This window comes from Lampris incognitus, chromosome 5 (genome assembly GCF_029633865.1).
Source record: "Lampris incognitus isolate fLamInc1 chromosome 5, fLamInc1.hap2, whole genome shotgun sequence".
Taxonomy (NCBI): domain Eukaryota; kingdom Metazoa; phylum Chordata; class Actinopteri; order Lampriformes; family Lampridae; genus Lampris; species Lampris incognitus.
In genome coordinates this window covers 53,327,473-53,471,651 of record NC_079215.1, presented here as the reverse complement: position 1 = coordinate 53,471,651, position 144,179 = coordinate 53,327,473, and the positions used below count along the sequence as shown (strand labels likewise).

The window sequence follows — 144,179 nt, the reverse complement described above, 5'->3', positions numbered from 1 at the left end:
ATATCGCACACCGCAAAGGATGAAAACAGTAAACCACCTCCTAATCCAGCGGAGGAAATTGGGTCCAGGACCGCGTCCAAGTCACCAGCTGCCCGGGTTTCACCTTGGGACCGGCGAAGTCCACCATAATGGTGTTCTGCTGTTTTGAATATTTGGAAATACATATTTACCCTGAACCCTTTGCCATCTGTGACCCCTACAGAGCGTGAACGGGTTGTCGTCACTCATGGTGGCGTATTGGGCACCACATGCCTCCTCCCATACACGTGGAGTCGCCAGCCGCTTCTTTTCACCTGACAGTGAGGAGTTCCGCCAGGGGGACGTAGCGCGTGGGAGGATCACGCGATTCCCCCCGAACAGGCGCCCCGACCGACCAGAGGGGGCGCTAGTGCAGCGACCAGGACACATACCCACATCCGGCTTCCCACCCGCAGACACGGCCACTTGCGTCTGCAGGGTCGCCCAACCAAGCCGGAGGTAACACGGGGATTCGAACCGGCGATCCCCGTGTTGGTAGGCACCGGAACAGACCGCTACGCTACCCGGACGCCCTTAAACGCAACTCTTCTAACAGCGGCTTATGCCTCGTATAGCGGCTGGGGACGGAACAGCTCTCAGACCTGTGGGGCGACGGGCGTCGGCTGGGTGTGGCTCGTCACATCAAGGGGGAAGAAGCCTCTTTGCCGGTGTTCGGTTGTTCGGTTACAATGAATCGCTTCTTCCAATGGAACGTGTCCTCCCGCGTGCAAGCCGTCCTATTGTGCGGCAGCGGGGGGCAGCTGCGGCGCCCGGGGACCAACTCCGGTGCTTCTTTCCGTTGCCTTGCTCAAGAGGCACAGGCAGGAGCATTACCCCCTGACACGCGTGTCTTTCTGCAAATCGCCACACAGAAAGGGCCCGGGACGGCCGGGGGTTCGAACCCAGGACTCGCTGCGAGGCAGCAGTGCTTAACCGCCGGGCCGCCGTTAACGGCCATCGTTGTCCCGTTACGTGTCTCCGTGTGTTTGTCCACACCCACCCTGTCATAAATTCTGACAGATGGCCGCCACCGTGTCATAAATAACAGATAATTAATTTTGGGAGCGTCAAAGAGGTAGCGACAGACAAGGTGATCGCGAGACGATTTCAACGGTTGCGTGGTGTTGGCAATGCTGGGGAACGTTTCATTTTTGGTTTTGGTTGTTGTTGTGTGTGTGTGTGTGTGTAGGTGTGTGTAGGTGTGTGTGTGTGGGTGTGGGAGAACGAAAGAGAGCGAGAGATCATAATCTCCCCCCCCCCCCGAATATGATCTCTACCATCTCTGTAGGAGGCGTTCAGGGCTCGTGTGTGTGTGTGTGTGTGTGTGTGTGTGTCTGTGTGTCTGTGTGTGTGTGTGTGTGTGTGTGTGAAGAAACAGAAGGCGACTTCCAGTCTGAGGTATGCTATATATTAAAAACTCCCTCAGGAACAATCACATCTCTGTCTCCATACCCACCACAAGCAGACAGACAGCATGGTGTAATCATACCAGTTCCCTCTTTCTCTCTCAAACACTCACTCACACACACACACACACACACACACACACACACACACACACACACACACACACACTAAGAATTTGTGTACAATCATATATTTCAAATATACTACGAGCGCGTTTGGCTTTAGTGGGTAGCAGAGGGGTAAGTTGTACCAGGAATTGGGTCCATCATCAGAGGCTTGGGGGACCCAGCAGAGTGCCCCATTCACCACATCAGATCTTGAGACCCCCCCCCCCCGTTGTGTTCATACGGTAGCGCTCGTCCACGTGGGAAACCGGAGAGCTAATAGTTTGGGTTTGGCCGATCGGGAAGGATTGACGCATCACCCGCGCGCGCAAAATGGGATTTTGGCGCATGCGCTGCACGCAAAGCGCAATGTCGTGTTATTTGTGCGCATATTGGAGAGAGCGGGTCCGCTGGACATGTTGGTGGGTTAGGGTTAGGGTTAGGGTAGGGTTAGGGTTAGGGTTAGGGTTAGGGTTAACCCTAGCATGCAGGGAAGAAGGAGGTCGCGTCCTCCGCCCTCTTCTGAACCTGCGCCAAGTCTGTTCGATAATCAACCCGAGGATGAAACGGGAGTGAACACGGCACGCCCGACATTTCTGCATGAAAAAAAAAAACCCCCCACAGGCACCGGGCCACCTGGATATTTCATTTGTTGTTTGATGCTCCTCCTCACACTCGCAACACTCGGTAAACTATGCAGCGATTGTGATAAATGGTATCAGTCTACCGAGGACATTCAACTCATACCGCTGAAACCGATGTCAGACTGACAAATGAGCAGTCGGCCCGTCGTGCGTTTGTGCAGATGCGCTTTGTGGAGACCGCCCGGGGTAATAGTTCCTCCTTGTCTATCTATTCTTGAAAGCGAGGCAAGAAAATAACCTTCACGAAGCGCACACACCCATGCCATTAAGCCGCCCACACGCCCCCGGACTAATTAAACACAAGGTGAATTGTCGAATATCGTGTTAAAATCGGGGGGAAACGGAGCGGGAACGGTGACCATTTGGCGCGGTATCTGAGAGACAGGGCGTACAGTCGGGTGTTGGTACGTTTCACAGGGTTTTAAATGACGTCTATTGCCGCGGTAGTGGCATCCGTCGGGTCCTACCGTGGGGGTGAGAGAGAGGGAGAGGCCTTAAGACACACCAAGGTCTCGAGTCGTCGTCGTCCGGGGCGCTCTCGCGGTTTAACGGCCGTGCGTAAAAGGCACTCGGCGTACGCGTAAAAGGCACCCGGCGTATGCGTAAAAGGCACCCGGCGTATGCGTAAAAGGCACCCGGCGTACGCGTAAAAGGCACCCGGCGTAGGTCAGCGTGTGGGTGGGCGCGGCAAACACGCGACAGGTGTGCGCGCGGCGGGGTCCGGTACGGACTCACGATCACCCGCGCGTGACACAAGAGCGCCTACGTTACGCCGCGTCCCGTTCCTTCCACCCTCCTGTTTGCAGTGGCCGTGGTCTTGACGGTCGCAAAACACTTCAAAAAGACCACCTTAAAAAACACTTCTCTCAGAAACACCACTTGGGAACGTCTTCCAGTTCTCCCGTTTTTGTTTTTGTTTCTTTTCAGCAACACACACACACAGGCCATGCAGAGGGCAATTATCCTTTATTCTATAGCCAGTGTTTGACAGCTGTGTGGTAATGATTGGGTAACACGAGTATAAATGGGTGGCAGGAATCCTGTGAATCCATCACCTCTGCTCCTCTCTTGTGGCTGCCTGAACCACCGCGAGGTAAGAGGCTTCAAATTTAGCACGCTCGCGAAAAGGTCTACTGCATGCGCGCGCGCGCGCGCGCGCGCACAGCGAGAGAGAGAGAGAGGGAGAGGGTGAAACACGTGTTAAACCGTGAATTCGTGAGCCAACACCCCTGCTTTGCATATTAGCAGCAATGTGTGCCGCGGTATTTGTGCCATCATGCAGCGAAGGAGATGACCCGAGGTGGTTTGGGCGGTGAGCAGTTATTTAGGAGAAAGACAAGGAAGAGCGCACAGGAGTCGAAAGCTGATATCTAAACGCTGTAAACAAGCCGTGAACGGCAAACGCCTTCGAAGAGACCAATCATCCCCGTGTGTCCCATGGATACGTGAGGTATTATGTAAGACACGTGACGTCAGATATGTTTGGTAACGCTCCGGCGAGTGTGGCCTACGAGGTAATCCGTGCTCGTCAACCTCGTTCGTCTCTCTGGACGGGCCTGCAAAAAAAAATTTTTTTTTTTTAAAAAAAAGGTGACCCCCCTCCTCCTCCTCCTCCTCAGGAATTGTCTACATTATCGAATCAAAACGCGACGGCTCTTGGAGGGGACGCTGCCTTGTCCTTAGAAGGACGCGGCCTGCCCAGAAACACCCCAGAGCGAATGTCAACGGTCCACAATGAGGAGTTTAGGAAGCTGAGGGAAGTTACCCAGTTAGAATGAACTGGCATCTTTCCCAGGATAATAATGGAATAATGGATAATTCGGTGCGCGCGCGTGTGCGTGTGCGTGCGCGTGATGCTATGTCGGGGTATTGAGATGTATGTGAGGCGTGTAGATGTGTTCGCGTGCACCGCGGTGCAGTGTGTTACATGCATGCGGTGGGCGCGGGCCCTCTGAACCGTCTCCCCCACCCTGCAGGGACCGGCGCTTCCTCTGCGGTGTTCAGAAATAACCAACAGACAGCTTTATTGTTCTCCGCTAGCAACCAGCGCTGCCCTACCCCGCCCCCCCCCTCCCCTTCTCTCTCTCTCTCTCTCTCTCTCTCTCTCTCTCTCTCTCTCTCTCTCTCTCTCTCTCTCTCTCTCTCTCTCGTTCGTCACTGATACGCTTTACCACAAACAAAGACCTTGTCTCCTCTTACAGATCTGAGTAACTGACAAGTTAGAGTGTTGGTCACACCCTGGCTTCAAGGGAGGGGGTGCAAGGGAGAGAGAGAGAGAGGGGGGGGGTGTAAAGGGAGGGGTTTTCGTGGACACTTGATGTGCTGACAGGACAGTGGTGGTCACGCCCTAACTGTGGCGCCTGACCTTCTACAGTAAACAGTAACACCCTAACACACACACGCGCGCGCGCACGCGCACACACACACGCACGCGCGGTAAGACGATCCTTCCCAATTTACAGGGAAGATTCTGTGTCTATTCTCTACGCAGCGTGTTTTTGTTTTTTTTTTCTTCCTTTTTCTTTTTTTTTACAATAAGGAGTTTGTGACTCAGCAGGAATGACTACAATCTACCTCTTTCATACAGGCAGCGTGTAGCGGCGGGGCCTCTCTCTTGCTTTCTCCCTCTCCCTCTTCCCCGCTATCTCGTTCTCTAGCTCTCTGTGTGCGTGTGTGTGTGTGTGTGTGTGTGTGTGTGTGTGTGTGTGTGTGTGTGTGTGTGTGCGTGTGTGTGTGCGTGTGTGTGTGTGCGTGTGTGTGTGTGTGATAGAAGCAGGAGGAAGGGATGTGTTCCTCCTCAGTGTCAGTATTACAACGTGGGTCGGTATTATATCTAGAATATGAAGTGAGGAAACGAGGAAGGGAAAGATTGAAAATCTGAATGGTTTATGTCGGACAAATTTGAGTCCGAGTCAGGGTTTGGAAACTTCAGAACCCGAGAACAGATTCAGAGACGCGGTGCCCCGATTGTACCGGGTACCACACGTGTTCTGTAATCGTCTTTTTATACGCAACATTTCATAATCCATCCGTCCATCATCCGAACCGCTTATCCTGCTCTCAGGGCCGCGGGGATGCTGGAGCCTATCCCAGCAGTCACTGGGCGGCAGGCGGGGAGACACCCTGGACAGGCCGCCAGTCCATCACACAGCCCCCCCCCCCCACACACACACCTAGGGGCGTAATTATTTCATAATTCACCAAGCCTAAACTATATGTACACATACACACACACACACACAAACACACACATGCAAAAATTTGGGTGTATGTCATGCAACATGCACACTGGTTGAGGGTGTGTGTTTCCTGAATAGAGTTTGCCCTGAAGTCGCACACCCAGGTAAGTAGTATCACATTAGACTAGGAAGCCCACGAGCCCAAGAGATTTTACAAAACTGATCATCTGCATTCGTTCATCTCTAAAAAAAACATGAAATATCTGAGTCAAAATAAAGGCAAACTGTATGAAACCACATCTATGTTAGAAATGGCCAAAAAAAAATAAATAAAGCATCCCATAGTTGGTTTCCCATTACCCCAATGGAAGAGAGAACCCTTTAAATTACATTACTGATCTAATTAGTTTATTTTACATGTTTGATTTCTTGGTTACACAACAATGGGACACATGTGTACACAGAGTAACAAAACAACCCCCACTCGTGCTCATCCTGAAAGACAATCATAATGAATTTACTTTTTATACCATAAAAATCAATTGTGATTTCAATTAGCGGAAAGCTTAGTTAGCTTACAGCTTAATTTGACTTGATTAATTTGACTTGAATTAAAACAAAAATCAATCTTATACCCTGAAGATTGTTCACCATTACGCACCATCACACACATCTGACCACTTCCTCTACATTTCCCCATCATTATCACCTGCTGTTGCAACCTCCGTTGCACCCGCAACTGCTGTCCAACCTATCGAAATACAAAAACCTGTTGCTCTCGAGGCTCATTGTGCAACTGCTAGCTGATATTTCCCCCTGTCCTCATGAGGACTTGAAAAATTCTGTTTGCTACTAAACCAGTTTAAGCAGCACCACCCTTTCCATAGCTCAGTGATGCGATGAAGGAGAATAGGGTGAAGCGTTGGGTAACTGAGAGAACATGGCATCGGTCCAGAGGTAACAATAAGGTGACACATCAGTTAGCCCACTCCTCTTTCGCTTCTGATCAACCTTGCTCAAAACATCCTATTACTAGCACAATGTTTCCAATACTTACCTCCCCCTTCTCGTCCCTCCTCATTGCCACCCTCCTCCCTCATTACGAATGACCCTGCCCTCCACTATGAGAAGAAAATGGCAACCTTCAACAGTTAATGCCCTGCTCCTGCTTCCTGTCATCCCATCTCCCACTACTACTCGTCCTAAGATGACCAATTTGTCCAACTTCTCCTCCCTCTCGCTCCAAACTTTTCCTCTGTCACCATCCCACAACTTGTTCCCTTATCCCATTCCCTCTTTTAGTCTATTATTCCCACCATCGCCACCCATCTAATCTACATGTTCAACTCATCACGCCTGTCTGGTGTCTTTCCATTCAGCTTTAAGTTAGCTTGGGTCATCCCACTGCTGAAAAAGATATGACTGGTTCCTGCTTTGGTCCGAAATGATCCACAGGTCTCATTGCTCCAACTCCTAGCAAAACTTTTAGAGGAGCAGCATGCAGTCAGCTCTTCCTTCTCAGAATTACCCACTAGATCCAAATCACTCCAATGAAACTGATCAGTTGCCATCCTCCTTGGCCTATCTGCCACATTTCAAACAGTGAATCATCACATTTTAAGTTGACAGTTGACACTAATGAACCTGGACCTTGATTGTCAGCATGTTACCAAAATGGATCCAATCATACCTGACAGGGAGGCTGTACCACATATCATGGTGTGGTCAGGTGCCCACTCCCTACTGACAGGTCACAACAAGCATCTTTCAAGACTCTGTGCTCTGGTCACTCTTTTTCACACTCTGTACCACCTCGCTTGGTCCAGTTATCTGGCATGTGGTTTCTCCTACTACTGCTACCAACGATACCCAACCGTTCCTTTCTTTATTTTCCAGAGGACACTGTGGTTTCTTTGTGGGTTGCTGTTTGCCTCACCACTGACCTCACTGCTTGGAGGAGGGAGCAGCACATTCAACTAAACTTGTCTATAACTTAACTGCTGGTCATTCCTGCCAAATCCTTCATCCCCAGGGACATATCGATCCAGCTTGGTACATCAACAAGCATGCCCACTGGATCTCCATGAAACCTCGGGGTAATTTGGACAACTGGATCGGAATTAGCAGGGGACAAGATGGTGCGGCTGTGTCCAGATACCTATTTGGCTGCTCTGCTGAGACTGTGCATATATTTCATTTCATTTCATCTTTTTTTGTTGTTGTTAGTTCTTGTTATTTCTTATTCACCTATTTTGTCGGCACTGATTTCTTATGACAGGAGTACAATTTTAAACTTCAGGTTAAGGATCACTCACCACATTTCATATAGTTTATCCACTTCTTCGTGGCCAGAGGAGATCATGTGAGGCGCCAAATACAACAACAATAGGGAAATGCCTCAGAGGAAGCGTAAACACCACTGGAATCGAGCTGGACTTCGGAACAGACTATGTTCTCAGGCATTCTATCCTCCTCTGCCTAGTATCCTTCTTGCCAATTTCCAGTCCCTAGAGAACAAGCTGGATGACTTTAGGGCAAGGATCCGATTCCACTGAGATGTGAGAGACTGACATTATCTACTATTACTACTACTACTGCTACTCTACTACCTTTGGCTGATCCTGTTATTGCCACAGTGGATCATCCGTTTCCATCTCTTCCTGTCTTCTGCATCTTCCTCTGTCACTCCAGCCACCTGCATTTCCTTTCTCACCACATCCATAAACCGCCTTTTTGGCCTTCCTCTTTTCCTTCTCCCAATATACCCAGCATCTATCCTCCGCACATGTCCAAGCCATCTCAATCTTGCCTCTATTGCTTTGTCTCCAAACCGTCCAACCTGAGCTGTCCCTCTAATATACTTGTTCCTAATCCTGTCCTGCTTCATCACTCCCCATGAAAATCTTAGCATCTTAAACTCAGCAACCTCCAGCTCCGCCTCCTGACTTTCTGTCAGTGCCACTGTCTCCAAACCATACAACATAGCTGGTCTCATAACCATCTTGTAAACCTTCTCTTTAACTCTTGCTGGTACCCTTCTGTCGCAAATCACTCCTGACACTCTTCTCCACCCACTCCACCCTGCCTGCACTCTCTTCTTCACCTGGGTGGTCAGGCGCTGAACAGCCCAATCAGAAGCCACGCTGCAGGTTGCGTAGATGAAGTTGACTGGAATATGTTCCACTCTACCTCTGATGATGACGTCAGCCTGTTTACAAAAGTGGTGACAAGCTTCATCGCAAAGCTGGTGGACGACATTGTACCAATGGTAGCTACTAGGTGTTTTCCTAACCAGAAGCAATAAATCCATCAGGGACGCTTTGAACACACGGGCCACAGCCTACAATGCAGGACTTGTGTTGGGGCAAATGGTCAAGTACAAAGCGGCTACATATCAGCTAAGAGGAGCTGTTAAAGATGCGAAGAGTCTCAGTCTCGGCTTTCTGAAACCAGATCCATGTGGTAGGGATCACAGAGTACAACAGACTATAAAGGCAGACCTACCACCACGGTGAATGCTAACGCTTCTGTAGTAGGAGAAGTGAACTCTTTCTTTGCTCACTTCATAGTTAATGGCGCTAGCATTAGCCCACAGGCTAATGCAATAAAGGAACTGTGTTCCAATGCCAGAGAGGAGCGTCAATCTCAGAGCATAACATGAAGAGGGTAATTATGTGAGAATGCTGTTAATTCATTATTGTTCAGCCTTCAGTACCATAGTGCCTCCCTGACTGCCCATCAAGCTCAGGAAACTTGGCCTGAACACCTCGATGTGTAACTGGGTTCTTGACTTTCTGACCGGCAGACCCAAGGTGGTTAGGGTGGGTAACTAACTACACCCAGATGTCTTTGTAGCAACCTGAGTGGGACCGAGCTACTCGATTTGATATATTTCGTGTGTATATCGCTCAAAAACAAGGGGTCAAGGGGGATTGGGATTGGGCCTTCTTTGGGAGCCCTCCTTACTTTGCCTGAAGCCAAGAACTATATAACTTTGTTAAAAGAAACACTCAACGGTAGGGAAAGTGCTCAAGAAATAAGGAGCAAAATAATCCTGTGAGTCAAGTAAATTCTTTATGAGACAGCACAAGCCTGTTTCATGCCACATGATGATTGCTTATGGCAGTTATGCTTATGGCTTATTGCTTATGGCATGAAACAGGCTTGTACTGTCTCATAAAGAATTTACTTGATTCACTGGATTATATATATGAAGCCGGCGGAATTACACATGGGACATTCAAATATGATTTTAGGGTCTTTATTCCGATAGTAAAAATATGGATAGATAAAAGGATAAGGGGTTCACAACATCCCACTTTAGCTCTGTGGGTGTGAGAGGGGTTTTTGGAGGAACAGCTGTTTCAATTCAATGCAGCTCGAAATACAAAAAAATACTTGTATAAATACAAATACAAATACAACAACTACGGCAGTGGCAGCTTCTATGGATGATCATAAACAGCATTATACACCACTCTTCGTATTCACAACTGAAAATACAATGAGAAAATATAAAAATAAAACAATCTCAATTACACTGCTGTATTAGCATTAGCCTACTGCTGTACTAGTATTAGCCTATTGTCTTGAAGTCTACAACAGCGAAATCAATTGGCTAACTCTTGTTCTTACGCACAAACATACATATGCAACTCAGAGTTATACAAACAAAACTCTTATCGTCCGATTCACATTTATAAACGGTTTTTACAAACCTCAAAGGTTGAAAGCTGTTAACCCTCGCCATCATCTGGTCTGCAGTTGTTCGCCTTCTCTGCTCTGCATGGTCCAAAAAAAACGTGATAGCGTGATGGCGTCAGCGATACACATCCCATTCTTAAAGCGACAGTAGCATAAATGTCAATATAACAGAGATAGGGGCTTGAATCGTGGTTTCCGAGTTTACAAAGATTTAAATGAACATTCTACACTAATACTCCTTTACCACCAGGTTACATATATATATATATATATATATATATATATATATATATACACACACATATACATATATACATATATATATATATAGCGAGAGAGAGAGAGAGAGAGAGAGAGATGTAAGAAAAAAACTTCTATTACATAGCAGTACAAGCTTGTTTTGTGCGTCACGCACTCATCAGCTGCTAATGTGATTCGACAAAGAAAACACAAAGTATACGTTTCCCCGCGTCACGCTCCTAATTTCGGTGGACAGCAGCCAATCAGAGGAGAAAACCTTTGAACTATTACAACCAATGGGGTAGGTAGTTGCGATGCACAGCAACCAATGGTGGGGTAGAAATCATTACAACCAATTGGGTAAGGGGCTGTGTCATTTATATATATATATATACACTACCGTTCAAAAGTTTGGGATCACATTGAAATGTCCATATTTTTGAAGGAAAAGCACTGTACTGTTCAATGAAGATAACTTTAAACTAGTCTTAACTTTAAAGAAATACACTCTATACATTGCTAATGTGGTAAATGACTATTCTAGCTGCAAATGTCTGGTTTTTGGTGCAATATCTACATAGGTGTATAGAGGCCCATTTCAAGCAACTATCACTCCAGTGTTCTAATGGTACAATGTGTTTGCTCATTGGCTCAGAAGGCTAATTGATGATTAGAAAACCCTTGTGCAATCATGTTCACACATCTGAAAACAGTTTAGCTCATTACAGAAGCTACAAAACTGACCTTCCTTTGAGCAGATTGAGTTTCTGGAGCATCACATTTGTGGGGTCAATTAAACGCTCAAAATGGCCAGAAAAAGAGAACTTTCATCTGAAACTCGACAGTCTATTCTTGTTCTTAGAAATGAAGGCTATTCCATGCGAGAAATTGCTAAGAAATTGAAGATTTCCTACACCGGTGTGTACTACTCCCTTCAGAGGACAGCACAAACAGGCTCTAACCAGAGTAGAAAAAGAAGTGGGAGGCCGCGTTGCACAACTGAGCAAGAAGATAAGTACATTAGAGTCTCTAGTTTGAGAAACAGACGCCTCACAGGTCCCCAACTGGCATCTTCATAAAATAGTACCCGCAAAACACCAGTGTCAACATCTACAGTGAAGAGGCGGCTGCGGGATTCTGGGCTTCAGGGCAGAGTGGCAAAGAAAAAGCCATATCTGAGACTGACCAATAAAAGAAAAAGATTAAGATGGGCAAAAGAACACAGACATTGGACAGAGGAAGACTGGAAAAAAGTGTTGTGGACGGATGAATCCAAGTTTGAGGTGTTTGGATCACAAAGAAGAACGTTTGTGAGACGCAGAACAAATGAAAAGATGCTGGAAGAATGCCTGACGCCATCTGTTAAGCATGTTGGAGGTAATGTGATGGTCTGGGGTTGCTTTGGTGCTGGTAAGGTGGGAGATTTGTACAGGGTAAAAGGGATTCTGAATAAGGAAGGCTATCACTCCATTTTGCAAGGCCATGCCATACCCAGTGGACAGCGCTTGATTGGAGCCAATTTCATCCTACAACAGGACAATGACCCTAAACACACCTCCAAATTGTGCAAGAACTATTTAGAGCAGAAGCAGGCAGCTGGTATTCTATCGGTAATGGAGTGGCCAGTGCAGTCACCAGATCTGAACCCCATTGAGCTGTTGTGGGAGCAGCTTGACCGTATGGTACGCAAGAAGTGCCCATCCAACCAATCCAACTTGTGGGAGCTGCTTCTGGAAGCGTGGGGTGCAATTTCTCCAGATTACCTCAACAAATTAACAGCTAGAATGCCAAAGGTCTGCAATGCTGTAATTGCTGCAAATGGAGGATTCTTTGACGAAAGCAAAGTTTGATGTAAAAAAAATCTTATTTAAAATACAAATCATTATTTCTAACCTTGTCAATGTCTTGACTCTATTTTCTATTCATTTCACAACATATGGTGGTGAATAAGTGTGACTTTTCATGGAAAACACAAAATTGTTTGGGTGATCCCAAACTTTTGAACGGTAGTGTATATATATACGTATCTCAACATGGATACAGGAAAAAGATTTTAATACATAGCAGTACAGGCCTGTTTCGTGCGTCTTGCACTCATCAGCTGCTAATGACTTTTTCACAAATAATCATACAGTTTGTGTTGCCCAGCGTCACGCCCCTAATTTCGGTTGGACAGCGACCAATCAGATAGGGAAACATTCAAACTATAACAAGCAATGGGGTAGGTACTTATAATGCACAGCAACCAATAGAGGGGTAGAAAACATTACAACCAATGGGACTGGGGTTTGTTTTGAAAAGCATTTAGGGGCCAGGACACTGTTGAAATGGCGTACAATAAAAATATAACAAGGTAATTTATGTGAATTATATATTGAGGTGGTGTTGGGGCACAGTTGGAAGGATAGGCAGTTAAAATATTAAAAAGATATTTGAAAAAAAACTAATAAATGTCATATGTGTATCATCTAATGGGGGGAGGGTAATACTTTCAATGCACTCTCAATGTTTGCATCCTACCTGACGGGAAACTCCTACCAGGTGACATGGAGGGGATCCGTGTCGGCGCTTCGCAGACTCGCTACAGGCATTCCACAGGGTTCGGTTCTGGGTCCTCTCCTGTTCTCCCTGTACACGACATCCCTGGGTTCTGTTATTTACTCGCATGACTTCTCTTACCATTGTTATGCCGATGACACCCAGCTGATATTGTCCTTTCCTCCCTCTGATACACAAGTAGAGACACACATTGCTGCGTGCTTGATTGACATCTCGGAGTGGGCGGCGACACATCGCCTGAAACTCAATCTGGAAAAGACACAGCTGATGTTCCTCCAGGGGAAAGGTTGCCCACACCGAGACCTGGCCATCACCATTGACAACACCGTGGTGACGCCAACTCCGACTGTGAGGAATCTGGGTGTGATCCTGGATGATCAACTGTCGTTTGCTGCAAACGTTGCATCGGTTGCTCGCTCCTGCAGATTTCTCCTCTATAACATCAGGAGGATTCACCCATTCCTCACCAACAAGACGGCACAGGTGCTCATCCAGGCTCTGGTCATCTCCCGGCTGGACTACGGCAACTCCCTCCTTGCTGGCACCCCGGTGTCGGCCATCAGACCTCCGGAGCTTGTTCAGAAAGCTGCAGCTCGTCTGGTGTTCAACCGCCCTAAGTTCTCCCACACAACTCCCCTTCTCATGTCCCTACACTGGCTCCCAGTAGCTGCTCGCATTCAGTTTAAGACTCTGGTGCTAGCCTACAGGGCAGTGAAAGGAACAGCTCCTTCCCATCTCCTGGCCATGGTCAAGCCCTACACCCCCACCCGACCACTTCGCTCTGCTGCCTCGGGACGCCTGGTTGCTCCGTCACACAGAGGCCCTTGCTGCCAATTGACCCGGTCTAGGCTCTTTTCTGTCCTGGCCCCACAGTGGTGGAATGAACTCCCCACTGATGTCAGGGCAGCGGAGTCGCTGCCCATCTTTCAGCCTAGGTTAAAAACTCACCTCTTCAAGAACTACTACCCTGTTACTTGTTCTTAGCACTTATTGTATTCACTCATTTAAAAAAAAAATCTCATTCTTGCACTTTTACTTTAGCACTGGTTTTGCTCTTAGATGCTTGTTTAGATGCACTTATGACCTCTGACGACTAGTAGTTCTCCTGATTTCCTACGTTCAACGCACTTATTGTAAGTCGCTTTGGATAAAAGCGTCGGCTAAATGGCTGCAATGTAATGTAATAAAGACGTTTTACTTATAGTTACAAAGGAGATGTTTCTTTCGGTGTCTACGGCTGGTGGCCAATTCGCTTCTATTAATCAAGGTGGACATATCAGGTCTGCAAATAATAAAATACTTTTCTGCCAAGCACAGGTTACATCTTTTACCCCTAACTGAATATGCACTACTCTTTGCAAGGATTTTCCATGAGACAGAATAACTGATACTCTTGTCCACCAATGACCAAAGGTGGCGGCTTAAGGCAGTTGCATTTTTCGCATGCTCATTTCTGAAGCTACTCATATGGGCGTTAAACCTAATTTTAAAAGGGCCATAAGCAATCATCATAGTTTACATACATAAATTATTCCTTTAATGAGGATAACATGACAACCCTTTGAAATTGTACGACAACAATGGCCAAGAACATTCCAGCAATCTATAAAGCGGGCATAATCCTTCCATTACATTCATACAAAAAAAAACATTTGTAGTGAAAATGTCTTCATTCAATAGATGTTTATTAGGAATTATGCCATCAGACCTTAAATCAGAGGTCTCAGCAACATCCTCAAGGCAAGAAGTCTTTATAAACTGTCAACGAAAAATGAGCGTGATACAGCTGTTGACGAAATGCATGTTGGCAGAGAAGCAATACAATCCAGCCAACAGTCATCAGCAATCATACAATTAAACATAATCAAAAGTGACAACGCATAGAAAAAATGAATACCGTTGATGTGAGGTGTGAATGAGTACAAACTCCAACAACATGAAAGAAACTAACAATTATTATTATAATTATTATTATTATTAATTATTATGCACAGGTGTTAGCTGTAATTCCCCGAATGAGATGATTTACCAATTGCCTTGAGTGCACAAACAGAATATTTTCCAGGGCATAGAAATGAGGTTTCCAATGGCTTTTAAGTGGAACTGCCAGAATGACTGGAGGCATTTAGTTGGGTTTAATGGGGCCTTAACTACACATGACAATATCCTCGAAATACCCAAGAAATACCCAACTACAACATATGAGAAACATGTGACCACATGTGACAAACAGTAAAAACATATTCCGGGGCGACCAGGTAGCATAGCGGTCTATTCCTTTGCCTACCAACACGGGGATCGCCGGTTCGAATCCCCCGTGTTACCTCCGGCTTGGTCGGGCATCCCTACAGACACAGTGTCTGCGGGTGGGAAGCCGGATGTGGGTATGTGTCCTGGTCGCTGCACTAGCGCCTCCTCTGGTCGGTCGGGGCGCCTGTTCGAGGGGGAACTGGGGGGAATAGCCTGATCCTCCCACGCGCCACATCCCCCTGGGGAAACTCCTCACTGTCAGGTGAAAAGAAGCGGCTGGCGACTCCACGTGTATCGGAGGAGGCATGCGGTAGTCTGCAGCCCTCCCCGGATCAGCAGAGACTCGGGAGGAGTTTCCTCCCCCAGGCCATAAAGACGCTAAACACAACACAATGACAACAATTACATTTGTAATACTACCATGACTTTTACCACTTTGCCTCAGACACTTTCCTCTTTACTCATTCAGTCTATTTGCACACCTGTCCTTGTACTTGTATTGTATTGTATAACAACTGCACATTCTAGATATGTATTTATCAGGATATACTTACTGTATACTCCCTGGATATCTTTTTCTAACCTTTTTTTTAACATTTTGTAGTATTTTTATTTCATTCTCATTTCATTATTATTGTTGTTCCATTTCTCTTGTTGCACAGTTTTGGAGTTTGCAAAAAAAAATAATTTCACTGCTTATTGTACTTGTACATGAAGTATGCAACAAAGCTTTGAATCTTGAACCAGCCCTCTTTTTTCTGACCACAGAACAGCTCTCTGTCATTGTTGTGTGCAACATCCAAAAGATCCCCCAATATTCATCAGAGTGTGCTGCACAGCTCCTGATCCGGGCCCTGTTCATCTCTCGGTCAGGCTACTGCAATGAAATGTTTGCTGGTCCTCCAGCTCGTGCAGTCCATCTGAAGTAAGGAACCCAGAATGATGCCACGCTTGGTTTTCAACCTGCTCAGATGCACATCTTGCCTCTCTATTTCAGGGCAGCTGAAGGAACGACGCCTAGACCTGTAAACCCTTATTGACATTCAAAATGTCTGGCAGCCGTCTTGGTTTAATCTCTGGAAGGCTACTGCCCCTTTCAAAAGGGCTGAGCTCTAGATCCAGATTTTTCTCTGACTCACCGGGTCCCAAAATGGTAGAACGAATTCATGTCTTTCGTCAGGGTTTAAGACTCGTTCACTTCATTTTGAAAGGCCTAAAGACTTTCCGTTTCCAGGCCTACCTTAATCCATAGGCGGCCTCTTAGCATGCTGGCATCGTCCGGGTAATCTGCAATATGGATCCCCTGCTATTTGCATTGCCATCGGTGGTCTGTTGGGCACTTACACAAATTGCCCTTGACCTGGCATGCACGCTTGGCTCTGATAACTATTCAGTGTCTTAGGTGCCTGTAGATCAACACAAGATATATCTGCTAATTGTGGACTCTTGTAGGTCACTTGGGATGAGGTTTCTGCTAAATGAGAAAATATAAATGTAAAATGTATGTGTTTTGTTTGTGGTCAATAAACAGAAGCGGGAAGCGGGGCAGGCTAAGCTAACTGCTAGCCCATGTGGCCTCGCCTGGCATTGACTGTGTTTTTGGTGTCCTCGTGCGGAGTGCGGGGAGGTGTGTCGAGGGTGTCTGGCTGGGAGAGCTGGTGTTGGATCGGCTGATGGGAACCTGGTCTGCTGCGTCCGATGGGCCCAAGGACCACGGCCCTGCCTGGAGCTGCGCCCGAAGAGGAAGCACCGAGGGGGGTCTGACAGGACGTGGAAGCGGGGCAGCTAGCCCAAGCTAACTGCTAGCCCACGCAGAGCAGCAGTTCCGACAGTCATCCTGGCTGGCGTTCGCTCTCTTGGCCAGTGAATTTTTTGTTGTTGGTATGTTGGGATATACGTATGTGTTTTCGTAGTTTTTGTAGTTTTATGTGTCTTTGTCTGTGTTGCACTGCTGTGGGCTGGGGGAAATTACGAAATGGAATGACAAATAAATGTTCCTCATATCACGAGGCAACAAAAACAAGTGGGGGGGGCATCCACTTTTTAATCATACCTCATTAGAGGAAGGCGTGATTTCTACATTGGTCTGTCTCATTCTGTGCCAAGCTGCTAGACGCTAATAGCTGCTGTAATGCAGCAGCAGCGTGTCCCATGTGAGGCACCTCAAAGGGGACGCGTGACAATCGGGGCTCGGCTCTGCGTCTTTGATCAGATGTGCAAACAATGTCACATATCATCAAAGGGAGGAGTCGCCTGTCAGCTACAGTTGGCGGCATTCTTTTTGGATGACGCCTCGCTTTAAACAGCGGTATTGTTCTGTGGCAGCCTGTACAGCGCCAAGTGTCAATATTGATCCATCGCCGCGTACTCGTCGCCCAAAGTGTACGATTTCCACCCCTGCCGCTGAATTCACGGAGAACCTTGACACCCCTACCAGAAAATTCCTGCAGTTTGACTTGGCTGAGTCCTTCTGAAAATTATTCAAGCCTTCAGTTCGACTCCAGCTCAATGAACACAGACTGGCCAGAGGAGAATGTCGGAGAGTGATGTGAAAATGGGAGTCAAATAATGACAAGTCTTTTAAGACAGCCCCAAAGACCTTTCCTCCATGTTTCGGAATGTGGTAAAAGATGCTGGAGGCTAAGGGTTTTCTTTGACCCTTTACCAAAAACCCTTGATAGCCCCAGGAACTTGTCCTGGGGCTATCCCCAGCTACAGTGTTGTCTAAGATTACTCACCCTGCTCATTTTGGCCCGTGCGAATACCGCCTCTCGTAAGGTTCACCACTTACCACCTGAATTTTTACCCCTAATTTCTCAAAGTAGGTGTTTGCTATAGTTCTGGTCTTGAATTGGCTCCTTGGCACAAGGCATTTCCCCTTTCTGGTCTTGGATTGGCTCCTTGGCACAAGGCATTTCCTCTGAGGTTTTAAAGATGTTGAGATAAGCCCTTAGAAGCTCAGCTGCGTCAGGCTTATCTTGAATCCCCTGAGCCGATCATAAAACTAGAAAAGGCCGAGAAACATATTTCACTTAAACCTAGAAGCTCTCCACTCAATTTATCGCTTTCACTGATTTTTGTTTTACCCCCCCCCTTTTTTCTCCCCAATTGTATTCGGCTAATTACCCCACTCTTCCAAGCCATCCCGGTCGCTGCTCCGCCCCCTCTGCTGAGCCGGGGAGGGCTGCAGACCACCACATGCCTCCTCTGATACACGTGGAGTCGCCAGCCGCTTCTTTTCACCTGACAGTGAGGCGTTTCACCAGGGGGACGGAGCACGTGGGAGGATCACGCTATTCCCCCCAGTTCCTTCCCCCTCCCTCCCTCCCTCCCTCCCTCGTTTGTAAGTTCAAATTTGTTCTTACACACCCATGTGATATTTTAGCCCTGAAGTTTGTCTCAGAGACCAGTGCAGAACCCGGCTAACCCCTGAATTTAGACACCAGTTGGTTAACGCTGATGTCATTGCAAGCCTGGGTGACTGCTCGTTGCAAGCAGTAGACAATAGATGCCAGGGGGAAGGAATTATAAATAACCACCAGGCTTTGCTGCCGACTGTCAGACAATCTCGAGAGCTAAAATATTACATGGGTGTCTCAGAACAAATTTGTCTGTACGAATGATTGATGAATGAGGCCCTGTCTCTGGTGTTCCTCAAGGTTCAGTTTTAAGCCCCCCCCCCATACACACACACATTGTTGGACACTGTCTGTAGACACAAAATGATCCTTTGTGTTTGCTCTGCTGGTGGTAGAAAGCTACACCTACCCGAGTAGGCAAACCCAGAAACTCACATAGCTTAGCCTGGCCAAGAATGCCTCGTTTACACTTCGGTACTCTATTAGCGAGTATAAAGACAGCATACCGGAAGTATACCTTACCTTTGATGATTGGCTGTAACCAACTGAAAATTCGCATATCGTCAAGTTTAAAACAACCTCCATAAACGAACAGAAGTTTTACTGAAATCTGTCTGAAAATTTAGGGTTTTTTTCTGATTTTTCCTCCTAATTTAGTGGCAAATCGATCCCTAATTTAGTTCAAACACCCACCCTGGTACTGCATCTCTCCGGCCGACAGTCTCGAAGGAGACGCTTCGCCACTTCCGTGACAAGGCGACTCCAGGCCGAACCATTGCTTTTTTCCCCGGTAGAGGCTAGTTCCCATCGATGCAGAGAACGGTCAACTGAGCATGCGCGAGTACTCGTTGCCTCCGTTGTTTGGGTAGGTTAAGGTTAGGGCGGGGTTAGGGTTAAAGTTAGCTAATCAGAAGCAGAGTAGGGGCGGGTCTTCCTAGAATCCTAGCGCGTGGATGCTACGCGGGGCGTGTGGAGGCATGGTAGAGGCATTTCGCGCATGCTCAGTTGACCGTTGTCTACTCCATTTCCGTTCTCTGCATCGATGGGAACTAGCCCCCACCTCACCCCACCCCACCTCACCTCACCTCACCTCACCTCACCTCACCTCACCTCACCCAGAGTCGCATGCATGTGATGTACACAAGTCGACTCCGCCCCCCTCCCGAAGACAGCGCTGCCAATTATCGCTGCTTCATCGAGTCCGGCCATAGTCGGATCTGACGAGACCGGGGCGCGAACCCCGGTCCCCAGTGGGCAACTGCATCGGCTTTGTGTCGATGCACAAAGCCGCGGTGGTGGAGTGGGTGGCGACACATGACCGCGGTGGTGTAGCGGTGATGCTTAGACCGCTACACCACCGCGGTCCCTTATTCACTTTGACCAAAAAAAAAGCCTTCAGGTTTGTATCATCACACCTAGACCAGCGCATTTCCCTACTCTGCATAAATCAACCTGCTCAGAATGCAGCTTAGAATTGAACTGGTGCTCACACAAGTATTCATATCGCCCAGTTTCTGCTATCGTTTTAGTGGGGGGGGGGGGGGGGTTAAATTTGATTGTATTTTGCAGGCTCCAAGTTTACCAATAACCTTTTACAGCACGGCCTGGGTTCGTCCACCAAATTACAGCGGATCACTATAAGCTTTAAACATAACCAGATGTGCTCTCCCGAAACCCAGGAAGTTCAACCAGAACATCTGGACTCAGCGTTTGATGGGAGAAACGTCTCATCACTCATCCGGGTGACTTCACCGGTCTCAGCTTGACTGCAGGTATCCCCGCCCTTTTGACAACGCGGTTGCGTAACGACCGAAACCGGCGGCCTTTGACACCGGCTCCGCTCTGTGTTCTGATGGGCCGGTTCCGCTTCCCGGGGATTCGAACAGCTGGATTCCCCGCGCACGCAGCGTTCATGAAAGGACGTTTCCCCGCGGAGAGAGGCGCGTGTCTTATTAACGACATGCTGCGTTTACCTGAGTTCAATTACCTAAGAAGTACACAACCCTGGCTTGGAAGCCCCAAAGCAATAATTAATTTCTTTTTTTACTACGATGGCTGTTGATGGAGCAGCGTGATGGCTCGCCAAGTGTTTGTGGATTATATATTTACTTAAATCCCGCCACGCCTTGACAACGGAGCTTCACGGTTATTGCTCCGTAAATACGCAGTTTGGCAAAACCCCGTATCATGACACACAATCCCCAGCACACGCTATTGTGCGTGTTATTATACGGCTAATTAGCTCACAAATCAACATTCATGATAGCTGGGCTGGGCTGCGTTGTGTTACCTCATCCCCATGTGCATTTAACGTTTAACTATTGGGCACTTTTGATTGGCTTAACACAACTTGTGACGCTAAATGCGCTACATTCACACTTCATATGAAATGAAAGGTAACCCACTGCCAAACTTCTTGTTGCTTAAGCAATAAGAGATGCCCCTAATGTAACACAACCTAATGTAACCAACCGGTTATTTTCTTGCCAGGTGCGGGATTCGATACGGAGTGTACTGCACCATAAGGCGACTTCACTAACCGCTCGGCCAAAGGGTCAGACCCGTTAGCTAGGGGCTAACGTGTATTATTAGTAGTTTACAGTCGTCACCCTCCCCGGAAGCGCGCCCTCGCGCTTTGTTATTCCCGCGCTCCGAAGAGACTTCTGAGGATCTGCACACTTCCGGATCCCACCAATGTAACCGGTTATTTTCATGCCCGGTGCGGGATTCGATACGAGGTATACTGCATCACAAGGCGACATCACTAACCGCTCGGCTAAAGAGTCAGACCCGCTAATTAAGGGCTAACGTGTCTTATTAGTAGTTTACACTAACATGACAGCAACGTGCCCCCCCCCCCCCCATTTTTCTCCCAATTGTATCCGGCCAATTACCCCACTCTTCCGAGCCTTCCCGGTCGCTGTTCCACCCCCTCTGCCGATCCGGGGAGGGCTGCAGACTACCTACCACCTCCCCCGATACATGTGGAGTCACCAGCCGCTTCTTTTCGCCTGACAGTGAGGCGTTTCGCCAGGGGGGCGTAGCACGCGGGAGGATCACACTATCCCCCCCGCACCCCGAACAGGCGCTCCGACCGACCACAGGAGGCGCTAGTGCAGCGACCAGGACACGCACACACACACATCCGTCTTCCCACCCGCAGACACCGCCAGTTGTTTCTGTACCGGAGGTAACGCGGGGATTCGAACCGGCGACCCCCCGTGTTGGTAGGCGACGGAATAGACCGCCACCCGAACGCCCGAAGCAATGTTTCGTTAAATGTCGTTCTTGGCCGTTATCTTCGCGGGTGGCCGAGTCGCAGATGCGGTCCATTTACAGATTTGTCCGCGTGGTGAGAGTCGTGACCTTTCAGCGGGTCCTCCCCCAACAGGGGCTCTGCCGCGCGTGCCCGTCACGTTCCCCGGACGCCACACAACAAGTGGGAGTACGCGTCGCATTCAAAACGACACCACGCTAGAAATAAACATAGGAACGCCCGCGCGCCACGGCGAAACACGCGCTCGCGCGCGCGCGCCCACGTCGGCTGGTCGGTCGACCGAGATCGAATGTTTTTCTTTTTTTCCTTTTTTTTATTATTTGCGCCCTTCGTTTGGCACGTAGCACCGACAATCAAGACAGAAGACGTTTGGCTCCAGGCGCATCAGGCTGCCCTTTGTAGTTGTTGAAGCATTCCTGGCAGCGTCAGCGACGAGGAAGTGTGTTTGGTTTAATTTTCAAGTGGCACAACGCAGGTGATGGATTGGTGTGACGGCCGGTCGTGCAGGTCGCTTGGCGACGCGGATAGCTGAGAAAAGCCCGAACTGGTACAACCACTGCGCCGAAGAATCTATGACATTTAGGGAACCAAGTCCTCGTTTGTCATCGTTGTCACCAGTTTGCAAGGAAACAGAGCAAGCCCCACCTTGTCTCCCCCCCTCCCTCCCCCCTCCCCAGCACTGGCTTGGGTAAATACATTTGGTCTCTAGCTAAAGGTGCCCTTAGGTAGCGCACGTTATCTCATCAACAAAGGCCAAAGTCAATAGGCATATTATAAACAGGAGCTGCCTTCATTGCCAGTATCTATATCTAAAGCCGCCAGATGTGTAGTTCTATAGCTAAGCTGCCTGCCCTTATCAAGATTCACTGCCCTAATAAAGCTTTATGAGCTCAAACACGCTGTTACTGAATCCATCTGACCTTTTGTACAGAGCAGTGCCGTCTACAGTCGGTACGCCAGGTCCTGTTAAATATCTCTGATGACAGCAACAATAATGATTACACCTGCATTAATTAATACGCCACATCAAGGTGTAAAGGTGTTGGTCTATGTGGTTGTGTCTGTGAGTGTATAAAGGTGAAGGGATAAGGTATATTGCTCAAAGATCACCGTCTTACCCCTCCCCCACATGGAGTGGAAGCAGTGTTTGACAAGCTCATGTAGTATACTACACACGCAATCTATGTGCACCACAGATATACACTGACCTCTGCTTCTTATCATTGCAACTAAAGACCTCCTTCATAATCAATCTATAATCAATAAAACTCTGATCTTCTTTCTTTCTCACACAAAGGTGAAGAAATGTGGAAGTTGGAGGGGGACATAGGACCACCCCACCCAACCCTAACTTAGCGAGGACCCTGAGAGGTCGTGGAACTAAAGATTTTCACAAGGCGCTGTAATGAAGTACTGCCCCCCCCCCCTCCTACAATAAAGGCAACTTATTTGTAGCATTTATTAATATGTTGTTTTTGTTAATAATTTGGGGCTGCGTACGGGGAGGGGCCTTAAGGTGCAACGTGTGGACGGGGGTCGACGCCTCCGTGTGCGGTGTACAGCACAAGTCACGGAAGGGCAGGGTCCAACTCAGCTGAGGTCGATGGTGGAAGAGATATGGAGAAACAAAACTCTGGCCAAAGGCCCGGCAGCGTCTTGGCACACTGCTGGGTTGGCACAAACACGTACTGTACACACGGCCTGTTTGCACAACATCAGCAGAACTCAAGATAGCAGGTGATACTTCCGTTTTTAGATTCGCTCATCTGGAGAGCTGGCTAAGACTATCCGGGCACAAGTGCTCACCAGATCTCAACGATGAACATTGTGTCGTTTACCTCCTCGGTGCATTTTACATTGTCTCATTTAGCAGATGCTTCTTCCCCACAGAGATCCAAGAGTGCCAGCTATTAGCAGATATGTGCAAACATACAGCATCCTGAGGCTCTAGAGAGAAACCACATCAGCATGAGAGAGTTATAGCCAGATCACCGGCAGGGACATGTTAACTAATATTAGTAGGAGACTCAAATTACAATTTGGCCAGACAATACCACAAATCTATGTGTAACAGTCTTGGTTAGGGACCGTCTATGGATTAAGGTAGGCCTGGAAGAGGAACGTTTTTAGCGCTTTGTTGAAGGACTTAGGCAAGTCTGTAGCTCTTACAGGACTTCATTTCCCAGAGTCCATCAGAGCTGTTCAGTTTAAATAAAGGCAATAATAATAATAATAATAATAATACATTTCCATTTCTGGATCTAGTGAGAAAGAAATTGTGGACCGAGACCTGCTGAAGTGGGCATAGATGGTAGCCAGTACTCTGATCAGCAAGAGATATAGGTCTCAAATAAAAGGTATCTGGAATAACAAGATTTCTCATTTCAAATGAAAATATCTAGTGCAAGGGTGGTTTTTTTTAGGTTTGGAGAAAGACATAATGCATGTCAGAGAAACACAATCGTCATTATCATCAGTCATCGTAACGGATCAAGTTCAGATTTGAACCGATGCGTCCGGCGTGGCTCTGGTGAAAAGGCACAGATCAGCAAGCAAGAAGAATCCACTAATTTACTCAGAAGATCAGATTAAAAAAAAACAAAAAAAACCACAACTAACACTGCTAATAGAATTCTGGCAAACAAACTGATGTATGCCAGAGTTGTAAAAAAAAAAAAAGTGCTGAGCAATGATACATTAAAAGCGAAACGGTATCACGAAACCAGTTTTTGGTTTTTTTCCCCCCCAGCCGAGGTGACCCCATGGGCTGTGTGTGCTGTTTACAGAGGATGGCAATGCTGAGCAAATGGACAGTAAATTAACATCATAATATATGTGAGCCAAAAAATTTCCGCTTGCGTCACATTTTCCTCGTAAATCCGCAAGACACTTGGACGGCTTGAAAAATATAACTTCCGAAAACTGAAACTCAGCTCTGGAAGATTAAATGGTACAAAATTCAATCCATCTTCCCCGTGACAGAAGTATGATAGGAATGAAAATGTGTTACGACGTTCAAATTAATTGGTGTTGGGTCGTTTGAAAAGTGTTGTGGAAATCACATTACCACCTCAGAACAGAACATCTTCAGCCCGGTGACTCGGTGTTGCAAGCTTTAAATCTTATTTTTCTTAATATTTGCTATCTGCCCTTATCACATTTTGTGCACCGACAGTTCAAGCACACACTTAAGAGTGACAGCCTGTCCAAACATGCTCTACCTCCCTTTAGAGCGCTCACAGCGTAAAATACAAGACTGGCTTTTATATGCCCCGTGCTTTTCTACATGCTCGCCAATTTATAGGAGCCGCCCACCATTTAAAGTGTGGCATGCTTTCAGGAACTGGCTCGAACCCCCTCACATTATATTATAGATATTTATACACACTCGTGCTCTCACTCATTGAGACGGAACAGAGAAAATAGGCTTTAATCACACCAACACTACATTAGATGTGTTCTCATTTTGCATTTCATTTGAGTACAGAATAACGATTATCAATTAATCACCAATTAAAAACAAAGGAACCGTGCAAGTCAGGGGGGCCCCAGGTGACTTTACAGTGTAATTTGAGTTTTTGCAATCTTTTGAGTGATATGCATGAATCCAAGATGCACGCACGCACGCACACACACACACGCTAATACAGATTTAGTCGCATAAATAGAGGCAAACCCTCGAAGTGCAGCTCGGGCCACAAATGCAAAAGCTCAGTGCACAGAAACCCCTTTTCGTGCACTCAGCACGGTTGTTGTGATTTACAGCTGCTGAAACAGAGAACGTCTCCTCGTGATTTAGATATCTTTTTTTAAACCGAACGCCCGCATGGGGGAGTTTGGCTAGAGAACTTGATCGGGCACTCAGTAAGTTAAGTTTTCTTTTGATACCAAAGCCTTGTCATTTCCTTAATAGCTGTGTTATACGGCCAAAGGAAAGAATATGATTTATGGCACAAGGGCGGTCATTGTTAAGCCGCTCCGGCTGCAAGTGTCAGCTCGGTACACGCTGTAGGAAATGGACATTAAAAAAAAAACCTATTTGGAACAGGGTCCAAAGTCTGACAGGATACAGCATCATGGAAGACTACGTCTTCATTACGGCAGGACAGAGGAGGAAACGTCAGGTGGCTTCTCAGTATCTGCTTTTTTTGAGCAAATGGAGACGCGTACTGAAACAGTAAGCAAATGCCACGGTCACTATCCAAATAACTGGCTTTTTTTCCCCCATCCTTAACCCACTTCGTCGTCAAATTTATCCTCAACGCACTTTCTATTTCTTGTTATGTTTGTTTTAACCTCCACCTCCTTTTACACCTCCTCTCCCCTTTTGGCACCAATTCATCTTCACATTTCTTAGATCAGTGACCAGGGTGGTCCAGGAGTCTTTGTTCAGGTGCTTAATAGGGAAAGACAGACATTCTTTTGCTGCTCAGGCTTTGATATGAGACACACACACACACACACACGCACACACGCACACAATACTTTGATTGGCAGCTTTCAAACTAAGCTTTTACTGTTGTAACACATATAAGTACAGGTGCAAAATGTAAGTGTGCATAGGGCAGTGATGTTTTACTCCATGGATTACAGTATGGACAGTGCTTTCTTTGGAGACGGCTGATCAAACATCAGCTGTTTTTACCACAATTATGTGATGGGATTATGGGGTGGGGGTGGGAGACAAGTATTTAAACTGTACCCGGGGTCAAAGTTCGCCAGTCATAGAAAAAAAAAAAAAAAGCGGTCTGAATGAGTGTCAACCATCTTGGGAAGACGTGGAAAAAGCACCATCCTCCCTCATCCTCTCTCCGTTCCATCCATCGCAACACTTGGCGTTTTTCTGCGGTCGTCATCTCTAGGATACTGGTCTCAGCTCTTCTTCTCTCTTTGTCGCCGAAACCTAGGTTTCTTCTTGCTTTTGTTTGGCATTGCGGCATCGGCGTCCGGACCATTCTGGAGCTTGAACGTCTAGGAGGAGGATGGAGGCTGAGGTAGATAGTAATCTCTCCCTCGCCAGCCCGACTTTAATCATATCGACCCCCCACAACACCCCCCCCCCCGTTGAGTTTAGTGTTTAACTGGCCTGGTCCACGCTGCTAAGAATTGTCTGGGAGTATGAGGGGGTGGGGGAGGGGGGCTGCTGTCCCCTTGGCCGTCTCCTGCTGCTGGGTCGGTATAATGGTGTCTCCGTCCCTGTTTGGAGTGTGTGAGAGTAGGTGTCCATCGGGGGAGGTGTGTATGCCGAGGCTGGCGAGGAGGCCATGAAGGCGCATGACGGTGCTCTGAAGCTGTCTTTTCTCCTCTTCCAGTGCACACGCCTGCTCTTTCAGCCGGCTCTCTGACTGCACCAGGGCCTCTATGTGGCTCTCTAGGCTACACGCTCGTGCATGGGAAACCTGGGGCAGCGAAGAAGAGAGGTTCAGCAGAGAACATGAAAAAAAAGATGTAAAAAAATACTCAAGGATGTTAAGGATGCAATCGATTTATTACTTCGTTGTGTGTGTGTGTGTACCTGTAGTTCCTCGAGCAGGTCAAGGTTCTGCTGTCGGAGGCTCTGATTGGTCCTCTCTAACTGTGCGGCCCGCTGGGATTGACTGAGGGTCGGAGGCGTGTCCAGCAATTCATCCTGTAGGACGTGATACTCCACCTCATAGGCCTGCAGCTGCTTGGATACATCCATTTCACACACCTAATGGATGCAACACGAACACACAGTTATGCGCACACATGCAAAAAATGGGAAGTTTTCCCATCTGTTTAGAAGACTTAAGGTTTTATCTTAAACATCAATAAGGTCACTTAAGTTAATCAGATTTGCACCTAGAAACTGCCTTTACATGTTCCACTCCATTATCCGAACCGCTTATCCTGCTCTCAGGGTCGCGGGGATGCTGGAGCCTATCCCAGCAGTCACTGGGCGGCAGGCGGGGAGACACCCTGCACAGGCCGCCAGGCCATCACAGGGGCAACACACACACACACACACACACACACACACACACACACACACACACACACTCACACCTAGGGACAATTTAGTACGGCCGATTCACCTGACCTACATGTCTTTGGACTGTGGGAGGAAACCGGAGCCCCCGGAGGAAACCCACACAGACACGGGGAGAACATGCAAACTCCACACAGAGGATGACCCGGGACGACCCCCAAGGTTGGACTTCCCCGGGGCTCGAACCCAGGACCTTCTTGCTGAGAGGCGACCACGCTGACTGCTGCACCCACCGTGTCGCCATAATAGCAACAAACACACATAATAAGCCCGATAGAAATATGACAACTTGGTTTACAACAATACAAATAATGACAGTTTACGACTCACAAATCAAATATCTTACATATTTTACAACTAGTTCAGAAAATACTCAAAAAGTGGCCCTCCCTCCTCCGCCGATCAAGTTGAGGCGTACTCACAGTCCTTCGTTAGGAACCACTTTTAAACCTTCCCTTTGAAACCAATCAGGTTCAAGTCCTGTTTGGCGTGCACAGGTAATTTGTTCCACTCCTGCGCTCCGCTGCGTTGCCAATGGGCCCTGCCCCATCTGTCAGCTACACCTTGGGGGACAGAGAGCAGTTATGCTAGCTCTGGCAGCCAGCTGAGCCGCTGGAAACTGCTCCTCCCGACATGTTCATGAGGGCAAAGACCCACCACAGCCCCGGTTCATTTATTCTGTCACACAGCCCCTCAAATTACTGGTGCAATAAAAGTGGCACCGCACCGACCCGTTAGCAGATAGGCCTTTCTAGCTGTAAAAACTTCGTGCAGGCATTTCCCCGACAGCTGGAGGGCCACTTCCTCTCACCCACCACTCTCGTCCAACAAACCGCCCAGGTATTTGACTATTGTTTTGGCTGCTATGACCTCTGCCCCTTGTACCACAGTGTGCTCAGGGTCGGGCAGTACATTGGTAATGGGTTAAACCTGGGTATGTCTAGATGACAAAAGTAAATGTTTCAACACCAATATCTACCTGATAAACTATAGGCCAACTCAGTTTTCCCAGGAGGTCTTGCATCCAAGTACTAGCCAAGCCCGTACCTGCTTAGCTTCTGTCACGTGGCAGAGCCAGGGCACATGTTGGTATGGCTGCCTTGTGGACTCGTGACAAAAAACTGTTAACAACGGAAAATTGCGGGCATCCGGGTAGTGTAGCGGTCTATTCCGTTGCCTAGCAACACTGGGATCGCCAGTTCGAATCCCCGTGTTACCTCCGGCTTGGTCGGGTGTCGCTACAGACACAATTGGCCGTGTCTGCGGGTGGGAAGCTGGATGTGGGTGTGTGTCCTGGTTGCGGCACTAGCGCCCCCTCTCTGGTCGGTCGGGGCGCCTGTTTGGGGGGGGGGGGACTGGGGGGGGGAAATCGGGTGATCCTCCAACACGCTACGTCCCCCTGGCGAAACTCCTCACTGTCAGCTGAACAGAAGCGGCTGGCGACTCCACATGTACCGGAGGAGGCATGTGGTAGTCTGCAGCCCTCCCCGGATCGGCAGAGGGGGTGGAGCAGCCACCGGGACGGGTCGGAAGAGTGGGGTAATTGGCCGGATACAACTGGAGAGAAGGGGACCCCCCCCCCCCAAAAAAAGCAATGGAAACAACATTTGCATGGCGGTATAGCAAAGACAGCTTCCTCCAGTCCCCTTCAACGTACAATTTACAATTTTCAACGTCTTTCTTTTAATTTTACTATTTTTTTTCCCCCTTTAACTTAATTTTCCAAAGCTGGTAATACCATATACCCTGGTGATATCAGGGCACTATTTGATGGTAGGAAAAAATTAGAAACTGCCCAACTTGGGGGGGGGGGGGTGGTCCTAAAATGTAAATAGGTGCCTCTAGAAGTACACTCATTGTGTTTTTTCTCTGCAACACTACATATGAATCGCATAGTGTCAAGAGTGACTCACATTCATGTCAAGTGTGTGTTTTTTCTCTGCAACACTATATATATATATGAATCAGACAGTGTCAAGAGTGACTCACTCATGCTAACATACCAGTTCCAATTTCGGGGCACCAGGGGAAAGCACCTTGTACGTTCAGCAAGCAGGCGTAGGACTTGTCGGGGATGTACACACACCCACACAGCATAACGTCATCCTCATCAATCTGTCTATTCTCTGTGCAGCCTGTTTTGTTTTTTTCCACTACACGCAGCTTGTGACGCAGCAGGACCAGCACGATTTTAGCTGGAAAGGTATGAGGAAGAGACGGGTGTGGCAGAAAGATTAACGCCCTTGTAGTCAACAGGATTACTGTGTTCCCATATTCGATTATGAAAGCTTTCATACGATCACGCCCGCGGATGCTGAACTGTAGGTCCTTCTGAACTGCAGAGTGAGAGAGGCTGTAGAGGGACGTGTGTGCAGATGCCTTCACACATGGCACATCTGAAAACCAAGCCACTTTATTTTACTCGTTGTGCAGGTCACAACGAATGGGTTCTCTGCATGTAACCCGTCCTATTGCACAGGAGCAGTGGGCAGCTGCAGCGCCCGGGGACCAACTCCAGTTCTTCTTTCCACTGCCTTGCTCAGGGGCACAGGCAGGAAGATCAACCCTAACGTGCATGTCTTTTTGATGGTGGGAGGAAACCGCAGCACCCGGAGGAAACCCGCGCAGACACGGGGAGAACATGCCAACTCCACACAGAAAGGACCTGGGACGGCCCGGGGTTCGAACCCAGGACCCTCTTGCTGGGAGGAAACGGTGCTAACCAGTGGGCCACCATGCCGCCCTACATATATTATACGCATAAAACGTACCACGAGGAACGAGCCCGAATAGAGTGAAAACTACTGAGCCAGGTCACATCAGCCGTCATCCTAGCTATCTAAATATGTTCTGACTTTTTAAAGACATTTTGGAGAGGCCCTCCACTGACGCCCTTTTAATGATGTGGATGTGAACCGGAGACAGCGGTAAGTCCTGTGAGGTGTTTTTAAAATGAACTGGTACTCCGGGGTTCCCACAAATCTTCACAAACAACATTTCCAAACTTTTCAACGACTTTTAAGGACCCATAATATAATTTCCATAACGATCCACAACCTTTAAGTACTTGAACAGAAGTGTTCTTTAGTTACTGTATGAAAATTAAACGGCAACCTTTTTCATTCTCTGTCGGTTATTTTCATATTCACTATAACAGAGTCTTGGGTGCCTCCAACCGCCGATAGCTGCCTGTCTCTTATGCACGTTTTTTTGCTATGTCTAGAAAAGTGGCGTTGGTGACACGAGCCCCTCATAAACTGTACAGCAATGGAACGCTGTTAGCTGATCCCCAGCTTAGCTAAAGTAGCCTGCTTACTTCCCTGCAGTATTCAACATATGCTCACAAGTCATGAGCACTTAACAGTTCTGTCCTTTGGATGGAATTTGCTCGTAAAAGCTAACACTTGGGGGCGCAGTGGTTAGCGCGGTCACCTCACAGCAAGAAGGTCTTGGGTTCGAGCCCTGGGGTAGTCCAGTCTAGGGGGTCGTCCCGCGTCGTCCTCTGTGTGGAGTTTGCATGTTCTCCCCATGTCTGCGTGGGTTTCTCACACAGTCCAGAGACACGTAGGCCAGGTGAACTGGCCGTACTAAATTGCCCCTAGGTGTGAATGTGTGTTGAACCTGTGATGGACTGGCGACCTGTCCAGGGTGTCTCCCCACCTGACGCCCAATGACTGCTGGGATGGTCTCCAGCATCCCCACGACCCTGAGAGTGGGATAATGGATGGATGGATGGTATAACAAAGGACAGCAAAGTCTGACACTGGCTTTCAAGCATCAGGGAAAACTGAACTGACTAGCAAATATACAATTAAAACGGATTATCAACTCAAAAAAGGGCTTTAACAAAAAAACTTACCCCTAGCTTGCCCCACAAGTTAGGTTAAAATTGCTCAAACATGCTATAGTGAATTTCAGTTATTTACTGTACCAGCATGGCTTTCCTTTGAAATTATTATGAGCTGTTTGGCACAACAAGGCTGTGCGCACTGCACGCACAAATTCACAAAAGAGAATTAAGCTCCGCAATGTATTCTTAAACAACTACATGCCCTTCACGTGACGGCCATTAAAAAACAAGCAAAGCGGTATGATGCTGCAGTCAAGCAAACAACTAACATTCAGCCACCATAGTTTATGTGTCAGTCTGAACCCAACACCCAGGTCTCCTTCCTTTCTTTTAAATTTCTCTTCAGTGCCATTGTCTAAATCTGACAGGCTCGTTCTCGTTTATTTTTGCTGTGTGCTGGCGCCGCAGGTTATTTGACTTAATGATAAATGTCATATTTCGTCTCGCCTCTCTGCCTTCTCCGGAAATTCATCAGCAGACTGCTCAAGATGTTGACGCTCCAACCCGAGTCGTTTTCTTTTTGTCAACTTTTGGTTGGCTTGCTTTCTTCTTCTTGGCTCTTGCCGTCAAGGTACCTTTGTCTGGCGCCTGAAGCAGACATCTGAAGCTCGTCGGTGGTGGTAAACTTCTCGAGGCAACCGGCGGCCCTGATGCTATCAGCGATGAGCCGCAGTGCTTCATATTGTGGCGAATTCGGGGGACAACGCAACCACAGGAACTGCCGCGGCCGGGAAGCGAACCTGTATCGCCCGCACCGCAGGAGGCATCGCTAACCGCTAGACTAAAGGGTCAGACCCGCGAGCCAGCGGCCAGCGAGTCTACTTATCCATGCACGTTACAATATTCTCCACCGTGACTTGCTTATTCACGGAAAACCCTCGCTCCACACCGGCTCGTCCACGGGACACGACCATGAGAATTTCAATCACATCCCAAAGACTTCTACAGCCAGACTGTGAAGCGATGGTCTCGTGGAGCGTGACGTCAGGACGGTCAGACTCGAGGACATGACCAAAAAACTCAGAGCCGACATACCGCGTACGCACCTCGCCACCATCACAAATCCAAACATGCAAGTCCATCGGTTTCCATTGCAACTCGTGCTTCAGTGACACCAAATAACACCGCCTATCCAGACTGCCTCGACACCTCTCCAACGAGAAGAGATCTGAAGTAAGGTGCAGCACTGAACGTGTTGAGGTAGGCCGCGTCAGCGCTCCGACATGTAAACCGTCTAGCTAGCTCACTGTCGGGGAACATCTTCGAAAGCAGGGCCCCAACATCGCCACATGAATTGTATTGTAGCGAATTCGGGGGACAACGCAACCACAGGAACTGCCGCGGCCGGGACGCGAACCCGTATCGCCCGCTAACCGCTCGACTAAAGGGTCAGACCCGCCAGCCAGCGGCCAGCGTGTCTACTTATCCATGCACGTTACACTACCCGGGCCACCTCGTAGTCTTCTTACGCTGGATGTGCTTCGTGACTTGCGAGGGCACATCCAGCACCTTTTTCGGCTTCTGACCAAAGTTGATATCGGTCGTTAGAGAGCCATGGCATATTAAACACTTGCCCCGGCATGTCACAGGTTCAAACTGGCTAGGTATCCGTTTCAGTTAGGCGGCGTTAAGGGAGGGAGAGGCGGGTTGCGGGAAGGTTACGAGTGAACGGCGAGATGAAAATGAAGGCGCGTGCCTACGTCACGCGTCAACGCACGTCACGTTGCGCGAACACCTACAGAAATTCAGACTTGCACACACGGAGGATTATCCAAGATTACTGTGACGTAGCCTAATTAATGTCATTACAGACAACAAACTTGGGCTTCCGGGTCACGTAGCGGTCTACTCCGTTGCCTAGCAACACGGGGATAACTGGATCAGATCCCCGTGTTACCTCCGGCTTGGTCGGGCTTCTCTAAAGACACAATTGGCTGTGTGTGCGGGTGGGAAGCTGGGTGTGGGTGTGTATCCTGGTCGCTGCACTAGCACCTCCTCTGATTGGTTGGGGTGCCTGTTCAGGGGGGGAGGGGGAACCGGTGAGAATAGCGTGATCCTCCCACACACTACGTCCCCCTGGCGAAACTCCTCACTGTTAGCTGAAAAGAAGCGGCTGGTGACTCCACGTGTATCGGAGGAGACATGTGGTAGTCTGCAGCTCACCCCGGATCGGCAAAGGGGGTGGGGCAGTGACCGGGACAGCTTGGAAGAGTGGGGTAATTGGCTGGATACAATTAGGGAGAAAAGGGGAGGGGGAGGGGGGGTGTCCAAAAAAAAAAAGATAACAAAATTAAAGTCCCCCTCCAGCCATGTTTTAAGGCATAAAATGCTCTGTTTGATATAATAAACTGTGTTTTTTCTTCAAAATAAGTTCGGTTATCTTGATAAAATCCTGAAAACCACATCTCGTCCTTCTCCCTCATTAAAAAATCCAGAATCTACAAATATGCAAATTACTCTCGCCCTCGATTCAAATCTCCCCACCCCTCCACCACTCGCCTGCAGTGCATATTATCTGCTCATCATCGACGCTGCTCATCAATCACAGTAACATATAAGGAGCAATTCAGCCATAGCCATACATGTTTGAACTGGAAACCGGCTCCGAAGAAGAACAGCTAATTGGACACGGTTGCTGTTGCTTGTCAGTGCAAATGAGGAGGAGTAGGCAAGTTGGCATGATTGTGGAGCCCTAATCCTCCTCGCGGAGCTCTTGGGCCAGCATGGCAAGCGAGCCTCACCGTCACGGCCACACTGGGTGGAGGTGAATACACCAGATGACTGAGATAGATGAGAGAGACGGCAGGCTGGCGCAGACGGAGGGAGAGCCAGAGCTGACTGACGCTGCAGGGGGAGTGCTGGGCTGTGGGCACGGGATCAAGGGACATGCTGTGTGTGCCATGGACAGCACACCACGCCGGGTGGGGCCACCGCAAGGAAGCGGAGCTGGGGAAGGAAGGGGCACGAGGTGCGCCGGGGAAAGGTCTCCATGCCAGCCAGATCTGTCTGCTCTTCATGTCTGTCTGTATGTTTCGTAATAAATATATCTGTGACTGACGATATCCACCGTCATCCCTCTAGCCAAACCCCCTGGTGGCAACAGACTTGCCAGAGTGGCGTATCCGTGGACGTATCAGAACGGTTATGCATCGCTCTCTGCAACATTAGAAAAACTAAACCGCAATAGATAACAAGAGCCTTCGGCTTGACTACACGATCAATCAGCTAATAATGTGTTGGACATGTTAGATAAACCCGCTTGCCCGCTCTGACAAGTTAAAATTCCACAACTTTTCAAAGTTTTCCATGACCGTGGGAACCAAAGAATGAGCCAAAAGATTGGTCTTTGTTTCTCAAACATTTGAGGGAATATTTCTATTCATCTGAAGTGAGCTTGCCTTGGGGGTACCATTTGTCCACAGTTGCTGCTGTCCGTTCAAAATGTCAGTATTCAGTATTACTGCCTTTTATCGCTACAGAGGGATGCTGGCTTACCATATTGTGCACCGCATTTGTGTTGTCCTCTACCTCGATTGCTGCTGCAGCAAATGAAGCTTGCCTATTTGGGTTAGATCAATACTTTATACCAATAATATATATTAGAATGCTATTTGGCATTCAACTCAAACATGGACTTGTGTTACCAAGTTGCATGACTGAAGAATGAAGTATGGATGGACCTTTAGTCACATTAGACCGAATACGTATGCTGCAAGGTGAAACCAGCAAGCAACACTGTCAGCCCCAGAGCCATTTGCTCTATAATTTTGAATTTACAGAACAACATTATTGATGGTGTGGATTAACAACGTCCAAATGCCCTCGAACCGTAAACAGGGAATGCAACTAAGCTGCTGAGACCTCAACGAAAGCACACAGACACACACAGACACAGACACACACACACACACACTACCTGATTGATGGTCTTCTCCATTTGCACTAGGCCCAGGTTGGGCAGGGTGGTTTTGATAAAATCCACGATAGACTCCAGGCTGTCATGCTGCAGAATTAGAGGCTTGTGGCTCCCCAAAAGACTCAGGGCGACCTTAAAGATGACCTCCGACCCCTGCAGGAACAACATGTCTGATGGGGTGGGTGTGGGGGTGTGGCAGAGAGTGGGAGAGAAAGAGAGACTTAAAAGGGAGTGGGTGAAAGGTAAAAGGAAAACAAAAGGTGGTTTAAATAAGTGAACAAAAACAAGGAAGACAAAGAGAAAATGTATCAGATTCCTTTATGGCCTAACTTGCTGTTGTAAAGGTTAACAATGGCAAACACGCCAACAACACTTTACAGTTTTAGCCGGGGACTTAAGGGTTTTCCATGATAGAAGAACTGACATCAAGAAAGGGTTCAATCAAATGTAAAAACAGGCCTGAATATGAATACAGAAAAACAGCATGTGTGCATATTACAGGTGTAAGTGCGCATGTACATGTGACCTTTCAGTGAATCAGGGTGGGGTAAGGGTTAGATTGTATGAGATTGTACAACAGGTTAAGAAACAAGCCTCAGGTTCTTAACTCCTCAATAAAAAAGATGTGTGTACACATGTACTATATAAATAAGAGTGCGAGAGAGAGACAGAGAGAGTGAGAGAGCGAGGTAGCGATCACTATGCTCAGAGGAGCATGAGGAGCCAGTGAGTATGGCTCAGTGACTCGGCACCATGCATGATATTGGCCATGAAGTGTGGAAAATACAAATACCTGTCAGTAACGATAAAATGAGGGGGAGGAAAAAAAACAGCCATGAAAACAAAAGGCAAAGTTAGGGCTGGGCAATCACTCAACATGATCATTTAACATCTTTCAATGGCACTCTATTGGGATGGAATTCAGATCCTGTCATATAGTGATATATGATTTTGTTGTCCAAATTAATGATCGCCAGAATCTAGGGAGTAACATTTGAAAACAAGTCATGGCTGGGTATTGTACTTTTACATTACCAATAAGCTCAAAGTAATCGAAGAAAGGAAGTTGAATCAGTTCATCTGGATACAACATTTACTGAGAGAAATGATTCGTCACTCATGTACGTGACCTCTTCAGTCTCAACTGACTGCAGGTATCCCCACCCTTATAGACAATACAGTGGCATAACGACATTTGCATCAGGATGCTGTACTACCGAGCTGACAACATCCCCACTGACACAGCGGCCGGGGAAGGGCAGAGATCCCACATTAAACAGGCCCTGGTAAAGTGTGGTTATCCTAACTGGGCGTTTGTCAAAGCCAGGAAGATGCCCAAACGGTACACCAGCCGATCGAAGAGATGAGAAAGACAACCGCTGCCTAAGCGTAAACCAGTGGTGATTCTGTATGTGGCGGGAGTGTCAGAACAGTTCAGACGCGTATTGTCCAAACACCGCGTCTCAGTTGCTTTCGAACCCCAAAACGCGCTGCGCCAGAAATTGGTCCACCCCAAGGATCAGGTCCCCCGGCACAAACAGAGCAATATAGTGTACGCTGTTCAGTAATAATAATAAGAATACATTTTATTTGTGGGCGCCAGGAGGATTGCCGTGACTTGTACACGGGGGAAACCAAACAGACACTGGCCAAGAGGATGGCACAACACAGAAGAGCTAACATGTCAGGCCTGGACTCCACAATCTACACCCATCTACAGGTCTGTGGCCACTCTTTCAAGGATGAGGATGTGCACATCCTTGATAGGGAGGAACACCGGTTTGAATGGGGAGTCAAAGAGGCCATCTACGTTAAGAGGGAACGACCATCCCTGAACCGGGGGGGGGGGGGGGGGGCTAAGAGTACGTCTGTCACCATCTTACAATGCTGTGATTGCAAACGTTCCCCAATCCTCTGTGAATAGTACGCATGGCCATTGTAACTCTCGTTTCCATACGAAACCGACCGTTTTTGGTCGTTATGCCACTGTGTTGTTTATAAGGGTGGGGATGCCTGTAGTCAGCTGAGACTGAAGAGGTCACATAGATGAGTGATGAAACGTTTCTCTCAGTAAACGTTGTTGTGCGGATGAACTGATTCAGCTTTTTCTTTGACTTTCTTAGCTGGATTATTGAGCATGCGTAAAGACAAGTTCACAGTATTGAACATCAGTTGGATTCTTGAATCTGGCATTTTTACATATTTAAGCAAATATGATGTAAATGTTGGACAGAACTCCCTATGGTTAACATAATAGTTTGCATATCGCTTAACACTTCGGCAAATCAAGCACTGCTGAGGAATCGATGGCATTTACACAAACACATGGTCATTTTGGAAAAACCAATACTAGCTGGACAGTAATGAAGCAAATAGTGCTGGATGATTAAGTGGTATTTAGACTTATTTCGAATGCAAGCCCCAACTATTTTTTTTTAATGATGGCTCAAGAGGAGTTGTCCTCATTTTTAACAACATGCAAATCAGTGATAACGGCACAGCCAGTCATGCATTTAGATCTCCAAAAACGACTTTGTTATTGGTAATCTGAAATATCACTCACGTTGTGCAACCTGTTTTAAATGCTGGGAAAGTGCTTCTGGATGGTTCATCAGAAGGACAATCGGTAATAATATTTAATAATCTTTGTTTTTTCCACTCACGGCTTTATTTTAGAGATTTTGGGGCACGGGAACACTGCTAGACTCAGCTTTGAATGAGTGAATGACGGTTTATTTTGAATATGTAACTAAACAGGATATAACATACAGATAAGCCATTGCCAATAAGCTTTACAACGGCATCTTATTGTGCAACGAGCCTGAGTAAGATAGACAGTGTACATGATTTCCCATTATGACTTCTCAACCATGCTAGCTGGGTAGTTTATGAATGGTTACTTCTACCTACGGTTAGTATAGGCTGGTCATTCCTGCATGCTGAACCAGGAAACGGCTCAGCGATGCAACAGGGACCACTGTTGATAATACTGGACATTTCTGAACTTTCACTTCATTTACACTTCCAAAAACCTAAATAATTGGGTTTAAATTGGACTTGCTGAGACGTATGACGCTGCTGTGCCCCATAAGAAGCCAATGTAAAGCGATATCCAGTGGCGCTGCCATGTCAAACATCTCCAGAATGAAACTGGTGAATAAAATGATATAACACGTATGATGGTGAAAAACTACAAACTTGGATCTCGGGTTGTAAAAAACTAGAAGTGGCTACTCCAGTAAACCCGTCAGAAACAACGGCGTTTTCATATGGAAACGTTCATCGAAGGACTGCGTGCAACAATGTTCAAGTCGGGGCTTGAAAATTAACGTCTAGTCGTTCCAAGGCCAATGAAAGCTTGGCTCAGGTAATTTAACATGACTTTTGGGATGATCATGGGAAGAATGCATATCCCTTCATCAAGAAGTGTATAATCGTTGCGTGTCTGGCTCAAACGGCATTATATCACTTTCACATCAGCTTTGCTGCGCAGCTGCAGAAGCTGGTGTAAAACCCTGGAAAACGGTCTGCATTTCTAGTAACACACATGGCATACATACAAAAACTATGAGCAACAGATTGGGAATATTAAAAATTGACTTTGGGACCACTGGTTTAAGAGTTTGAAACATTACCGGGACGTTAGGGGGGGGAAAAGTTAATTTTGAGGCCTGTAAGTGAAGTTTTTATTTCCGTCTGAGGATTTTTTCTCAAAATCTGATTTGTGCCAACACATATCTGCATATACGGACGAGATCTGTCGACGAAATCTCTGCTTAGCTTGGCGCAGCTTTGGCAAAGTCCAGGCCCATCTCAGTTTTATTTTCGATATTTTCTGCAGCCATTCGTGCATGTAATTCATAAGGTCACTGATGTGGTTTTCAAATCTGGCTTTTTTCAAGGGTTTCCTTTTAAACGCTTCACATTTTACGACGGAACATCACCTGAGAAATGGCAAGGGAGCAAATTGCTTTCTTGCTACGAATGACGGAATAAGCAAAAATACCCACGTCTCATCACAAAAACAAAAGATAATTTTTTTATTTCTAAAGTCATCGATCATCTATAAAAGAATGACTTTTAACAATATTGATGCAGATGATTGGCAAATTTTCTTGTCAATCTGTATTTTACAGCAATTGTTTTTCCATTTAAGAGGAGAAACCACTTTATTTTTGTCATTGTACAGTTACAACGGCATTTGTTCTCTGCATTTAACCCATCCTATTGTACAGGAGCAGTGGGCAGCTGCAGCACCTGGGGACCAACGCCAGTTCTTCTTTCCACTGCCTTGCTCAGGGGCCCAGGCAGGAGTATTAACCCTAACATGCATGTCTTTTTGATGGTGGGAGGAAACCGGAGCACCCGGAGGAAACCCACACAGACACGGGGAGAACATGCAAACTCCACACACAGAAAGGTCCTGCGTTCGGACCCCGGGCCGAACCCAGGACCTTCTTGCTGTGAGGAAACAGTGCTAACCACTGGGCCAGTACATATAGATGGGAAAAAGTGCACCAAGATCAGCTTATTTTGGAGGTGTCACAGTTGGGTTAAGCATAATAGCCTCCACACAGGCATACTAATCTAATTGTGCTATCGTAGCTGAGAATCATCCCGAAGTTACAGATTACTAATACAATATTTCTCACTTGTTTTCATGATTTGTTGTCACTCAGAGTTCACTTCACGGCGCCAGCTGGGTCCCTCTCTGACCCCATTTACACTGTGTATTATTAAGCAATCTTTAGCTGATTAAGTTATCCGGATAAGAAAAACACTTAGCTTATTAAGGCACCCATTGTGATGAGAACATGATCAGGATCTACCAGACCATCCCCAGAGCCATTCTGGCCTGCATCGTGATCGGACGTTTGCCAAAAACAGCCAGATGTAAGTGTAATGAGCCCAGCGAGCTCACATTGGTGAGATAGTGTTGCCGAGGGGTAGAATTCTCATCTCCAAAGCCAGTAGTTTATCTCACTGCAGCTCATTCTGAGGGTTGCTATTTACGCAGACTTAACACAACTCGGCAAATGAGTAGCTGTAGTTGCTTTTACGGCGGTTACAAATGACTGTGGCGAAAGAACGTACCATTTGCGATGCCTCCAAGGCATTAAAATGAACCCTTCAAAGAACACGTCTGACGTTGTTCTATTTGACCACCATTATTGCACCATTTTACTAGCTTCACTGCAGACTTTCCATCCACCCACCCGGTTTCTTCGTGTTGTGTGCATTAAAAAAAAAAAAAGAAAAAAAAAGATTCGATCACGAGGACAAAACTCAAACATCAGGGGTAAATGCCGAGAATGTGATCGGATTGTTTTGTTATTCAGATAATATATCCAGCTACAGATTGCATGATAACATCAGGCGCATGTGGGATCTCTGTCCTATCAATGCACAGATGTTTTGTCATGGGGCATTAATTTTTTTTAAAAAGTAGTGATTGTTTAAGCATTAACCAAGAGTCATCTATATCAGCTATATATATATATATGACTATATGTATCTATATAAAGTCAGATATAATGAAAATGTTTTCATAAATAGTAATCTTTTTTTGTTGTTGCTTTTTACCCCTCTTTTTCTCCCCAGTTGTACTTGGCCAATTACCCTATTTTCCTAGCCATCCAGGTCGCTGCTCCACCCCCTCTGCCGATCCGGGGAGGGCTGCAGACCACCACATGCCTCCTCTGATACATGTGGAGTCGCCAACCGCTTCTTTTTATCTGACAGTGAGGAGTTTCGCCAGGGGGATGTAGCACGTGGGAGGATCACGCTATTCCGCCCAGTTCCCCCTCCCCCGCTGAACAGGCTCCCTAACCGACCAGAGGAGGCGCTAGTGCCGCGACTAGGACACATACCCACATCCGGCTTCCCACCCGCAGACACGGCCAATTGTGTCTGCAGGGACGCCCCACCGAGCAGGAGGTAACACGGGGATTCGAACCGGCGATCCCCGGGTTGGTAGGTAATTGAATAGACCGCTACACTACCCAGACACCCATAAATAGTAATCTGATGGTACTGTACAAACAGAATAACAAAAGTGTTCACTCGCCGAATCGCTCATGTTTAGCTAGCAGGTTCTCTGCTGGCTGGGATGATAACAGGAAGTTATGGCAGCAAAGACAAAAAACATTTCATTATTAAGATGTTTTTTTTCCCAACACTGTGAAACATGATATAGCGGCAAACAATACCACTAAAAGAAAGATAGAAAGCACCATTGATTTTTAAATGCTTTCTCAATTAAGTTTCCTGTATTAATCCCCTTGGGGAAATTCAGTTACTGCAAATTCACCCATCCTAGCTGTGATCTGTGTCGCCAGGAGCAGCGGGCTGCCACCTTCATGCTGCGCCCGGGGACCAACTCCAGTTCTTCTTTCCCTCGGTCGGGGGCACAGACAGGAGTTTTAACCCTAACATGCACGTTTCTTTCAGTGGTGGGGGAAATCGGAGCACCCGGAGGAAACCCACCGCAGACACGGGGAGAACATGCAAACGCCACACAGAGGTCGACGTGGGATGACCTCCCCCAAGGTCGGACGACCCCGGGGTTCAAACCCAGGACCTTCTTGCTGTGAGGCCCCTAATGAGCTGGTTGGTGCCTTGCATGGCCGACACTGCCGTCGGTGCACGAATGTGCATGTGCATGGGCGAGTGTGATGTACTCATTGAATGTAAAGTGCTGCTGCAGCTAGAAAAGCCCTATATGAATGCAGTTCATTTACCTTTCACTGCAGTCTATGGTTTTCCGTAACTAGAGAAAGGCTTCACTTTCACTTTCAGCTCATTGTTGACATTATCTGGCCCAATAGTTTCTCCACCAATACTGGAAGTATTTGAAATGTTTTTGCTTTGTGTAAATTCAGGTAACATTCAAGATCCCCCCCCCTTTTTCTCCCAATTGAACTTGGCCAATTACCCCCTCTGCCGATCCAGGGAGGTCTGCAGACTACCACATGCCTCCTCCAATACATGTGGAGTCGCCAGCCACTTCTTTTCACCTGACAGTGAGGAGTTTCGCCCGGGAGATGTAGCGCATGGGAGGATCACACTATTCCTCCCAGTTCCCACTCCCCCCCGAACGGGCGCCCCAACCGACCAGAGGAGGCGCTAGTGCAGCGACCAGGACACATACCCACATCCGGCTTCACACCCGCAGACACGGCCAATTGTGTCTGTAGGGACGCCCAACTAAGCCGGAGGTAACACGGAGATTCAAACCGGTAAACCCCCTGTTGGTAGGTGTAACATTCAAGACTGACATAACATCCACAACGATGGCAAAATTTTCCTTTAACCTTCTCGCCTATTCATCTTAGTATTAGAGCAAAATTAACTCAGAAGTAGGATTTTGTTTAAATCAAGATAATAAAAAAAAATTGATACGAGAATTTCAATCCTGACATTTTTTTTGTTACTACCATCTTCAATCCTATCACCTATGGGGGAAAAAAACACCTTTTCCAAATGTTTCCACTTTTCCCCCCCCATTTTTTTTCTCATACTTTTTAAATGTACCACTACATTAAAACGACACTATGTAAAAATGACCTAGGTAAAGGGGAAACTACTATTGAGGCACAACCACCACACTCTTGACTATCTGGAATCTGAGCTGCCGTTTTCCAAGGAAAAGGACGGGGGTATTTGATGAGCATGACTGTACCTTCCCCAAGACTTACCAAAGACTCTGGCCACAAAACCAAGGGGGAAGTGTGACGCAAAGGCAGTGAGGAACCAGGGGGTGGCATAGAGGCTGGGGCCGATCTCCTGCTGCTCCAGGTGGCTGTACAGATCCCTGTGGTAGTCGTGGAGGAGCCGGGACAACTGGTACATCTGAATCTGACATGGAAAATCAAAGCAGAGAGGGATTGTCTTCACTGGTCTAGCTGATGATTGAGTGTATGTGTGTGTGTGTGTGTGTTAGGGGTTACAATCCTGCTTTGTGTGCTTCATTTTTAAGTGGCAGAAGAGGTTACTTGTTTTTCCACCTCCAGCGATAACCACCAAGCGGCACAGTTTATGAAGTACAGTTTTCTGTTTGGCGTCGGATTTTCTAAATCCAAACCATGTCCACATGAGAGAAGTCACACCCCTTTTAGTAACAAGTTCTTTTCCCTCATCTTGGGTTGGTTGGGATGCCTCCTCCTGCTCTGTATTTACAACTAGCGGAGGTACCCTGCGTTGCCCGGGGAAAATGTTCTGACCAAAACAACCAACACGATCTGATCTTTACGATATAATCGATGATGAAATATAGGATAATTTATGATATGAAATATGTGATAAACAAATGTTATTAACAAAAATGATCAAATGTCATAATTTTCAATCCATTCATCAAGCTTCTTTGCCAATGTGTGTATTAATCACTCAGTGCTCAAGCGCCTCAGGGTAAATCACGTTGCGTGCCTTCAGGCTAGCATTGACAATGTTAGGTGTAGTGCCTCCCTTGACCACTGGAAGGATTTGCTGGAAGTCTCCACAAAGCATCATTGGAATGTCTCTTGTGCAAATAAATCAAATTTTTTACTTGGTTTTGGAATATTTTTTTGAACTGTGCAATCCTTGGAAAGTGCTGATTCTAAAGATACCTTTCTTTTTGTTCTACAATGAGTATTTCTGGAGTTTTAAGCGAAAATACAAACATACACTCTTGCTTTTATATATATATATATATATGTAAATATGTTTCCTTGTCGCACTCACATCTTCCTCTAGAGTTTTATGGTAGTTGGCAAATAACATTATGGTGCATTACTGCCACCAACTGGTATGGAGTATGGGCTGTTACCCAAATCACATGAACCAGCTCCTGCGGTTGAAATAGTATTGCCAAATCTCTACCGGTCAACACGTTTCTATCGTTGCACGGTATATCTCGCAACCCTAATGTGTGTGCGTGTGTCTAGGTGTATGGTGGTGAAATATTCTGCCGTCTGCCATTGCCCAATGAGTGAAAGCCCTGAGAAAAAGGAACTGGGGTAGACATCTATATCACAGGGCTGTGAGCATGGTGAAATTCTATATTCAAATGATATGTATATGTGGATTTGCATGTTACCTGCAGTATGATCATGTCAGGTCTGTACTGCTTGCGGAGCCCCATGTCGTACATTAGGAATTTAAGCATGTTGAAGGCCTCCTCTTCCCCCATGTGTAGGAGCAGTATGCCAGCTATGAAAGACAAGCCCTGGCAGTAACCCACCTACAATAACAACAACAACAACAATACTGCCGTTTGCAAAACGTGGGAAAAACAGACGGGAGGTGTCTGATAAAAGTCAGAGATGGTGAGAAATAGATGACAGAGATGTAGACTAATGGGTAGATATAGTACCGCAGAAGCCAAAGAGAGCAGATGAGAGATAGGCAGTTATACCTCAGGATCCAGAAGTGAGTACGCTTTCAAAAGATTATAGAGAGACAGCTGTCCTGCTCCCAACTGGGCCTGGAAATATGGGTGGGTGGGAAAAGTACGACCTGGGGAGACAAGGAGGAAGAGGAAATGGATAGAGAAAAGAGATAAAAAGAGAAAGAAAGAGTCAAATTTCTTCAGAGTTCATGCACTTTTTCCGACTGTGGTTTCCAAAAATGTTCCATGACACCTAATAACTTTTAAGCTTTATTTCCATGACCCGAAACCATTCTACTCTCGACAACTTTTCAAAACTATATTTTGCACTTATCCATTAGAAGACACTGATTGTTGTAGCTGCACTTGGCCGGCATACTATTGACAAGATAACTAGCTAACTGATATGAACACTAGCCAGCACATGCTGCTAGCATACCGAGACAAACTGTTGCACACACACACACACACACACACACACTTGTTTCTCTATACTTATGGGGACCCCCTCATTTACTACATTTATTTCCTAGCCCTTGACCTTAACCTTAGCCATAACTACATGCGTAACCTTAACTTAACCCTAACATTAACCCTACACCCAAGTCCTAACCCTAAAATAGACCCTTTTCCTCGTCGGCACCCATAAAATGTCCCTACAAGGTTGGTGGTTTCTGGTTTTGGATAGAAAAACAAGCTCTCTCACACACACACACACACACACACACGCACACACACACACACACACACAGAGGAAATTCTCAAGCCCTGCTACAGGGGCTCTACCTGCCGTTTCTTTCATCATTTTTTTATGTGTCAGTCAAGTTTTAACAGGCTCAACAGAGTTGAGCCTTCTTTAGTCAAATTTCACACTTTGATGGACGACATGACAACAATTACAACTGTCATCGCTCCTCGTATCCAACAAAAGCTATTTGGAACCAGGTTTACGGAGATTCATACTGACACTACATTACGTTCCCTTTGATCGCAGGGACAAGTGCGTGAAGTCGGTTTAATTGTTCCGTCTTGATTCCTTGAATTGGTTTTTGCGGGTAGACCCCCCCCCCCCAAAATATCAGCACAATGGATTTCACTTTAGATATTGTGTATTACTGTATTCCATGGGAATGATCACTGCAGGGTCCAAAGCCCCTGTTGGTCTATGAGTTATGGTGTGTGTGTGTGTGTGTGCGTGTGAGACCTTCTCATCCCTCTCCTGAGGGACAGCTCTCTCGCTGCTGATGTTAAAAGGAGCTCACCATGGAGAAACATGTGTGTGTACATTCTGGGCTGTCCCCCTCACTTAAATCCATGTGAATAAAGGTCAACATAAAACTTCGCCATACCTGCGTCGGTACTTTCCCCCAGTGGCCCAACGTGCAACAAAAGAAAAACATACAGATACCTTTCAAAGCTGACAACATAATGAGGGTTTAGGAAGAGTACAACAGCTGCCTCACACCAATAGGCTCATAATTGGCAGGTATTTGTGTGTGTGTGTGTATGCGTATATGTTTTGAGTGTGTGGGCTCCTTGGCTTTCGGTGTGTGTGACAGCGAGGCTTTCGAGTGATGACCATGTGAAAGCGTGTTTGTGTAAAATGTGCTGCGGGAGGCAGCAGGCATCTAGTGTAGGTGTGTGTGTGAACATACTGTCCTGGGCCCTCCCATCCGCTGCCTCAAGGCAGGGGTGTGCACGCACATGTGCGTTTCAACAAAAGTACGGTGGGTGGGGGTGCCGAACTTGACTGGGATACGTTCTCCACCGTCACCCTGTTTCCTAAACAACATATATCATAAAATATATGTTGCTTTGAAATGTTTGCATCTGCATGCTTATGTGGACTCGGCGAGTCCGCCATCCAGCTCCCTGTTGTGTTGGTATCCAAACGACATGCTTTAAGCCGATGCGATGCCATCAATGCAACCACCCCCGCCCCACTGTAAGCTGATAACAGTTTGCCATCTTTGTATATGCCATTATCTTTCCACAGCCCATTTGTTGTAGGTGGTAAATAACATGCGGGGGAGAGACAAAAACTGGTTGTTCTGAGAGGAACGCCATGCTACAGGGTGTGCGGTGAGCACTTATCCATGGGCAATTTGGAGGCAAATGGTGTTTGGAAAACTGAAGGGGCAAGTGTTCGAATGTGGTTTTGGACAACCCATACTTTATAACATCTGAAAATTTTAATCTGGATTTGTATGTGAATGTGAGAGAGAGAGAGAGCATGAGTGAGTGTGCATTTGTGTGTGAAATGGGGCAGCATGTGTATCTGCTGTATATCCCCAAACCTGTTGTTAATCCCCAAACCTGTTGTTAATTCTTAAAAATTTTGTGTCGTTTACCACACTGCAGGATTTGCCCCACAGTGAAGAATGTGTGCGTTTGTGCCTTACCCAGATCTATTAGGATAGCATGCTGCTGGGAGGTGAGCTGCTTTAGCAGCTCTTTGTAGGGAGTGTGGTTGGCAGGAGGTCGCGCAGGGATTGTCTGTCTCAACAGGTACTGCTCTGACAGAAACTTCCAAATCTCGCCTCGATGCTGCCTTGGAACACCTGACATGGAGAGGGAGCGGTAGAGCGTGCAGAGGGTTTTGGATGGGGTGTGGATCATGTGAGAAGGAAGCAGAGAGGGGGAAAAAGGGGGTCAGGGGTCGGGGCAGATGTAGGGGATGTTCAAAGGTGACAATTAGTGCAGAATACAACATTCTTTTTTTGGGGGGGGATCACCCCCTTTTTTCTCCCAATTGTACTTGGCCAATTACCCCACTCGTCCGAGCCATCCCAGTCGCTGCTCCACCCACTCTGCCGATCCGGGGAGGGCTGCAGACTACCACATGCCTCCTCCGATACATGTGGAGTCGCCAGCTGCTTCTTTTCACCTGACAGTGAGGAGTTTCGCCAGGGGGACGTAGCGCATTGGAGGATCATGCTATTCCCCCCCAGTTTCACCCCCCCCAAACAGGTGCCCCGACGGACCAGAGGAGGCACTAGTGCAGCGACCAGGACATATACCCACATCCGACTTCCCACCCGCAGACACGGCCAGTTGTGTCTTTAGGGATGCCCGACCAAGCCCGGGGTAACACGGGGATTCGAACCGGAGATCCCCTTGTTGGTAGGCAACGGGATAGACCGCCACGCCACCCGGACACCATAAATACAACACATTTTAAGAGAGATGTGTGGGGATGTGGACCTTTATAGGAACCAAATCTGAACATTCCTATTTCCATTGTTATAAATGTATATGCCTACAATATGCAAGTCTACTCTGCGCTGTCACAGAACTGTAAACCAGGAATTTACAATGTGATATACGAGTCTCATGCGAGAGTAATCTAAGTGTATGGAGAAGAGTCCCCCGAGGCCTTGAAATAACGACTTGTTTTTGTGAATGAGGGAGCAAAAAAAAAAAAAAGGGCTGGGAAAATATTGCTATTTGCACAGAGAGGGGTTAAGAGTTGACTAAACAGTAGTAGAGTTTTTAGAGTGGAGTCTAGAGATTAGACAGACTGTTTTCTGAGTTGGTCACTGTGTTGACATACATTTGACCTCGTGTCCCATTTGGAAAAAACAACAACCGTGGACCCACCCCCAACTCCCAAACCTATAGCTTAATGGACAGAAATGGCTCTATCCCAGCCCACTGACCGCTACTCCCCGATCAGATGTCACAGACACATCTTGTCTTGTGCTTTCATCACCTTGCAAGATAAGAACTGCTCTCAAGGGTACTTCACCGAGTTACAACACTGATAGTCACTGGCTGATGGCCTTGCGGCGCACATGTGTGTTAAGCATGTGGACTTTAGAACTGTTATGTTCTATACAGAAGCGGAGGGGAAGCGATACCAGCATGGGAGATAACCTTCCTGCCCTCTGGGTAGAACATGCTGATGTGAGTGAATGGACAGAACTGAGGGCCCTGTTCTCAGCTGAACAGAAAAACGCATAAGAAGCAGACATGACAGACAGAAAATTTAAATAGTTGGAATTTAACTATGATTAAAGTCACCAAAACTACTTAATTTGAAAAAAAAAACAAAAAAAACAAAAAACAAGCGAGCCGACAACACTTCCTACGTGTGATATTCATTTATCTATCTACCCATCTATACATTTTACAAAAACTCAAACTCCAGTGGGACTGAACAGGTACCTTGCGCAACAGAAGCATGTACAGTCTCCGTATCAAACTTGACCTTTGCCCTCCCAGGGGTCCCCAGCATCTTCTCCCAGACCAGAGTGACCTCCTTAAGACACGGGGTGATCTCCTCATAGTCGAGCTTCAGACGCTTGTTCTGCAGGTTGCACTCTGAGGCTAAACACAAAGGCACACACATTTATCAATGTGAATCACAATAACGTGTTAATTACAACTCACACAGCCTGCAGACAGACTCACACACGAGCATTATCTAAACCAGACATCGAAGGTGAAGAAACACTCAGGGCTCCTCTCAGCTATTCCTCATTTTCTGAGAGCTCCATCTCCTCTTCCCCTCCACCTGACCTCATTTAACCTTTAGCCCCTCGCTCCTTTTTAACCTTCACGTAAGTACCTCTTCTCTCCGACTTCCACCTATTTGTCCTCATTTAATCACCATTCCACCGACCCCTCTCTTTCCTCTCCTTCTTCCTCTCCACTTTCAAGTTTCCTTTACACCCCCCCCCCCCCCCCGAGTCCATTCTGCTCACGTGTGGTGTCCACCACCAACTGTCCGGCTGGAACTTGGCAGGGCTGGAGAAAATGACATCATAAATTCGTCGCTGGGAGACAGAGGCAGCAGTGGACCAACCCCATTTAAAAACACCGCTGATTTTCCATGCGCCAATAAGCTTATCAACTGAGCAGGGTTGCCTTAAAACTCTCGCTTGGTTTGACCGGTCACGTTTCACATGTAGTTGAATTTTGGCATTTATCCCACCTTGGCAGGATAGGGCCTGGGAACTAGGAGAGTAAAAATAAATGACCGTGGCTGTAAGGAACAAAGGTGTAGTGGAAAAACACTGACCACGGTTAGTTTAGAGTCGGCATGTAAAGGGCGGGTATGTTGGAGGGAGGCGGATGGTTGACACCCAGATTAAAAAAAATAGGAGCTGTGATGGAGAGAGACCCAGCCTGTGCTCTGTGTCTCATCAGCTGTCTAGCACAGGAAGCGCCCTGGTCCACCACCAGGACCAGCTACACTGCAGTCTCTCCAATCACTGCCTCCCTCCCTCCCCACTATCACTCCATGGCTCAGCCATTTCCCTCTCTCGCTCTCTCTGTCTGTCTGCTGCAGACAGAGCCTTTGATAACACCCAGCCCAGATAGGATACCCCGCCCAGGAGGAATCTACAAAGATGTAACCTCCCCCCCACATACGGACAATGGAGACACATGCACATCACATGCACAATTGACCTATAAACTATGCAGAGACGGCGATAAACAGATAGGCCTGGGAGTGGAGCTCCACCCAGACAAATAACGGATGGAGATGGACCGCACCCAAAGGGAGAGGAAAAAAAAACCACACAAAACTATTGGTGTCCAAGGGAGTCCGCCCGCCCGCCCGCCGGCGGGGGAACAGCAACAGGACTGTGGGTGTGTGTGTATGCACAGCATGCGTGCGGCAAGTGCACACGGTGTGAATAGATCGAGGCTGCTGCCCAGACTTGCTTCTCTTACGTCAATATTGACCCATATTATCTCCGTCCACACCCAACTCTATAGGTAATCGCTTGTGTGAGGGTTTACGCAGGTGTGGGGGTGAGGATGAGCGATAAATGTATATGTGTATAATTGTTCTTCAGTGCTGGAGGGGTAGAGTTGTGTGTGTTTGTTTCTGGCATAGGTGCCAAGTGGGTCAGGGGAAGGGTGTAACACTCTTGAGGAGGGTTTTTTTTTTTGTGCTAGCTATGGATGAATGCCCATAAACACATACACACATACACAATAATATTTTTTGTTATATAAACCTTTTGACCTTTAGACGCATGAACGCACACACAAGACAGACAAAGACTTTTCTGTGATGACATGTAGCTTAGAGAAAGCAACTTCAAATGCCAATTTGTTAGGCCACCTTATACATTATAACATATACCCCATGGGTGCAAGCATGGGAAACATTTACACATAAACATTAATTTGACATGCAAATTGTCATTAAGGAAATTGGGTTAAATGTTGTGTAAGTTATGGTGTGCTTGTGCATACAAAGAATTTGACTCCGGTTTACAGCAGGTTCTAGTACTTACATATATCACTCAAAAAGAGCAAAAACAAGGGCAACAATATAAATAAATGGAATAACAAACAGTATACTGGAGATAAGTATGTATCCACAACAAGGTATGTCACAACTATACAGAGTTTTGTTATGGCTGAATAATTTAAAATTTGACATTGTATTCTTACAATGAAGTGCTCTCTGCATTTAACCCATCCCATTGTATAGGAGCAGTAGGCAGCTGCAGCACCCGGGGACCAACTCCAGTTCTTCTTTCCATTGTCTTGCTCAGGGGCACAGACAGGAGTATTAACCATAACATGCATGTCTTTTTGATGGTGGGAGGAAACGGGGGAAGCCAGAGGAAACCCACGCAGACACAGGGAGAACATGCAAACTCCACACAGAAAGGACCCGGGATGGCCAGGGGTTCGAACCCAGGATCTTCTTGCTGCGAGGCAACCACTGGGCCACCATGCTGCCCTATATAGTCTACAATTACATATTAATCTATTATATATTGTATGTTCATCTCATCATCAGCTGCTTCTCCGGGGTCGGGTCGCGGTGGCAGCAAGCTAAGTAGGGCACTCCAGATGTCCCTCTCCCCAGCAACGCCCTCCAGCTCCTCCTGGGGGATCCCAAGGTGTTCCCAGGACAGATTGGACATGTAGTCCCTCCAGCGAGTTCTGGGTCTACCCTGGGGTCTCCTCCCAGTTGGACGTGCCCGGAAAACCTCCAAAGGAAGGTGCCCAGGAGGCATCCCAATCAGATGCCCGAATTATCTCAACTGGCTCCTTTCATTGCGAAGGAGCAGCGGCTCTACTCCCGAGCTCCCTCCGGATGTCTGAGCTCCTCACCCTATCTCTAAGACTGAGCCCAGACACCCTACAGAGGACACTCATTTCAGCTGCTTGTATCTGCGATCTCACCCTGTCGGCCACTACCCAAAGCTCATGACCATAGGTGAGGGTTGGAATGAAGATTGACTGGTAGATTGAGAGCTTTGTCTTCCGGCTCAGCTCCCTCTTCACCACGACGGTCTGGTACAACGTCCGCATTACTGCTGATGCTGCACCAATCCGCCTGTCAATCTCCCGCTCCATCCTACCCTCACTCATGACCAAGACCCCGAGATACTTGAACTCCTTCACTTGAGGCAACAACTCATCCCCAGCCCGGAGGGAGCAATCCACCATTTTCCGGTAGAGAACCATGGCCTCAGACTTGGAGGTGCTGACTCTCATCCCAGCCATTTCACACTCAGCTGCAAACCACCCCAGTGCACGCTGGAGGTCGCATTCTGATGTAGCCAACAAAACCACATCATCTGCGAAGAGCTGAGAGGCAATTCTGAGGTTCCCAAAACGGACACACTCCTCACCTTGGCTGCGCCTTGAGATCCTGTCCAAGAATATCACAAACAGAATCAGAGACAAGGGACAACGTTGGCGGAGTGCGACACCCACTGAAAACGTGTTTGACTTTGTGCTGAGAATGCGGACACAGCTCTCACTGTGTTATACAAGGACCGGACAGCTTGTAGTAACTGCCCTGATACCCCATACTCCTGCAGTACCCCCCACAGATTGCCCCGGGGTACATGGTCGTAAGCCTTTTCCAAATCCACAAAACACATGTAGACTGGCTGGTCAAACTCCCATTTCTCCCTCAGCACTCCCGCAAGGGTAAAGAGTTGGTCTGTTGTTCCATGGCCAGGACGGAATCTGCATTGTTCCTCCTGGATCCGAGGTTCGACAATCGGTCAGAGCCTCCTTTCCAGCACCCTAGAGTAGACTTTCCCAGGGAGGCTGAGCAATGTGATGCCCCGATAATTGGAGCACACCCTCTGGTCCCCTTTGCTTATGCTTATAAGTTATAATTATAACAATAATAATTTATAACCAGTATAGAGTAGTTGTATGTGTACATACAATTATACATTTGTATTGCGTATCTGATTTACAAAGAGGTAGTGCACATCATAGATATGCAAGTTAGACATCTTGATGAGAGGTGGCTATTTACAAAGTGCAATGTTTACATAGTAAGTGTCCATCATTGCACTATGCTGTTAAGTGTTCATGAGAGAGATGCCCTGTGGGCCCTTATTCTAAATTGCAAGGCTGAGATATTTGGCAAATTTGTGATTCGTGTATTTGTGCGCAAATTTCTGCATTGTGTGGTCTGCGTATCTTGTGCACTCTTAAAATATTCATCCAAGCATATGTGGAATCCACTGAAGCGTGTTCAGAATGCACCTAGGTGTGCGAGTTGCAGTAGGCCGCCGTCCATTGAGCTTACCCTGTAGTTTCTGATTCTCTTTCTCCATCCTCAGGAGCAGGGTCTGCTGCAGAATGGCCTTCCTCCACAGCTCCCTCAGTTCCTCCCTCCCCTTCCGCTTCCTCTCCTCAGGCACCACCGACAGGGAGGAGTCACTGCCTCCTCCCACCACGCTTCCAACCTGGACCCCACAGACGCGGCCTGCCTCCAAACAGGAATCGCCTCGGTCTGAGCGAGAGAGAGAGAGAGAGAGAGAGAGAGAGAGAGAGAGAGAGAGATTATTTCAAGATTTGGGACACACCCTGTACCCTGTTGTTTTGGGTGGAGCAACAGAAATATGTGCCTTTGTATTTTTGTTTGCAGTCAAATTGGTGAGCTGTATTTTTTATTCTTTTTTTAGGAGGGCCTTTTTTTGACTGTCAACCTTCTTTTTCTTTCTTGCCTTCTGCAAAACCCCTCAACATTAATTCTCTCTCTCTCATATTATGGGGCACATACCTTAGAGCTTGCAGGTACATACATTTGATGCTAGACTTCACCAAAATTTCACAAAAATATGCAAGACAGATGATCCTTTGGATCACATAACAGACATATGGGGGACGACAATAGTTAGTTGTCTTTGTGCCAGCTGGAGCAAAGATTTATGTTTGTGTCTATCATACAAAAACCTTAAGGACGTGCTGAAACTAGCATATGCACAAGACAAGCGTAGCACTTTTGATTGTAACTAGCGATATGCTCATACACGCACACATTCACGCAGAAACAGATCACTACAAGGAAAATGATGCATGTGATAGACAAACACCATTCCTGCCCCGCTCCAACCTAACAGCCCTTTGACCCGGCTCAGGAGTGACGTCTTGAATGCGAGCACACCTTTCCACGATAAGAGGACCGACCTCTCCCTGGGCAAACAATCCAACCTGGCTGGTGCCGACACCCAAGACGTGCACACTTATGCAAACACACACATACCCACAAAACACTCAACATGCAAAATGGGTCAACAAGGCTGGCACGTTCCGTGGACGGACCCGTCAACGCCACCTTGAAGGAAAACACTTTGCACCGGCATAAATACAAATACTTGACAACTCCCCGCTGACCTCCTGCATCTGAGCACGTTCCACCCAGAATCTCAACCCTGTTGCCAAGAACCCGACTAAACCCTGACGCAGGGGTCAGACAAAATCTCTCACCTCCATGGAAGCCGACTGTCAAAATACACGTCAGGTGCAGATTTCATTACTGATAAGGGGCGTTGTCTTACCTGTTGCACACTGTTTTACCTGGAAGGGGAAAAGTAGTACAAACTAACAGACCTAATTCCAGTTAATCCCTGGTTAAACAGTGCTTGACGGGTCTCTAGTGGATGGAGGTCAAATCCTGGCTTAAAATTCCACAAAGACTTTTTATTTTTTATTTTAAAGACATCAAGGAGAAAATCTTTCCTTGAACAAATTCAGTTCTAATGACACTACAAGCTGAGAATCAAACAACCAAAACTCTAATACAGTGTTTCTTAACCCTCCTATTGTGTTCAGCTCAAATCTGACCCATTTTCAAGTTCAGATGTGTGAGTCATGACTTTGGTTTTTTTCTAATCCTCAACATTGGCCTACTGAATACAGTAAAACATTTTGATCATTTTCTTTTTTTCAATGTTCTTTTTAAAGTGCTCTTTTTTTTTACTTTCATTTTTTTTTTAATTTGACATTTTTTTAAAATTACAACTTTTTAAAAAAAAAAAGTTAAATCTGTGGCGTTATGGGTCAAATGTGATCTGGTAGAAATTATGGGTTGTCTATGCAGAGAAATATATAGTAAATGCTGCCAAACCATCATGAATAACGAAAATTACAAAACAAAAATAATAGAAATAAAATCCTATAATAACAGTATAATAATCCATCTTATCCAAACCGCTTATCCTGCTCTCAGGGTCACGGGGATGCTGGAGCCTATCCCAACAGTCATTGGCCAGCAGGCGGGGGGACACCCCGGACAGGCCAGCAGGCCATCACAGGGCAAACACACACACACACACACACACACACACACACACACACACAGGGACAATTTAGTACGGCCGATTCACCTGACCTACATGTCTTTGGGGCTGTGGGAGGAAACCAGAGCACCTGGAGGAAACCCATGCAGACACGGCGAGAACATGCAAACTCCATACAGAGGACGACTCGGGACGACCCCCAAGGTTGGTACTGTCATAGGATGCCACCTTTGCAATAAGTCAGTTAGTGAAATTTCTTCCCTGCTAGATATTCCCCGGTCAACTGTAAGTGGTATTATTGAAAAGTGGAAGTGTTTAGGAACAACAGCAACTCAGCCACAAAGTGGCAGACCACGTAAAGTCACACAGCGGGGTCAACTAATGTTGAGGCGTATAGTGCGTAAAATTCGCCAACGCTCTGTTGACTCAATAACTGCAGAGTTCCAAACTCCCTCTGGCATTAACATCAGCACAAAAACTGTGTGCCGGGAGCTTCATGGAATGGGTTTCCATGGCCAAGCAGCTGCATGCAGGCCTTACATCACCAAGCACAATGCCAAGCGTCGGATGGAGTGGATGTAAAGCACTCTGCCGCTGGACTCTGGAGCAGTGAAAATGTGTTCTGTGGAGTGACGAATCACGCTTCTCTGTCTGGCAGCCTGATGGACGAGTCTGGGTTTGGCGGATGCCAGGAGAATGTTACCTGCCTGACTGCATTGTGCCAACTGTAAAGTTTGGTGGAGGAGGGATAATGGTATGGGGTTGTTTTTCAGGGGTTGGGCTAGGCCCCTTAGTTCCAGTGAAGGGAAATCTTAATGCTTCAGCATACCAAGACATTTTGGACAATTCTATGCTTCCAACTTTGTGGGAACAGTTTGGGGAGGGCCTTTCTCTGTTCCAGCATGACTGTGCCCCAGTGCACAAAGCAAGGTCCATTAAGACATGGTTGGGTGAGTTTGGTGTGGAAGAACTTGACCGGCCCGCACAGAGCCCTGACCTCAACCCCATCGAAAACATTTGGGATGAACTAAAACTGAGACTGCGAGCCAGGTCTTCTCATCAAACATCAGTGCCTGACCTCACAAATGCCCTTCTGGATGAATGGGCAAAAATTCCCACAGACATACTCCAAAATCTTGTGGAAAGACTTCCCAGAAGAGTGGAAGCTGTTATAGCTGTAAAGGGAGGACGAACTCCATATTAATGCCTATGGATTTAGAATGGGATGTCATAAAAGCTCCTGTTGGTGTAATGGCCAGGTGTCCCAATACTTTTGTCCATATAATGCAATGGTACTCAACCTTGCCCTACTCAGGAGCCACATTGACAAAAAAATATTTTGCAAGAGCCACAATCCACAAACGTCCCTTCCCTCCCTGAAACCATTATGCATTTGAGAATAAGGGTAATAGTAATATGTTATTAAAGAATGAAAAGCATGATGTATAGTGCAATAACTGTAATTTATTATCATGCAACCACAAATGTCATGACTGGCAGTGTTTCAACAGTATCGATAAACAATCTTTACTAAATGATTCCCAAATGCTGATCACAAAGTCCATAACAGCAGCTAATACACAGCACATTGCTGATCATCACAGTCCATAACAGCAGGTAGTCTGCCTCTTCTCTATGTTCCCCTTTCTCTCTCCTGTCTCCTCTCCTCAAGGGAGAAAGGTAACAGACTTTCAGTTCTACTGTGGCCTACATTAGCATTTCAGACTAGAGCAACATTGAACTTACTACTTTCAGTGCGACTTCCGACTCCTTCTGCCGCACAAGGGATTTGTAGTCGGGCTCTGTGCAGGAAACGGCGATCCAAAGGGCCTCTGTTGTGCGGCGCAGACTCGATCTGTTCGGTTGCGACATTTTATTTTTGAGAGCACAGTGAATGCTGCTTCACGCCAGTATGTGGACGGAAACACTGAGATGACGCCTCTTGCAAGCCTGGATATGTTTCGAAGATACCCCACCAATTTCCAAAAGTCCGCAACATCTTTAATGAAGTTCATCCAAGCCCTTTAACTCCACAAACTCCATTTGAAGCTGCGCAAATCCAAGCCGATCGCTTATTTGCTTCATTTCATCGACGTCAACCAGGAATGGGGTTTTCACAAGTAGAAAAACACTGCCTTGATCCTTGAAGTCGCAGAATCTTGATTTGTAGCTTTGCTTGAGCTCAGTTAGCACATCATCGAATTGTGACCGACAGGACCGGGCAGCATCCGCATGCAGCATCACGTTCTGCACTGTGGGGAAGAAGCGGTAATCCGAATCCTCCGACAGCCATGTAGAGCTCACACACGGTCTTGGTTCTTCCCTGCATCTTGACATTAAGTTCATTCAAGTGTTGTGCAATGTCACACAGGAAAGCAGCAGAAAGCACCCACTCCTTGTCATCCAAAAAGGAAAATCGGGAAGTCTACCCTTGGCTGACAATAAAGGCTTTCAGTGGTTCAAGCAGGTCCACAAAATGTGCAAGCGTACATCCTTTAGATAACCATCTACTCTCGGTGTGTAACATCAAATCGCCGTAGTGAGTGTTAAACTCTTCACATAGCAATTGAAAGTTCAAGTGGTTTCTTGCACGGGCCCTGATGTAATTAACCACTTCGATTATATTTGCCATCACATCATTCCGACACTTGAACTTCGCAAACAAGGCTTGTTGATGCACAACGCAATGGTAGGAAAAAATGTCCTCCGCAACTCTTTCGTTTTTCAGTGTGCCTCTTTCAGCAAAGCCACAGCCCGGTTTCTCTTACCAAGCATCACCGGCGCGCCATCTGCTGTGAATGCTGAGATGTTTTCTTGTCCCATGTTAAACCTCGCCAATGTTTCCAGTAGAGCATTTATCTCCGTGCCCGTTGTTGCATTTACCACCACGTTACGCAGATCTTCTGTAATGTCAAACTGACTGTCGATTCCTCGGACAAAGACGCGTAATTGTGGCGTGTCGTCGGTATCCAGGCTTCCGTCCATTGCAGTGCTGACAAACTCAGCGGATGACAGTTTCTCCAACATTTTCAATGTTCTCAGAATATTTTCAATGTTCTCTGAAACGTCCTCCTAGCCACAGTAGAATCCAACAGTTGAAGTTTTTGTTTTTTTTAACCTCTCGTCCCAGGTCTTTTTTCTCGGGGGAACAACGTTGAACAGGCGAGCAGCAATCCTTCACCATTTCTCCATCAGTATACAGCTTCATCTTCTTCGTCAGTTCATGCGTGAGCTCTTTCACTAGTAATAGTATGGAAGAAGTTTTTCTGAGCAGTTCGGCTCTGTTTGAGCCTCGCCGGCTTCTTGGCCCTTAGCTCTCCGCCTTTCGGAAAGTCGGTACTGAACCTCGGGTGTTTCGTTTCGTGGCGGCGCTGCAAATTGGACCATTTGAATTGTGAAATGACGTTATCACAAAGCAGACAGACGCATTTTCCCGAACCGCTGGAGACGAAGAAAAACTCGAGTTCCCAGTCCTCTTTAAATGTTTTGATATTCCTCTTCATATATGTGCTTCTTATGTTCTTTCGCCATTTTAGCTTCATGCTATGCCAGTTTTCCCAGTGCGGTTGAGTTTGCACTTGTCTCACGCGCCTGCAAACTGTGCGAGACCTGAGAGAAATTGTGTTTGGCTGTTCAGACGGTCGAAGGGTGGGAGCGTAACAGACTGATGTGACTTGCGAATGAATGAGAATGAAATGTTGATGAATTCTGCTGACAAAGATTTTTTTAGTTTTTTTTTTTAAGTAGAACTTAAAAGAGCCACAACTAGTCATAAAGGAGCCGCGGGTTGATTAATGACGGCACATTTCGAGAATCGAAAGTTGACGGCACACTCTGAATGACTCTGGGGTGGGCTTTTTACCTCTACCTTTATCACGCGTTTACATGAACTTGACTGTACTGTCAAGGTTTGGCCCACCTTGTTTTCTAAAACACTGGTCACATGTCTTCACAACATCAGGGGAAAGGTTTCTGCCCCAAGCATCTCGAGCGTGGGCCAATGCTTTTTCATGTACAGAAAACCTGTGAAATATCATAAAGAAAACATGCGTTCTGAGGGAAGACTGCCCCTCAAGAAAGAGAATATTCAACGGGGGGTGAGTAGTGATTAGGAACGCACGAACATTCAGTTAGCTGTTAGGTACGCTGGCAACTTTTTGGTTACCGCCGCCTCTCTGAAACACTCCTCCAAACCACACCAAAGCTGCCCCGACTCGGCCTACACCAAAAGGCCCCAAAACACTCATGTTCAGACTGGTGATTACCCAGCTAACCTCCATTCCTTCCCCGCTCTGTTCGTATTCCCCAGTTGGCCCCATTTCTTTTTTTTTAATCTTCATCTAACAGTTATTTTGCCTGTCTAGTTTTGCCTCTTGACGCTGAGTGCCTTTGAATATTTAGAAAAGCCCTTTATAAGTCTAATGTAGTATTATTACCATTATTATTATTATTATTATCATAACAACTGAGCCTTGTTAACTTTGACATCTCTTATGGTAAAGGTCCAACAAGAACTACACTGAATGTGAGTAATTTTCATATTCATGCTCACCTTGAGTGAGACACCTACTTGTTTGGAAAAAATTAATTCAATAGAGGGCGTCCGGGTAGCGTGGTGGTCAATTCCGTTGCCTACCAACACGGGGATCACCGGTTCGAATCCCCGCGTTACCCCCGGCTTGGTCAGGCGTCCCTACAGACACAATTGGCCGTGTCTGTGGGTGGGAAGCCGGATGTGGGTATGTGTCCTGGTCGCTGCACTAGCGCCTCCTCTGGTCGGTCGGGGCACCTGTTCGGGGGGAATAGCGTGATCCTCCAACACGCTACATACCCCCGGTGAAACTCCTCACTGTCATATGAGAGGAAGCAGCTGGCGACTCCACATGTATCGGAGTAGTCTGCAGCCCTCCCCGGATCGGCAGAGGGGGTGGAGCAGTGACCAGGAAGAACGGGGTGATTGGCCAGATACGATTGGGGAGAAAAAGGGGGCGGATTAAAAAAAAAGAAAAAAAGAATTCAATACACGGCAGGGGCAGTTGGTGTCGGTCCCGGGTATGATGTTAAACTGCAACCGTCGGCGACTAATTTGGCACCCCCACTTCAACCCTTGGGTTGTTGTGAGGAGGGTGTGTGGACACCCAGCAGGACTAACAACAAAACCGGTCAAAGGGTGGATGACTTCCTGTGTGAAGCAACGGCCATCCATACCTGGAGAGGAGATAGAGACCACCAGGTACTCCCCCTACTGAAACACAATGATGACTCAACCAAGACTTGCTGAGGCGTCAGCTGTGCTCCTACGACCTCCATAGGTTACGGAATTGATGATGATGATGATGATGATGATGATGATGATGCAGTTGGTGTACAATGCGCTTGGGTAGAGGGTGTGAATATGCAAAGGGAAACTATCTCAACTGCAAACAGGGTCTGTTTAAGTAAGACGAGCAGTGAGCCTTGCGGTCACCTCAGCAACTCTGTAAATAACCGGAAAGATGCTTCCCAGGGTTCTTGACCCCGGGCGAGACAAGATTACATGAACCTATCTGATCCCTCTCAGACACAACGGGGCAGTTTCAGACACGGACTGACGCTAGCACTTCTTAAAGGAGATCTCCAGTTTCAAGATAGGGATCCGTCCATGACGGTGACCACCGCCACAAACTACACAACTCGGGTGATGAGACATTTTTATTACACAGATAGGCCACGTACACAGTCCTGTGTGTGTGTGTGTGTGTGTGTGTGTGTGTGTGTGTGTGTGTGTATTACCTGTATCCTAAAGAGGTTTGCTTCACCTTACAGGGAAAAGCCTCCACTATCATATCGTTCCTGTCAATACTTGTCCCTCCACACCGCCACACATACACCGACTTACAGACACATGCGCAGGCATCACACAAACATACATGCACATACACGCAAACAGTACATGTAATTATCAAAATCTGAAGACGTGAAAGCACAAGCACGAGTCCTCCCAATGCAACGCTTCACAAAAACATACACATGGAATTACAGGTCACGCAAGAGCACACAAATATCTTACTATATATTCATTTATGTACTTATGACATTACTATATCATTTCAGTGGGCACTGAACACGGTACAAAATGTGACCTGGGTCTTCTCAACCATATTAAAACTTGTATGTGAAGAACAAATTCCAGGCTTGGATTTTGAAACGACACTTGAGGTGAATTCCTGCAAAGGTAAAAGGCGCTGAAAAGTTAAAAAAAAAAAAAAAAACAGCTCTACTCAAGACAAATAGCATTGTAAGTGAAGGAGTGGAGAGTGAGATAACATTGCTGTATGTGTTGTAATAACTGGGTCGTCTAACAAAAGGCCTTGAGAGTTTTGCCAAGTCTTGCCATTTCTTACTCACTGCTGTTGATTACATATAGGTTGACCTAGACTGCCCTTGTTGCACCAACACCTTAGTTTCCATTTTACAGGTTGGATGTGCCCGAACAGCTCCAATCATAACAGGTTGCCGCTACCACCAAGGTGGACGGACACACACACACACACATACACACCTACATACCAACGGCCCGTTGCTCAGATAAACAGGGAGACACCTCACCATCTGCCACCAGAACAAATGGATATCTCAGTGGGATGAAAATGAAACAGTATTGCTCAGCTATTGTTCGTGTCAAAGCACATCCTGGATGTATTCTTGAAGAGACGTAGCTACACCACAATTCTGCACTGGTGGAAAAATCTTTTTAAGGCTTCCTAGAGTTAAAGAATAAAATCATGCTTCTTTCTTGCTTTCTAGCAAACCCCCCCCCCCGTTCTCCCTAATTGTACTTGGCCAATTACCCTATTTTCCGAGCCATCCCGGTCGCTGCTCCACCCCCCTCTGCCGATCCGGGGAGGGCTGCAGACTACCACATGCCTCCTCCGATACATGTGGAGTCGCCAGCAGCCCCCCCCAGAACAGGTGCTCCGACTGACCAGAGGAGGCGCTAGTGCGGTGAGCAGGACACATACCCACATCCGGCTTCCCACCCACAGACACGGCCAATTGTGTCTGTAGGGACGCCCGACTGAGCTGTGGGTAACACAGGGATTCGAACAGGCGATCCCCGTGTTGGTAGGCAATGGAATAGACCGCTACGCTACCCGGACCCCCCCGCTTTCTGGCCAATTCTGCTTCTCCGGTGCTATATAAATAGGATGAAACAAAATTGGTAAAATGTTTCAACAGTACAGTACCTGTGGTGTAATAGGAGTTTAAACAAGGTTTATCCAGGCCATGCTGATGATTGGGAGAATTGGTAGATTCACCAGCGGCGAGCTAATAGTTGCTTCAGCAAAGGGTAAACATTATTAGTCTATGAGCAATTCCCAAACTTGTTTCTCTAAATATAGAAGCCACAAAATTGGGTTGTCTCTTTCTAAACCAAAATATCACTGGTCTTTCCAGTCCCGTGGAGAGACACCAGTCTGAGATTTATAGAGATTAGTCACCATAGGCTAGAGGCCATTTCAAAGCAGATAGTTCATCAAGTTGTGAGAACTTGCACAACTCAGGGGGATTGAGGGAGAAACTTTTATGCCGTGCGCATCCCTGCTGCAACAAGTCGCTGGCAAAAATGGGCTTACTGTAACTTTAATACGATTAGAGAATTTAGGAGTCCACATTGAGACTGTTCCGCCCCGGTCAAGGCTCACCTAAACACATGTACACATATCGTTTCCTCTTCAACAGAAGAGGACTCGTGTAGTTGTATAAGAGCCTTCCAAACACATAAACAGGTGCACAGACCACTGACGGAGTGACACGCATGAGCTCCAACTATATGAAACCAGTAAGTAATGGCCACATCAAGCTGAAACAAGACTCAGAGAAGGGATATTCCTAAATTTAAGTCTGTACATCACTTTTTCCTCCATCTCTCCCTCCCCCTCTCTCCCATTGTCTGACACACACGAGCACATAAAAAGGACAAACTGTAATACTGTGCTATTTTGGGCTCACAATTTCAAATGATCACTCTCAACAAGTGCAACAGTGACGCACAGTGGATAAGTTTGGTAACTACATAACTCTCGTTCTAGTGGCAGCTGTATAATTCACCGAGGGACTGCGTTGGCTGCAAACTTGCTGTGTGAGCAGGTTTATTGGCCAAACAACCAACCCCTAGTTGGTGATCATCTATAATAGGTCTAAAGATACGTATCTAAAGAGAGGTTAAGTTGACCCGGAAAACATTCCCATAACCATTTCCAGTTGACTGCCTCAGCATCTCCAATTACATGCTCTGTGCTTGTGTTGACATCACGGTGTTACAGGCACCATTACCCAGCACCATTAACCAGCATCAAGCCTTTCACGCAGCCAGTGTTGATGTCTGCACTCAGTGCCGCCTGTGAGACTAACTGTTATTTATTTACATGAAATTAATAGCAAGAGAGCAAAAGAGGCCAGAACATAAACAGAAAGCCATTAAAAATATAAATATATATATTCATTCTATTTACTACAACAACGTTGCAGGTTTTGGGGAGTTACTGCATACTAGGAATGTGCAATTTGACCTGATTTCCCTATTGGATTACTCGCATGAAAGTAAAAACGAGTAACCGTGTACTCACTCAATACCTTAATTGATGCATATATCAAACATGCAAATTCTCTGCACTCATTAAGGATAAATCTTGCCAAACACTTATGGCTAAGGCTTCTCATTTCATGAAATCACAAAATGAAAGCACGAGAACAAAATGAGGTCATTAACCATTTGCTGGGTAATCTGCTCCACTCAAGCGGGTTCACAGCAGAACTGGTAAACGAAGTGATGCAGGATTGCTTTTCATACATCTTTGGTTTTGTCTTTATACGTGACTCACACCTGATAAATCATGGGACTGGCACGCTTATAATACTCAAGTTGGATATTTTGTGCTGATGATATTTAGGTTTGATAATGCACATCTTGCACTGAACAGTCGGTCTATTATTGGTTTATTCAAAATATCGTTGCACCTCATTCTACTGGGTAGTCACCACTGCAAGTGGGTTGTATGATGTGCCAGAATGATCCAATAAATATTAATTGAACGAACGTATTTAATAAATAAATATGAATAACATTATAATAGAATTTTTCACAAGCTGAAGTAAACAATCCCAGATATTTTCTATGCACTCTACAAGTTTAATTCTCAGATTTGGCACACAAATTTGTATTAATTTCATCTTATTTCATCTGTTGCCAACGTAATTCACCTATCTGACAGGTGTGACATCAACATGCTGACTGAACAGCCTGATTACACTGGTATGTGTTATGATGGGGAGAGTAAAAGGGACAGTCTAAAATTTGCAACATCATGTCAGTGATGCCACAAACGTTGAGCGATCATGCAACTGGCATGCTGATTGCGGAAATGTCCATTTGAGCTGTTGTCAGAATATCGAATGACCATTTCTCCACCATAAGCCTGAAAACCTCTGAAACGACAATATGGCCTACTGGCCTCACAACTGTAGAACACATGTGAACACACCAGCCCTGGACTGCTACGTCTGGCTTCTTCACCTGCGGGATCTTCTAAACCAGCATCACAGACAGCTGACGAAACAGTTGGGTTGCACAACCGAAGAATTTCTAAGCAGTTTATGCGAAAAAATAAGTAAATTGGAGAGCAAGTATTTCTAATCGACTCTGCCAAAAAATAACCAACATAAGGCTATGGCATTGTATGGTTGCTATACAACGTAGTTTGTACAACGTAGCAAACAAAGTGATTTTAGATTAACACTTGAAGTGAAATTTAAAGACTTCTCTCAATACTTTCATGCAGCGCAGCCTTAATTTCTTTATCCGCTGTCGTCACGATGCAGCCCCCGGAGATCTAGCTTAAACTGTGCACATCAGTTCCACCCGATCTTTTCAGTAAAGGGCAGTGAGAGGGGAAATTTGTTTTGGAAATTGCTATTCGAGTCCCATTTCTCACTCCTCAAGCATGTTGTGAGCTCTGCTCCATTTCTAGCGCTCTATTTAGTAGATTCTCATCAAGGTTTTCATTGAGATACAATTTTGACCAGTCTATAGGTGAGGCTGAATGACTCAAGAAGATGAAAAAATTAGCATTGTTTCACTTAATTCTGGTGGTAATTTTACAGTCTGGTGCCATACATTTTAGAATTTAATACTCATTTTACTGAATTATGATTTTCTCCCCAATTGTACCCGTCCTCCAATAACCCCACTCTCCCGAGCCGTCCCGGTCGCTGCTCCACATCCTCTGCCCATCCGGGGAGGGCAGCAGACTACCACGTCTCCGCGCGTGGGATGATCACGTCATTCCCCCCCAGTTCTGCCCCCCCCCCCCGAATAGGCGCCCCGACTGACCAGAGAAGGTGCTAGTGCAGCAACCAGGACACACCTACATCCGGCTTCCCACCTGCAGACACGGCCAATTGTGTCTGTAGGGATGCCCGACTAGGCCGGAGGTAACACAGGGATTCGAACAGGCGATCCCCATGTTGGCAGGCAACGGAATAGACCGCTACGCTACCCGGACGCCCCACAAACAGATCTTTTAACTGAATTTGTCATCATAATGGGCCAAGTGAGTAAAGGAGCTAGGGGAACCCTACAATGTGGGTGTCTAGAGGTGGTACATTTAGGAAACAAGGCCCAAGGATGAGCACATTTAACTTACAGTGGTAGAGATTTAACAATTATTCTCAGATCCTTCTTGTTAATTCAATGTGTGTCCCCTTACCGACTGTTTCTGCATTCTTCTGAGGCGTAGCCACCCGCAGGAAGATCTGTTGTCTCCAGGAGTGACGGTGGTTGCGCAGAGGGCTTTCCCCTACCGCACATCCCACACCTGGGCTGGACAGGGCTGCCACATCGCTGAAACAGACAACGTTTTGAAAAAATTTTGCACATTCTGATAAGACACGGGTTTGTATAGCATGTGTCGGTGCATACTATCAGATGTACACGCATTCAGATACTGAGAAATACATATATACAGGATCATAGAAAGTTTGAGTGTGCATGAGAGCGTGTGTGCAGGTGCACACCAGAAGTGGAGGGTTGAGTTTCAGACTCACACTTGAACCACACTTGTCAGATGCCACACTACTCATTACTCATAGTGTTGAAATCTGACCACAACAGCTCGGCAAGGCTTTGCCCACAGTTGTACCTTTCAGAGCCTTTGGCTATGAAGAGCTCGAGTCCAAATGGCTGATCAAAAGAACAGACAAATATAAGGAATGTGGCATGAAAACGACAGGAAGTTGTTCTTTTTAACTCATAATGGGAGACCGTAGGCCTAATGATCCCCCGACTATTCCATTATTTTCCTTCGGGGCATTGAGTGACGAGGTGAGGAAAGTGATTTTATGTCATTTTACCATTTTTTCATCCACCAGTTCGAGCTTTTCACTTTAATAAGAACTTTAAATCACTATAGTGACTGGTTTTGGATCACGCTATTCCCCCCAGTCCCCCCCGAACAGACGCCCCGACCGAACAGAGGAGGCACCAGTGCAGCGACCAGGGCACATGTACCCTCATCCGGCTTCCCACCCGAAGACAGAGCCGATTGTGTCTGTAGGGACGCCTGACCAAGCCGGAGGTGACACGGGGGTTCGAACCAGCGATCCCCGTGTTGGTAGGCAACAGAATAGACCACTACGCTACCCGGACAGCCCAGTAGTAAAACCTTTGTTACAGTATATATATATATATATATATATACCTTATAATCAGAAATTATCATTCTAAGATGCGTTAAATATATAGTTCAGCATGCTAAGTAAGTGGAGTTGTATTTGTTTAGGAAAACGTAGGCTCGTTGTTGCTTACCTTATTGTTTATTTGTTTCCAGTCTTGTTTTGTAGATTTTAACCTTAGGTTACTAACATGTCAGACTGTCAATTTTCAGATTGTCAGACTGTCAATTACCTGTCTATCTTCCTTGTCCCTGTGTTTGAGATCTTCCGTTTGTAAAATACAAATGAAAATATGATTAATTAGACAAAATTAAGCCTCATTTAAGTTTTTTATTAAATTTACAACACAGTTTTGAGCTTTAAAAACACCTTCAAATCTGATGCTATACTTTTTTTTGGTTTGCAGTTCTATATAACCAGCTTGCTGTGAATTTTACAGAAAGAGCTGAACCGACGTGAGACATTAAGCACACGAGACCTTAAGCAGATTCGTGACCAGCGGCTTAAGACTTGACCTAGACTTAGTCAGTCTTTAGCCGGGCTACAAGTCGCTGACTTCGGACCTGACTCCAACTGCCATTTAAAGATTTGTGACCATCTCTGGTGTGTTCAAGCGTGTCATCTGTGAGTGCGAGTGTGTGCGTATGTGCACGTGTACCTGCTCTGTGATTCAGAGCCGTCATTCTCGTGGACTGGGGCCAAGAACTGGAATTTGAGGAAGTTTGGAACAGAAGCGGAAGAGTGGAGGCGAGCACGCAGACCCCCCAGAGGACTGCCATGGAGGGGTGCAGACGGAATGAAAGGAGTCGAAGTAGAAACAGAGAGAGAGAGAGAGAGAGAGAGAGAGAAAAGACACACACCATAAAATGGGAAACGGGGCTCGAGGCTAGTTTTTAAAATGTAAAATGGCAAGCACAGCAGATGAAAGAGGTAGGGGATAAGGAATGTGACCAAAAAAAAAAAAAAAGTTCAGCTGAAAAGGCCCCACTTGCTCACCTTTTCTTACTAAGCCGGCCCCCAGTAGAGGGGGAGGAAGAGCAGTTATAAAGCAGAGGAGAGGGGTGCGAGGGACAGGGAAGAGCAGGAGGGAGATCGGGGTTGACTGGAGGACGTCTGGAGCACCATGACGAGAGCGAGGCAGAGAGTTGAAAAAGGAGACAGAGAAGAAGCTAGGTAAAATAAAATGAAATTGAAAGCAGAAGTCACGAGTGGAAGAGAATAAAGAAGTATAAAATGAAGAACACAAAGCAGACAGGAAAAGGGTACAGGAAAAGAGGGAGGCATAGCAGGTCAAACAGCAAAAGAAACCAGTTGTTCCCCGCAGACGTGAACCGAAAATATAAACTGCAATGTGTGTGTGTGTGGGTGTTTGTGTGTGTGCCTGTCCCTGTAATACTTTATCAAAATAAAGGCAACAACTGTTTTTGTGCAGTTTGCACACATCAGAAACAAACACACACAAACACACACACAATGTCCTTACTTGCTCTGATGTGGGGTCTCAGTGCTGACAGAGTAGTGTCGCACCAGTTTGGGCTTGGTGGCTGCGGTTGGGTCCTGCCGGACCTGAACGTGTGCCGGTGAGCCCTCGGTTGAGGAGGGGGTCGGGGAGTGGCTGAAGGTGCTGGCCCGTCGGCGGAAGCCCTGAGGTTGGCCATCACGGGATGGCGAGAGGGAGGAGGAGGAGGGACAGATAGGGAGAGAAGTATCCAGGTGCTTCAGGTCACCTGTTGAGTGGTTGAACCTGCATAGATTGTAGTATAAGCAAATTGGGGGGGAAAATAGCTGTTAGATAAGTGAACCACCCCGTGATATATAGAACAGGGTGGGGACATACAAGTCTCGGCATTAGGTTTTAACAATAGGAAGAGCTGACTTCCTTTTGTAATAACGCTAGTTTAGAGTCACCAGGTCTGTCCAACATTACAATGGTGATGTCGGTATTCATCGCAGCCTGAGAGAAAATTCCAAGTTCGGCTCCCATTGGAGTCAGTTTTATGCCCTTCTATTTTGAAAGCACAACGAAGCAAAAAGGTAAATAGAAAAAGACACTCAACGATGAGACGTTTAAGGACCAGTGTGTGGGATTTAGTGGCATCTAGCGGTGAGGTTGCAGATTGCAACCTACTGAATACCCTTACACTCAGCCCTCCCTTTCCAAGTGTGTAGGAGAACCTATGGTGGCCTTCAGGTGCCAGCAGCTACTTCCAAAATGATGTCATTGTCTACCAACACATCGAGTAGCCATAATATGTCAAGTGATGAGGTTTCCTTTAGATGGCGACCACTTATTCCTCTTCTTCTTCGTCTTCCAACGGGTGCATTCTCGCCAGCGCCACCAAATTCAAGCAGCCACTTCAACGTAAAAACGTGATAGGCCCTCTCTAGAGCCAGTGTTTGGTTTGTCCATTCTGGGTTACTGTAGAAGCATGGCGGTGCAACATCGCGGGCTCCATGGAAGAGGACCTGCTCCCTATGTAGCTATACGAAGGGCTCATTCTAAGCTGTAGTCTCAGGTGATTATACAGTAATGAAAACATAATTATGAATATTATATTTCATTTCAGCCAATTTGGGGTGGCACGATGGTGCAGTGGTTAGCGCGGTCGCCTCACAGCAAGAATGTCCTGGGTTTGAGCCCCAGGGTAGTCCAACCTTGGTGGGTCATCCCCAGTCATCTGTATGGAATTTGCATGTTCTCCCCGTGTCTGCACGGGTTTCCTCTGGGGGCTCCGGTTTCCTCCCACAGTCCAAAGACATGTAAATCAGGTGAATTGGCCGTACTAAATTGTCCCTAGGAATGAATGGGTGTGTGCGTGTGTCGGCTCTGTGATGGCCTGGCGACCTGTCCAGGGTGTCTCCCCGCCTGCCGCCCAGTGACTGCTGAAATAGGCTCCAGCATCTCCGCAACCCTGAGAGGTAGGATAAGCGGTTCAGATAATGGATGGATTTCTGCCAATTTGATCCCCATAAATCCTACACACTGGTCCTTTAAATGAGATGAAGTGCGTGAGGGAGCCGGTGTGTCTGTGCACCTGAGAGGGCTGGTGGGCCGCAGGTGGGAGGAGGCGGCTGAGGGGCAGTGAAGAGAGGGCTGGTCCTGGCTGTTGCGCGGAGTGGAGCTTGAGGAGCAGCTGTCACCTCCTTCGCTGTTCTCACGCTGAGCCCTTGCCTTGCTGCTGCCCTGTGGAGGATAGAAACACACATGTGCCCGCACATTCAGAAAGTCTACATGTAGGCCGACATCATGCTCGGTTACCTTAACTGGAGACCCACTTTAAAAATACTTTGGTCTTTGTACCATACTAATCCTTTTTTTTTTTTAACAGATCTAAGTAATTGTGTCTTTGGTCTCACTGTACATTACCTGCTTTTGGCCACCGTACCTATGAAAAGATTTCCAAACAATGATACTCATCTCACAAATAAATCGTACAGAGTAATGGAAATTACATAAGTGCTACATTTATTTCTTGACTTTATGTATTCATGACAAATATTTCAAATAGGCTGCCATGAAGACACAACTGACAGGCGTGACTGCGTAAGCAGTTGTAAATATTTAATGCTGTTATAAATATTTCAGGTGCTCACAAGAAAGCCATTTGTCCAAGACAGAATGTTTGTTTTTACATTGACGTCCCAACAGAAACCCCAAAGTATGTTTCAATTTTTTTTAATGATTGTAAAATGTTCATATTTCTTTTCAAAAACATATACAGCAGCCTATTCTATTGTTGTGTTGTTGCGAGACTATATCTTATTTCAGATTTTTTTTTAATTTGTTAACTCTTGATGGTCTAGACATACAGGGTCATACAAGTTAACATGTCCAGCAAGAGTTAAAGGGAAGGTTTACAAGATGGTTGTGAGACCAGCTATGTTGTATGATTTGGAGACAGTGGCACTGACAAAAAGACAGGAGGTGGAGTTGGAGGTGGCAGAGTTGAAGTTGCTAAGATTTTCATTGGGAGGGATGACGAAGGACAGGATTAGGAACGAGTATATTAGAGGGACCGCTCAGGTTGGACGGTTTGGAGACAAAGCAAAAGAGGCAAGATTGAGGTGGCTTGGACATGTGTGGAGGATAGATGCTGGGTATATTGGGAGAAGGATGCTGAATATGGAGCTGGCAGGGAAGAGGAAAAGAGGAAGGCCAAAGAGGAGGTTTATGGATGTGGTTTATTTGTAATACACTACTGGGCCTATGTCACAAATTTGTGCATAGTGTTGAATAAGGTAACTTAAAGTATGTTGGTTCACAAATACTACAGAGACTTTATGAATGCATGCATAGTATTCATTCATTCATTCTCTAAACCGCTTATCCTTACTCAGGGTCGCAGGGACGCTGGAGCCTATCCCAGCAGTCACTGGGCGGCAGGCAGGGAGACACCCTGGACAGACCAACCATCACAGGGCCCACACACACACACACACACACACACACACACACACACATTCACATCTACGGACAATTTAGTATGGCCGATTCACCTGACCTACATGTCATTGGATTGTGGGAGGCAACTGAAGCACGCACACAAAACGCACGCAGACACGGACAGAAAATGCAAACTCCACACACAGGACGACCCAGGACGACCCACCAAGGTTGGACTACCCTGGGGCTCGAACTCAGGACCTTCTTGCTGTGAGGCGACGGCGCTAACCACTGCGCCACCGTGCCGCATGCAAAATATTTCCTACCTTCCAGATGCCTTCCAGTGACTCTGTGAGCGATCGCTTGGCTCTGGTCTTGAACTGCTCCAGTCGGAGCCGACTGCTGCTCTGCTGCTGCAGCTCCACTGGACTGGTGCCTGCCTCCTCACACGCCTACAAACATGAGCACACAAAGAGAGAGAAGTTTGAGTATGCTACTGTGTGTAACAGTGAGTGAGTGAGTGTGTGTGTGTGTGTGTGTGTGTGTGTGTGTGTGTGACCAAGGAATAAAGCAAAATTGTGTTAGTATTGTGAAAAATGCATGTTGTGAAAATCTTCAGAAAGTAAATGGGAGAAAGAAACTCAATCCCAATGTCAATAAATGTTGGAGAAATTAGCAAAAGTTGAATAGCATGCAACTGGCAAAATTGGATAGGACATTTCTACAGAACACAGATGAAAAAAAAATGAATACAATAAAAATAAAAAGGAACTTGACAGAAAGGCTGATCAACAGACCGGAAAAAAACAGAAGCGATGACAACACACAAAGTATGTGTGTGTGTGTGTGAGAGAGAGAGAGAGAGAGAGAGAGAGAGAGAGAGAGAGAGAGACACCTGCTTGCTTTCTCCAGGCTGTGCGTGTTGATGTCTCTTTTGTTTCTCCTCATATAAGTTTCTTAGACAGGCCACAACTAGCTCATTCTCCTCTTGGTCATTCTTAGGACGTGCCCTCTGGAAAGTACACACACACGCACACACACACACAACACACACAGAGTGTCATTTACAAAAGCGCTCATAGAAAGCCTGAGTTGGAATCCACAGGCGAGTCATGTACACAATGCTCGGGGGAGCTAAAATAGTTTAAGGCAGTTGGCTTCAACAGCTGAGGGTTTTACACAGGGCATTTATAGCTGTGGATGAAATGCTCCCGCTATGTTGCTCTGTTATAACAAAGTCCCCCCACTTTAAGACATTGCTCATTTAGAAAACCTTTTGAAGTCCTAGTACAGAGGTCAAAATAAGGAATTAGGTCTGTCAGAATGACAAAGATAGGCTGCAGGATCAATTTAGGCCACAAGAGCATTGACACCACCCACCAGCAGGTGGTGCTCTATGCATTGAAAAAATTGTTCTCAAGGGAACACGGTTTTAGACCAATGGTATTCAGCCATGAGTCATGGCGGTACATGTGTATGCTGGTATTCTTTCAGAATTGATATTAAGACAACTGGTTTGACGGTGTAACCACTTCAACCAGACACAGGAGGATTACTCAGCCAAATCAGATGGTGTAGGGCTGGGTTGGAAAGAGAACCTGCATACACAGGACCGACCCTCTGTGGTGTATGGCAGAATACCACCAAACGCACAACAGTAACCTCCCTTTAAGACCGTACACACCACTATAATGTGAAGCATTTTTCTCAGAATGTTATTCGTCCATCGCAGCGACGAGGATCATCTAGTCATCCTGTGATGGATGGTTGATGACTTGCGCGATGATTAAAGTGAGGAAGAGTTGTGCATCATGTCTGTGTCTGGGAGTGCTGCATGTGAATAACTTGTGATTTAGTCATAATGAAGTCAGTTGTATTTGTCTACCGCAGAGATTACAGAGAAAATTTATCTATCCAAGTCATTTTTTTGTAATTCAAATTTTTATTGATTTCTAAAAGGTTAGTACATGAAAAGTTAGCATATAAAATGAGGCATTTCACCAGTGATGCCACTAAAATGGCTATAAAATAAAAGATAGAGCTGTACAGGAGAGGATACAACACTATCCAAAGAAAAAGGAAGCCGTCCCGGCAAACAAAGACAGGAATCATATTTCAGGATTGTCAAACACAATGTAATATAATTCCAAAAATGATCCCAGATTGGTCCCTTATTAAAATAGGCTGGAGCAAGAGTGAGAAACTTCGCAAGAATAGAGCTAGGGCAAGCTATTTTTCAAACAAGCGACATGCTGTTTACTGACACACGGCGCAGGTTCGGACATCTACCCCCCCTTCTTCTTTCCTCCCCTATTGTAATTGGCCAATTACCCCACTCTTCCAAGCCGTCCTGATCTCTGCTCCTCCCCCTCTGCCGAGCCGGGGAGGGCTGCAGACTACCACATGCCTCCCCCGATACATGTGGAGTCACCAGCCGCTTCTTTTCACCTGACAGTGAGGAGTTTCGCCAGGGGGACGTAGCGCCTGGGAGGATCACGCTATTCCCCCCAGTCCCCCCCCCCCCCGCCAAACAGGCGCCCCGGCCAACCAGAGAAGGCGTTAGTGCAGCGACCAGGACACATACCCACATCCGGCTTCCCACCCGCAGACATGGCCAAAATTTTTTATTTCATTTTTTTTTTAAACATAAATACCTTTGTGTTCTCAAAGACGGAGGCTTGCTCCTGGTTGTCCAGGTTGGCCAAGTGTCTCTGAAGCTCCAACTTAGTTTTAGAAGGATGTAGACCTGGTAAAAGTGACACACAAAAAATAAATAAGTAAATAAGTAAAGTGAGACCTTGAGATGAACAAGTGGTTTGTTTGCTATGATTGACTTCAAACTGAATGAGGAGCAGGGATGGCCTGTCCTCGGTACTCCATACAAATCCAACTGAACAAAGGCAAAATTATTAAAAACATGAGGGAGACAAGACCAAGACAAACTAAATAGGGCACGATTTCCCCAAACATGTGCTCAATGGCAGGCAACCAACTTTTTTTTATTACCTGGGCTAAGAGGCTCAGAAAGTACATAACTTACCTGCCAAAGGCAATTTCATCAGCAATGAACAGTTGGAAATACTTTCTTCCGTTTTTCACACAGTCAAGCATGAGGTTACTAAAGAGGTTACGTACGACACCGTGTTGAGAAATGAACCAACACTCGTGCCAGACCTCGATTCCTTAACTGGATTTGAAGGTTTCGGTCAGAGTTCAATATGATCAGAGCTGGTAACTCCTAGATATTATGGCTTTCAAATGCAACAGATGCCGCATTACCCATTGTTTCACCCTTTTCCAAACACTTGTGGAATCCCAGAGGAGGTTTCCCCTAGTTTCTAGAATGTTCCGGCCTGCACAGGAGCCGTGTGTGCACACTTTTGGAAGAGCCGGAGGTTGGCAGATGGGTTTAGGTTTCTTACCTTCTATCCTCTCACACAGTCTGTGGAGCTGCTGCATAGGGCAGGTGTCACACTGCTGGTTCTGGGTCCTCACACTCTGCTGCAAGGCTGCTACAGAGAACGCCTGCTTTAAGGTCAGCATGATTTCATCCACCTATGAGAGAACAAGACAAAGTCATCTGGTTTGTTCATCAGCTATCCCTCCATCTTTGCATGAACATACTAATCCATCTATCCCTACATGTCCAGAGCAGTGGCTGAGTGTTTACAATCTTCAAATGTTAGTACTAATATTAAAAAAAGAATATAGTTGACCTCTAAAAACACACAGAGGCTTTGGTTCACACTGAAAATGATGCACCTAATGTGTGTAGAGCTATTACGCAAGCCTAACTTAACTGATCCCATCAAGACAGAGTCCGGATGTTGGCAGAAAAAGAAGAGATGCATTTCTTTTTTGCTTTCCCCCCCTTTTTCTCCCCAGTTGTACTTGGCCAATTACCCCACTCTTCCGAGCCGTCCTGGTTGGTGCTCCACCCCTCTGCTGATCTGTGAAGGGCTGCAGACTACTACCACATGCCTCCTCTGATACATGTGGAGTCGCCAGCCGCTTTTTTTCACCTGACAGTGAGGAGTTTCGCCAGGGGGACGTAGCGCGTGGAAGGCTCATGCTATTCGCCCCCAAGTTCCTCCTCCCCCCCGAACAGGCGCCCCGACCGACCAGAGGAGGCGCTAGTGCAGCGACTGGGACATATACCTACATCCGGCTTCCCACCCATAGACACGGACAATTGTGTCTTCAGGGACGCCCGACCAAGCCGGGGGTAACACGGGGATACGAACTGGCGATCCCCGTGTTGGGAAGGCAACGAAATAGACCGCTACACTACCCAGGCGCCCTGAAGAGATGCATTTCTTCAGATGGGAAACGATGAGGGAAAGTTGAGCATCCAGTCTGTTATCTGGGAATGTGTGTGAGGAACAAGGCAGTCTCCCCTGCCCTGGCTTCAAGTAAGACAGCTGATTAAAGACCACGTCACTATGCCTTCTGGGTGGAATTCCTCGTTGATAACCCCGCCTGGATGTAGGAGCTAGCTATAAAACGGCACTTGGCAAGTCGGAAACAATTTCAAATATTGCCAATATTTATAAAGCTTCATCAATTTGCTAGTTTAGAGACTGTTTTGTGCACAGGGGTGCTGTGTAAGACTTTGCAGGAGACACAGGCACAGAGCTGAGAGACGCATGACCGAGTGACACGCTCCAATGTTCCTACTGAATGGATGCAATCGGCCCATGCAGAACAAGCACCTCGTTTTCTGATTCTTCTTCGATGTGGAAACAGCCAGGAGTAATGTGTGTGTGTGTCTTAAAACGTCTGCTAAAGGAAATTGTAAAATTGTAAATTAAAAGACTATGTTCGCTTTATCTTCAAAACAACCTACCAGTCATTTAACAACTAAAATAAATATGCTAGCCAGATGTGTATTTGATCCATCCTCCTTGCTTATGTAGAGGCCTGACATGCACTTTCTTTAAATAAAGGTAATACAGTAATCTATATGGTAAATGCTCATCTGTGAGCTCTACATTTTAACATTGATAATTATGAATGAAAACGTAACACTGAAATGTGTAACAAGTCACTGCTATGTAAGATTGGGCCTTAGGGGAGTTGTGTTCCACATCTCCATCCCCGCTGTAGACCATATCCTCTGCAAGGCCACTACTTATAGGCAAGATCTCAAAACAGCTATCTAAATGGATCGATTCATTCCCCTTTGTAACCAAAAGCTTTTCACACAATTGCTGTGTCTGTGCACCTCGAACTATACCTTCCTAAGCTGGCTGTTAATATAACCCACTCTTCTCTGGCTTTTAGTCCACACCCCCATCTTTCAGTCCCCCCCCTCCCCGCCTTACCAGAGGCTCATCTGCACATTGGAAGACGTAACAGACGAAATGGCAGCTTCCTCCTTCCACTGTCTCCCTGCAAATGAAGCCAAAGTGATCCACATGACGAATACCCTGTGGAGATGGTAGACATTTTAGTGATAAATATTACCTTCTCCGCTCTCTCACACACACACACACACACACACACACACACACACACACACACACACAAACAGGGTAGAAACCTGGTACATACATACCTGTGAACAGAAGGAGATTTCTCTGAAACTCTTCTCTATGGCAACTTTCTTAGTGTCTGGACTAACCAAAAAGATCTGCGACTTCCCCACCTGAAAGACACAAGTAGCGGTAAAATAAGATTACATGTTTCCGAACATGTGTACGCGCGTATGCATGTCTTAATAAGCCGTCATCCTGTGGTTAACGTGTGTAACTTTAGGTTTCTGTGAGTGTGGTACACCACAGTATCTGTGGGGAGGTTTGAGCTGAACCAGTGACAGCAAGAAGCAGCGACCTCACACACAACGCTAGCATCTGACCACGGCTCTGTCGTCTACTTTGACCTTTCCTACACCCCTGCCTCGGAGATGCATAGAAATTAGTGACATTAGTATCTTTTTTACTGAGCCTTTAACAAAAAATATTCATTTAAAACATTCATATTAACAAGAAGTACAATCTGCTCGAGGCAACCTCCAATCATACCAAGATGATGACATGAATGACACCGACTACCCGAGGAGGGCTGTTTGCTGATTCATATTTACTACAGTTATCTAACGATCCTGTGTTTCATGCCGTAAAGCTCTGAGGGCATCTTGGTCAAGCTCATCCTCCTCTGAGTCCACCTCCACTGACCAACCACACAACCATGTCAAGTATGAATCACACGGGGCGTCCGGGTGGCGTAGCGGTCTATTCCATTGCCTACCAACATGGGGATCGCCAGTTTCAATAGCCGGGTTACCTCCGGCTTGGTCAGGCGTCCCTACAGACACAGTTGGCCGTGTCTGCGGGTGTGAAGCCGGATGTGGGTATGTGTCCTGGTCGCTGCACTAGCGTCTCCTCTGGTTGGTCGGGGTGCCTGTTCGGGGGGGGAGGGGGAACTGGGGGGAATAGCGTGATCCTCCCATGCGCTACTTCCCCCTGGTGAAACTCCTCACTGTCAGGTGAAAAGAAGCGGCTGGCGACTCCACATGTACCGGAGGAGACGAGACATGTGGTAGTCTGCAGCCCTCCCCGGATGGGCAGAGGGGGTGGAGCAGCAACCGGGACAGCTTGGAAGAGTGGGGTAATTGGACAGGTACAATTGACAATTTGGGAGAAAAGGGGGGGGGGGTAAAAAAATAGATAACATTTATATCGCACTTTATCTTGACAGCCAAAGCGCTTCACAGTGAAGGGGGGAAAGTCACCTCAACCACCACCAATGTGTAGCACCCATCTTGGTGATGCACGGCAGCCATTTCGCACCAGAACACTCACCGCATATCAGCTTGAAGTGGAGAGAGAGGAAATCATTGCACAACTTACATGGGGGACTGACTGGGTCGCCAGATGGAGAGAGCCAGGTTGGGATTTTTTTGCCAGGACACCAGGAGACCCCCTATTCTTTGTGATAACTGCCCTGGGACCGTTAATGACCACAGTGAGTCAGGGCCTCGGTTTAACGTCTCATCCGAAGGATGGCATCTCCTACAGCAGTTTCCCCATCACTGCACTGGGGCATTGGGTTTTTTTATTAGGACCAGAGGGAAGACTGCCCCTAATGGCCCACCAACACCACTTCCAGCAGCAACTCAGGTTTCCCGGGATGTCTACCATCCAAGTATTAATCAAGACCATACCTGCTTAGCTTCTGTCATTAAGCAGAACCGGGGTACATGTTGGTATGGCTGCTTACAATTAATGTCAGTGTAGTTCTGTGTGCCAGTATTGGCAATGAAAAATAAAAAATGAGATATAGATAAAAAAAAAATTCCAATCTATTTTTTTTTACAATCAATGACATCATTAAGTCAAAACAGCCATTCAGTAACTGCAACAAGAGCAGCAAAGAGTTCTAATAAATAACAGGAAGCTAGATGCCAAAGACATTCAGGGTTTCAGCTGGAAAATCCATGTTTTTGCCACAGGGCAAAATAACCCAGACACTGAGGATGCACTAGCCAGTGCATTCTTAGTGCCGGTCTCAAGCCCGGATAAATGAGGAGGGTTGCGTCAGGAAGGGCATCCGGTGTATGTAAAACCTTTGACAAATCAAATATGCAGATCATAACCAGATTTCCAGAGGCGGGCCGTGCTACCAACAACTGCCACTGGTACTGTTGACCATTAGGGAGCCAGTGGAAACTATGCTACTGCTGGGCGAAGGAGAAGGACAGGGAGAGGGAGAGGAGGAAGGCATGTCCAGAGGCAGCGGGAGAGGAGGAAGGGTAGGAGTGTAGAGGTGAGAGTTGGAACTTTGAATGTTGGCACTATGACTGGTAAAGGGAGAGCTGGCTGATATGATGGAGAGAAGAAAGGTAGATATACTGTGTGTGCAAGAGACCAGGTGGAAGGGGAGTTAAGGCCAGGAGCATTGGAGGTGGGTTCAAACTCCCATTCGCACCATGGTGTGAATGGGAGGAGAAATGGGGTAGGGGTAGAATATGTCAAGAGTGTGTTGGAGATGAAGAGTGTCGAAGAGAGTATAGTTAAAAAAATCCATGTTTTCGCCACAGGGCAAAATCACTAATAGATAAATTTAAGACTTAGGTTCAAGCCCCCCCACCCCCCTCCCCGACATTGACAGGACTTAACAGGTTAAAAAAAATGCAAGAATAAATTATCGAATAAATCTACTCAAGACAGCAATGCTGATATGATAAGCAAATTGCAGCAGCACATACTGTACCATATTTATAAAAGTATTTCATCCATCCATCCATTATCCAAACAGCTTATCCTGCTCTCAGGGTCGCGGGGATGCTGGAGCCTATCCCAGCAGTCATTGGACAAGCCGCCAGGCCATCACACAGAGCCCACACACAGAGCCCAAACACACACACACACACACACACACACACACACACACACACACACACACACACACACACACACACACACACACACACACATTCATACCTAGGGGTTTAGTATGGCCGAGTCACCTGACCTACATGTCTTTGGACTGTGGGAGGAAACCGGTGCACCCGGAGGAAACCCATGCAGACACGGGGAGAACATGCAAACTCCACACAGAGGACGACTCGGGATGACCCCCAAGGTTGGACTACCCCGCGGCTCAAACCCAGAACCTTCTTGCTGTGAGGCGACTGCGCTAACCACTGCGCCACTGTGCTGCCAAGTGCAGAGGTGTACGCAGTTATTTTCATAATGAGTGGGAAAACAAAATTCAGTCACAAGTGGTCGCTGGAGACAGATGTTGAGACGTGTGTTGATACAGGGTGTGAACAGGAGCCCTCCCTGCCACAACCTGGACAAATCTAGACAGAAGACAGGTCTGAAGAAGGCTCTATCAAAAAACGTAATTTAACTACAAACACTATGAATTGTAGTTGAATTTTAAACTATCCCCCAGTAGAAGCACAGCTCAGACACGGCAACAGCAACAGAGGGAGGCGGGACTAGGTGAAATTTTGCTGACAGTCATGCGACAAGGTGGGAGGTAGGATTTCTAAAGTCACGAGCATGACGTCATGGTGTCTGTGTCCACAGCGTCAGCGGGATGTGCTAAGGATGTTAATCATTATATCGGTTTCTGCTGAAGAGGTACCCCACACGCGCTTCACTTCCTGTGCCAATGCTGACTACCTCCTGTCTGGAGAGGGAAACAGGAAGGCTAGCATCAGCAGGGGAATACTGGAGGGCAGAGAGAGGTTATATAGGGGAGAAAGTGACCTCTTTTTGAGCAACACTCAGCACCGGCTCATGCTGAGTCATCTTGCAGACTTACGCAAACTATCCCGCCCCATCTTGCTCTTCGTGAGTGTATTAAGCCCAAGATGACATTAGTCATAAAGTAGTTCTGCAATGAGGCTTGGCCTTAAAGGGTTAGTCCAGTTACCAGGGCTTTGTCCATGTGTCCTACTTACAGAGTCAGACAAACTTGTGGATAACCTTTTTTATGTCTGTGCATGCAGTTCGAAGGCTTGTTGAATGGCGAGTTTAGCCCAGCTTAGCTCAATTGCTGGATATCAGTAGGGATCATTAGCAACTCCTCTCTCAATAAGGGGAATAAACCCTCTCCAAAGCTGATCGTCATTTTTTAATTGTTAGCCTAGTGTTAAAATTTTCTCTCAACCAACGTTCTCTAACTATTTTTTCACAATACACAAATCCATGTTCTTCCGCCATGGCTGTACACGGATAATGAACCCTGTTTAATCTGTGGTTCGGAGTAGAAAGTGAAAGTAGAGATTTTCTAAATATGTAAATTACAATATTTCATTCTGTTAGACTAGCCATCTATCTCTGGTGAAGTTTGAAGGTTTATTTTTCATCTTCTGAGAGGACCTGCTTAATGATCCCGGTAGACACCAAACTATGGAGCTAAGCTACACTAAAGCCACCAATGTACCATTCAAACCCCAGAAAATGAACCACGCCTTTTAAGCAGCTCTTCGAAACTGGCTCTCAGACGTGTGCCGACGCTCGGTCTGACGCCACCACTTCTCAAAACGCCCATCTCTTTGCAAAGCAGTCTAACTGTCACCCAAAATGTAAAAGAGTAGAATGGAGAGCACTTCTCTTTCCCCATTAGAAAAAAAAAAAAAGTTTAGAGTCAGCACAAAATTCAAGCGCAACTTTGCCCCCCCCAATCTATCGCTGGTACTTACCGTTGCTAAACTGAAGGTTGGCCAAAATCAATACACCTCTGCCAGGGCCACAGGTCAACAGCTTTTTGGTAACGGGATGCGTATCCAGGAACAAGCCTTGGTAATCACAGTCTGGTGTGACTCGATTCCCTCCCCCTGATCATCTGTGCATTGACTGCTCTCTGCGGTAGCTATTTCGGCGCTGTATACGAATCAGAGTATCATCTTAAACTAATTGGTCATACTTTAGAGGTTTTTTTTTTTTCCATCCGTCGCAGTGACGAGGACCATCTACTCATCCTGTAGGGGTCGAGTTCTGTGGGTGCGAAGATGGCTGGTTAGTCAAATCTGCGCACTGAATGTTCTTTGGCAGTGTGGCCATGGGATAGTGGGAATAGCTGGCACGGTCTTTCCTGACCTGCCTGCGGCTCTCTGCTGCAGCAATCCTGGTGGCCTCATATGCGTTCGCACCATTTCGGACAGCTGCACACCACTCTCCTCTGTTCAAAGCGTTCTGTTCCCATGTGTCGTAGTTGATGGTGAAGGCCTTTAACGAAGCCGTCAAGGTGTCTTTGAAACGTCTTTTTTTACCACTATGGGAGCGCTTGCCTTGCTTGAGTTCGCCGTATAACAGTTTCTTTGGGAGCCCATGCGAACTACGTGGCCCACCCGATGAAGCATTGCATGAGGATGGTGTGTATACTGGCGGTCTTGAGCGAGTGAGGACCTCTGTGTCAGGGATCTTGTCATCCCACTTCATACCAAGAAGTTTTCTGACGCATGTGGTGTGAAAGTGGTTAAGTATTTTTGAATGGCGTTTATAAACTGTCCATGTTTCTTAGCCGTAAAGCAGTGTGGCGAGAACTATGGCCCGATACACTTTAATTTTTTAGTTTAGAGGTTAAAGCACTGTGAAAGATTATTTGTTCTCATGGTCCAACTGCACTTTTGTGTTGATATTGATCACTTATATTTCATTCGAGGCAATCAGTTGAAACCGACATTAATATTGGGTAGCGCTTTACATGAAATGCATGCAATAAGTGTTGGTTAAAAGGTAATAAGGCCCTTATAGAATGCTTATTACATTATTATGTGTTAATAAGACTATATAAGTGTTAATTGTAGCATCATAAACATGTTTATAGCCACTAGGTGGTGCTTGAGAAATATGCAAAACCTACTTATTCCACACTCATCTTAGGTTGTAAGTCCAATCTGCATAAAACGTTGCACATAGCAAGTTATTAAAAGAATTTCAATAAGCCACAAAACGCAAAAGTTGTGACTTATAAGGGCTGTATTACCTATTAACTAATTATAGACTTATTAACACAATGTTAATAAGCATTTAATAAGGCCTTATAAGGACCTTATTACCTATTAACTAACACTTATTACATGCACTTAATGTAACGCATTACCTAACATTGCATTTCACAGCCTGTGTGCCACTGAGGGTTTGTGTAGGCCTGACTAAATCAATTAACTGTTGCACAGACTAAGGGTAGTTATTGTACACAATGCTTTCCTCTTAATGACATGTGATGCAACATGCTGCACGATGGTAAAAAAAAAAAGCAGTTCTTAAGGTTTTGAGATCATATCCATTGTCATTAAAGGCACTGAGGACATCCGAGGACATTTGACCTGATGATGATGATAATGATGATCAAGAAAGGCACTGAGTAGCAGCCCCCCCCCCCCGTGAAATGGTGTAACCTTATCCAGAAATATACCAACTCAATCCTTATTTATGGCCAATTGGTAGTCTGTGTCAGTGTGTGTCTGCAGAGACTCTGCAATTCTTGTATTTCCGGTTTCCTGAATTTTTGGGGCATTTCTGGGCATCTACCTTTGCCTGCAAGCAACAGTGCTGCTAGTGAGGGTGTAAGTCCGTGAAATTGCAATGTTGAGTGGGCACTGTCACACATGCGTTCCCCACCATCAACAAAATAAATTGCAGGCAATTTTCTGGTGAAGGCAGCAGCTTCTGTTAACATAAGCTACACCTTAGCATACTTTGCTTTTTAAACAAGGTTTATTTTCAATATTCAAACACACCCACAAAAACAACCCCACCTTTCCCACAGAGACCTTAGCATAATTTTAATGCGTTGTTACTAATCACACACCAGTACCACTAAAGTCTTCTGTTGCCGTTTTCCGGAAATTACATGCAAGTCTTGCGCCAGAGTTACTGGGGTGTTTGAAAAGGGCGAGTGAGGACACTTGGTTCAACGCCGTCGACTAATCTCATCTGCTCTAATGTTAACACGCTCCTTCAACTCATAGTTGTCCAATTTGCCATTTTTGCCAAACGTTAACTAACCGCTTATGATGAAATACTCGTTTTTCGATAGCACGTTGCACAGATGAACAACACAATAACCTGCCCTACATGTTTTAAATGCATTAGATGGCACAGAATAATCTCCTCACCTCTTGGGAACTTTGTGACTGCTCCCATACATGTCAACAAAGGAATGCCGTATGTCAGTGTCCTGGCGTTCTGCGCGCTCATAGCAGTAACACAATGCCTTTTGTTAACACATTTGTCGACGTGGAACTTGAGCGGTAACGTTACTAGGTCTTGAATTGTCCAATTGCTGCAACTGATTTTCCGTCATGTTGATCGCAAAATGGTATTAAGTAACGTTAAAGGCTGCATGTGTGAAAGTGCTTAGTGAGTGTGCCAGATTGTTACAACTGAAAGAATACATGATGGCAAACACGGCACCTAAAACACGAAAATACAGGGAGGCGAAACTGAGGAGCAACCTACTAACCATTTACATATTCAAAATGTTTGTAAACAAAATGTGGTAAACAAAATGGACTGCATTTATATACTGCTTTTCTAGTCTACCGACCACTCAAAGCACTTTATGCCTCACACATTCATACACTGATGCCGGAGGCTGCCATACAAGGTGCCAGCCTGCTCATCAGGAGCAGTTAAGGGTTCAGCGTCTTGCTCAAGGACACTTCGACACGCTCTCGGCAGGAGCCAGGGATCGAACCAACGACCTTCCGATTACTAGACGACCCGCTCTACCTCCTGAGCCATGCTGCCCCTATCATAAAAGGGTTTGTAAAAGCCTGATGCTTACTTCTGAGCCATATGGTAGTCAACAAGATACTTCAAATTAGCGAGTTTATGCACTTTTTTGTTTTACCATATGCTATCCATCGTTAAAAAGCTTAGGATCTTAGGATCTCAGCTTTTCAAAAAATTAAATGGTTCGTAGGGTAATCCAATAATCAATTAGTTAGAAGGCATTATTCAATCATAGGGAAACAGAATCTGAGGGGTAACAGGTTTTTGTGTAACACCGGCAATGCTTTGAAAATACTGTAGTGGTCATTATAAACACTTCACATACAAAACCGCTTTAGTTACTTTGCTGCTGGCATGCTGTGCTGTGATCTGACAACTGTGTTCATAGGATGTGAGCTATGCGTCCTATTGAGCTAGGGAGGAGGGACCAACTTTTCAAATTATGTTGACAAGCCACAAGCCATAGATTGGGCAGAATTGTTAATCAGTATGTCTTTAAGTATAATTTTCATTTCCAACATTTACTCGGGTCTATGTTCATGTTCCGTTGTCCCCATTTTTGTGTGAAAGTTGACTCTGAAGCCCAGCTATTCTACTAGCAAGGTACAAATGAGGACACACCAAAATACCAAACAATAAAACTACCATTAAAGATGTGTTGTCAGAAAATGGGGAATTTTGGGTGTTTCCAGCCTCGAGTTTAACTAGATCTCCAAGCAGTTCAACTTGACTTTGATCACACAGACTTTAAAAAATGCACTATTCAAAAACATTCATTATATTCGTAAATCTGTAAAGGTCCTATATGTTCCCAGTTTCAGCATTTCCTTGAGAGGAATCTAAATATTCTGAATTGATTATACACGTCCTCTTTCTCCTTAAATTCAGCAAGCTGTTTTCAGTAGGCAAAGTACATTTCTCTCCACATACTATCCACTGCCCTAAGAGAAAGCGTAACGGGTGAGTGACAGGTAAACCTAGGTGAGTGACAGGCGACTGCCCCAGCCAGTTTTGCTGCAAATCCAGAATTGAACTGTGCCTCATTCAGAGGTCAGTCAGGACAGAAGCGAGCGGAGCACATCACTGCATGCGGGCTAGCTAGCATCTGCTTGGTTTTTAAGCCACTTCAACTTGCTCCACTTGTCCTTTGGAAGACTATGCAAAGATTTATTTGCTGACAGACACAGAAATGGCAGATTCAATATGGCAAGTCATGTTGCAAGTCCCTTGTTGGTCTTAGCTACACTAATCGCTGTTAAGAAAGATGCACTTTGACAGGCGTTACCTGGCTAACCTGAGAAGCTAATGACAGGCAGGTTTATATGACTTACTGTGTCAAAAATTTAACAAGGGACAAGGTGTTACATAGGACCTGGGACCAGTTCTGTCAGGTTTACTTAAACTGGTATTTTTTTCCTTAAAATAACCAGTAAAATGGGAAGTAGCAGCTACTTCATGATTTCCCAGCGTAATGAATGCCTAGGCCGGGAAAACCCCTTTCTGAAAATATAGTTTTGCAATAACTCTGGAACAAGGCCTTTTAATAAGACCTGGAACATTCAATTTTCCAACGCCATGACTTTTTCAGGTTTCCATGACAGTAGGAACCTTATTAAAAGACACCAGCAAGGGTTAGCCTTTTCCACCAAATGTAACTGGATAATTAACGTCAGGTGATTTCTGAAAAGGTGCTTACATTTATAGTTTAAGTGAATATCTGCTGATGCTAGCCAATCCATCAGAACATCCTTCCTATAGTGTGTTTGTGTGTGTGTGTGTGTGTGTGTGTGTGTGTGTGTGTGTGTGTGTGTGTGTGTGTGTGTTTGTTTGTGTAAATTACCATAAACAGCATGGTCCTGTTTTCTTGAAGGCTTGTGGGTTGAATACCGGCAGTTTGGGACTCAGTGTGAGAAGCTGTGCTGTGTGTAATCTCTGGTGAGAGTCCATTCTCGTCCAGGGCCTGCAGGCAAGGGAAGCTGGGGTCCCGTTTAAACAGCATGGGTCTTCTCCCACCGGATGGACTCTGCTTGGCCCCATTATCTGACTCGCCACTACTCAAACCATTAGACTGAAAGGCCAACACCCTCTTCAGCCCACCCACCAACCCCCCGCTGGTTCCTCCTTTAGCACAAGCCCCTGAGCCACGTGATTGTCCAAACTTTTCTATGCATTCATCAATCAAGGCGGGTGGGGCCTTCTTGTGAGCAACGCTGACACGACCACAGAAAAGCACCTCGAACTTCTTGGCGAACACTGTCGGAGACACCGCATTGGGAGGTGCTGAAGAGCTCGTCATTGTACAAACGGAGGAAAAGTGGAAGTTTGTTTCAGAGGGTGCTCCAGTTGCAGAGGTGGTGGTGGAAGGTTTGTTAGTTGTGGTGGTGATGTCATCGCTGCGTGCCGAGCTCTTGCCAGCCTGTCTCAGCGTACTGATGATCTCGGGGACCTGGAATGACAGAGGGGAGAGGATAAACGCTTACAGCAAGTAACAGCTAAACAACTATAATTACTACTCAAACTGAAAAAATGTCTGCACAACATTTGATGAAATACACCGTAATGTGAACAAGCTACACTCACAGCACAGACATGGACTGACCTACTGCAGACATAAACTCTTATTTAAACCGTTCAACTGAATATATTCGGTACAAAGAATGAACAGCTGCAAAAGTAATAGAGGGAGTAAAAAAGTGGCTCGGCTGGAAATGCATGAGAAAGACAGGGAGTGGTGTATGTGTGTCTACGGGAATCTAGCATATTCATTTGGATTGGGAAAAAAACATCTTGTGATGATAAAAAGAACGGCATTACATACAATTTAGACAAACTCCCAACGGAATGGGACACTCCTGAATGACATTATTACAACACATAGTATCTTCCAAGGAATGTTAGGGTGGAAGACTCACTCCAACTGTGCTGATAGTCCCCATAGAGCAGGACGAGCTGTGCTTCATTGGCTTTGGTTCCCATAAAGCATAACAAACTCTGCTATGCCAACTTTCTTGCAATGAGGGAGATAGTCCCCTCATGTTTTCTTCTCTCCTGTTCCTATATTCCTGTATAATTTTAGCTTGTGGATCATTTTCAGAGACAATGCGCGGTCTGATTACATTTACATTAGGAGCTTTATTACCCCCTCAAGACATCCATTACCCGAACCGCTTCTCCTGCTCTCAGGGTTGCGGGGATGCTGGAGCCTATCCCAGCGGTCATTAGGCAGCAAGCGGGGGGACCTCCTGGACAGGCCGCCAGGCCATCACACAGGGCCGACACCCACACACACATTCATACCTAGGGACAATTTAGTACGGCCGATTCACATGACCTACATGTCTTTGGGACTGTGGGAAGAAACCGGAGCCCCCAGAGGAAACCCACACAGACACGGGGAAAACATGCAAACTTCACACAGAGGACGAACTGGGATGACCCCCAAGGTTGGACTAACCCGGGGCTTGAACCCAGGACCTTCTTGCTGTGAGGCGACCGCGCTAACCACTGCGCTACCGTGCCGCCCCCTCAAGACATCCATTACAGTGATTGTTGGAACTTCTGTGCGGCCAACAATTCCTCTGCTGCGTATTGTACCTACTGCTTCCACCCAGTATCCATGACCATGTGACCAAAATTATTAAGACATCATACAAGCGGGTGCTGCAATTTTCAGGTTGGTTATATTGTCCAAGGAGTGTGGACAGAGTTCCAAAAGTAGCACTTGCTGCCGCCAATGACAATGTTAGAGACACAAAAGAAAATATAGCGTGATATTAATAAATGCTGCAGGAAAACAGATGTAATCGTACGTCAGTGCAGGTGCCACATTCCTCTAGTCTAAGGGCTAAATCTGGCCGTGCAATGTGTGCTACGGTTCCCTAAAATAAAGAAGGCCTTGTGATGTTTTCCAGTAGAGGTGCAATACAAGCACCCTTCTTCCCAATGGATGCTTTTTACGCTCTTTATTCCAGTCCCTTTTTTCTCTCTCCTCTTTGCTTCTCCTCTTGCAGTGTCCCATTTCCACCCCCACCCCCTGCAATCCCTCTGAATTCTGCTCATTTTTGGATATGAAAGTTGAGTCCACTTCTACTGGGGGAAAAAATAACATTTAATACCGAACACCTAAACATTTATCACATACCCAAACGTAACTCCAAACAGTTTACTTTGTGTTGTGCCCCTGCCTCACAGCACAGGTACCATGCCAGTGTGTGGGGGACTATCTATTCCCGGTCTATTCTGATGATATGTGAACGTTGACCTTTTCGTTCTTCTTTGTCTGAGCTAGTAAACGCACTTCAGTAAAGCAACAGACTACTAACAATAGCAAAATAGGGAAGGGAGTATAGCAATGAAACTCACAAGCTGCTTTCATTTCAAACCAAACAACATCCCCTTTTGCTCCAAAGACGCCTGTGACCTGTTCCCAGTCAATGATTAGAGAGAGAGAGACAGACAGACAGACAGACAGACAAAGAGAGACAGACAGACGGATAGTGAGAGAGACAGAGAAAGAGACAGACAGACAGATGGCTAGATACAGAGAGACAGACAGACAGACAGACAGACGGATACAGAGAGAGAGAGAGACAGAGAATGACAGACAGACGGACGGACAGATACAGAGAGCGAGACAGACAGACAGGCAGACAGACAGACAGACAGACAGACAGACAGACAGACAGACAGACGGATACAGAGAGACACAGCGACAGACAGACAGACAGACAGACAGACAGACAGACAGACAGACAGACAGACAGACAGACAGACAGACAGACAGACGGATACAGAGAGACACAGCGACAGACAGACAGACAGACAGACAGACGGATAGTGAGAGAGACAGAGAAAGAGACAGACAGACAGATGGCTAGATACAGACAGACAGACAGACAGACAGACGGATACAGAGAGAGAGAGACAGAGAATGACAGACAGACGGACGGACAGATACAGAGAGCGAGACAGACAGACAGGCAGACAGACAGAAAGACGGATACATAGAGACACAGCGAAAGAGAGACAGACAGACGGATAGACACAGACAGACAGAGGCAGAGAAAGCGCGACATGTATTTGACACAGGAAAATCGGGAGGCAGGCTAGCAAGTGGAATTAAATGTAGCTGAATCTTGTTTTTTTTTGTCTCCCCCCCCCCCCATTCAGGACAGGCTTAGACAAATATTAACAGTTCTTCCGGCAACATGGGTCAGGCTGTTTCAAGTCTTTGCAGACCTCTAACATACTGGAGTCACTTTCAAACATACAATCTGTAACAGTGCCGCAAAGAATTTTCCGTCACCACTGGCGGTTTTCCCTGTTCACGTATGCAGCTTTTCCATCTGTAAGAGTTACAGACAGCCGTTGTTCACATGCAACATGACAATGCCTTCACTCCTGTAGGATGCCTTTTATACTGTAAACTCACTTTACACCACAGCTGCCTATTGATTTTCCCCTCTGTGCAGACTGAAAGTAGCTCCCCTGTGGCTTGGCACGTTTTCCAGACGTTTTTAAATATATTCTTACTTCTGCTGGTTTTCAAGGCGTGAATGTATTCCTTGTGAGGGATTCACTTGCACCTGTAAAAGCATCATACATAAGATTGCTACAGCAATCTTACGGCTTTTGTTCAAACTACCGTAGTTACAGAAACATATCCGCGATTGTTCCTAGGTCTTTGAGTCAGCAAACTGCAAATAAAACTTTTATGCAACATCGACTCCGGCCTACGTTCAAACATAACCCAACACGTAAACTCACCGCAAGATTTTCAAATCAGGCTGCATGTGTGAATAGGTGCTTCTGTGTAAACAGATACCCTCAGCGTCACCATGGCACTTAAGCTCCAGAAGTCCCACCCAAGTAAATGGCCACCAGATACCTCTGTTTATATCGGAAATTTGTTTTGATCCATTCTCCATTAGGGGTGGGCAATATGGTCAAAATCTTCTATCACGGTATGTGTAATTTCATATCACTAACGGTATACATCACAATACAGTAACTGTTCTGTAAATTCAATTAAGAATTTGTTTAAAATAACCATCATCCTCAGCGGTCACTTGGGATCGAGTATGACTTGTCCTCCTTCTGGGTTTTCAGGTGGGTGTAGAGGCTGATCCTGGAGCCAGATAATGGGAGGATGGCTGCGTGTGACAGCTTTTTGCGCGGAATGGCTGTTGCCACCACACGGTCTTTGGCAGGGGGTGGCCAGAGTCCAATGGCATGGAGAACCAAGTCGATTAGGGACCACCCTTTGTTGCAGCCTTCACATCTTCCACCGCTTCTGCTGTTGAGGTCTTTGTTGGATCACCCTTCGTCTGGAATCTCCCCCTTGACGTATCTGCCTTGGGTGACCCTACCAGGAGCCGAGCTCTGGACAGCACAGCTCTAGGGATCATTAGTAGATGCAAGCTTCTCCATCACGGCAAGGTGGTGGATCATTAGTACATGAAAGCTTCTCCACCACGGCAAGGTGGCGATCCAGGAGAATAACCATACCGTACTTCACATGTCCACACGACAGAAGTTGCACCCCTTTTAGTAACAAGTTCTTCTCCCTCATCTTGTGTTGGCTGGGATGCCTCCTCCTGCTCTGTATTTACAATTCTATTCTCCTCCTCCATGTTTCCTTGGCATGCTCAAGTCTTCTTCTTTAGTTTTATGGCGGTTGGCAAAAAACATTATCTTGCATTACTGCCCCCAACCGGTATGGAGTGCTGCTGCCCAAATCACATGAACCAGCTCCTGCGTTTGAAACGATATTGCCAAATCTCTAGCGGGGGACACATTTCTACTGTTGCACAGTACATACCATTATATTGCCCAACCCTATTCTCCATCATCTCCATTCCACGATTCTGTCAGCGTTTTTTATATTGTCGGGTCCTAAATTAGCTATCTGGATTACACCGAGAGCCAGCAGCAACATGGACAGAGAAAAGCTATACACAACACAGCAATGTGAATTTTATGGTTCATTACTTCCCTGATCTTTCTACCACACGCACGCAAGCACACAACAGTAGTGTGTATAGTAGTTGAAACACTACAAAGAACTTGCTAAGAAGTTCCAGGTTTTACAATCCTGCAAAACAACGCCACTATGCCTCGCTGTGTACATGATTATTCGTACTTTTCTCGACCCCTGGTTAAATCCCGATCCCAATGTGTTAAATCAAGTGTTTCTATTACGCCTAATCAATCATGACCATTAAAGCATGCAGCCTGCACCGCTGTGACCAAAACAAAAAGTTGGCAGTCAGGTCGGAAAGAAGGAGAGAAGCCCAACATGGAATGTTTCTGGAAAAAGGTGGTGATGAGTAAAGTGAAAACAATAGTTCTCGTGATAAATTATCAAAGTGCAATAAAATAACAGTTTCGTGAAACGAAGGCCAATCATCGTTATTTATAGCTACAATATTTTGCAAAATAATTGGGATTTTTTCTCAATCACACATTCGTGCAAACCAGCAGATAGAGAGTAAATCTCTTCCTGCTTCAGGTTCACTCTGCAACCTCCCTGCAGCAGAGGGCAAGGGATAAAGAGGACTTTCCTTTTCTGGGGCGCGACACAAAACTACGTAAACAAACAAGCAGTAACACATGTTCTGAATATGTAGGTTTGTCTGGTGTTCGACGTGGGAATGATGTCATCCTCAGAACACAGACTAGTTAATAACTCTTTGCTGTCCCACATCGGCCTCACTTGACAGTGTGACCGGTTCAAGCCGCATTTGCTCCCCCATGCTGGCTGCGGGCCAGACCGAGGGACAAAAAGCAGGATGTAGGCCAGCTAAGCAGTTGAGTCATGTCAGTGAGGTAATTCCATGTGAGCGGGACCAGAGCGGCAACCAGCTTTATGGTAGCAAAGATGCTGATCGAGCCCCGTCCTGCCCCGTCTTGCCTGGGTATAGGGTGTGTTCATAAACGCTCTTCAAATAACACTACCTGACTCACCCGGGCACACATGAGCCTTTATATTTCAGTAAATTAATGAGCATGTCAGCTAAACATACAAGGCTTATTTGGTATAACCTACACTCTTTGCATGGGAGCGACATATTTACATCTTGGTACGGTCTTGACTCGAGTATCTGTCAACATAGTAGTAAGGAAAAGTTTGTTTTTTTTCCAAAAGCTCAAATGTTCATTTTCAAAGTAGCTCTTTGAAGTAATATTAGAATTACTGCTACAATGCAATGCAGCTCGCAGGAAGGGGAGGCGCTCATTTTGGATTGAGCGAACTGGGACGACTCGGCAGTCAGGTGTGCGTTTCTTATCTACGCGGCTAAGCAGGCGAACAGGCCGGATGTGAAGAGATTGATGCTGGCACTCTGGAATGGAAAGAAGGGGGAAAAAAGCCAGCTTCAAATACGGGGTCTTTTCTATGTCAAGAGAAGAAGAAAAACGTAAACCAACTGACTTCTACACTCCTTTCAATAAAATTGCTTATTTCGAGCAGTTTGGGCCCAACTCCCACAGGGATTTGTGCAGCACACCTTGTATATAACGGACACACACAGACACAACCACACAGAAACACAGACCGACTCTAAGTGGATTTGTGCTGTACAAAGCCATTATGTGTGGCCGGTAAGAAACGATGCGCCGGGTTTCAAATCCAGTTAGTTCCTTGTTTTCCCACCACACCTCTAATCCCCATTCCTCCATGACAAGCCTCCAGTGTGCTGCTCGCTCTGCAGGTCCCGGAGGGATCTGGCGGTGCCGGAGTTCACAAGGCAGCTCCCTCATTAACCTCCAGCAGACCCCGCTGCTAACAAGACGACTAATGAGAAAACACAGCAACATATCACTGCTTTTATAATGAAACAGACTGTCAATCCCACATCTTCCCACTCTGCTCGCTGCTGGTACTCTTGGTGAATAACAGTTACATGCTCATAATGACCGGATGCATGACTAAAATTCGTTATTAAAATGCAAACAAATATCCTGTTTGACACTTTATAGCTGGTGGATTGAAGAGAATATCTTAATTATGAATATTAGAAATTGTTTTTTTTTACCGTTTATTGTCAGGTAAGGAATTCATTCATTCATTCATTCATTCATCCACTATCCAAACTGCTTATCCTTACTCAGGGTCGCGGGGATGCTGGAGCCTATCCCAGCAGTCATTGGGCGGCAGGCAGGGAGACACCCTGGACAGGCCGCCAGACCATCACAGGGCCCACACACACACACACACCCATTCACACCTAGGGACAATTTAGCACGGCTGATTCACATGACCTACATGTCTTCAGACTGTGGGAGGAAAGCGGAGCACCCAGAGGACACCCACACAGACACGGGGAGAATGTGCAAACTATCCAAAGGAGTTGAATCAAGTGCAACTGGACTTGGTATATATCCGTGAAGACGTTTCGCCTCTCATCCAAGAGGCTTCCTCAGTTCGTGCCTTTCTGGCTAGCTTGGTCTAGCCAGAAAGGCACAAACCAGAGGATGCCCTGGGACGACCCCAAAGGTCGGACTACCTCGGGGCTCGAACCCAGGACCTTCTTGCTGTGAGGCGATCGCGCTAACCACTGCGCCACCGTGCCGAATTTAATATGGAAAAATTATATACATGAGGCATTAGCATTTTACATCTTCATCTTCAGCACAGCAGCCAAACGCTGAGGAAGAAAGCGGGCAGGGGCGAGTTTACAGAAAAAGCCAAGCTGTTGTGACTGGCAAGCAGACATGGCAGACTAAGTAGAAAAACAAACTTAAATACAACATCAATAGCTAAATCTCAAGTTCGATGTTTTTTGTGCTCACAGTATAGGAAAGGTGCTGACATGACAGCACTGGTGTCTTTGCTTTATTTCAAATGGACCTCTGGGATATCGGTTGTTCAAACATGACTGCACTTACTATCATCACAGGCATGGAAAAAGTTCAAACAAAAACTTTACGCAGTGCACAATACCAATAAACAGTTTCAGATAACCAACTCCCAAGTTCTAACCTCAAACGACTTGCAAACCTTCTCTGTTAAAAATAAACAATGCCCATGTGTGGCCCGTAAGTAAGTCTTTAACTGTACCGTTGTACACTTGTATTCCAATGTATTTTTATTACAAATGGCCAATAAACAACCTGAACCTGAGCTGGAATACTTGACCCTAGATTAGGATTGCTTCAACCTAATTGTGTTGTGTGTGTGTGTGTGTGTGTGTGTGTGTACTGAGTCAGTTACTACTCACCTTGACTACCCAGCTGAACAGAGGCACCATGTTGTCAGTCCACCTTAATCATTTGGTCTTTGTAAAACCTATAGCCTTGTATATAATAACTAATGCATAATATATTCCTCCACTATTCGTCAAACTACCGCCACGCGTGTACCCACACTTTCAAAACACAGTGATCCCTCCGCCGCCTCCTTTTAGACACAGAAACACTCACAGCACCTGCACAAACCCTTCAGCTACTAAACATATAGGCCCCGTCGCTCACATCTTGAGCTCTTTTGAGCGCCGATCCCTTGGCCATGTCGCCGCTCCAGTCATCCATCCATCCGTTATCCAAACCGCTTATCCTTACTCAGGGTCGCGGGGATGCTGGAGCCTATCCCAGCCAGTCCATCACAAGGCCGACACACGCACACATTCACACCTAGGGACAATCTAGTATGGCCGATTCACCTGACCTACATGTCTTCGGACTGTGGGAGGAAACCAGAGCACCCGCAGGAAACCCACACAGACGTGGGGAGAACATGCAAACTCCACACAGTGGACGACCCCCAAAGTTGGACTACCCCGGGGCTCGAACCCAGGACCTTCTTGCTGTGAGCCGACTGTGCTTAACCACTGCTCCACCGTGCCGCCCAGTCATTCAGTCTTAAATGTCCTCTGCATTTGGATCAACATGCTTCTGCCCATCTCTCTGCCTCCAGTTTCTAAACATCATTTGTTGGTTTATAACTGCTCTGCGACTGCTTTGTGGGTTTACTGCTCTCTCCTCTCATTCCTGTCAGAGTCTTTGTATGAAAGGACTATCTGCTATCTGTCCACAAACGACAGACCCTCCCTCTGTTTACCTTTCCCTGTGCCCCTCACTTCCTGTATCCCTCTCCCTAAAGGCAAATGTTTTCCTTTGCTTGTCTCAAGCCTCTTCTGTGTCTTTCTTCCACCAAAGGACATGGGGGATTAGCGCGGGGTGAGTAATAGGCCTAATCTTGTCTCGTCCCACCCACTCCAGTCTCCCTCCCTTTAGTAGTGTTGTCAAGGCGATGTGATTTAATTGATAAGGTTGCTTAAATCAGCAGGGTGACTTCATTCATAGTCTCCTTCGCTCTTTCCTTCCAGAAAAGTAACGTCACCCACTGACTTCAAATTTCAATCTACAGGACCCCTGGCATCGAAGGTAATGCAGGTGGCATTGTAGTATACCAACAGTTGAATGTTTGAAATTATACTTTTCATGAATTCTTGTTGGGCTAAGGCAGAAAAAAATATTTCTTTAGTGGTGAACACACTGGGAAGGAAGCTACTAGCACTATTTGCTTTAAGTGATGGTAGAAAAGTTGCTAATCAAACACTATGCCCTGTCCCAAATGGTACAAGACCTTCATTTGTACATGTCTGCAAGAACTGTGAGGCTGTAGGGTGTCCCACTTCTCATTTCCTGCTTTGAAAGGGTGCTCACAAGCGCCTGAGATGAACTCTTGATGTGCCCTTTGGCGAACCCCCGCATTGTCTCAACACTTCACTGCGGTCTATTACCCAGAACTCCTTACAATGAACAAGCATAGCGGATGGGACAAACACTTGGCGTATAGGGAGGGAGAGTGATCGAGTCACCCTCTGGTGATAAGCGTTCCTAAGTCAGCATTATACTCTCCATAGGGACCTTTATAATGAGATATCACAGACTACATTGCAGACTACATTAAGGCAGCGACGCCACTTAGAGATTATCTGAGCCAACCTTTGATTTATGATACACTTTTGATTACCTAATTATCCCAATCATATCTCATTAATAATCAAGTAGTACATTCATAAATGGTCCAGTAATGTGATTTTGTGCTTACCGTTTATCCATGTGCTCTCGAGGACTAGTGAACCACAGGTCCACACCTTGTCGACCTCGACAAAGTGTGGACTTGAAGGAGGACCACAGGGCTTAGTGCACCATTTGGGACAGCGCCCAAGAATGAATGTCTCCTGACTGCGATGGGTGTGCATCAACATTTGCCACATCAAGACCACTCACTTTTGTGCTGCACATCATCACCGCATCACGTGTCTTCCACTTCCAATAGCCCTATACACCCTTCACTACTTCTAAAAACGCTTTTCTCCGTCTGACATTTGTTCGTCGGGTGAAATGTTTTGGAAATGGATTGGTAAGGGGAGGAGGGAGTGACTGTCACTCAAAAGGTATGCAAAGCTAAAACAGTGAACACAGTGTATCTCGCTCTGGAGAGCCAACGGTTAGATGAGTTATGTCCAAAACAGGAAGTCAGCTGCACAAAACTACACACTGTGACCCACAGAATTGGCTTCTTAAAAGGGAAGGAAAAACGTTGAAGCGGAGAGCCAAGCCAAGCTGGCATTAAATAGAACTACAGTAGTACTGACCACTAAAACGAGGAAGTTATACAAGAACCACAAGTAGTAGAGAGGCTAGAATACAGCAGATCAGAGCGAGCAAACCTCCCGAGTGTTCCGGTCCATTACATTCAGACCCAGTCAAGATCCGATTCCACCACATCAAGGTGTCCATTAGAGAGCCAGTTCAGATGAGTGTAGCATTTACGTCAGGAATCAAGACAATCTTTTGATCCACTGGCTTGCCTCACATTATTCATTCACTTGTTTTGATTTCTTCGGTCGGAGATCTGTTTTACTGTCCAACAACAACAGTTAATCGTGCTGTCAAACCAGGCTGAGTTAGTCCAAAGAATCTATCTATCAGTTATATGGTCAATGGAAAGGGGAAGTTGCTTTTACCTTGAAATAATTGAAACTCAACAGTTTTAATACGAATATTCCACTGAATTTAATTAGTTCAAAATTGTTGGGAAATGCGTTTTATGTGTTTTAAAATCAACTAGACACACTTTTAGGTGTGCTTCCTCTGAATAAATAAGATGTTCTGAAGCAAGAATTTTGCCACATCTGTCCAAATTCTCAATAAGTGGGGGTGTCGGGGAAGTTGATGGCGAGTCAAAACACTGGAGGCAAACATGTAGACATGGTAAACCCCATTGCATCTTACATATAGTACATAACATCGGCACATAAACTGGGGTATTGATCTTGGTGTACAGCCCCATAATCAGGGTCAAATATCAATCTGCTTAGATCTGTAATGACGTTCTCCAAAATGGAAACCCGGGTGAGAATACAGAACAACATATACGTATGTAGTTAATATAGGTTGGTTGGCCATATCACGCATGTACAAAATGGTTTAGATGACTATCTCCATGTTTCTGCTTGTTCCGTAAATTAAAAACCAAATTGGCCAAAATTTGCAAACGTCAAAGCCAAGGTTCCATAAATTTTCATATTTGAGAATTTTGTGTACAACTGTTGACAGCCAGGTTTTGATTTTTAAACACACTAATATACTATATCGTGAATACACGCTAATCACTAACATAGACGGAAAACTGTTTTTCACTGGAATGGCCCTTTAACGTTCCCACCTACACTTTCCAATGGACCTGACAGCTGCAAGTCAAAACTGCAAAATCTTTTACACTAAAATATATGACTTAGAATATCATGAGTCACTGATGTGCTCAGAGAAAACATTGGGTAACTTTAAGAAGCAGCCAGTGGACCCTGTGATACATTACTCAGCTTGAAAAACAACAACATGACATCTGAAAGTCCCCAGTCCACATTTCCCACAGTCAGGTGACCTGTGGAGGGGCAAACCCAGAAGTCAAACCAACAAACACAAAGTAATGTGAACTAAAAAAGGTGGGAGGAGAGCAAAACGGGGAGTCGAAGAATTGCGTGGGAGTTAGCAGGGAGTGACTTGGGTAACTGTGACGGTTAGCCGCCACAGTCCAAGACATTGGTGCCGTTCTTTTTGGGCCAAGGAGCTATTCAATGGCACAAAAGGACAGGCTAGTACAGAGAGGATTATGAGCCAGTTGAAATGTGATTACAGAGACACATTGTTGAGGCTTGTTGTTTGAGATACCAGGAAGTGCTTAATCACACTGAACAGTAACTGAGGGTGAATTAGAACAACCTGCCGACCGAGACTCAAGATAACCTCACTGTTCTCATCTCATCAGGGAAATCAGTAAAGGAGGGCAACGGCGGGTGGGGTGGTGTGTGTGTGTGTGTGTGTGTGTGTGTGTGTGTGTTGGGGGGGGGTGTAGTTGCTTAGCCGAGACCACCAGAGAGAATTTAGATAGGTAGACCTTGATCAGGCGAGCTGACCGACAAACTGAAAGGCAGAAAATTAAGGATAGCAAGAGAAAAAAATGTAAATAAAGGACGCCTGATGGTGAGTGCCTCCACAGCTGAATGGTTATAGCTCATACCACGTGGCCACATGGTCGCAACCGTCGCCGGTTCGATTCCAGCCGGCGGCCTTTCTTGCAAGTCTTAACCCCCCTCTCTCAATCTCCCCATTTCCTGTCTGCCTCCTCACTATCAGTGTCTAATAAAGGTGAACATGCCCAAAAAACAAAAAAAATGCCTGATGGTGTCAGGTCACTTGAAACAGACAGCAAAGTAGACCATAGTTTTGTCCCCGCCAGTTGACTAGACGATTTAGGACAGAACAATTGGGAGGTTTCTCCAATTGCCTGGATAGTTACAACAAGCTGAGGAGTAATGTAAAAAATAAAAAGGGCAAAAGAAAAGAGAGCGGAGGGTGTTAAATTCAGACAGAGAGCATGTGAGACCAAATTGTTATAGGAAGTCATGTGAGGAACAGACTCAGGTTCAAAGTCACAGATTCCATTCCCTTTGGACTATGACAGCTGGATAATGACAATTGCCCTTTATAAAAGATTAATGTAATAATCTTTTCAAATAAAATCACTACTCTGACTACATCTTCCAAGTAACACCAGGCTGCTGCTTTTTTTTTTTTTTTGGTTTTTCAAAAATCATTGTCTTTTATTACACAATTATTGATTTGGGCCTAGGTTTCAGTCGATGAAAATAATGGACGAATTAAAGGGTAAAACACTCATTTCCAGCCTGTGTTCACCTAGTCACATTTTGGAAAAAGACAAAAAAACAAAAAAAAAGTTGTAGCTCAAGAACAGTGATGGTGGCAGTGCTGTAGCAGAACAGCTCCTCACAAGTCTACCCAGTGTTTAGTTGGCCAACTTTGTCTGCATGTTGCCTTTCTATTCAGCTCATATTTTATCCATCTAACACAACTGACCCTACATGTGTCACCCATACAATATGGGGTATTGGTGTCTTTGATGCCCCCATATGAAAAAGGCAAATCGGTGTATGTATATAGGGTGTGTGTGAATGTAATGTGTACCCTTGTACCCTGGAGGAAAGACACAGCAGGGGTTTACCGTCTCAAAGTGGCCGTGAGATGCGGTCATCCTTTCTACTGAACTCATTCACTAACTACAGCTTAGCGAAATGCCAATACATGGTCAGCTCATAAAATGTAAAGGTTTACTACCCTATAAGGAAGGAGATCGCAAAGTGAAGTATGTGACTATGACAATACACTGCCTCCTGTTCCTCATGCGCAATTTTGTGTAAAAACAGTGTCAGAGGGGGGGGGGGGCTTGCCATGATTCCCCCACCCACCCACCCTCATTTTTTTGAGATAGCTAAGCAGCCACGGGTGTACTGTATGGATTTCCATGTGCATGTGCAATCCTTCAAAAGCTACGCCATCTTGTAACCCAATAATGACCAAGTTGCTATTTGACACATCCAGCAGCTCTTCTCAATGTCAGGACAACGCTCACTTATGCAGACTCAACTATGCCACTTACCAGGCAACCAAAGTCAACTGTAAGGCGTTTGACTTCAGGATACATTAGCAACCATGGTTAAGATATACGACTCTACTAATTCAAATGGCTTTACTGGCACGGCGTAACACTGTACATATTGCCTCCACTGCTATGGCCTTTGCACATAGTCAAAACACAAATCAGCATGGTGTGATCCTCATGGGCTGGTTTGAAAAGAGAGTACTGTGTGCTGTCTGAATGCACCTGCTTTCATGTGGACCAGCCATGTCAGAACTGCACCTCTGACCCAGTCCCCAACTCAGTGTAAGCCCAAGCATAATGGTGCCCAGCAGAGCCTCAGACTTGCCGACACGGTAGCCATGCCTGCCACACAACAGTGACAGCACTTTTCAGTCACTAGTACTGCACCTCCTCGGCGAGCTTACCTAACTAATGCAGAAGTTCGCCTACACTTCGCCTCCATCCCAAATGTCCCACCACTGCGTCGGGACCCCCCGCGGTGGTCAGAGAGCCCTAGCACTGATCACTGGCCAAGCTTCTCACCGTTTCCAAGGCCAAAGATCCGTCAGTCTGTCAAGTTAAAACAACCGAGTGAAGCCCCAGGGGGGGGGGGGGACGTGTCTCCGTGCCTCTGCAGTGTGTTAACTTATCCCTATCTCTCGTCGACCCCGGCGGGACAGAGTAGCGAGCCCCCCCCCCCCCCCCCCGCGTCAGTCGGCCGTTGTCAAGATTACCAGCCCCGTTGACTGGCGGGTCAGCTCGCGAGCGCGGCGACTCCTCTAGGTCGCTCCGCCTAGCTCGAATGCTAACGCTAACTGGCTTCGCCGGACGGCGCGACAAGGAAACCGACTTACATCTTTTGGCTCCGGCTTGACGGCGAACAAGCTGAATCTCTGTAGTCGCGCTTTCATCCCATCCGTTTATAGACCTTAAATCCCGCGGGGGGTGGGTGGGTGGGGGGGGGCACTTTTCCGTAAAAGTCCGACGGGGCTTTTCCCGTAGCCGACCCGTTGCGTTTTACACCTCGTTATTTGATGTTGACACGACGCGGGACGTTTTCCCCGTTTCGCGAAAGTTGACTCGTCTTCACCCAGATTCAAACCGGCCGTCGAGGAACTGAGGAGCGACGCCCCGCGTTATCAGACGGGCCAATACGTTGAAGGGGTGGGGGGGGGGATGGGGGGGGTCGCGGCTCCTGTCCCGGCGCAGCCAAACTGAAGGCTAAATCTCAGTTTACTCTTAACTGGGGGGGCTAAACAAAAAGGTGTCTGTGAGGGTAATCCCTTTCTGGCACTATGCTGCTCACTAAAAGGCATGGATACAAAGTAGCAGAAATGCTCAGCGCAGGGGAGTAACCCGGGAATGACCCAGTAAAAGGATCTTTTCCTCTGCTGGGTCACTGTTGTAATTCGCTGACACATTTCTGGTCCGGGCTCCACATTTGGGCCGGATGTGACCCTAAAGTCATCGAATCCATTTTTTTTGGGAGAGGGGGGGGTACAGAACTACCCCACTTCTGTCAGACAGTAAGACGAGACCACACTTGTACGAGGAACTGACGTGTGTATACAAAGTCGAACAGCACTTCAATGATGACATCCAGTGGTCAATTAAACATTCTGCAACACTTTCTACAGAACACCAGGGGGAAAACCTATGATCTCCTCCGTGTCCACTGAAGGGGGAGGTTGTCTCCATGCCTGAAACGCGATTGTAGCCCCAGTGTAGAATTTTCTGGAGTTGACACAGCCGTATGTTCCGTTTAGTACAAGTTGGCAGGGCAACAAGGCAGAGGCCACCCATTCGCTACACACCACTTGACCCGTTTTGCATCTGGCCCTCCGCCAGGCTTTTTAAATCAGGCACAATGGCATTTCAGCCTTGTGTAGCCACTCCAAATTTCGCGAGCTCAATTTATTCCGATGTGCATAAGGCGCCCTAGGTGACCCCCCCCCCCTCCAAAAAAAGCGCCATCTTCAGGGGAAAAAAAACACCTTTTAGTTTTACTGTTATAAACACGAGATAAATAAAAGTGCAACAGCAGGTGTGCAGAAAAAAGGTAAACAAAACAGGAGACCGAACATATTGTTTGCAGTTATAAAACTATTTTAAAAATGTTATATATATAAAGTAAATATTTACTAATGTGCAATGAAATACATAACAGGTGCATCTCTCGTATCATCCCACTCAACAAATACATAAGTCATAATACATGTTAAGTTATGTGTCCTCATCTATTTTATTTATACTATGTATTGTGTTATTAGTGTGAATGCTGGGCACTCACACTATTGCTTTGCAGTGCTTTATTTATTTATTTTTCTTCCGCCCATTTTTTGACACTTTGTAGCTCCTTCCTACTTTTAGCCACTGAAACCATTCAACTGTCAAAATGGTCAACTCATTAAGGACGTTAGTGCTCTTCTTTCAGATTTTTCATACCTTTTGAACTTTTTGAAATATTCAACTTTTTTCAGCCATTTTTTGAATGGGAGTCAATGGGGGACTTTTGCAACCTTTTCACCTCTTTTACTCCTTCATACTTTTAGCCACTGAAACCATTCAGGTATCAAAATGTTCATCTCTTTAAGCCCATTAAGGCTCATATTTCGTTTTTTTATATCTTTTATACTTTTAGACATATTAAGCTTTTTCTACTTTTTCAAAACAATGGAAGTCTATGGGGAAAGGTTGAAACCCTCATCACCTTTTAACTGTATCTCCTCCTTCATTTTTTTGAGCTAGAAACCCCATTTAACGCTTAAACAGTTCAGAACATTCAGCTCTTTCAGAATCCTATTCAGATTTTAAAAATATTTTATAGTTTTTGAACAATTCAGCTCTAAAGTTTAGCAATTCTGCCATACACTTTGCCTGTTAGAATGTTCAGTCCTATTGTGACGTCACATATCAATTTGAAACTCAACTGCCAGCCTAATTTTGTGTTTTTCAGTTTTTTTATACCATTAAAACTTTTAAAATATTCAGCCATTTCACATTTCAGTTTCCAGGTATTTCAGGTAGGCTAGTGACTTTTTGACTTTTCCTATTTATCCATTTTCAGCAATGCTTTCGCAATTTCTTTCAGCAGCTCAGCATTCACACGCTTTTTCTATGGAAAAGCATTTTTCTAGTTTTAAGTTGTAGGCTGTATCTCATTTGTTAGAATTATATGCTCCCATATTATATGGTGTACGACCATAGTTTATTGTGCGCATGTATTGTAAACCATACGGTGACGTGCACGCCAGATGACTGTATCTGGTTAGTGGGTTCATTCATTCTGGGTGAACTTAACTTCGTGAAAACATGCCTCGGTTACTGAAGCTGTTCCAGTGCTATGAGAGAGAAAGAATAAATTGAAACTTAGCTTACGTGAAGGTATCTACAGAGTGATTTTTTTTTTATTCATATGGATGACGTAAATGTGTGACGATGGAGAGTGCAGCGACAGAAAACGCAACAGGTTATGGGCCCAGGCATATTACGGGAGAAAGGTGGCAGAGGTTGGTGTTCAACGGAGACGAAAACAACTATGAACTTTGGGGGGGGAAGTTTCTTGGCCACATGAGAATAATGGGCTTAAAGGACACAATACTCTCCACCGCGGGTACTGACCCAGAAAAGAATGAAGAATGCTACGCAGAGCTAATTCAATTCCTTGACGACAAAAGCCTATCGTTGGTGATGAGAGAAGCTGCAGATGATGGTAGAAAAGCCTTACAAATACTACGGAGTCATTATGCCAGTCAGAAGCCCAGAATTATTGCTCTGTATACCGAACTAATCTCACTAAAGAAAGAGTCTGAAGAAACTGTTACAGACTATGTTATACGAGCCGAAAAGGCGGTAACTTCCCTAAGGAATGCAAAGGAAGTAATTAGTGATTGGCTGATAATAGACATGATTCTGAAGGGTCTTCCAGAATCGTACAAACCTTTCGCCATTCATACAACACTGAGCAGCGAGGAATTAACGTTTACACAGTTCAAAAGTAAACTACGGAGCTATGAAGAGACAGAAAAGTTCCACGCTAAAACAAAATCGGACAACGTGATGAAAGGGGACATATCATCTGTGACTTGTCACGGATGCGGAAACCGCGGCCATAAGGCGAGAGAGTGCCGCCAGAAAGGAGCAAGTGGCGCTGCTGCCAAGTGGTGTGGCTTCCATAGAAGTTCAACACAGTGACGAGACATGTAGAAGAAAAACCAAGCACAAAGATGACGCAAAACAAAAAGGGACGAACTAATGGTAGACTGGAGCAACATCCCACATCATAACAGAGAAAGACAAATTCACCAGATTTGATGGGACTTTTGACCCAAAGTCAGAATGAATTCATAAACAGAGATGGAACCGCCTTCCGCATAGAGGAGCATGAGAGACTGTACTACCTGAAAACGGTAAATAACCATGAACAATGTGTTGATGATTCAGTTAAGTGATATGAAGTCCAGGGACAAAATGAATCTAACTTGTGACGTCAAAACATGGCATGAGATTATTGGGCACTGTAATGTTGATGATTTGTTGAAATTACCTAAAGTGGTAGAGGGTATGAAGATCACAGGTAATGCCAAGATTGACTGTAGTGTGTGCACTGAGGGAAAGTTCACCAAGACCAGAAACAGGAAAACTGATGCAAAAGCTAGCACGCTCCTAGCATTGGTGCATACCCATTTAGCATGTCCCATTGAGCCAACTGCTCAAGAGGGATACAAGTATGCCATATCATTCACGGATGATTTTTCAGGGGCGGTATCTGTTTACTTCCTTAAAAACAAAAGTGACACAACATTAGCGACAAAGAAGTTCCTTGCAGACAGTGCACCATATGGTAGAGTCAGGTGCATAAGATCAGACAACGGCACAGAGTACACGAGCAATGCTTTTCAGTCACTTTTAAGGGATAAAGGTATAAGACAGGAGACATCATCCCCCTACTCTCCCCATCAAAATGGGACAGCTGAGAGACAGTGAAGGACCATCTGTGAAATGGGAAGGTGCCTATTACAAACCCCAATTCCAATGAAGTTGGGACGTTGTGTAAAATGTGAATAAAAACAGAATACAATGATTTGCAAATCCTTTTCGACCTATATTCAATTGAATACACTACAAAGACAAGATATTTAATGTTCAAACTGATAAACTTTATTGTTTTTTGCAAATATTCACTCATTTTGAATTGGATGCCTGCAACACGTTCCAAAGAAGCTGGGACAGAGGTATGTTTACCACTGTGTTACATCACCTTTTCCTTTTAACAACACTCAATAAGCGTTTGGGAACTGAGGACACTAATTGTTGAAGCTTTGTAGGTGGAATTCTTTCCCATTCTTGCTTGATGTACGACTTCAGTTGCTCAACAGTCCGGGGTCTCCGTTGTCATATTTTGCGCTTCATAATGCGCCACACATTTTCAATGGGAGACAGGTCTGGACTGCAGGTAGACCAGTCCAGTACCCGCACTCTTTTACTACGAAGCCACACTGTTGGAACACGTGCAGAATGTGGCTTGGCATTGTCTTGCTGAAATAAGCAGGGACGTCCCTGAAAAAGACGTCGCTTGGATGGCAGCATATGTTGCTCCAAAACCTGTATGTACCTTTCAGCATTAATGGGGCCTTCACAGATGTGCAAGTTACCCATGATGCCATGTGCACTAACAACCCCCCATACCATCACAGATGCTGCCTTTTGAACTTTGCACTGATAACAATCTGGATGGGCCTCTTCCTCTTTAGCCCGGAGGACACGACGTCCATGATTTCCAAAAACAATTTGAAATGTGGACTCGTCAGACCACAGCACACTTTTCCACTTTGCATCAGTCCATCTCAGATGAGCTCGGACCCAGAAAAGCCGCCGGCTTTTCTGGGTGTTGTTGATATATGGCTTTCACTTTGCATGGTAGAGTTTTAACTTGCACTTGTAGATGTAGCAACGAACTGTGGTAACCGACGATGGTTTTCTGAAGTGTTCCTGAGCCGATGTGGTAATATCCTTTACAGAATGATGTCGGTTTTTAATGCGGTGCCGCCTGAGGGATCGAAGGTCACGGGCATTCAGTGTTGGTTTTCGGCCTTGCCGCTTACATGCAGAGATTTCCCCCGGATTCTCTGAATCTTTTGATGATATTATGGACTGTAGATGATGAAATCCCTAAATTCCTTGCAATTGTACGTTGAGAAACGTTGTTCTTAAACTGTTGGACTATTTGCTCACGCAGTTGTTCACAAAGTGGTGAACCTGGCCCCATCCTTGCTTGTGAACGACTGAGCCTTTCGGGGATGCTCCTTTTATACCCAATCATGACACTCACCTGTCTCCAATTAACCTGTTCACCTGTGGAATGGTCCAAACAGGTGTTTTTTGAGCATTCCTCAACTTTCCCAGTCTTTTGTTGCCCCTGTCCCAGCTTCTTTGGAACGTGTTGCAGGCATCAAATTCAAAATGAGTGAATATTTGCAAAAAACAATAAAGTTCATCAGTTTGAACATTAAATATCTTGTCTTTGTAGTGTATTCAATTGAATATAGGTCGGAAAGGATTTGCAAATGATTGTATTCTGTTTTTATTCACGTTTTACACAACGTCCCAACTTCATTGGAATTGGGGTTTGTACTAGATAAGGGATTACCAAAGGTATTGTGGCCTTATGCTGTTCAAAATGCTGCTCATATCCGAAATAGGTGTTACAATGACAGGACTAAAAATACCCCATATTTCATGTTAACCGGAAGAAAGCCGAATCTTTCAAAAATGTGGATGTTTGGATCAGACTCTTATGCGTACAAACATGATCATAAGAAATTGGATCCCGGATGTGAGAGAGGAATATTTGTGGGGTACAGTAAGAGCAGCCCAGCATACCTGGTCTACACCCCACATACAGAAAACGTGTCAAAACATAGATTGGTGAAATTCATTAGAAAGAACGGTGTAGAACAACAGACACAGACTGATGATTATGATTCAGAAATCCAGAGATACGAATGCAGAAAGCCTGGTAGTGAGAATAGTGCCACACAGTGAGGATAGCACAGAGAAGCAGGTCCTAGGTGGGAATGAGGAGGATGTAAACGCAGAGAACACAGATTTGTCACAACATGATGAAACCACAGAAAATGTAGTCCGAGACGAGCTCAAAGACCTGGTCAAAGCCAAAATCGTTGCTATCCAAGAAGAGAAACGAGCCCCAAAATACTTAGAGGATTACCTACTAGACTTTAAAGAAGACGGTGTAATCAGTGCAAGTATTGATTAGTGTTACAGGGGGGTATGTGGAGTCCCCCAAACCTATAGAGAAGCCCTGATGTCACCTGAGGTGCCCGGATGGGAGCGTGCTATGAAGGAAGAGATTGACTCACTTAAAGAAAATGACACATTTGAACTAACATCTTTACCTAAGGGTAGAAAGATAGTGGGGGGGAAATGGGTCTATGCCATTAAAGAAAATGCAGAAACGTCTATAAAGCTAGATACATTGCTACGGGTTATAACCAGACAGAAGGCATAGACTACCATGAGACGTTTGCCCCCAACAGCAAATTTTACTTCAGTAAGGGCACTGATGCAGGTAGCAGTCCAAAATGAATTAATTGTTCATCAAATGGGTGTTAAAACGGCATACTTACATGCTCCGATAGATGAAGACATCGTCTTAGACCAACCAGAGGGTTTTGAAAAGACATCAGAGACAGGAGAGAAGTTAGTATGTAAGTTAAAGAAATCTCTCCACGGTCGGAAACCATCTGGAAGGAACTGGTACAAACTTCTAAACTATCATCTAGAACAAAGCGGTTTTGAGAGAATAGAAAGCAGATAGAAAATGAGACAATCACTGTAATCATCTGGGTTGATGGTTTGATTATCGCAGCAAGCAATAATGATATGCTCAACAGGTTCAAAGAGACCATGAAATCCCAATTCAGCATGAAAGAGCTGGGGAAAATGTCATACGAACAGAAGGGAGAGGAAATCACAATGAATCGGAAAAGGTACATCCTGAAAATGCCTGAACGGTTTGGAATGTCAAACTGTAAACCTAAATATACCCCAAGCGAGCCAAAAGCGGAGGGTGACTGTCGTGAGGAGGGTGACAACAGTGAGATTGTTAATCCCAAAGAATATCGTGAGATTGTAGGCAGTCTGATTTATGCCATGACTTGTACCAGACCGGATATTAGCTGGATAGTTAGCAGACTGTCACAAACACTGGCAAAGCCAAAAGCAGGGAACATGGTGGCCGCCAAGCATGTCTCGAGAAACCTAAAGGGTGCAAGTGACTACGAGTTGTGTTGCAAGAAAACGGATGAGAACTTGAATCTCACAGCATTCAGTGATTCTGACTGGGCATCTTCTCTAGAAGATAGACGTAGCACTACAGGGTACTGCTTTAGCCTGACAAAGCAAGGCCCTGCCATTTCCTGGAAGTCTAAGAAACAACCGACAGTAGCGCTGTCAACTTGTGAGGCTGAATACATTGGCCTTGCAAACACTACTCAGGAAAGCATGTATCCAACTCAACTGTTAAATGGCATGGATAATAGAGTGTACAGTTGTACCAAAATCCATGGAGACAATCAGGGGGCCATCGCACTGAGTAAGAACCCAGTGAACAGACAGAGGTCCAAACACATTGATGTGAAATATCACTTCATTCGTGATGCGCTCAGTGAGGGAAAAATAGACATTGTGTACTGCCCATCAGAAGACGGCGTTCGCAGACATATTGAAAACACCTGTAGCAAAGATTAGAATGGCCAAGTTCAAAGGTTTTCTGTTTGGAAATTAAAGTGTGTGGTCATGGCACACGGCTTGAGATGATGAGAACAGGTGGGGGTGTTAAGTTATGTGTCCTCATCTATTTTATTTATACTATGTATTTTATTATTTTAAGTTGTAGGCTATAATCTCATTTGTTAGAATTATATGCTCCCATATTGTGTGGCGTACGACTATAGTTTATTGTGCGCATGTATTGTAAACCATACGGTGACGTGCACCCCAGATGACTCTGTATCCGGTTAGTGGGTTTATTCATTCTGGGTGAACTTAACTTGGTGAAAACATGCCTCGGTTACTGAAGCTGTTCCAGTGCTATGAGAGACAAAGAATCAATTGAAAGTAGCTTATGTGAAAGTATCTACAGAGTGATTTTCTATTCATATGGACGACGTAAACGTGTGAAATGTGATGATGGAGAGTGCGGCAGAAAACGCAACACGTGTTATTCGTTTTATTTTTATAACCATTAAAATAAATATATATTGAATTGCTCCCAATATATATATATATTTAAAGGGCGAGTGGGTGGGGTGGAGGGCGCCCAGTTGGCTCCTCCCTTGCAGGCGGTGCCCTAGGGCCTAGGTGACCGCCTAGGTTGCCTATGCCTAGAAACACCCCTGGCGATGTGAGTTAGTGTGTATCCAACAACGCATAGTAACATAGTGAAGTGCAGCACATACACTAACATAGTGTATGTGCGGCAGGCAGGGAGGTAGAGGAGGTCAGAGTGAGTGCTCACACCGGAAGTAATTAAGTGATTGCACCTGTGTGAGAGTGTGTTTGGTAGTGAGAGGGCGGGGTTGACGAAGTTACGAAAAGAACAAAAATAATCAACTTGTCCCGCCCTCTGATCTGCATGAACATGCCGATTGGCTGAATCAGAACGACCATGCTGTCAATCATCAGTTGTGCAAGCCGGAGGACCAGTTGGAACTTGTTTCCTCACCTTTCATCTTAGATTATGACAGAATTATGGCACTTGGGCGGTCCGCTCCTGTTTGCCAGATCTGGGCCAGAACCAAGCCATCGCAATGCCGCATGTGCCACATATTTGCCAAAAGGTGGCCCATATTTTTTTTGTGATATTTGAGTCATATTCACCATTTACCACACAGGCCACTTCAGGGTCACATCCAGATTACATGTTGCCGAGAGCACCGCATCTTTGCCAAAAAAAAAGAAAGAAAAGGCCCATATTTGATTTGACATATTTGGGCTATATTTGCTATTATACATGTGGGCCACTTCGGGCTCACATCCATTTTGTCAGGGCCAGAAGAAGGCCATCAGTGGCGCATCACTGCCTGAAGTGGCCCACATCCGGGTGCTATCTGGGTACGGGGCAGCAGCCCAGCTGAGCAAACAGGAACTTGCACTCAGAACCGGGGGGTGGGTGCCGTTCACAAGCCGTTTAGAGCTGCCGGCAGTGAAGATAGTTAGTGGGCTGCAGGGCGAGGTCCCTGTATTAGGCAGGCAAAAGTGGGAGATAGTGGGGCGAAAAGGAGTGCCCGTGCCGCTCTCCAGCTGATGAAGAGGTCTGTGGAGATTCCTCACTGCGCTGGACCAGCGCCAAAGCTCAGACCTCGAAAGAGGGTCTCAACCCCTGGGAGAGTTAAGTGATTTTTAAAGTCTTATTAAGTTGTAGTTATTTTTCGTCTATGTCAGCTGGGATAAATAAAGTTCACTATCGTTCTCGTATTTCTGGTTTCCTCCTCCGTTATTGTGTGCACGGTGGAAACAGCCTGGGTGCGGGCACTCTACATTCTGACATCCAAGACCAGGTTTATTTACTGTAACGGATGTGGGTAGGGCATGAAAAGTGACTACGCAAGGGGTTGTTTTTCAGCATTTATTTGCTCCTGCAGAAGACAAACACAACCACACGAGTTGCCCTCTGGTCCCCTCTGCACATCCACTCTCTCAGCAATGCAAAACGGCTATGTGTGTATGTGTGTGTGTGTGTGTGTGGGGGGGGGGGGGGTACCGAAACTCAGGAAGGACAGAGAGGCGATGTGCTGGTAAGGTAATTTCCACAGGAATTATCAAAAATAACAGTAAATTCAAATGAATCAATGAGACAAAATTCACAAATACTATTTGGAAATAAGAATTATGAAAGTGCATTTTTGACTTGTTACACCCACCCCCCACTGAATCTTATCAAATTTGAGCACCAACTGCCCAGTATGCGCCAACGGTAACACTACAAATTGACAATTTAAAAAGGGTCAGCATCAAAAAAACAGCAAAAAAAACACTAAAGGTATCCCATAAGGATGAAGTGGTATGAGAGCCGCGCTTATCCCTCAATGCAGCAACTGGCAACAGGGTGCCTTGTTCACCCGACAAGCCCCTAACACATTGTCGTGCAGGCCCGTGACCGAGAAAACAATGAAAACAGAGGAACATTATACCAGTACGAAAACATTTGGACCCATAACGGCGTAGGCTATCTGATTAAGGTTTTAGTCCGCAAAACCACGCAACATAGACTTGCAAACAGCCTTAACACTGAACTTGTCCTGAACAACCTCCTGGCCGGACACGGTTCGTATGAGCCTGTTCACAGGTTTGACTAGGCCAGTGTTTCACAACCCAGTCCTCAAGGACCCCCTATCCTGCAGATTTTCTTCGCAACCCCGAATAGGTACCCGTTTGTAGTTATTCAACCAATCAGCAATGAATGATGTCAGATGTTGCACACCTTGCATAATTAAGTGCTGTGAGATGATTGGTTGAGTAAGTACAAGCAGGGCTACCTATGCAGGGTTACGATGGAAATCTGCAGGATAGGGGGTCCTTGAGGACTGAGTTGGGAAACGCTGGACTAGGTGGCCAAATCTCGACCTGGCCTGTGTCTGTGTATGGGAACGACCAGTGTGTGAGTGAGGTCTGATCGACAGTTTGCAGAGCGTCTGACCTGCTGTCTGTCTGTATCATGGTGTTGAGAGCAGGATTTGGTTGTCCCACATGTGCCGTAACATCCCCAGCAGTCACAGGGCTACAGTCACAGGTCACAGACTGATCTGTCACGTGGTCCACGGGTGAGACTGAGGCGTCCTGGGGGGGTCAGAGGTCACGCTTGTTCTATTTCTATCAGTAATGTCTGCCACTGACGGACTTGGTGTAGACAACTGTGTAATCCATTCTATGGTTCTCTCAGAGTCCACAGAATCCGGATCAGTCAAGGGGCCCTGTCATACTATCTGTCATCTGTCATACCCTGTAATACTATTTGGTACGCCAAAGTAGTAGGCAAGTTCTTTAATGTCCGAAACCATAGTATGCATCAAATAGTATGCGGAAAAAAAACCTGGATGTCGTACTACATCCAGAGGAATACTGGAGGATAAAAACACTGGACACTACCCTGGCATGAGTATCCCAGAATGCTTTGCAGTACTTAATGACAAGGACCAACAATACAACAGCGGAGGGCGATACAAAACCCCAACCAGCAGAACGGTAGAACCGTTCTAATGTATTACTTTTCACTATCCTAGGCAGCAAGTACTTAAAATCATTGTTTATTTTTACGTTTTAAGAAAGATATGGTTCACCACACTGATGAAAAAGTTTATTAGCGGCGTGTCATCGCTAACCCGCAAAAAGCTGAAAGGGGGTGGCACGGCTCCATGATGTAGGAACAGCCGTTGTACTTTTTTTCTCCCCAATTTCCCCCCCCTTTTCTCCCCAATTGTATCTGGCCAATTACCCCGCTCTTTTTGAGCCGTCCCAGTCGCTGCTCCACCCCCTGCCCGATCAATCATTTAGATGACGATGGCCAATGAGCAGGGCAGCCATTGTTGTTTTCCCAGATAGCTACAGCACCACTCACTGGTTGTCCACCCATTCCATCCATTATCCAAACCGCTTATCCTGCTCTCAGGGTGGCGGGGATGCTGGAGCCTATCCCAGCAGTCATTGGGCGGCAGGCGGGGAGACACCCTGGACAGACCGCCAAGTCATCACAGGGCACTGGTTGTCATCATCTAAAAACCTCTACACACTTAACTGATTGAAGCCGCCTCTAATCCAAACAAATTTCTACTGAGCCTTGCCAGACCACAATGAACAACGTGAAATGTGTAGGCTGCTTGTGCGAGGCTACCGATATTTTCCCTTTTTGGAAATCTTCACAAGGAGTGATGCGTTTTACGCAATCAGTATTGTTAGCAAGCCTGTAGCAAGCTTGGTGTTTTCAGTTTTCCTTAGAGAATTTTATCTGATAATTGCTGTGGCCCGGACCCGTACCACACCCGACACTTTCATCCTGCCCACATAGCGCGTGGAATGATGGCACTTGGGCGGTCCGCTCCTGCTTACCAGATCTGGGCCAGAACCAAGCCATAGCAGTGCCACATGTGCCACATATTTGCCAAAGGTGGCCCATATTTATTTTGTGATATTTGGGCCATATTCACCAGATTACATATTGCTGAGAGCACCGCATCTTTGCCAAAAAAGGCCCACATTTGATTTGGCATGTTTGGGCCACATTTGCCATTATACATGTGGGCCACTTCAGGCTCACATCCATTTTATCAGGGCCAGATAGTCCATCAGTGCCGCATCATTGCCTGAAGTGGCCCACATCTGGAGGCTATCTGGGCCGTAAATGTGCTGCACACAACACCTGGCTTGAAGACATTCTGAGTCTTACGTTATTTTCCGTAAACCATTTTGTCCTTTACTCTCAAAAAAAACTAAACAAAAAACTTTGTTGGCATGCCACTACCATTTACAGCCTGATATCACCAAGGGCAATAGCAAAAACTGTATGAGTCAAAAATAGGTCAAACCGTGGTCCGGTTACTGTTCACAAAGAAACCACCAATCACCATGGCTATTTTGAGCAAAACAGTGCCAGGCATTGTGACCTCAATTAACTTTTGAGATGTCTTGACCTTGTCAGAAGCATACCAATAGTCCTAGATTGTTGTATCAAGATCACTGTTAATATAAGCAAAACAAAAACATATCCAGAGACTGGGGTCAAGTTCCTTATTTTGAATTAGGTTTGAAGAACTCATTTATCTGCAGTCCAAACCTCACTCTCACTCACTCACAAAAACATTTTTTGGACCCCCTCCCTCCACCCTTTTCTCCCCAATTGTATCCGGCCAATCACCCTTCTCTTCAAGCCGTCCCGGTTGCTGCTCCATCCCCTCTGCCGAGCCGGGGAGGGCTGCAGACTACAGCGCTGTGAGAGAGTCTGGCCGACTGGCTACACGGGCGCCATATTGCCTACCAACTGGTAGGCAGCTCCATGCGTGCGATATTCAAAATCGCACTCACTTCATGATCTCTTAAGCTGCACTTTCAAAGAAATAAGGGAAAACAGAGATGGGGTGCCGGGTGAGGTTCTCAGGCACGGTGGGCGTGGCTATGGTGCGGTACTACCAGTACTTAGGGCTCCAGAAATTATGGATTTTCCATCATTTCAATCCCAGTTTCAGAGAACCAGAATTTTTTTTATCATTGCATACCAGTAGTCAGAGTAGGTGGGTTAACACCAGATCAGGAGCAGAGGCTATAATAATAATGTGTTTCACTTTTCCAGTCCATGATGAAGGTGATGAGATCAGGAAGAAGCCCACCAGCGGTCATAACACAGTCGCAGGCACCGAGCAGGGGCTTCTGCCGCATACATGTAGATTTCAGCCCAAAGAATTTACTCCAGAGACTTCAGTTTTTATCCACTACACTACTGGTGTGGTGGGTAAACTGGTGGTCAGTACCAGTATTACATATTTTGCAACGTTCAGTAGGCTACTAGTGAATGATAATGAGCAATAATATCTGGGACACTTGAGAAATATCAGGCCTATCTGTTCCAAGGTTTAGACAGTGCAGCGTCAGTTCGGTATCGGGGCTCTTGTCTAGTTTATCTCAACACTAACCACACACTGCCTCGGCTCAGGCCTGTCACTCAATCCATCCCATATGACAATCCGACGCTGTTTACATTTGCCTGATTCTGTCAATGGTTATACATGGCTTGGGTGTGCTATATAACTCAATTCCACACATCAGTACCTTACAGACTCTCGGGTCGCTCCAGGGAAGTTAGTTTAACGAAAAATCGTAAACACTGAAATGAACTCACCGAGCACAAGTAGGGATAAGCTGAGGGGGACCAGCCCAGCCTGCGACTCTTCACGGCCCAAACTGCCCTCCTTTGTGCAGCATGTGGAAATCGATGCATCATACGGCCTTGTCCCGGCCGAACGGACCAGCCCCAAGCCGCACAACACGCCATTTCTCCTTCAACTGCTACGAATCGGCGAGAAATGGGCCGAAAACGCAGGAAAAAATCATTGGAACGGCATGATGACAGAGCCAGACGTTGGTAGGCAACATGGCCCCCGTCAAGCATGTGACAAGCTCTCAGCCAATCACAGCGCGTGTTGCAAAAATCAAAGGATGGCCAGACTCTCTCTATACACGGCTTTGGCAGACTACCACATGCCTCCTCCGATACATGTGGAGTCGCCAGCCGCTTCTTTTCACCTGACAGTGAAGAGTTTCGCCGAGGGGATGTAGGGAGTGGGAGGATCCCGCTATTCCCCCCAGTTCCCCCTCCCCCCCGAACAGGCTCCCCGGCCGACCAGAGGAGGCACTAGTGCAGCGACCAGGACACATACCCAAATCCGGCTTCCCACCCGCAGGCACGGCCAATTGTGTCTGTAGGGACGGCCGACCAAGCCGGAGGTAACACGGGGATTTGAACTAGTGATTCCTGTGTTAGCAGGCAACGGAACAGACCGCTATGTTACCCGGATGCCCGCCACTCCCAAATATTTTATGAACACTGTGCAATTTAAGACATGTGCCAGCCAGTTACTACATACTCCGATCAGCTAAAACATTAAAACCACTAACAGGTAAGTGAATAACATTGATTATCTCGTTCCAATGGCACCTGTCATTGGGTGGGATATACTAGGCAGCAAGTCAACAGTCAGTTGTGGAAATTGATGAGTTGTAAGCAGGAAAAATGGGCAAACGTACTGAGTGACTTTGACAAAGGCCAAATTGTGATGGCTAGACGACTGGGTCAGAGCATCTCCAAAACGGCGGGTCTTGTGAGGTGTTCCCGTATGCAGTGATACCTACTCAAAGTGGTCCAAGGAAGGACAACTGGTGAACCGACAACAGGGGCATGGGTGCCCAACGCTCACTGATGCGCATATGGAGCAAAGGCTGGCCTGTCTGGTCTGATCCCACAGAAGAGCTACTGTCACTCAAATTGCTGAAAAAGTTAGCGGTGGCTATGATAGACAGGTGTCAGGACACGGTGCATCGCAGCTTGCTGTGTATGGGGCTGCATAGCTGCAGACCGGTCAGAGTGCCGATGATGACCTGTTTACCTTCAAAAGTACCTACAATGAGCATGTGAACATCAGAACTGGACCATGGAGCAGTGGAAGAAGGTGGCCTGGTCTGATGAATCACATTTTCTTTTGCATCATGTGTATGGCAAGGTACGTGTGTGTTGTTTACCAGGAGAAGAGATGGCACAAGGATGCACTATGGGAAGAAGGCAAGCTGGTGGAGGCAGTGTGACGCTCTGGGCAATGTACTGCTGGAAAACCTGACCTGGTCCTGGCCTTCATGTGGATGTTACTTTGACACGTGCCCCCTACCGAAACATCACTGGAGAGCAGGTACACCCCATCATGGCAATGGTATTCCCTGATGGCAGTGGCCTCTTTCAGCAGGATAATGCACCCTGCCACACTGCAGAAATTGTTCAGGAATGGTTTGAGGAACATGACAAGGCATTCAAGGTGTTGCCTTGGCCTCCAAATTCTCCAGATCTCAATCTGATCGAGCATCTGTCGGGTGTGCTGGAAATTCAAGTCTGACCCATGGAGGCCCCAGCTCTCATCTTACAGGACTTAAAGGATCTGCTGTTAATGTCTTGGTGCCAGACAGCAGAGGACACCTTCAGAGGTCTTGTGGAGTCCAGGGCAGAGCTGTTTTGGCGGCATGAGGAGGACCTACGCAATATTGGGCAGGTGGTTTTAATGTTTTGGCTGATCGGTGTATAGATAAGAGAGATATATGAGAAGAGAGAGGGAAATATAGGAAGTATCAAGCAAGCAAGCATGCACACAATGATGCATGGGATGACACATACACAACGTGTGAGAGCACACGCGATAGTCCCTTACTCCGGAAATGGTCTCCATGGTAACGTAGTTTCACATCCTGTTTGAAGGCCTAGCTTAGTATGGCCTTGATGTGCAGCAGGACAAGCTTTTTTTTTTGCATTCAGCTCTGAGCTGGGCAAACACACTCAGTAGAAAAAAAACAAAGACATTCATCCGCACAACCATCAAGAAATGTGAACAGCCCGTATACACTCTGTAGTGTCAACATGTCTATGTTTGCAGCTCCCGTGTGTGTGTGTGTGTGTGTGTAGGGGGGGGGGGGTAGTGGGTAATGCCTGACATAGAGCATCTGGTCCTGCATTCGTTCAACTACTAGTTTTCCCTTTCAGCATCTTCCGTCGTCTCACCAAACTTTCCACTCTCTCTCCAGCTCCCAAATCTGGCCAATATCTTCCACAAGCGAGCTGGCATCCTCAGCATGTTTGGGATGTCCGGCGATGACAAACGTGATCAGATAGCTCTGCCCCGAGTTCGAGTCCAACTGCAGCTTGCTAGTTGAGGGCAGGGACGTTGGCAGAGTAAAGTATTCAAACGGATCTACGCCACGTGGGAATTTATCGTCACAAGGAGTAAAAGTGCACGTAAGGGCGGCTGCGAAGTTACAGCCGAGGTCCCCGGATTCAATTTCTCTCGGCTTCACGCCCTACCAAGTACGGACGCAGAGACAGGTATACTGTTGTTTATTACTAATTGATCCGGTCTTCCTGTACTCTCGCGTTATAGCGTGTAATACGAGAGGCGACCTCTCTATGATCAGACACAACGCTAGCATGTGCGATGAGTTTCGCATTTCTGTTTAATGCATCTACGAATCAGAGATTTCTTCTTCTACAACTCATGAACCGCCCACAACACACACCTTCTTACCTTGGTGCTGCCCTGGCACTGGAAGACGTAGCAGGCACTCTGTCGCGTGTCCCTCACCAGACAGCCAAAGCTGCTGGGCTCCTGGCTGTTGTGGATCAGCTTGGTCACCTGGTGAGGACGACACTCAAAGAGCACCATGTGTGACAGAGGATCCCATGTGGTGCCCTGAGCCAGGACACATTTGCACAAGACTCTTGATGCCGAAACACACAGAAATACGGGTTGATTCCGCGCGGGTATGTCCGACCGTCTGCTCCCCGACCCTTCAAAAGGGCCCCGTTTGCCCACCTCCCTCTCCCTTGGCCGTGACCTCCTGATCTCAGCCACCACCCAGGGCAGCATGGCCATGGTGGTCAGGTAGTGGACTGGCAGAGAACCGACCAACTTTAGTCGGTACTGAACCTCCTCTTCTCCCTCCGTTTCCTCCTGTCTTGACAGGTCACCACTCTGCCCTGCAGAGGCGAGTTTGGCGGAGCGTGGCGTGGAAGAGGTGGGGCGCGAGAGAGGTGGATGTGAGAGGTGCTCGGAGGTGGGGATAGGGAGAGGCTTCTCGGTTGTCCCGGGGTGTAAGGATTCATCTCCTCGGGGCTTCACGTCAAAGTAGAGGCCCTCCATGGCTGGCGTGGCTAGATGAGGCAGCAGACTGCCTCTACAGGGCTAAAACCTGCTGAGACAATGAAAATATTGAGTCAAAATCCAGTGGGAGAAGCTTAATAAAAAAAAAAAAGTAGTTCTCCTTAGTTAACCCAAAAAGCAAAGAAAGTGGAGCAAAGACATTTTGAAAACCATTCAGTACCCGAAGCCCTTAAAAAAAAAAAATGTGACGCTCGTTTGTCCATAATCTCCCCCTCTCTCCCCCCCTGTAAAGGCCACAAGCAGCACACATCTAGGACTCTCTTCTGAGGACAGGAGTGCCAGAAATCGGTGGAGCCCTCAAGTAAGCAGGTCATTTGAAGGTCACCTCACAACAACAAAAAAATCTGCTTGACTGACGACCTACACTTTTCCTCTCAGGGAGGCGCACGCTTGCACTTAAAACAAAGCTTGGCAAACGCACCACGAAGCCTGCTGTTGCGCAGCGCCGTTGCCTTCCGCGACCAACCCATCTCACCTTATCATGACATTTGCGCGCCTCACACCCAGCACCGTGGCACCGGGGGAGGTAAAAATAGCATGGCCACAGTTGCCGTTTAACTACTTGTGTGTGGAGTCGACGCAGCCAAGGGAAACAAAGCGCCGGTTTCCAGCCACGACTCAAACGTCGTGGACGGACACGGCAGCTCAGTCCGCCACCAAGACCACTGATAAAAGTTGCTCACCTCTAACCCTCGCAGGGAAAATCGGCGCAGAAAAGGTCCCCCCCTCCTCCTCCTCCTCCTCCTCCTCCTCTTCGTCAACCGAGAACGCGGCAGTAGCGCCGGGGGGCATCTACGAGAGGTCGGGCTCCGGCAGAGACGGACCTTAAGTACAGGAAGTCGACTTTACCTTCAACTCTCCCGGCGCCTCTCTAGTCGGGACGCGCGTCGGCGCCACGTTTTTACGCGCGGTCGACGCGCGCACTTTACGCACGGCGCGGATTCTTCGCGCCGGTGTGTGACGTTGCGCTGCGCGAGGAAGACTGACTCGACGTCATCACATCCTGCGAAACCGACGTGCGCCTGTACCTTAAAACCTGCCCTTGCCTTACCTGGTCAGTGTCACACAGCAACTCTCTCTCTCTCTCCCCCCTCTCTCCCCCATTCTTGCCGGTGCATGCAGTGTTTCAGAGTGGCGATCACCGTGGTTATTATTGTGTGTGTGTCCGTGCAGGCGCCGCCGCACCGTAAGTGCTGTCCCGTGCTCCCCCGTGGTGTAAGTTAAATATAGAGTACAGTGGCCGCCGATGGCATGGCAGCTACGTCAGCCTCTCTTCTCCCCGACGGGGCGTGATACGTGCATGGTGCATGCCTGCGCTGCTGGAGGATGGAGACGTGACATCTATAAATATTTGTCCTTTCTCTCGCTCCCCAAAAAAAAGGCCGTTTTTCCAGCAACTGGACAGTCACGCCGGGGGGGGGGGGGGCTATTTGGCGTTTCCGGAGCTCTGCAGTGACGTCACAAGGCTTCAGAACGTGGAAGAGTTAGCCAACCCAATCGGATGAACCACCACCTCTTTTCTGCACGATCCCAAATTATGTGGGTTTATCTTTCACCACTCCTGAAGACAAGGGTACGTTTAATGATTTTTTTCTGTTTTTACTGCCAGGCCTGGGATTGTTTGTTAGTTTTCCCTGTTGAAATTTGAGACACAGTATATATTAAAAAAAGAAGAAGTATATTTCGACCTTATTTTTTCATTTAACATTTATTCCAAGTTTCGTTCAGTGTAACACTCAACATTCCTCAGTTGCAGTCTAAAGCACATTCTTTTGATTTCAGATCAGTTTAACTTTCATCAAACATGTGGCAAGTAATCTTACAGATGAAGCTCGAGCACGGTGGAATGTATAATCTCACAGTATATATGCTGTGTAACGTCTGCAGTAATATGTTAAGTGGTTTGGTGTCACGTTTCAGATCCCAGAATTTCACCATGTGCATGTTTGCTTTTCATTCATCTCACATTTGATGCTGAAGTTGGTTTGAATTCTTTGCGGTGAGCAATATTCTTCCGCTCTAATCACGTTTCTTAGATGGCGTGTAAGAAGATATTGATTAAAAGGCATGATACTGACACTGGTGTACTTTGTGCAGGGGGCAATAATAAGCCTCGCTCAAATGACATGACACGATGCCAAATTTCCCTCAAGATAACCGGAATGATGGCTGGTGGAATGCCCAGGTTAATTTCTTTTCCATGAGATGCCTCCAATGTCCTCGCAGAGAATTGGGGAGAATGTCCAACTGGAATCATTAGTATCATTTCATCTGACTAACTTATCTGCCCTAAGTGTGAAATCCTTGAAATTCTCCCATCTTGTGTTTATTTTTTAGTTTGTGCGTTCGTCTTGACACCCAACAAGCTAGAATGATTAAGACTTATAGGAGATCCGGCATCCAAACTGTCATGGTTGCTAGTTATACAGAGAGTTTATGCCACCACCAAAAAAGATGGATGGGCAAACCACAGAGGAGGTTAGAGGCGGTCAGTCCTAGCCAAATAATTCTGAAGGCAAATTCTTAACAGGATAAGTACCGCTGCGTTGTTGTTAGGTGGCAACAGTGCAACAAGCATTTTAACTGTTGTAGAAAGCTTGAGAAGATATTCTAACTCAAGCCTGTAATAAATCAATCTCCTCCACACTTTGTAATGGCAGCTTCTGAAGAGCTGGCAAGCGATCCAAGTCATAGAACAACCACTCCCATTTCCTAGTGTTATGAATGTATGTCGGAGTTACTCCGGCTTCGGTTGCAATTTGTTCTGCTGCGGCTGGAAGAAGTTTTCAATAATGGCATTAACCAGGTCATCCAATTCCTTCTGCAGCTGTGTCAAATCACTGTAGAAGAGACAAAGAGTAGAAACGTTAGAGAGCGGATGCAAAGAGGGAAAAAAATTGAGCTTTTACTCCTACAGGAGTTATCCAAAATTATTTATTTATTTTATTTTACTGTGGGGAAACTCGCCTGCACTCCAGTGTGACCTACCTGTTTCCTGGAGCAGCACAGAGCTCAGTGTAGTATTTGATCTTTGGCTCAGTGCCGCTGGTCCTCATGGTGGCCACACCCCCATTTGAGAAGGAAAATGTAATCATCTGACTGGAGCTGGAGGTGGGGAGAACCTGGGGGGGGGTGTTAAGGGGCTAATCAGCATCAAGGTCAAGTTTCACACTGATTTGAGTTTAACATTGTAGTCTATGGTCAACAAACTAACTAGCCTATCATGTGGTCAGCAGCACTGTGCGTGTCTGTGAGTATGTATATCCTTACTGCCTTGTTGTCTGGCTGGTTGTTGTCGTAGCCGGTGGTCAGGTCTCGTAAAGCAGTGATGGTGAATCTTCCACATTCAGTGGGGTAGGAGTCTTTCGTGTCACCAAAGTTACGTAGGCGCTCAAACAGGCTGCGGATCACCTCCTGGTCATGGCAGATGAAGTAGGAGTTCTTAGTGATGTGGTAGCCATACCTGGGGACAGGAAGGAGCCAGAGGCCAGGTAAGAGTTTTGATCCAACAGGAGGCATTTGTCATCTGAAATATTATGAGATGATTTAGCAATTAAGTTTAGCTTATGATGAAATATAACTGCATTTGTAAGAGGAAAAAAAACATCACAACATAGCTACTTTGAGAATGTATTAACTACAAACATGGAAATTATTGCTGGTTAAACATTGGTATAATTTGGTAATTCAGGCAAGACAGGTTTTTAAAAACTGAAAAACCACTGTAATGACATTCATAAGACAAAGTTGGTTATTAGATCTACTGACGTGCCCTATTGGATTAAACCAAGGTTATTGTGTTCATTTTACAAATCGGTGCGTTTCTAAATATCTGTATCAATGGCATTTGTCTATTCATATTAGAAGATGAAAACCCGGTATTATAAACCAATTAATCAAAGAACCACACTGAGAAACCTCCCACTACTACTTTCAGTTGCTCCTGTTAGGGTTCGCCACAGCGGATCATCCGTTTCCATCTCTTCCTGTCCTCTGCATCTTCCTCTGTCATGCCAGCCACCCGCGTGTCCTTCCTCACCACATCCATAAACCTCCTCTTTGGCCTTCCTCTTTTCCTCTTCCCTGGCAGCTCCATATTCAGCATCCTTCTCCCAATATACCCAGCATCTCTCCTCCGCACATGTCCAAACCATCTCAGTCTTGACTCTCTTGCTTTGTCTCCAAACCATCCAACCTGAGGTGTCACTCTAATATACTCGTTCCTAATCCTGTCCTTCTTCGTCACTCCCAACGAAAATCTTAAGATTCTTCAACTCTGCCACCTCCAGCTCCGCCTCCTGTCTATTCGTCAGTGCCACTGTCTCCAAACCATATAACATAGCTGGTCTCACGACCATCTTGAAAACTTTCCTTTTAACTCTTGCTGGTACCCTTCCTTCCCAAATCACTCCTGACATTCTTCTGCACTCTCTTCTTCACCTCTCTTCTGCACTCCCCGTTGGACAGTTGACTTGAAACTCCTATGCCTTCGTCACCTCTACTCCTTGCATCCTTACCACTCAACAAGTCCTCCCTCTCGTTCATGCATATGTATTCCGTCTTGCTCCTACTGACTTTCATTCCTCTTCTCTCCAGTGCATACCTCTACCTCTCCAGGCTTCGTGCAGTTACTCTCGCTACAGATCACAATGTCATCCACATCATAGTCCATGGAGATTCCTGCCTGATCTTGTCCGTCAACCTGTCCATCACCATTGCAAACAAGAAAGGGCTCAGAGCCGATCCTTGATGTAATCCCACCTCCACCTTGAACCCATCTGTCATTCCAACCACACACCTCACCGCTGTCATACTTCCCTCATACATATCCTGCACCACTCCAACATACTTCTCTGCCACTCCCGACTTCTTCATACAATACCACACCTCCTCTCTCGGCACCCTGTCATATGCTTTCTCTAAATCTACAAAGACACGGTGTAACTCCTTCTGGCCTTCTCTATACTTCTCTATCAACATTCTCAAAGCAAACATCACATCTGTGGTGCTCTTTCATGGCATGAAACCATACTGCTGCTCACTAATCATCACCTCTCCTCTTAACCTAGTTTCTATTACGCTTTCCCATATCTTCATGCTGTGGCTGATCAACTTTATACCGCTGAAGTTGCTACAGTTCTGCACATCGCCCTTATTCTTGAAAATCTGTACCAGTATACTTCTTCTCCACTCCTCTCCAAACCACACTGAGAAACTATCTGGGTAAAACAGGCGGAAAACCACACCAAATGGCCCAACTAAAATAGCTGCTTGTGTGTGTGAGAGATTAATGATAAGAGCTTATATCGGTTCTGTAACCGAGAATCTGGGGAGGAGGATGTGCTGTTACTCTTCTTTGGGAAATCTTGGTTTCATTACTGGAAAAAAATGTATCTTAGGAAAAACCTTCCTTCATTCTTTTAATAAATTTTGGATAGGTTGAAGAAAAATACAGCTGAACGAGCTCTGATGATATACGATGTTAATGGATGCCGGTTGGTAAAAGGGACCTTTAATTTAAATAATGAATGATGAACTGCTAAGTACATTAACTATGCTCGCGTGTGTGTGAACGAGTAGGACTCACTCTTCGTAGATAGCAGTGAGTTGCTGGGAAAGGGTTTTTTTTTTACTGGCCAGATAGGAAGTCATCTCTCCCGCTATGGCTGCAGCACTCACTCCATCTTTGTCCAGTACAGAGGGACTGCACATGTACCCTGCAACACACAAACATGCTTACACTCACAAGGCAAGGCGAGCTAATTTATACAGGACATTTCCTAGACGAAGGCTAATCAGATAGAGGTGGAACCTCCCAATAAAACCCACAGAAATTCAGTTAGCAAGTCCAACTAGTTTAACAAGGAAAAACGCACTGGGACTGCACTTGCAGACTCAAACAAAATGACAGTCAAATACACTACATGGCCAAAGGTATGTGGACACCCGAACATCACACCCTATGTGCTTGTTGAACATCTCATTCTAAAACCATGGGCATTAATATGGAATTGGTCTCCCCTTTGCTGTCACAACAGCCACCATTCTTGTGGGAAGGCTTTCCACTAGATTTTAGAACATGGCTGCAGGGATTCACTCCCATTCAGCCACAACAACATTAGTGAGGTTGGGCACTGATGTTGGGGAGAAGGCCCGGCTCACACTATTTTTTTAAGACCCCCCCCCCCTTTTTTTTTCCTCCCCAATTGTATCCGGCCAATTAACCCACTCTTCCGAGCCGTCCCGGTCACTGCTCCACCCATTCTGCCGATCTGGGGAGGGCTGCAGACTACCACATGCCTTGTCCAATACAAGTGGAGTCGCCAGCTGCTTCTTTTCACCTGACAGTGAGGAGTTTCGCCAGGGGAACTTGGCGCATGGGAGGATCACGCTATTCCCCCCAGTTCCCCCACTCCCCTGAACAGGTGCTCCAACCGACCACAGGAGGCGCTAGTGGAGCAACCAGGATACATACCCACATCCGCAGACACAGCCGATTGTGTCTACAGGGACGCCCGACCAAGCCGGAGGTAACACGGGGATTCAAATTGCCGATCCCAGTGTTGGTAGGCAACAGAATAGACCGTTACGCCACCCGGACACCCTAGAAGCACACAATTCTCTTGAATGTCAATGTATGCTGTAGCATTAAGAGTTCCCTTCACTGGAACTAAAGGGCCTAGCCCAAGCCATGAAAAACAGCCGCAGGGCATTATTCCTCCTCCACCAAACCTAAAAGTTGGCACTATGCATTCGGACAGGTAGCGTTTCCCTGGCACCCATCAAAATCAGATTGGGCCGTCAGACTGTCACATAGTGAAGTGTGATTCATCACTCCAGAGAATATGTTTCCACTGCTCGACTCTAATGGCGGTGTGCTTTACACCACTCCAGCCGATGCTTGGCATTGCGCATGGTGACTTTAGGCTTGTGTACGGCTGCTCGGCCATGGAAACCCATTTCATGAAGCTCCAGACAAACAGTTGCTGTGCTGATGTTGCTTCCAGAGGCAGTTTGGGACTCGGTAGTGAGCAATTGCGACCAAGGACAGACGGTTTTTACTCGCTACACGCTTCAGCAATTGGCGGTCCCATTCTGTGGGCTTGTGTGGCCTACCACTTCACCGCTGAGCTGTTGTTGCTCCGAGACGTTTCCACTTAACAGATAAGTAACGGATAGAATGAACTAAAAAGGCTCAAAATGAGCTCATGATATAGGGCGACAAATAATCCTTGCAACATAATATGAGCAAGGATTTATAACTACTGCCTTCATGTCGCAGTATATGTAGGCAATATCTACATTAGTTTACGAGTGTATTTGTGTGTGTGAGTACCTATGGCTTCCTCAAAGGCAAAGAGGACAGTCTTTTCTTGGTCCAATAGGTCCCTTGCTCTGTTACCCATCCACTTGAAACCTGTAAGCGTTTCCTGTCAACAAAGAAATTCTTGTCAAACCCATTAAGAGTAGCATTCAAGCATCGTGTCATTTACTCCAGTTACCTGGTTTGGAGAATGTAATGTGAATGTAAAGCCCTCTGAGACTTGACCATCCAATAACCAAATCGCTTATCCTGCTCTCAGGGTCACGGGGATGCTGGAGCCTATCCCAGCAGTCATTGGGCGGCAGGCGGGGAGACACCCTGGACAGGCCGCCAGACCATCACACACACACCCCCCCCCCACACACACCTAGGGACAATTTAGTATGGCCGATTCACCTGACCTACATGTCTTTGGACTGTGGGTGGAAACTGAAGTACCCGGAGGTAACCCATGCAGACACGGGGAGAACATGCAAAGTCCACACAGAGGACGATCCGGGGTGACCCCCAAGGTTGGACTACCTGGGGCTCGAATCCAGGACCTTCTTGCTGTGAGGCAACAGCGCTAACCACTGTGCCATCGTGCCGCCGACTGTAATTTAGGGCTATACAATTACATTTGACTTGACCCTTGAGAGATTTTCTTCTAAAGAGAGTGTGTTTAAGTGCATAGTTTTTTTGTTAAACCGGAACAGAAAGTAGGCAGTTAGTCAATAAACTTTTCTGTGTTCAATACCTTCTCAGAGTATTTTGTCTATTGTGAAAAATTCTGTGTTTTATGCCTTACTGTACCCATAATTTCCATTTTTGGAAGAATAAAGATTTGATTTTGAAAACACTACCTCAAAATGGAAACCCTCCTTGACAGCGATGGCTCGCAATATCTTCGATGAGACGGTGCTTGCCAGCATGTAGACATTCTTCACAGCAGCAGGGTCGGGGTTTTGACGTTTCCAACAGCTGAACATCCACCAGCCAAGCAGAGCTCCCAGCTCATTGCCACTGAAGACACGCCACTGTCCACTTAACATGAGAGAAAGGGTGAAATTTAACAAAATGTGCTTACATAAAAAAATTCTACATATACACGCATGCATGCATGCATGCACACACAAACCAAATATATATGCAAGTTTGCACACACACACACACACACACGAGCTCTTATCCTGTCAGCAAAGGATATTTTGCATTATTTGTCAACAAACATATTGCGTGTTAGCACACAGCGACAGACACACACACACACACACACACAAAATTACTTATTTTGCTTCTCAGCAACAGCTAGTCGATCAGCATCAGGGTCATTAGCCAAGACTACGGTGGCTCCTTCTTTCTCTGCCAGGGCAAATGACAAGGTCTGCAGACATACACATGTAACAAGTATTACAATCACACCATTTTTTGGATACACATATAATATGTATTAGTCACACCATATTCTGTGTGTGCGCATTCATACCAGGACTCCCTTCCCTTCCTCAGGGTTGGGATATTTGACAGTGGGGAACTCAGGATCCGGGTCTTTCTGCTCTTCTACAGCATATGGAGGATGAAGGTCAAAGGACTTGAATGCAGACTGGACAAATTCATGGCCTACACCATGGACGGATGTGTGCACAATTTTCACCTCCGAGCTCTTGTTGATGTCCCTGTCGAGAAACAAACCTCCTTCAGAAACAACATTTTTGTGTTTGAAAAAGTGTCAACACACATATTGTTTAAAATACCCATCCTTATATCCTTACAAATGCATAATTGCACACACAAATGTAGACATAATGGACTACTGACTTGGGTATATTACATATTTCTAGTGATCTCTCATTTTTTGGTTTTATCGTCGACAGCATCCACAAGTAGGCATTTTATTGCACTGGCTGTGATGTGTGTAACTGTTGCAAATGACAAACTTGAATTCAAACGTTTTCTCCTCTGTACTGCCATTTCTATATCTGTGTGCATTGTATAGTTGCAATCGTTTGCATTCATTTCAATTTTTATGACGCATCGCTCTTAATAAAACTGATTAAATCGGCTTGGGAACGAGGTCCGTTTGCTCAGACAGCATGCTTCTCTTTCCCATGATGCATTATTTATACACTGAAGCGAGTGAACAACTGTAATATGGGTGTGTTTATCATGGCATGTGAGAACCAAGAACCTGTGGTGGCAGTGTTTCTGGATGGCTGTAAAGTATTGTGTGTGGATGTCCTGGTAGGGGTCTTTAAGTAGAGAGCTCTTCAAGGCGTCCTCTGTGTTCCAGGACTCAGGCCATGGCTCCAGGTTCTCCTCAATGGCCTTGGAGATGCCTTTATCGTGGGGCGACACAATCTGGGCGCCATTCTCCCAGTACACCTGAAATAGAAAAGGGGAGGAGGCATGTAAAAAGTTTACAAAATGTCACAGCACACAAATATACATCGGTCAGGCCAAGGTGAACTCTTAATTTACATCAGCAGTGATTATAAAGGTTTTTGTAAAAAGGTTGCGTCGTGGGTATGACGTTAAAGTGCAACCGTCGGGTCATCAGCGACTAAACCGGCACCCCCACTTCAACCCTTGGGTTGTTGTGAGGAGGGAGTGTGGACACCCAGCAGGACTAAAAACAAATCCTGTCAAAGGGCGGATGAGTTCCTGTGTGAGCCAACGGTCATCCATACCTGGAGAGGAGATAGAGACCACCAGGTACTCCCCCTACTGAAACACAATGATGACTCAGCCTGTTGAGGTATCAGCTGTGCTCCTATGACCTCCATAGGTTACGGAACTGATGATGATGATGATAACGTAAAAAGAGTCTAATTTAAAATGGGCAACCAGGTGTGAAAAACTGAATGTATCACTGGGCGTCCAGGTAGCGTAGTGGTCTATTCCATTGCCTACCAACACGGGGATCACTGGTTCGAATCCCTGTGTTACCTCTGGCTTGGTCGGGCGTCCCGGCCAATATTTATAAAAACACAATAGTTTTTCACAGTACACTCGGACATTAGTGAGGCAAAAAGCGAAACAAATATGCTCACTAATGAAGTTAAGCACGACGCCCTGAAGTAATCCGCATTGTGCACCATACCAAACAACACTGTGAATGGATTTGAACTGCAGTTTTCTCACCCTTCCATGGCCATTTGACCATGTAACAGCATTTGGCTGCTTACCAAAGTTTCTGTTCGACATCTGCGGTCACTAGTGGGCAGAGGTGCTGCAGAGAGTCGAGTCCTCCCTCACACTCATTCCTCTCTCAATTATTTTCTATGACTGTTAAAATTCTTCACACCGTCTTTTCGAGCTGATCGTCTGTGACGGTTGGCTGTTTGACAGATTTTCTCCCTGGTTAAGTCCTACAGTAAAGACATCTGGAGATGCAAAGGACTTGTTTTCACTCGTTGTGAATTTATTTCCTCTCTGGCAGCAAAAACACATCACAGCAGCCTCCAGAAACCCCCGCAGGTAAAACCGGACTAATGAAACAATTCCAGTGCTGACCGACTCTGAAAGACTCACTAGAAACGGACTAAAAACACATGCTAGCCTAAGCAATACTGAGGCTACAAAGAACCCATAATGCAACACTAACATACTGTAGTTACTCTGGTATTCTCTCCATTCAAAAAGAATAGCTGGGTGTCCGGGTGGCGTGGCGATCTATTTCGTTGCCTACCAACACGGGGCTTGCCGGTTCAAATCCCCATGTTACTTCCAGCATGGTTGGGCGTCCCTACAGACACAATTGGCTGTGTCTACGGGTGGGAAGCCAGATGTGGGTATGTGTCCTGGTCGCTGCACTAGCACCTCCTCTGGTTGGTCGGGGAGCCTGTTCGGGGTGGGGAGGGATAGCATGATCCTCCCATGCGCTACATCCCCCTGGAGAAACTCCTCACTGTCAGGTGAAAAGAAGCGGCTGGCGACTCCACATGTATCGGAGGAGGCATGTGGTAGTCTGCAGCCCTCCCCGGATCGGCAGAAGGGGTGGAGCAGCGACCAGGATGGCTCGAAAGAGTGGGGTAATTGGCCAAGTACAATTGGGGAAGAAAAAAGGGGGGAAAATAGATTTTTTTTTTAAAAATGAATAGCTGTTGTAATGAACGAACACGTGATTCCTCGACCTACGTGCTCCGCACTCTAACGGGCTTCGCTGTTGGTTTACCCTTCGAGGCTCTGCCTCAGCACCTGACACAGATCTTTTCCCTCACCGCCCAATCAAGTGGTAGGAGCCCCACCACCTACAAAACCCCAGCATCTCCACAGCTTGTCTCCCTACTTCACTCAGCCACCTTGAGTATGGATCTGTGATTTTTTTTTCCTTTGTCACATTCTGATGTCACAGTTATATCTTCTTCTACCTCGACCTACCAAGCAGTGACAAGCCCTCAGCGGGTTGTTCCAGTACGGTCCTAGACCCCCAGAGGGGGCAGTACTCGATGGTTGGACTGCTGCTGCATAGGGTGTTATGTTGGCTGGTGTCTGACTAGCGTCGGTCGGGCCCAGCTGCGTGTACATCAAACCATAATGGCCTTCGCCTTAGGTGTGAACCAATAGCGAAACCCATTAGAGGGTGGAGCATGTACGATATAGAAATAGTAGTTGCCCTGGATGTAACTCCAGTTCTATGAGTACGTGCGTAGCCCTCTAACCTCTAACCCAACTGGCTCCGGTCTTTGTTGCTGAGTTCAAAGGGAGACGAGCTGCGGAGACGCTGGGTTTTTATAGGTGGCGGGGTGCTGTGTGGTTCCTACCACTTGATTGGGTGGTGAGGGAAAAGATGCAGTCAGTAGCCTTCCAAGAAATGGAAACGGATGATCCGCTGTGGCGACCCCAAACGGGAACAGCCGACAGTAGTAGTAGTAGTCAGTCGCCTTCCAAAGGCAGAAGGAGCTGTCGAACTTCACCTTAACAGCACTTATAAGAAAATAACTGGCTACAAATCATGTAAATTTGTCTTGAGGCATAAGACCTATTAAATGCGTTGGGCAAAAGGTTACATTTGTTGTTCATTGGGCAGTCTTTTAAATTGGACTTAAATAAAACTGGTCTTTAGTCATAATTTGTACATATTTACTTAAATTGCATGAAATAGCACAAAGACCAACATACTTTATATTATTTATTAAATAGCATTATAGCCGATACTTTTGCCATTAAAAGTAGAAGCACTTTTACTACCTGAAACACTGAGTAAAATATAAAAAAATTAAAAGTTTAAAAGATGGTGGGCCTACTGGAATCCATAAATATCACTTCTACAAACCTGTAGCGAATTTGTACAAAGGGGAAACTTTCATTTTGCGATTGCAATGTAAATGAGTCCTCTTGAGATGGAGCTTGAGCACGTCGCCCAAAACCGACCCAAAATAATTCAATAACAACTTCAATATCATTCACGAGAAGAAAAAAAAGAAACGGGTTTGACCACCTTCACATGAAATCAAACGAGAAAAGTAAGTCAAAAGTGTTACCTTGTAGCCATTGTCCTGTTTGGGGTTGTGAGAGGCGGTCACCATGATACCAGCACACAGACCCAGGTGGGAGACGGTGAAAGGCTGAAGGGAGAGAGAAGCGAAAAGAATATGTATCTTGAAATAATGCAAATATTCAATAGCTTATAAATCTTACAGAAAGACACATGGACAGTTATATCAGAAGACAAACATGATGCTGATGCAATGATGATGCAAATAGACGAACACACACACACACACACACATTTGTGTTAGTCCCTGGGGTCTAAGGGTTTATTCATGAAAATGTATACCTGCCTACTAGTAGAGACACAGCACACACAAATTTAGATTAGAGAAAAAACTGATGTGTTACATGCATAAAAGAAGATGGAGCCAATCCATACATTGTAGATTAGCATTGTTATGAAGATGCTAGCTTTTATTTATAGGCAGTAATTGGCAATGTCACTTACAGAATTTTTTTTTCAACAGTGACTTTACATGGTGCTGTTTGTTAACACTGAATTTAATCTTTGTAGTTTTGTTTCATAATTACATGATATTAAAAATATTATATTTAAAATTGACAGTTTATAATAATTTAATCAATTTGGTATTTGGCAAATATGGGACCATTTTTGTGATGACAGCAGCCAAAAAGGGGATTTTTGGCATTTTTCTTGGATTTCACTCAAAAATGAAGGGTTTTTCTGTTACCTGAAAGACATTTCATCAAGTGTGTGCAACTGAAGACTGCCGTTTTCTTATGCCCCAAGGTATATTACAACAGGAAATAACCTTAGGACAAGGCATAGATTTTTACAAATAGACCCTCTTTGTCCAGCGAGTAGGTATGTATTATGTAACATGTACACTGAGTGAAAGTGTTTGTTTATTGAATAGGATTTTCCCTGACCTTTTGCCCCAATGTTGTCCACCCAGCTAACTAGGATAACAGACTAGGAGGCACACAACCTCAGAAGACTTTACAAGAATAGATCATCTGTGTTAATTCAATTCCAAAATAATATGAAATGAAATATCCAATTCAAAATAAAAGGTAAAGTGCATGAAATAATTGATGTTAAGAAGAGAAAACATTAAGTCTATTTAGTTAGATCTATCGGAAATATCAAGTCTTCCTGCAGCTGGTTCACTACATTAAAGAGAGACATTACTCTCTACTACTACTACTACTACTACTACTTTCGGCTGTTCCCGTTAGGGGTCGCCACAGCGGATCATCCGTTTCTATTTCTTCCTGTCTTGTGCATCTTCCTCTGTCACACCAGCCACCTGGATGTCTTCCCTCACCACATCCATAAACCTCCTCTTTGGCCTTCCTCTTTTCCTCTTCCCTGGCAGCTCCATATTCAGCATTAACCCAGCCATTGAGGTTGCACAAGCCAGTGCATTCTTAGTGCCGGTCCCAAGCCCAGATAAATGGGGAGCGTTGCGTCAGGAAGGGAATCCGGCATAAAATCTTTGCCAAATCAAATATGCGGATCATAAATAAGAGACATTACTCTCTATTTAGCTTAATTTCTTAAACTTGATTGCTTGGTTACAGAAGCACTGGCATTCGTTGTTTGATTATACGTGGTCATCCCTAAACCCAACAAAATATCGCCATCATCCTCCCTCCCCTGCTCTAAAGTACAGGGAACAGAATCTACTAAACACCTTCGGTTACTTTTGTGGATTTTCTCTGTTACAGTGATAGATTATGGACCATATGTTTCCAGGGTTTCACTTGGATAATCACTGAATACTAAAAAAAATGTATATGTTCATGCTTTTTCAACATACCACAAAGGGTGTAGGTGTGATGTCAGAGAAGAGGTAGACAGGCACCCCTTGACTAATGAAGACAGCTGCAGCCAGGCTGGAAAAGCGCTTGCTGCTACCCCCGCTGTCAGGGTGGGCACGGGCATCATACCCGATCACCACCCCTCGCTCCTTCAGGTTCCCAATGCACTGCTCCAGGTAACGACAGAACCCCTGTGAAAGAGTGAGAGAGACAGAGAAAGGAATGGAGGGAGGAGAGTAGAAGTGAGGAAGGTGAAAGTGAGTGAAGAGATGGGGAAATCAGGGGTGGGGGTATATGGTGGATGGAATTTAACACAGAGACAGCTGGTGTGCAGATAAGACACTACAGCCATTCATATGAGCCTACAGAATGAGCGGTTGGCTTGTGAATAATGCAGCGTATAGAACAGTTTATAATATCTGAACCACCGACAGCCACAAGAACTTAGGTGTCTGTGATTGTTGGTGCATGTTGACATAGAGCTTAATATCTCTAACGGTGTTAATCTAGTCAGCAAAAAGTGTGACATAATGTTTGTTCTTTTTTTGCCAGCCATATACAATGAATAAATTAAAATGACAATATGACAAGAAATTTAGTCTTCTTAACAGTAACTTGACTAAATCAAAATGAAATAACTAAAATGTGACAAGAACTATTAATCACAGTGTCGCTGAAGACCAAGACTAGGCATAATCTAAAAATGGGTGTCAAGAATTAACACCCATCTGTAAGCATGTGTGTGTGAATTTTTTTGTACCTGTGTGGTTTGGATGATAGTGAGGTCATTCATACAGGCGATGCCAGGGCCCATGGCCGCCCTCAAGCCTGCTGTACCAAACTCCATCCTGGAAGAGAAACATTTCTGCAGAGCATCCACTGCTCCTTCCTTCAGCAGGCCCTTTACCAGAGATACCGTCTTTGGATTCTACAGGACAAACACACCCAACCCCTCAACATTAACATGCAATCATCAGAAGGGAAGCCACCTTTTTCTGTGACTACCGGTGAAATGTCACATTCTAGACTGGGAAGGGACCCCTTGGGGCAGGCCAATAGGACCAAGTGAGCAGCTGGTTTACGAACTTCATCGGGGCTAATGAATCTCATACCCTTTTTCCAGCTTGGCCTAATTGGTGGCATCCCATATCCTCTTAAGGCCATCAGAAATTCTGCATGCGTTGGTCACATGGCAGGACGCACGCCACTCCAATTACATGGCCCATTACCGACTGCATACCACCATCCCCGGGTTCTGCGATACTTGATGGAAAACCTTGTCTCCACGAAATTTCAAACGGTTTTACACCACACGGAAAATTAGGACTATGGGTCCTCGGTTCGGGATTGTTTATTTACATAGTGACACACGTGTTAGAAAACGACTAAATCCCGACAGCAACTTTCACTTTTAACTCTGTCCTACGCATAGTCTCCCTGTAACCGAGCGATTTTGTTGCCCGGTGCGGGATTAGATACGCGGGGTGTTGCACCACAAGGCAACATCACTAACCGCTCGACTAAAGGGTCAGACCCCTTGGCTAGGGACTAACGTGTCTTATTAGTAGTTTACATCCCTCATATTGTTATTACGATTCATTCTTACTTTATCGATGCGAGATCATGGAAAGGTTGTACACTGTTCCATGTTGCGGTCTACGTTTTAACGTCTGATCCAGCTTCGGTCAGACCGCAGCGCTCCCGTCCGGTATTTACAGTCCCCCGTGACAGGAAGCAGATACGGGACGTTTAAAGCCGAAAATGAAAGCAGCTCGTTCACGTTCGGTCGTTCCGTGCTCCCAACGAAGCACAGCGCGGCAAGACTGAACGTCGCGCATATTCCGCGGCAATTCAGGGGCCGCATCCTAGCTTCGTAAAAGACCGGCAAGCGATCCCGCGTCTACCTTCACTTTTACGGGATAGCCGTCATCTTACCTTGTCGTATTTCAGCCAGGTCTGAACGGCCTGGTCCAGCTTTGTGTCTCCGGTTGCGGCCAGACCATTCTCCATGTTTCCTCCTCTCTGGTGCTGGTGTTGTGGGCTGTAGCGTGGAGGCGGGAGAACAAACGCCCAACTTCTTGTAGGTAGACACCGGAAACACGGACCGCCTCCCTTCGCTTTCCGGATGTCGTCCAAACGGGGCGGGGGCTCTGACGTCACCGGAAGTAGCCGAGCGTCGCACACCTGCGGTTCTGATGTGGGCGGCGTCCACCTCCCTGCGGCGTTTCGCATACAAATCCAGGGTGCTCAGAATTAAAATGTTGTTAAATTAAAGGACTATTCTGGCGCGTTTGCCCGACGCAGCTAATTTACTGCAAAGGGCGTCTACTGTACATTACTCCTAACCGTTTCCCAAAGCGTGTTGGGGCGTTTGGGATTTACGAACGCGTGTTTCCGGTCAGCCACTGGTTTCCATTGGTTACGGCGAAGTTTAAACATCCACTTGCAGCGACTTGGAAGTTCATTTGGGGCCGGTAATGCATCAGCCTGAACATTTAGTTGCCTTTATGTTGGGTCAAAGTGGCATTATCGCTGCGGGATATAATGGTATGTTTACTTCAACTCAAACACACGCTTTCAACCGCATTATCCCGCAGCGATAATAATCTAAATAATAATGTAACCGGTTATTTTCTTGCCCGTTGCGGGATTCGATACGGAGTGTGCTGCTCCACAAGGCGACATCACTAACCGCTCGGCTAAAGGGTCAGGCCCCTTAGTTAGGGGCTAACGTGTGTTGTTAGTAGTTTACAATAATAATGATAATAAACTTTATTTATATAGCACTTTTCTTAGCAATGTTACAAAGTGCTAGGCGAGTTTTACACAAATATAAGTGATCACAGTGATGTATTACCTCTCTCAAGTTAGTTTCAAGTCTGCAGGTTGATTATCACGTCACTCAAATGAATGGAAACCAATGGCTGCCTGGACTAGAGTAGGAATACAGTAGGAAAAGTGTATAAAAATTAACACTATACGGCATGCTTATGAAATACCTCAAAACAGGCAAACACACCGGTAAGATCCACAAAAAAAGTAATGATAATGTAAACTAATAATAAGACACGTTAGTCCCTAGTTAACGGATCTGACCCTTTAGCCGCGCGGTTAGTGATGTCGCCTTGTGGTGAAGTACACTTCGTATCGAATCCCGCACCGAGCAAGAAAATAACCGGTTACAATAATAATAATAATAAATCAAACAGCGCTTTTCTAACATTCAAAGTCGCCATGATATGGGACACATTCGTTTTGAATAGCTAAGGCGTCCGTATCCGTCACTGAGCCCTGGTTAATAATTGTCACGAGGCATCACGGTCATGACGTCATCAGACAGGAAGTTCATCCAGAATATCGCCTGTTAAAATCCGCGACATCGGCTCGTGCGTCATCTGATATTAAGGCAACGACATTGTTACGAGTTCATTACTCTGCATAAAATGATGTACTAACAACAAAGTTGTCATCAAAACCTCTTTTTATGGAAGCTTTTACAAATGTAGGATATTTGTTTTTATTTATCAATTTATACTGTTTTTATTTTTACTCTTATTTGGTCTTGTTCTTATTTTTGCCTTGGCTGGTTTTGTTTCTTTGTAAAGCACTTTGTAACATTGTTTTAGAAAAGTGCTATATAGATAAAGTTATTATCATTTCTTCATTTGGAGCCTGACATTGTATATTTGAAATTGCGTGTTTGTATGGGTTTACTTTAATACAAGCCACTGACTCTGTATCATGTCAGGCTTTTTTAATACGTTTCCCTCAACAGATAGACAACAGGCCATCCCTCCTCCCCAGAAGGCCTGTTTATCTGCACAATGCCCATTTGATATTATTGCATTATTGCAGATATCTAGTATATTACATAGGTATCCAGTTCATCAAACTAATATGAAAACATTCTGGAGCATCTCCAACGGTCTCCTCTTGCTGTAATTTGCCAATACATATTAACAGGTAACAGGTCAACAACTTCTTTTAGATACATTATCATGGACCAACCTATGATATGTGCAAAAGTACAAAGTTTTATTTTAATCAGTTAAGTGACCAGGGTACATCAGTGAAACCAGGGCGGTTTGGGTCAACAGCATTTCAATAAGGACACCGATGGTTTTCAGAGGGTTATTAAGACTAAGCCTACAAGCAGTTTCACATCAGACATTTATTTGGGCGATTCCCCATCGGTGACTGCTAGACACTATGTTGGCACTAGTCCACCTCAGCCACGCAGTTTGAACTACCACCGTCTGGCAAACGGTACCATGGTATCTGGACCAGAACCAGCAGGTTCAGGCACAGCTTCTATCCACAGGCCATAACATCTTGGACATTATCGGTGCAATATCCTGTGCATTTTGCATTTTGTATTTTATATTTTTCTCAGTGCAGTATTCTGGCTATTGTATATTAGGCATTATATTAACATTTAGTTATATTAGCATTTAGTATTTACATATGTATATATTTATTTACATAGGTTACTTTTTTGTAGAAGTTTGTTTTATTATACAGTGTGTGTTGGGGTCTAGGCCAAAGAATCTCATAGGCCGCAACAGTTGCTTCCATGCTGTCTTGTTGTGCCCATGAGAATAAAAACGTTGAAATTTTTTTTTTTTTGTCCAAATAATGAAAAACAGGGCAACCCTTAAACTTGCCGTAAAGGCTCCCCTATGGCCGCCCTAGAGATATACTAAATAGCTCTATATTTCCACTCATTCACACAAACACACACATTGGGCATCCACCTTTGCAAATGGAAACACCAGTTAAAAGTGGCACAACTTGGCTCGGTTATTTTACTCCTCGTTTACATCCTGGTTAGTTAGAAAACCTTTACTTAGTATTCAAATAACATCCACCTCCACCCTCTGTGTGAGTGTTCAACTAATGTCGGTGGAGGATTATCGGCTACATGTGGCCCCCCCCACCCCCAGCATGACTGCAGGTCCAGGAGGCAAGATCATCGCTGACCCCTCTCACTTCAAGTGCTCCCCTCTGGGAAACAAAACAAAAAACAACCAGACTCAGGACAAGTTTCCTCTCCACAGCGCTGGCCCTTTTCAGTAACTGAAACAAAGCCCACCCCGCAGCAGCCCCCCCCCCCACCATGCTCCTTTAGAAAGCACCAGAAGCACTTCCTGGATTTGAGCCTAGAGGATCCATACTTCCAAGAAGCATCACAGATTAAAAGAACTGGTCATTCAAAGCAAATGCTCTTTAATGTAGCACCTTCATCAACCACTTGACTTAAAAGGCATTAACAACAGCAGTTCAGAGTGATATAAGCAGTGATGGAATAAGGTACAAATCAGAGGAAAATGGTTTCTCCATCTGACTCTCATCAGATAGAGCACAAACTGGACTTTTCCCAGAAGGTCCAAGTACACTTGTCTTCACGTTAGTATAGCCGTAACTATCAAGAATGTATTTTTGTTGACTGAAAGAAACAACTAATCAGAATCTGGCTCATGTTTTTAAAAGTTTCTATTTGGGCTCCATTTTATTGGGAGCACCCACTGGACGGGCGAGGAGGTCTTCTCGAGGTGACGATCATTACATTTGCATAAAGCACCTGTAATCAAGTTTTTCTATTATATGCACATACATGACCAACACATTTTGTGGGACTTTTTTTTTTCCTCTCATTTGTTCGAGAGTCATTTTTTAGAAATCAACAAGGACAGAATGTGTTGAAATCTCAGAAATCCACCAACTCTAATGTGTATCAACCACCCGTCAATTATTTTGTGTGTGTAAGAAATTATTTCAAGCTATTCCATGGTGACATTTTTAAAGAACTTGGCTTTTATTTTAAGCAATTACGAAACAAAGTATAGAATGGGGTGTAATTCCAACACTCAGTCTATAACATTAAATAAGGAAATCCCTGTAAACCAGGTCTCTTAACCAATCTCATGTCCTATCTTTGTCTTTCCTAAATAGTTTAACCACCACATCCGATCATACAATATTTCATTTCAGTCAACTAACTGTTTGATGGGTTAGCAGCACGTTCTGTAGTTGCAACAGTGACCACAGGGTGGCGCCGTGAATGCCCGGTTGAGAGCGCCAGCCACCCTGCTGAGCCAGTACTGTGTGACAGAGCGCAAGACTCGGAGATGGCAAAACCTGCACATGGTCTATATATGTTGTTAATGAACAGATCTTCGTCATGCACTGAAGGACACGCACACAAGCACCGACTTCCCCCGACGCACACTCTCCCTGTGCAATATAGCGCTATCTCTTGCCCTTCCTCTGTTTGATGCAGAACAGGTTCTCGTCGGTGGGGTACATCTCTGCATCGGCTCTGTTGGCAGCTTTCCTCTCTCTCCCTCTGGCACGATTCCTCTTCCTCCTCATCTGCCCAGTCATTCCGCTCCCAAACAGACGGTCTGGGGTGTGGGCTGCGGGCGCAAGGGGTTCCCATTGTTGCCGCGGGGGGACTTCCCGCTTCTTCTTTTTCTTCGTCTTGTCACCGTTGCCTCCCCCGCGGGGAAAGTCCTCCGCCTCGTCGAAAATGAGTTTTTCTGGCTTTGCCCCGGCGTCTCTTGTGCTCGGCACTACCCTCTTGGGTTGCCACTGTTTGGCAGAATCGCCGCTCAGGTGCGGTTTGTGTTGGTGGGCCGCCTTGGTTTTGAGCTTGGTGGAGAGCCCGTGTTTGTCATGACTGAACCAGATGTGGCTGTTAGGGGTTTGGGGAGGTTTAGGTTGACGGTCGTTACTATGATGGCCGGTTTTCTGTTTTTTCTTTGGCGGTCCAGGGGTGGAAGGGGTCCAAGAACTGGAGGGAAACCTGGCAGTTTCCTTAAATTCTAGGAAAGTCACAAACAACAGCTTTCATTAAACATTTTGTCTATCATATGAGGGTATAGACATTAAGAAGAAGGTTCAAGAAAGTCCCTCAGTCCTTTCTTCCTTATATCTGCAGGCGATCACATCTCATCAGTTATACCACTGAATTATTTTTTAGACTCAGTGACACACACAGAGAATTACTCTGTTTTGTCCTCCTTTGATCACCCATAGTCAACAGTATGAAACATCTGATTTTCTTCTTCCGAGTTACAAGACCAAGCATACCTTTTTGATCCCGATTCATAACCCAGTCTGACATGGATTATGGATGCTATTTGTACTTTCAAGGGGGTTTGGATTTCAATACAGATAACCAGCAGTTACTACCAAACGCTATAAATGCACCATGGGCAAGGCTCAGCGTTTTCGGTTTTTATTTTTCAAAGCCATCCAGCATGCCGAATTTCGCCACAAGAGGACACTGTTACATAACCTCACACGAACAGGAACAACTTTTGGATCCGTGGAATCATAAAATCCGGGTGAAAATCGGTTTAAGCCGATCTGCTCCTTTTAAAAATTCTGGGTATTTTTCAGCGACACTCAGTAAAAAACGAAAACGCTGAGCCTTGACCATGGGATTGGACAGGTCCTCAACTTCTATTCGCTAACTGCAACGTTAGCTTGCATTCCATCTGTGTGTGTGTGTGTGTGTTTCAAGGAGTGGGACCTACCATTAACCCGCCTCCTTAACCTATGGTTTCTTTGCCTGATGTCCTCCACGGAGTCGTAATATTTGACGATGGTGTTGTTGGGGTATATCCCACTAAACATCCTACGCTGGGAACATGCCTATGAAAAATGTGCAGAGATGCCAACCAGCCCATGAACACACACAAAAGCTAGCCAGCACAGAAATATTTAACTAGCTATTATAATAATAATAATAACAATGGTAAAAAGTTAACTATAGCATGCATCTTTACATTTACATAGACATTACTGCTGATGGGAACATTAGCACAGTTCAGTTAGCCCGGGGGCCACAGAGACCACTGCTCTAATCTTAACACTGCCTGGATGTGCTCTCCATCGTCCCACTGGCTGATTCAAAGGGTCCATCATTTTACCTGCCTAATCCTTACTGAACATGTTGGGGGGGTGAGAGGGGGGACAGAGGGAGAGGGTGAGAGACAGATTTTATGAAAAGGTGATTGATAGAGAGCTACTCACGTGACCAAAGTGTCCCTTTCTGGAACAGTTGTAGCAGTAGGCCGAGGTCTGACCACAGTCCTTTCCTTTATGCCTCATAGGGGGACCCGTCTTGGTCTTAAAGGAGGGGAAGGGGGGGCAGAAAGAGGAGACCATTCAGGAATCAGGATGACTTTACTTGTCATTTCATTTCATGTACTTCCTCTGTACATGAAATGAAACGAAATATGGTTTCCCCCAGCCTACAGCAGTGCAACACAAAAAACATATATCCAAAAACTACAAGAACTTCAAGAACACACACACTAACTAACACATACAGCTAAAGTAACACATATACACCCGAACTACAAACTAAACAACAACAAAAAAATCACTGTCCAAGGGAACGAACGCCAGCCAGAATGACTGCCGGAACTGCCGGTCTGCATGGGCTAGCGGTTAGCTTAGCCTGCCCCGCTTCTAAATCCTGTGAGATTGCCCCCCCAGTGCTCCTTCCTCGGGCGCAGCTCCAGGCTCCCCCAGCCCATCCAACGCCAGCTCTCCCAGCCAGACACCCTCGACACAGCTCCCCCCACTCCACGCAACGACACCAAAACCACCACGGTCAATGCCAGGTGAGGCCACGGCCAGACTGCCCTCGGCGTTATCGGAACTGCCGGTCTGCGCTGGCTAGCAGTTAGCTTAGCCTGCCCCGCTTCTGGGCCCTGTCAAGACCGCAAGACCGCCGCTTTAAGGCTAGCTGCCCTGTATTGCTTTCGGGTACAAGACTCGTTCTGTTTCTAAAGAGGATAAGTTAATGAGCTCAGAGTTGCAGGCTTCCAACAGTCTTTGAGCAGAATCTGATATCGGGAGGCGGAGCTGATAGCAGCTCAGCCTCCCATTGGTCTCCTCCGCCGCTCTCCTCCTGTCTACCGACACTGCAGCCTGCCTCCTACTGAATGGAGGATAGAGCCACGGACATAAAGTAGTGGTTACGCTTGCTTATAGTTAGGGGCCTGTAATGACCCTGTATTATAAGTAAGAGTCTATGTGTATGTGTGTGTGTGTGTGTGTGTGTTTGAGTGTGTGTTTGTGTGTTGGACACAGGGTCCCGTCCCCTATGGGCCAGTGTTCTGAAAGCCTTCCACGCTCCAGCGCCCACAGCAAATATACACTGATAAAGAGAGAGAGAGACGGGAGAGACAGGCACAGTGCATTTACTGCTAATGTTAGAGACACACACACACACACACACACACACACACACACACACACACACACACACACACACACACACACACACACAAACAATCTGAAATGTCTGGTCCACGCTGTCCCCCCCCCCCTCCACCTCTCTCTCATTACCCCTCCCTTCCGTCCTTGATTCCAAGATTACACATGATTTCCTCCCCGCGTCATTTTTTAAACATAGCTTAACCAACCTCCCCTCCTTCTCCTCTTCCATATGCACCCCCCCCCACACACACACACACACATCCACCCCTCACACTCATTTTTTCCCTCCCTCTCTCTTCCTCTCTCTCTCTCTCTCTCTTTTCCGCTTGAGTAGTTTTGTGGCAGAAAGGATAAATGCTATTAAGGCGTCGCGTCATTATCGGGTCAGGCCGGCCTGGCCCATCTCCATCACAAAGGCCAGGAGATCACAGACCCCTCTCTCTCTCTCTCTCTCTCTCTCTCTCTCTCTCTCTCTCTCTCTCTCTCTCTCTCTCTCTCACACACACACACACCCAGAGGAGATCACAGTTCCTGTCTCAAGCCCCCCGACTTCCACCCCTCTCGCCACTACTCCCATTCATCTCTCATGTAAATTGGCTGTAGGTCTCTCTCTCTCTCTCTCTCTCTCTCTCTCTCTCTCTCTCTCTCTCTCTCTCTCTCTGACCTTGGGTGCCTCTTATCTCCCCGTGCTCCGATCCAGCACATAAAAAGAATGGACGAAAGCAGGGGCGAGAGAGAAAGAGAGAAGGAAGAAATGAAATCCCTCCCCATTCTCCCATCAACCCGCGATAGCTGTGTGAGCGCCGGTGTGTGCTGCCGCGAGGGCGTGTCCGCCCCAGACAATATTAATTAACTGGATAAACCTCCATCCCTCTTTCATTCTCTACCTCGTTTTTGTCCCACACCTCCTATCGGGGGCATCTGAATAACTAATGGGGTGAGGGGGGAGGGGAAGGGGGTGTCGGGGGAGGCAGGGTGTCATATCTGCTCAGGCTCGTTCTCTCTTTCCCTGGGCAGGAGGGAAGAAAGAGAGACTAGGGTCCGAGGGGACAACACCGTTGCATACTCCCACACAGTTGTGCGTTGCGGGTGAAGATGCTCTGCAACCCTGGCTGACGTGGACAGTCCCAACTGTCGGACGCTGGTCAGCTTCTTCGTGGAAACCCCAGAGGTCTCGTACCGCAAGAAATATGGCTTCCGACGTTGTCCAGCTTCAAGA

At 46.1% G+C, this 144,179-nt stretch overlaps 3 protein-coding genes across 4 annotated transcripts in view; all 3 read right to left on the bottom strand.

Moving 5' to 3' along the window:
* Positions 1–26,633: 26,633 nt before the first annotated feature.
* On the bottom strand, positions 26,634–119,879 carry tbc1d1 (TBC1 (tre-2/USP6, BUB2, cdc16) domain family, member 1). Of its 2 annotated transcripts, XM_056279528.1 has the most exons (21): positions 119,826–119,879; positions 118,507–119,170; positions 86,549–87,154; positions 77,067–77,156; positions 76,834–76,938; positions 74,932–75,064; positions 74,164–74,255; positions 72,405–72,521; positions 71,836–71,961; positions 70,161–70,309; positions 68,609–68,869; positions 66,162–66,295; positions 53,418–53,624; positions 49,055–49,216; positions 47,290–47,448; positions 44,915–45,015; positions 44,597–44,740; positions 43,215–43,374; positions 35,518–35,687; positions 27,257–27,433; positions 26,634–27,140 (listed from the first exon to the last, which is right to left on the bottom strand). In XM_056279528.1, exons 2-21 carry the CDS (start codon positions 119,119–119,121, stop codon positions 26,841–26,843), a joined length of 4,008 nt encoding a protein of 1,335 aa, XP_056135503.1. In that variant the 5' UTR covers positions 119,122–119,170; positions 119,826–119,879; the 3' UTR covers positions 26,634–26,840. The 2 variants fall into 2 exon arrangements, with proteins under 2 accessions (XP_056135503.1, XP_056135504.1); XM_056279529.1 differs by lacking the exons at positions 118,507–119,170; positions 119,826–119,879 and adding an exon at positions 101,515–101,785.
* A 963-nt stretch (positions 119,880–120,842) lies between these two features.
* pgm2 (phosphoglucomutase 2) lies at positions 120,843–135,798 on the bottom strand. Its single transcript, XM_056279530.1, has 13 exons — positions 135,659–135,798; positions 134,484–134,651; positions 133,723–133,914; positions 131,929–132,012; positions 128,634–128,827; positions 127,932–128,121; positions 127,732–127,829; positions 127,309–127,489; positions 126,479–126,572; positions 124,730–124,859; positions 122,413–122,605; positions 122,131–122,264; positions 120,843–121,982 (listed from the first exon to the last, which is right to left on the bottom strand). The coding sequence occupies exons 1-13, from the start codon at positions 135,731–135,733 to the stop codon at positions 121,880–121,882; spliced, it is 1,836 nt and encodes a 611-aa protein (XP_056135505.1). The 5' UTR covers positions 135,734–135,798; the 3' UTR covers positions 120,843–121,879.
* Positions 135,799–138,953: 3,155 nt separating this feature from the next.
* zcchc7 (zinc finger, CCHC domain containing 7) overlaps positions 138,954–144,179 on the bottom strand; it is a 51,168-nt gene continuing 45,942 nt past the window's right edge. The window contains exons 8-10 of the mRNA XM_056280394.1: positions 141,764–141,859; positions 141,265–141,382; positions 138,954–140,547 (exon numbers count right to left, since the gene is read on the bottom strand). Coding sequence (XP_056136369.1) covers positions 139,973–140,547; positions 141,265–141,382; positions 141,764–141,859 — 789 coding nt within the window. The 3' untranslated portion in view covers positions 138,954–139,972. The remainder of the gene's footprint in view (positions 140,548–141,264; positions 141,383–141,763; positions 141,860–144,179) is intronic.

What these genes read in the sequence shown, in the direction of transcription:
- pgm2 (XM_056279530.1), bottom strand. Translation starts at nt 135,733, where the DNA reads ATGGAGAATGGTCTGGCCGCAACCGGAGACACAAAGCTGGACCAGGCC. An exon ending in GTTGCTGAGAAGCAAAATAA is followed by an intron (nt 127,490 to 127,731) that starts GTAATTTTGTGT and finishes TCTCATGTTAAG; the next exon opens with TGGACAGTGGCGTGTCTTCA. An exon ending in CTCACTGCTATCTACGAAGA is followed by an intron (nt 122,606 to 124,729) that starts GTGAGTCCTACT and finishes TCCTGTCCCCAG; the next exon opens with GTATGGCTACCACATCACTA.
- tbc1d1 (XM_056279528.1), bottom strand. Translation starts at nt 119,121, where the DNA reads ATGGAGGGCCTCTACTTTGACGTGAAGCCCCGAGGAGATGAATCCTTA. An exon ending in AGTGCCAGGGCAGCACCAAG is followed by an intron (nt 87,155 to 118,506) that starts GTAAGAAGGTGT and finishes CTGTCATTCCAG; the next exon opens with GTCCCCGAGATCATCAGTAC. An exon ending in TTTTGTGGCCAGAGTCTTTG is followed by an intron (nt 35,688 to 43,214) that starts GTAAGTCTTGGG and finishes CCACCCCATCAG; the next exon opens with ACATGTTGTTCCTGCAGGGG.